We start from the raw sequence: 134,876 nt of genomic DNA, 5'->3' as shown, positions 1-134,876 counted from the left end.
ACGCACATGAGGATCGCCTTCTTGTCTGATAATAAATTTACCCCTAACTCCCTTATAAGTGAACACCGAACCCTATTGTGGGTAGTTGTCCTGGTACGCTAATACGTGGTCCAATATACCGAAAGGCTGTGCAAAAAATGAAGCCTTATGTGTGTTATGTCGACTGAAATGCAAAGACTACGCACGGAGAAAACGTCCACCCCTCGGCGGAAAATTCGTCCACTCTACACGTTGTTTTTTTGCCCGCGGACAAAAAAACTGAAATACTCCAGTTTTTTTCGTCCGCGCGGACGGATTTAACTGGCCGGACGTTTTCGCCTCCGACACCGGCATGGATCAGTGAAACGTAGCATCGTTTATCGAAGAACGCTTATACGGCGATACTTTCCCCTGTTTTATATAATTATTGTTACAAGTAATATATCTGATGGAAACCCTCATTCGTTTTAACAATTAGATGAAGGGGGCTTTTTCCCCGGACCCCCCCCCCCCCCCCCCGCCCCCCCCCCCCCCCCCAAATAAAAAATTAAAAAAAATCTCTCACGACCAAGAATAATTTGAAAGAAAGGAAAAGGAAAAGAGTGAAATCTGATTCCATTTTCTGAATATTCTATCAAAATCTGTCAAAAAAATATATTATTGTATCAAAAACGTCAAAATTTTAAACTTGGTTTATTTCATTGTATACTTGACAATTTTTATTAGTTGTATTTACATTGCTCCTTACTATAGGTGGGCTTCACAGTATTTGTTTAAACAGTTTTTACAATTTTTTTTATTTTGAACAACAAAGTTTATTTTAAGTTTTTAATTATCAACGAATTCAGCAGGGTTTGTTTAAACTGTTAAACAGCTAGACTATAAGGTTCTATTGCGCTTTCACTGTGTAAATCAATGCTATTTGTATAGTCTATTAATTACTTGTCAATAGAAAAGGTCAACAATTCGTTTAAAAGTAGGGATGATATTCAGAGCAACGAAAAAACATAGTCCATTTAGTTCCAAGATTATGCCATACGAAGGAAAACCAATTTTAAGCCAAATTGCCTAGAGGGTAATCACCAGCAAACTAGACATGAATGCTGATTACTTCCAGAAGTAATTTAGTTGGTAATTCTTTGTCAACATTATCGTTTTGGATGTCCAATCCGTTAAATTTGATTTGAAGGTACATGTGTATAATCTGCTTATTTGTATTCTGTTCATTGAGGTATGTTTTTGTTTAATGAATAAGACGATTAGACATGCTAAAGTCGCTTCAAATGAATTAATATATTCATGATGATAAATTGGGGAAAACAATGCATATCAAGCCATAGTAATCAAGATTTGAATCAGTTCTCCAAACAGATCTATTTTCATTTATTAATATTTATTGCTCGTTTGTTCATTCAAGCAGTACTGGGCTATTTCAACATGTTTAAGATCTAAATTCTAAACCTTATCACGTGAAGGCGAATTGGATTGGTAATTTAGATTTAGAAAAAAAAGATACATTGGACATTACCATGATTTTATATCATATTGTTTCTTTCTTCTTTCTCAACTTCCCTCGTTTTTTTCTACTTCGTTTTATTACTTAAAGACCGTATGGAGCATGTACCCCCTCCCGTAAACCACCTCTTCTAAAATCGATGGCCCCCTTTTTTTCTTTCTTGGTGAAAATAAGAGTTCATATCATTTCTGTTTCATGTCAATTGCTGGATTTTCCATTTCGAACCCTTAAGGACGTTCCACAGTTATGTTTGTGCGCATTATGATCTGCGCATATTTTAAACTCTGCGCGCTGACGTCACAATGGATGAACAGGCGATTAATTAGCTGTGGTTATGAGCTGGGGCGGTATTCTGAGGTCATTTTATCTTTAAAATATTTTATTTTATCTCTTAAAATGAAATTGGTATTCTGATATGACATTTTATCTCTCAGATAAAATTTAAAATGTTATCTTGCGTATAAATTTTATCTTGCATATCTATGATGATACGCAACAGAGCAGTGGCTGCGTAGACATACCCATCGCATATCTGGCCATTGCAACGCGGGTGATGTGCTTGCGCACAAGTTACTTTGAAGAAAAAATAAAATAAACTTAAAAGAGGGTAGGAGCTATTTTATCTCCGGGACGTTGATTTCGTCAATATTTCTAGGTGAATTAACTCCAAATGTTGGCATGAAAATCAAGAAAAATTATATATTCACTGAGAACAACACCTGAAAGTTATTCCTGTGCAATCAGGAAGCATTTCATAACTTTTCTTGACTAATATTGTCTTTGAAATGATGCTTGAAAAGATGTGACATAGACTTCGAAAAAAGATGAGAGTATTGTCCAACGAACGTAGAGGGCAGCAACACACAAGCGTGTTGCTATAAGGAAGGTCAACTCGATACGCGCATGCAGCTGAGCTGCGCGCGTATTTTATTGTTCATGCCAACGACATCAAATGTCGATCCAATACAACAACAAATTAGTAGCGATCAAAACACGAATATGAAAGAATATGACTAGAACAATATAAAAGATAACTTAAAAAATATGTTGAGGAATATACTTACATATAAAAACATACTTTGATATTTAAAACTTTACAAATATAAGTTTCAGGAAACTAAAATCATTACCAAATCGGTGATTGTTGTTATCAGCGATTTCACCAGACGGCTGTATTAGGTGATTTGCGTCGAGACGATTTTGTGACCACTCGCAAAGCATTTCGGGATTGAATATAACCACCTTATTTTCTCTGAGCTCTTCGCTGAACCCATCATCACAGTGCAGCTGCAGCGCAGCGCGCAGCCAATGCAATGCATCCGATGCATGGGTCGTTTTTTCGCCGTCCATGCCATGGTCTCGGACTCAGAGTTGAAATTTAGACCCGGATTTCGGGGATACAGCGCCTTTATTTCAGATTTATAGACTTAAAAGTCAAATGACATTTAAAATTTGAAATCTAACCTTGAACAATCATCGTTGATAAACATCAGCCCTGAAGCCATTACACTTCAAATCAGGCCAGGCAAATTAGACGTCATTGTCTAAGTTCCTAGATCTATGACGAGTCGCCTGAAGCCCCAGCGCATCATCAACGTCACTAGCTAGCTGCGCGACCGGCCCAGACTCGGCGCACCCAGGCCAGAAAAATGACCTCGATTATTACGGTGGTTGTCTATGCATTTATTAGTGGTGCAGCGAAATTCAGCAGAAGAAAATTAAAGATATGAGGTATCCTCGTTACAGGCTCAATATTCCAAAATGAGGAAAAATGTCAAAATCATGATTATTTAAGCTAAATATTTTCTTTAAAAATAAAAGTAATATTTTTAATATTTATACCCAGAATAACCGATCTAATAATTGTTCATTAAAAAATATTTGAAATTAACAAATGAAAAAAAATCAACTCGACAAATTTCCCAAAACCCCACCTTATTTTTTAAAGTGGTCACAAAATTCGAGCGGAGTTGACCTTCCTTAGAGCAACACGCTTGTGTGTTGCTGCCCTCTACGTTCGTTGGTATTGTCCTTTTTGTTAAAAAGAAATCTCTGTAAAGACGCGCAAGCGTATAATGCAAGCGTATTTGAAGTCAATAAATTGACGCAATCTCTCTCCTTCGCCACACCTCCTAGCGGAATGGATTTCCATTGGTTGAGTGATATGAGAGAGCTATAAAAGCGCGTTTCTAATTGGATATTGATTAAAAAATAGGTGTGTCTTACAGAGATAAAATGAAGATAAAATTGTTCTCAGAATACCAATTCGGAGAGATTTGAAGGGTATTTTATCTCACTGATTTTAACGGAGATAAAATATTTTATTTTATCTGAGATAAAATGGATCTCAGAATACCACCCCTGATTTTCTCATCAACTACAGATCTGATGCGTTATTTTATGAAGCTAAAAAACTGGAATTATTCCATGGACCATTTAAAAAAATATGTCTACAATTTTAAAATACTTTACTCTGCAATGCTGCTAAGATTCACGAATATGACCCCGAGTTTGAATAGATGGTAGAGTGATTTTGTTTTTTTCTTCACATATAGATACAAAGCATTTGGTGCATTTTGGGTGTTTTAAAAAGCACATTTGCTCTAATAAAAATACTGATAGTTTGAAAACAAGCACATGAACCCCTATTTTTTAATGTTTGCACCTCTTATGTATACCTTCCTCTACAACTTTGCAAATTTTGGTGAAAGTGACATGGATTTTGAATAAAGTGCAGCATTTTTTGTGGTTTGTTATTGAAATTTCACATTTTTGAGAACTGACAGTGCTGTTAGACTTAAAATTGCAAACAAATAGCACTACAAATATATTCCCCGTTCTAACAATACAATGATTTACTCTCTTGCAAAATTTGATGACTTTTTCATGTATCTTGACTGAGTAAATTAGGTTTAAACCCATTGTAGTGATCTTGCGAGGTCTAAAAATGCCAAATTCTTTTGAATGCGCAATTCTTAAGAACATCCATTTAGGTGAACTTTGAAGCTCTATAGCAAAAAATCAAGCACATGGACCTATGTTTATTTTTGCATATTTCGAATATTCAGGTTCTAACGTATCTATGTGCAAAGTTTGGTGAAAATGACATGGATTTCACTTTAACTGCATGTGGAACGTCCTTAAAACCTACCTATATGATGGTTATGCCCCATTAGATTGATTTGTTTGTTAACAAACATTACTGGGGTTTTTTTTTTATCTCTCTCTGTCTCTCTCTCTCTCTGACAATGTCAAGCATGAATAAGAGTAACGATTTTTCAATCGTGCTTTTGACTACATTAACTTCTGAATGGTGTCATTAACTTTTCGTGCTTGTCTTGTAAAATCGGAATGGGCTTTTATATCAACAAGTTCTAACATGTCTAATACAGTTGTAAAACATTTAAAGGGGAATCCAATCCAAATAAAAACTTGTTTTTATAAGGAAAAGAAAAATCAGACTAGTTGATAGGTGGAAGTTTGAACAATATTGGACAAACAACAAGAAAGTTATGATTTTTTTTAAGTTGTAAATATTGGTAATCACTATATTCATGGAGACTTCAAATTGGCCGCATATGGGATGTCATAGTGATGTAAGGCAAGGACTACTCTTCCACGTACTCCAATACATGTTATGGCTAAAATGTCATTTTTCCCAAAAGTTTTATTTCAAATTATATTTTTATTTCATGAGGACATAAAACAATACACTACCTGGGTTATATTTAGATTACTACCTATAGGGAATGGGTACTTAGGAGAAAACAACAAATCCCTGATAATAAAGTACATGGCCTATATGGTAGAGTTGTCCTTTCCCCTTGTCATAATTTACTTACCCAGTTGCCAATTTGAAATCTACATACTATTAGTGATCTCAATTTTAAAGCAGCTATAACTTTATTATTGCTTGTCCGATTTCTTTCAAACTTTCACTATTATGTTGATTTATTTTTCTCCTTCCCAACACAACATTTTGTGGCCAAAGCTGGATTCCCCTTTAAATAAAGCGTGTAAAGAGAGTGATGGTATTCCTTACTCCTCCATTACCCCCCTCCTCTTCCTCATCTTTATTATTGTTTTTGTCTCTTATTTTTTTTTTTACTTCTCCTCCTACTTCTTCTTCTTCTCATTCTTCTTTATTCTTCCTTTTTCCCTTCTTCTTCTTCTTCGTCTTCCCTCTGCTTCTGCTCTTTTCCCTTCTCTTCCTGCTACTGGTTTTCCTCATTGGCTTCTTCTCTTTCTGCCGATGCTCCTGTTCCTATTCTTCTATCTACTCTACTACTCACAAACTGTAGTCATATCGGGGTGTCTCGTTTTGATATAGCGGGAATAAAAAGCAAAAAAGTTTCACTATGTGGTCTATAGAGGGCGATATAGCTGCAGTAATTTTGTTTCTTATCAAGTGGGATTATTCTTAGCGAGCTAGCTGAAAGCAAGAAGTAAAAACATTTCCTGTAACGGCAAATGAATAAAAAAGAAACTACGATTTAGTGCGAGCAAAATCATGATGTAATTGACATTTTGAAAATATTATTTAAAAAAACGGGGATAACAAAAATTTGAAGATAGCACATTCCTTACGCAGTCTCAGACAATTAATAATCATCCTATCGACATGACTAAAAATGTCACTTTCCCTCAAACTGATTATTTGTATTGCGTAATCGATTCAGCTATATATTTTTTCTATTTTCTGACATTTTATCAATATGATTATTTTGCTTGATTCTGAGTACATGATTAGACGTTATTCATCCATGCATTCGTAAACAATGTTCGCTGTTTGTATTAATATGCAATCTAAAATGTATTTATGTAGGCCTGTCCATATATACTTTGTTTGCCCTGGAGAATGCTTCGATCTCAAATTAACTACCAGCATTATTTTTATCCTCCTATTGTCAAACATACACTTCCTTTAGTGGGATTGGTAATTGTAATAGGTCCATGGTATTCCCAACTCTACTCGCGACCCGAAAAACAACATTTATTGAAACTACGCATACACCGTACTTGACCCTTTTCATTGCAGAAGATATTGATGATCCATTATTGCGCGCGTTCTATTTATGACTGAAATCGCTAACCGTGCCGAAGAGATATCTTCTGGGACGAGGCCCGCAGAGGGGCACTTGTCACTGGCAAGGCTGTTATAAAATTGTTTTTAATTGCCTTGTTGACTTTTTAATGGAGGGCAAAACCTGATTGTGAACGATTTCCCCATGGAAAAACGGCTGCCATTCTTGCCTTGCTGACTTCATAATGCACTCTAAAAGCAAACTACTTAGAATATTGATGATATTAGTTGCCACTATCATGTCTTGGCGTGTTATGAAACTAGGGAGAGGTCTTGTTGGGAACTCATTAAAGGTAACAATCACATGATTTTATACAGTTGAGACCAGAAGTTTACATACACCCAGGAAATTCAAAGAAAAGCTGACACTTGCCAAACATCATAATGTTTACTGTATCTTATAAAATATTTGTACAATAATGACGAATTTGATATCAAACAAATGAGTATGTCGTGCCCCTTCATCACATCGCTTTGTCACCAGAGGCTGAACAATTAGGTGTAATTCCCCCCCCCCCAAAAAAAAAAAAAAATCATATTTTAGACAAATCAACAATAAAAACTTGACAAAAACATTCCATATTTGTGCTAGTTACCTCTCAACACAAACATTTTTTTTTTGTTCAGAGGTGACATATCGTGATAGAAAATGTATTGTAACTCATAGATTTGACATTTATATATTTCTATGAAACGATTCTTGAAAATATAACAACCATATAATACATTTGGCACGAATATTATTTTTTTTCTTCAAAGAAAATTCCACCTGAAATATAATTTGACCCCAACGCCATCTGTAAACGAGCTTTATACGCTCTTTCATTTGATACCAAATTCGTCATGGTATATAGTATATATTTATATTTATGAAGTAAATTTCACGCCTGCTTGGCAAGTGAACAAATTCACTGAATTCCATGGATGTATGTTAACTTTTGGCCTCAACTGTACCTATAATCATTGCACGCGGATGAGTTACCAATTTGTGACATATAGATGAAATTATGAGAAAATGGCGTATGGTCGACCTATCCAGCTTTGATGAAAATGTGGTTATTGAAAGCGTGGTTCATAAGTCTGAACACTCGACCATTTTCCTCTCTCAAAGGTTGATTCAATTAGGGGCAGATTTAATATTCAAAGGAAATTTGACAAAGTTCAACCAGAAAAAGCACAAGGGAAAAAAAGGCAACAAAACAGAACAACAAATAAGTTGTGTGCACATCCTGGTCGGTATGCCAATGAGGGGACTATTGACGTTCCGCTCAATATTTCTTTTGTATTTCATCATATTAATACCAGGATGTGCGCATAACTGTTTTGTGAAAGTAAGCAAAGCTTTAAGATTTTATTCAGACTATATTTTCTCTTCATCACGGGATACGTATCCCAAAAAGTATCACCAACCAACAAGATGCGTACCCCAAAATAAAGGGACGCGTGTCCCAAACATTGGATACGTATCGAGAACGTAAGTATACGTATCGTTAACACGACTGATACATAAATCATACTATTTGGGACAGGCGCGTAGCCAGGGGGGGGGCGGTGGGGGCGGTCGCCCCCCCCCCCCCAAAACGTCCCCAAAAAGAACAAAAAGAAGGGAAAAAAGAGAGGAAAAAATGAAAAGGGAAGGGAGGAAAGGGAAGAAAGGTAGCTTTGTCGGGTTTTTTTTCTTTTTATAATTTATTTTTTTTTCTCAAAAGAGAAACTCCTTCACACTTGCTTTAGATTTATATATGAATTTTGCTTCCGCGCTGCGCGCGGTTAAATGACAATATTGAAGTTCTCCATTGTTTCCCCACCCTTTCTCTAACTCTGCTTTTCCACCTCAGCTATATGTGTTTCTTGCCAGTTAAAGTTCAAATGTATAGATTAGGGCATGGAATTAGAGTAAGGTTAGGCCGAAGTATATGAAGTTATCTTTTTTTTATTGATCGCGCAACTTCTGGTCGGGTCGGCTCCGGGCGGGAAAAATCTTTATATCAATTTATGCCGTCACCTCCATAAAGTCAACTTCTCCCGCTTTTCAGGTCATTACTAAACAACCATAATTTGGGGCAAACAGGTTCCTAATTTAAAAAGAGGAATGTATAAAATTCGTGTCGTATTAAATAAAAAAGTACAATATTTTTTTCAAATTCTATTAATCTTCATGTTATTTCCCTGCACATTCATCTCCTGTCCTGTTTTGCGCCCTCAGTTTGAAATTTTGAATGACACTTAGGTTTCTTTATAATTCAAAATGAAGCGCTTCAGGATAAGTCAAAGAAATTAGGCATCCTTTTTTATATTATTTTAATAAATCACAGAAGTTTCAACTTTTTGCGCACTATTTTCCTTGTAATGAAGTTCAATAATCTTAGGAAATCAATTGAATTAGAGCCGATGGGGTATTAGATATATCTGCATTTGATGAAACGTCCGCCCTTTGAAATTTCAGAGTTTTATTGCTCTGCGCGGGGAGGAATATCTTCCTCCCGGCATATACACTTCTTCTCCTAGCTCTGTTTTGCGAGTTAAAGATATGCACTGTCGCTAAATTGTTTGTAATCAAATCTGATATTTCCAAGGGAAGTATTCAATATATCTTTGAGAATACCCTTTTCTCGGGACCCTTTTCATGGCAAAAAAATTGATAAAACGCTTTAGCTTCCGCGCTTCGCGCGGGGTTATAATGATTTTAATTTCCTCCATTGTATTCCTTTTTGTGCGTTCACAATCACTTGAAAACAAGGTTCAAAATCACAATAAAGTCAACTGAATTGGAGCTGATATAGGTACTAGAGACAAGAGAGACGGCTCCTTTTCATTTTAATTTATGAAACACCAAAAGCTTCGCGCTTCGCGCGGGAGGGGGAAACTCCCCCTCCCTGCACCCACCCGCTCTGTAAGTGTAGGCCCCTCCAAAATGAAATCCTACGCGGTTGATTTGGGATACGTATGCTCAACTATAAGGAGACGTATCTATCTTTTTTAGGCTCGTGATTGGTCAACTGGGATACGTATCTTGTTGGGGATACGTATCTATTTTATATGCGAATTATGACCACGAAAGCCAACCATAGTATGATAACGTTGTCCAACGGATGGCAATATTCTTTTCCGTTTTACATCCTGTCTGTATCCGTAAGTGCAGAGGGACCAAGCCATTACTAAACTGGGATGACCTTATTATGATTGTGTATGCTGATTTGAAATTGATACGATGAAAATTTACAAATTACGCGCAGCCCTGCCTGATAGTTAGCAGTGAGGACTAATTATTGTCCCATTGAAAGGGCGTGTTTCCTCTATGCAAATAAATAATTGCTAATGTGTTTGACACTCCTATAGCAAACTTTTAAACTAAAAAAAATAGCAGAGAAAATACCTTTCCAATGATATGAATTGACCTTTTATCTCCTTAACGTAGAGGGCGTTTGCACCCCCATTGGAAAAAAAAGGTACCTGACTGCTTGGTAGACGCCAGAGAGTTTTGATGAATTATTGTGGGGTCTTTCTTCTTTATTTCCTCTGTTTTTCAGTCTTTATTTCTTTCTGTCATCTGGCTTTACAGTTTTTTCTTCCATTCTTTTCTCTGCTCCCTTTCATCCTTTCTTTCTTCTGTTTTTTTTTTCTTTATTCATTATTCCTTTATCCTCTCTTTTGTGTTGCTTCTTTTTTTATTTCGTTGTTATTTCTTTCCCTTTCTTATTTCATTTCTTATTCCCCTATATGTTCTTTCGTTTTTTTATTAATTTCCCTTCCCCCCATCCCCCCTCTCTCTTTCTCTCGTCTTTTTCTATTTATTTTTTTTACGTTCATTCTTTATTTCGTTAATTCCTCCCTCCCTCCTTTCTTTCTTTCTTTATATCTTTTTTCTTTCTTTTTATTTTTTCATTGCTTTATTTCGTTCTTTCTTTCTTCATTGCTTCCTTCCATTCTCCCCCCCCCCCTTCGTTACCTAAACCCCTGTGTTTGAAAACAGAATGATGCTCTTTTCTCTGAAGTTGTCAAGGTTAATTTCCATCTCTTCTAATTTATTAGAAAAAAAAAGACTCCTCAATGTATTAACCCCCCCAAAAAAAAAAAAATGTTGTTAATTCATAAACATCATACTACAAGTTCATCTATATTGACAAACATTACAAATAATAAGGAAACAAATATATGACACCACAATGCGGTGATATAGCGAAGACTTTATTGAAATCATCAAAATATACAGAAAATATGTGTTAAAAAGTACAAATCGCAGCAGTAAATCTCATAAATATATCAAACATGTCAAAAGAACATCAAAATGACAATGATCAAAACCATAAAATATATTACGCAGTGTGTAAGTCGAGTGCTTTTAATGGAATAGTAGGTTCGATATCCTTGAACATTTATGTGGATCATAGAAAATGCAGGCCCTATAATTTCTTTAATTTCTACCCCAATAAAACCCCAACAATATTTCGAAAGAAACCTACAATACATGTACATGTGAAAAGGCAACGCGTTGGTCTATCTAATATAGAGTTGCGAAACGGGAAGCCCTCTACAATTGGCAACGTACTTTGTGTACTTAAAGATACCATAAATAATATAATTTACTATTATGTATAATATAATAATACCGTACTGACTGGTATGATCGCATCTTAAAGGGGCAGGGTAAGCGCAACTAGTTTGGAACTGGGCAGAAGTGTTTCGTTTTTAGAGAGATTTTTGTAATGCCAAATTAGACAAAATAATTAATAATTATAACAACTAACTTCATTGTGAAATTTATTCCTTTTTTCACATTGAAATGATGCAAAAGATAAAAATGAAAATAATTGGTAATAATATTATCATGTGAGGAGAAGTGAGAAATCTTTAGATGAAGTCAATAGCGACAAAAGTCAAATATTACTAATCGCCCTCAAACCAACCGAAGAAGAAGAATATAGTATTATTTTTTTATATATCTTGTTTTGTTATTCGTGAAACTCTGACACCGATGACATTTTATAACAATTATCGCGTTTTGTGTAGATAGCGAAATACAACACTTTCTTTGTTACACGCTCACTATTTGTTTTTCTCTTTTCTCTTAAGCAATGCACAATATACCTTGTCTGATGACCATGGGAATCATAATATTCAATACTTTATATTTCTATAATACAGGCACTCTATTGAAAATGGTCAAAAACCAATATTTGCCATACATTCACACTTGCGCTTGGTGTCAATCTACGAGTTACATTACCATGATTACACAATTGACAATTATCACCAATTAACGAAGAGGGCGCCAACACAATGTGCAGAATAATAACCTATCTGTTTATAATTGACATATCATAAAAATTCAGTGAGAGTAATCATTAAAAAGTAAAAAATAATTACTCTGATAATGTGTTGAAGCAATCTACGTCCATTAGTTATTCTCAAAGAGATATATTCAATTTAGGAAAGTTGCATTATTAAATATGATTATATCACTTATAGTATTTCAGTAAACATAGCATGTCGAAGTTTTTTTAATTGTTATTATCAATATGATCAATAAAACATTTTATATTGTGCAACAGTCTCGGATTGAATTGGTGGCGCGTATCACCATGATCACCCCCCCCCCCTCTCCCTCCCTCTATACCTCCTCAACTCTCTCCCATCTCTCGGTCTCCTTTCTCCGTGTTTGCCTTCACCTCCCAGTGGCGTACAAATGGTAAGGGGGGTGGGAGCGCTACCCCCCAAAAAAAAATAATTAAAATAGATAAGAAATTAATAAATGAATAAATAAATAAATCTATAAATAAATAAATCAAATAAATAAATAAGAAATAAATGAATAAATAAATCAAATAAACAAATAGATTAAATAAACAAAATAAAATCACGACCAAGTAAAGAGGAAAAGCAAAGAAAAGGAAGGAGAGAAGGGCAAAATATGATATTATTTTCTGAATATTATGTCAAAATCTATCACAAAATTTGATTTTTTTAATAAAAAATTGAAAAAAAATTTACTCGCCTGCCTCGTTCGCTCGCAACTTTTGTTTTGTTTTATTTGCCCGATACGCCATATCTAGCCCCCTCAAAATTGTTGGCTCATTGCACCACTGATTCCTCCCCATCATACCCATACCTCCCTTCATCCCCCCTCACTCCCTGTATCATTTATTCATGATAGAAGGGAGCACCTAACATGTGAAGTAAAATCGGCATTTGATTTAGTCATACGTGCAGGGGATTGAAATCAACCATGATGCCTTTGAATAATGTAACATCCAATGCGCTTGACTGTGTGCCTACATTCGATAACAAAATCTTCTTGTGCATCTCGCCATCATGTAATACTGCAGATATTTTCCGTTGATAATACGAACATTATATCTGTATTTTAATGCTTACCAACCCTACACTGCAAAAACTCCGGTATTGATTTAACACCAGCCCGGAATCTATATCTGTCCACACCGGAGAAGTATTGAAATAACACCAGTTTGGAATCAAACCGATGCTGTTTTAATACTAATTGGTGTTGTATAAACACATATCTGGTGTTAGACCAAAACCAAACTGGTGTTGTTTAACACTTCTCTGGTGTGGACAGAAATAGATTCCGGGCTGGTGTAAAATCAACACCGGAGTTTTTGCAGTGTACCTCGTGCCTCAATTAGAGGGAGATCAGATGGACGAGGATGAATAATTTCCTCGCATAATTTTCACTTTCAAGCGCATAAACTCTGTAGTTTACGATTAGACATTATCTTGAAAATATACCATAGTTCTTTCATACTACTTTTAATTCTTTGTTATCGTACATCTAATCTATTCTATGAGGTTATAGGATGTCTCCCCGGAGGACACCGCCCTCCCCTCCCATGGCGGTGTCCTCCGGAAGAGATGTCCTCCAGGAAACTTATCCTGATAGGATAAAGCAAAATTATATATCTTCTTACTCAAAGATGAAGGTCACTCAAAATGTTGACGATTTTAAAGAAACGATATTTTCACAATAGATTGTTTGAAATACGTAAGAGAGCCAAAGCCGTACGTGAGGGGAGGGGCATCTCCAGGATGGTTTCTAATTTACCCTTTATCATGCTTATTTCAAATGTTAGCAATTTCTCCATTGATATGTGCCAGGTCCTTCAACATAGATTTAAAAAAACACTTGCAATCACTTCGTTCAATTTACTTTCTCACCTGATGAATGAGTAAACACTTTCTGTACTTTGAGAGTTAGAAAATTCCTTCTTACGACCATGTACATAAATATAGTGCCTAATAGTGAGAAAATATCAGAGTGTGGATTCGTAACATAAATTCCTAACATACACTTTGGATTACAAGAGGAAATTCGAAACACTGTCATAAGAAGAACAAAGTACTGTATATGCCATATAGGCTATGACAAGAAACAGACTTAGTCAAGGCCAAATAAGTCCTTTTGTTCAACTCTTTGGTCAACAGATCGTTGATCACTTGATAACTGACCTTGATGACCATTTCATTGGCCTTCGATGTGTAAAGCTTTATTTTTTTAATTGTCCCATTTGTGTTTTGATAAAAAGTGAGGCCTTAGGAAAAGTGAACTTGTCCCTGAAAGCAAGCTATAGACATGATAGACCTACAGATTTAAAAAGGATATTGATCACTTTATCAGGCCACAATCTCAATGAAATACAACCGCCTTTTGCTTTTGAAGGCCAGCATGTTTGGAGTGAGACTCACCATGTATGACCAAAATGACTGGCACCGGGCATGAAGCTGGAGAGGTTTGAAGCATACCTGTTCGGTGAGTCTCGTGCCATCCAGGGTATACCTAGTCAAGCCGATGGTATCCGAACCTACCCTGACCCTTGCTACCAAGACACTATCCTGACTATCCACTGCGGCTAGAAGATACTCTGTATCATCACTAGCCGTGACGGAGCTGCCGACATGACCATCTCGGTCGAAGACGGTGACAGTACTTGGTGTCATAATGCAGGTACAGGTGATCATGATGCCGGTGCTGGTGACGCAGATCTGAGAAGGCTTGATGCTTCCGGTGTGGACAACCCTCCTGGGTGTTCCCTTGCTTCCTTGGAATATATTGATCTCGGATGATCTGTTCACTGCATAGATGTTGTCCTCATGGTCGCTGCATATCATAGGGCAAAGCCCTGCCTTATTGCAGATGTACTTAAGCCCTCGGATCTGTCTACCTTTTCGGTCAAACACAAGGCACATGTCCACGTCACGGGAGACGACGGTCCTGCCATCACCTAGCATAGCGATATCGTAGACGTTTCCAGCATCACTCTTGAGATGGGGTATCTGGTTTCCGCAGACTGAGAAGCAATCAGAACCCTTGGCGTTCCATCCATACCCGACAACCACGGCATCCTTGGACAGTGCCGACATACCAGCCAATCCCTTGGGTAACTCAATCTCTCTCACTATTTTCATTGAATCATCAATGAGGGCGCTCGTTTGTAGTCCATCTGTATCGTTACATCTCACTGGGGAAGCAGATCCGACCTCCTGCCTTTCGTCTACTGATGAATCCTCTCCAAGCTCAATGTGACCAAGTGCAAGAAGCGTATCGTCCGCTGGACAAAACCATGCACTTCCTGCTACCGCCTCGTCCTGGGCCTTCCGCATTTCCTTCACCATCTTCAGAAGCACACCTTCCTGCTCCTGAAGCCTCATTAGTTTCTTAACAAAGGCATCCCGAATTTCCTTCTCCAAGCCGCTCAGGTGTTGGTTTGAATCATTTCCTTGCTCCTCAGCACTGCTCAAAGACCTCTCCAGCAGGAATCTCCTTGCCTTCCTGCGAATAAGAGTGTTCCGCCTCTCCTTCAGATTTCGTTCCAACTCTTCTTTCTTCTTGATCACGTGTTCTTTGTGGCTATGGATGTAACAAGAAAGGCAAATAAACTCTGCACAATCCTCACAGAAGATATCCTTGTAGACTGCGTTGTGCAAAGAGCAATAGACCGGCCTGCGACGCCCATCTTCAACATTGATCTTATCCACGAGTCCCTTGACGGAAAAGTTTGGGGTTAGTCCTGCCACCCGGTCTTGACCAAGTTCAGTCCTGTCCCTGCAAACCGGGCAGACTATGTAACTAAGCTCATGACTCTGCTCGTCGTATGCCTCCAGGCACTCTTTGCAGAAGGTATGACCACAGGTGAGGATGGTTGCGTTCTCAAAGACATCAAGGCACAAAGGACACACCAAACCCTGCAGCTTCTCACCTTCCACCTTGCTAGCCATCGTAGTGAACAGTCAGGATCTGTAAGATGAAGATAAAAAAAAGCATGCGTTATCGATGTACAGCCACCCAAGTTAACAGGTCATTCCCTGCTAGAAAAAAAAAAACAGTGGCCCGTATTTTAAAGTTCGGTTTTACGGAGTTTATTTCTAATTCTGCGGCTGTAGGGGAGGCCAAAACTTTTTAAATTGCATTTGCATTGCATGTTTTTTTTTCTTTCCGGGCTCTTTCCTAGTTTTTCGTTAAGAAGAGAACCATTTCAGTAATTTTCCCGGTATAAGTTATTAATTATTGAAGTGTCAAACGAGCTGACGAAATTGTATATTCTTAGACATTGTCACAATTTGCTATCCATAGCACCATATTTACCCTTGCTCGGAATAGAACCAGCTGCCAGTGTCACGTATCGTGTTCACATTCTGTTTAAAACAGCAAAATAAAACTGAAGACCGATCACAACTATTAAAGGACAAGTCCACCCCCAACAAAAAAGTTGATTTGAATAAAAAGAGGAAAATCCAACAAGCATAACACTGAAAATTTCATCAAAATCGGATGTAAAATAAGAAAGTTATGACATTTTAAAGTTTTGCTTAATTTCACAAAACAGTTATTATGCACACCCTGGTCGGTATGCATATGAGGAGACTGATGACATCATCCACTCACTATTTCTTTTGTATTTTATTATATGAAATAGGGAATATTTCTATTTCCTCATTATTGTCAAGTGAAACAACAATTAATTCCTCCCTGAACATGCTGAACATGTGAAATTAGCATTGTTTGATACTATATGATTCAGTCAAGTTATTCCTTTTTGTCAAATCTATAAAAAAAAATGAAATATTGTATAATTCAAACAATAAAAAACAAAAGAAATAGTGAGTGAGGGATATCATCGCCTATCTCATTTGTATTGCTGTGTATATTACTGTTTTGCGAAAAATAAGCATAACTTTAAAATTTCAAAACTTTCTTATTTTACATCCGATTTTGATGAAATTTTCAGCGTTTGGCTAGTTTCATTTTTCTCTATTTATTCAAATCAACATTTTCTGGGGTGGACTTGACCTTTAAGTTATTTTGAATTGCATACCGTCCATCGAAATGAAGTCTGTTTTGTTAGCGTGACTGTAACACAACGAGCATGACGAGTGAGTCACAAGTTTGCATAGCTGACAACTCATTCAATAGTTAAAACGCATAATTAGGACCGGACTATCAACACGTAATCTTTATTAGCCTTTGTATTTCCTCGTGTATTTTTATTTTTTGGTTCTTGTTTTAATGTATACCTCTTTAAGAGCTTAAAAGTTATGTGATTTCCTGAATATTCATATTCCGAAAAATGATCAAAGTACATCTATTTCGGATCTATTTCGGGGAATAATATGTTTGTAACTCTACCACAAAAATAATACTAAATAAATGAAATAAAACGAAAGGTCTACTCAAGCTTGCAGTATAGACCCTGATGGTTTAATAATCAAATATCATATATTATTTAGGTAAGCAAATCAACGAAGTTCGTAATATAAAACAAACACAAAAGATGTATCATTGCATATTTATATAGAAAATGCATATATATACTTTTTGATTATGAAGACGGATTCATAACAAAAAATATAATTATCTTCAATATTCCTTTATGAAGGGTAGGCCTATAGACACATAGATACTAATTTAATATGATTCGGATGATAAATTGAGCAGCAAAAATGAAATTTCCATCAAAATCAGCTGAAAAATACACAATTTGATGACATAATTGGATGCCCGACGCATCACTATAACACCCAATTTCTAGCAAGACCACACACTGGATACGTAAAGATACAGAGGCATTCACTAGAAATACCTAATCAAAAGATGCATCTTAAAAACCTTTCAGATAGAAACGTATAAACAAGGTTATAGACATGAATATTAATGGCATACCTTTATGTAAAATGCATGATATTAGAATAAAATGTGGAATCCAAAAAACTCACACAAATAGATGCACTCAGAAAGGCAGCCTCGCCCAAGGTACTGCTTATACATGAACATTGTAGTTCCGGGTTGTGGCAGTTCATTACCATGTTTACGTCGTTGCTTTGATATTTCTACAACCTAACTGATCAAATCTACTTGTGTGATGACTCAAATGCTATTACTTAGGAACGCATCAAAGGTTACACCCCCCCCCCCCCCGTTTCCTTCTTCCATGCCGTCTGTCTGTGCCTCGTTCTCTCTCTCTCTCTTTAGCTTTCCTGCTCTTTTCTCTATCTCCTCTCTATTTCATCTTTCTCAAAATTTTGTTGGTCACTCTCTCACAATGCTCCCTCTCCAATCCAGGGGCCATAGGCCCCAAGGCACCGGGGGGGGGGGGGGAGGAGGGAGGTAGCTTCAGTCACTCTCTTTTCAGTGAACATATAAACGTAATAATTATCAACTTATTCTAAGTTTTAGCAAAGGTAGCCCCCCCCCTCCCGTAAAAAATGCTCGGCGATCCCTGCAAACTATTTACCCCTTCCCTCTTTCTCTATCACTTCCCCCTCTCTCTCTCTTTCTCTCTCCCTTATCTCTCACACACACATACCTATTTCCCCGATCTCCTTTCTCTTTTTTTTTTCATTCTCACGCACTCCCATCCCCTCTCTCTCTCCCACCCACTTTCCCCATCTCTCTCCAGCACCTAACCCCCTCCCCTCTTCATCCCTCTTATTATTTTCCGCTGTCTGTACATATTTTTTTTTCTCTTTACGATTATTATTATGCTCTTCCCCCTTCCGACCACTTTCATCGCTTTCGTCTCTTTGACCTGACCCCTCCCCCCTCTGTATCATTTTGTTTCCTCACCCTCTTTCAATCTTACCCCCCCCCCCATCTCTCTCCCTCTCCCTTACCCTACCTCTCTATCACTCCTAACAGGCCCCACCCCCCTCTCTCTCTCTCTCTCTCTCTCTCTCTCTTGCACTCTCGACCGCTTCTCATCCATCTTCCTTTCTTCTTATACATATCCCATCAACAATCTCTAGTGTTAATTTGGTCAAGGGCTGCTCCGCTGAAAATTCCCTTCATCACATCGTAAGAATATTATGAGTATGTAGTTATGAATAATGTAACGGGAAAAGATGATACTCGCGTACATGCTAAAGGGTGTCGAGGTCTTTCGGTACATGGCCATAATGGCGTGGCGACTAACATGGGCGGGAGGAGCAGGGGGGGGGGGGGGTGTCTATGGAGTATTAAGTGCCCCTAATGAAATGCTTTAAATCTATAGATAGATAGATAAATAGATAGATAGATAGATAGATAGATAGGTAGATAGATAGGTTGATAGATAGATAGATAGGTAGGTAGATAGATAGGTTGATAGATAGATAGATAGATAGATAGGTAGATAGATAGGTTGATAGATAGATAGATAGATATATAGATAGGTTGATAGATAGATAGATAAATATATAGATAGATAGATAGATAGATAGATAGATAGATAGATAGATAGATAGATAGATAGATAGGTTGATAGATATATAGATAGATAGGTTGATAGATAGATAGATAGATAGATAGATAGAATGAAAGCAAAATTAATATATTATAAACAAGCTAATAGATAATATTAATTGAAAATAGAATAACAAAATGATAAAGAAATAAACCAATAAATAAATATGTATATGAGTAAATAAATAAATATATTAATGAAAAAAGAAATAAGTAGATAAATTGATCAATTAATTAATTAATTATTTAATAAATAAATAAATAAATAAATAAAAATAAATAAATAAATAAATAATTATATTAAAAGCAATAGATGTAAATTTTGTCCCCCAAAATATTGATGAAAAATCAGTTACAAGTACGCCTTTGATATATGCAAAATGCCGCAAAAAATGTTTGACTGTATATTGCATTCATCAAATGATCATTGGAGTAAATATGCCTTGGCGAAGGTACGAACACTCTAAAAAAATATTGGGTAAAAATGCTCCATGAGGGTAATCACATGTATGTGTCCAACCAACATTGGGCATTTCTTGTGGGAATTTTTATTAAAGGACAAGTCCACCCCAACAAAAAATATTTGATTAAAAGAGAAAAATCCAACAAGCATAACACTGGAAATTTCATCAAAGTCGGTTCTAAAATAAGAAAGTTATGACATTTCAAAGTTTTGCTTAATTTCACAAAACAGTTATATGCACACCCTGGTCGGTATGCATATGAGGAGACTGATGACGTCTTCCATTCACTATTTCTTTAGTTTTTTATGATAATATGAAACATGAAATGTTTTAATTTTCTCCTCATTGTCAAGTGAAACAACAATTTATTCCTCCCTGAACACGTGGAATTAGCATTATTTAATACTATATGGTTCAGTTAAGTTGGTCCTTATTGTCAAATAGGTAAAAAATGAAATATTGTATAATTCTAACAATAAAAAACAAAATAAATAATGAGTGAAGGACATCATCGACAGTCTCATTTGGATGTCACTGAATTGTACATATTACTGTTTTGTGATGAATAAGCGAAACTATAAAATGTCATGACTTTCTTATTTTACATCCGATTTTGATGATATCATGATTTTTTTTCTTTTTTTCTCTATATATTCAAATTAATATTTTTCTGGGGTGGACTTGACCTTTAATCCAGTGTGATGAAAGTTTTGCCCATTCTAAAGTAATTGCTGCTTATTTGTTTTAATCTTACCGGACAATATGCTTCCCGCACTGGGTAAAATACTGCCCCAAATTGGTTGGACACATAATTACCCTCGTGCTGGATAACATTTTACCCAATATTTTTTTTTTTACATTGAATGACATATCATCGCAGAGGCCGTGGAACGGTTTTGAAAGTGAGGGGGCATAATGGTAAGTCGCGTGCATTTGAGTGTCCGAAAGTCCACACACACAGCTTCAACACAGGGAACAGTGGTTTTCATGAACGTAATATTGCAGAAATCCGGGTATATCTTTATAACTATTAACAATCTCACACCAAATTGATAATAGTGTGGAAATTTTATCAATTTCCATTAATTCAATGTAAATATTATTACAATTAAGTCACTATTTACGTCTCGCTGTTCATTTGAAAGTATCCATATTCACAACTCTTGCTATGACAACGGTCTAACAGCCACTGGCACCTTTGTTTTCCCATTGGAATATCCCTAAGGGTAAAAAAGGTCGAGATTGATTGTCATCTTAATGCTAAATAGATTATCTACAGTTTGATGTATGCTACTTTATGACTGGTATAATTATTACATCTCATTTTCCCCCCTAACTTTGAGATCGAGCAGGCAGCACAAGGCATATTTCTGTGTACTACGTCACGTGACTAACGTACGATAGTTTCCGTTCCTAGACACTTTTCATTTGAAACAATTAATACAGTCCAAACAAACTTAATTAACACATTTAATGTCGAAAGTAACAATGTTCTTGTACTAAAAAGCTTTGCCTACTGATATTTATAATATAGCTACAGTTTGAGGAAGCAAATATCGAGTCCGTAATTGATTTTGATTTGCAATAGGGTCTGCGCAAGTATACTGTAGACGATGCTACGTAAACCAAATGAGCGAACATGACCGAAACTAACCATTATGGGGGGGGGGGGGGGGGGGGGGCTGAGCCGAAAGTTGGAAACTGAACATGCAAAACGTCACAATCAGATGGTAATATTTACGTTTTTTGTACAAGGTTGAAAAAATATATATGGGACGGGGGGAGGGGGCTCATGCCCCAGCCCCCGGTTCCGCGGCCCTTGCACCGTTCGGTTTGAGTCGGTTACGCGCCCGGCATCCACTTCTAAATAAGATATCCTCGCTATACTTCTTTGGCAAAGGTTATAGTGGATCCTGGACGCGAATGAGTCATCAATCCTTGAAAGCATGAACTTGCTTTATTACCTTGGTAATTTGCATCTTGTAATCTGCGGCTAATGTGAAATCAATATTCTCTTTAATATATTTAAAGGTATGGTCGTGGTCGGGTAAGGTTTATTAATAATTGAAATATTTAATTTCGCATATAAATCGTACAAAGAGAACTAAATGTGTTTTTTGAACCCTCTGCAATACTGCTCAATATGTTTTGATTACGATTATATTGCGAACAAAAGAGCAAGTAAGAGCCAATATTACTAAAAACACGAATTCATGATGGTAAAACAATTGGTTTTCTATTTCTTGTTTTCCATTGCTGGCAAATGCCAAAATATATGGAAAACAAAATGAAACCCATTTATTGACATATTATATAAGTCACGATCTAATGAGCTCTTTACTGTGAGTCTTATGTATTAATACAAAAAAATAAGCGTACGTCTTGATTAGTAACGGGGTCCGCTGTCTGCTTATTACACTGCATTGGCCCGATCCGTAACCATAGCAATTTTCATAATGTTCGACCAGCCAAACACCGCCTTAGTGAATGGAACAACAAGATTTACCCTTCTTGAACATAATGAAATTGATAAAAATAAATTGAAACGCAATTACCAAGGCCAATTTCTATCACCAGTAATTGGTCGTACACGTGAAATGGGGGCACTTTAAAAAACAATATTATATCTAATGAAATGAATGATGTTAATGGGTGGCTAGCCTATTAAGTGACACGCAAGGCAACAGTGTTCTCTCATTATCATCAACGCTATCCATTAGCGAGGATAAAATGTACCTGCTCTAAGTGTTGAATAACATTTTTTATCATGTTTATGCCGCTCTATAAAGACACAGTCATACAGGAAAATCAGCCAGACCGACAAACGAGGCCGCGACCATGACACACCATCGGCCGGTTTGGACTCGGTCTCGTTGGTGTGACTGTGTGCATTAGGGGTGCCGCTGCCTTTCGGATGTTGTTCGGGCAGTAGCGTATGCAGGATTTTTTTAAAGGGGGGGGGGGTCAAGTTTCGAGCTAAAGATGAAATGTTGTTAAAAAAATCGCCTTAACCACCAATTTTAGGTCGTTTCTTACCCCAAAACATGACAAGAAAAAAAAAAAAAAAAGGGGGGGGGGGGTCTTGATCACAAATTAAACGTGGTTTCGTACCTCCAAAAATATTGACAAGCTAAAAAAAAGTCTTCAAAAAAATTCATGGGGGGTTGACTTCTAGAGGGGGGAGGTTTGGGTATTAAAAAAATTAGGGGGGGGGGTAAACCCATTTAACTACCCCATATACTTGTAGTTCTAATTTGCTGTATGGGAATCGGTTTGTGTTTTTTTTTGCGAGAGAGAATTGAATGGACATTAATTTCTTTGCTGTATCTTTTTAGCAATTTCCTTTGGTGTCTATAATAGGCTCTATACCTTGATTATACGTTTCCAGCAATGGATTCAGAATCTGTGTCGCATGCACCAAAAATGTTGTTTGATTTATCAATATTGGTTAAAATGAGATATTTTTTGTTGTTGAAACCTTTTCATTGACCGGGCTATTTACCAAGTAGTACTGGCATTACACCTCTAAATATTTTAATCAACCTACTCTTTATATTTCTTTCTCAATTTACCTTTATTTGATTTATAGTCATTAAATTACTTTTCATGAAAAATCAAGGTAGCTTTTCATCAACATTTTCGTCCGACAAGTTGTCAGATCTGACATCTTGTTTCCTTGATTATGATTAGCTTAGAGGCACTGTTACCATAGTAATTACTGTAGGGGGGGGGGCTACTTGTCGGATAAAACGTCCGACAAGGCCTTTCATAAAACGCTCCCCGTTATCCGACAATTGTCATAGCGAGAATGCTTCTCAGCCGATAAAAATCAAGGAAAGATGTCAAATCACACAACTTGTCGGATGAAACTCGCTCCCCGGATCTCGAATTATAGTTCGATTAATGGTGCAGAAAAAAAAAATCACGTCACTTATTCCAATTTAAAGATGATCATGATAATTAATTCATGAATTTGATTTTGAAAGAGAATATTTTTTTATTTTTTAAAATGTGGCAACTTCTCATAATTCGTGTACAAGCAGTTTATAAATATGGCTCGGAGAAAAACCGTCCACAACATTGAAAAAATAGGAAAAAAACTTTCTCCGATCCTGGATCAGCATTTTTCACTTTATTAACCTTTTGAAAACTCAAGAGGGCGGCAAACAATGCAGCATTTTGATGCGCCTGCGCAATGGCAACCTTGGCAACGGGTAACTCCAAAATGGAAGACGAGCAACAGGTGAACGCAGGTAAATAGTGGTGATTTTTATCGTTTAGTATCACAATTTCTTATATTTTGTGGGTTTCTTTGATTGATATGGGATGATGATGAATCGATCTGTAATATTGTTTACTCTGTAACTTTTTGTAGTGCAGCTATCTTGCTCTAAGAACCTTAGAATTGGCATAGGTTTTCTTGCTCTTTTTTCGAGTGAAGCGTGATGCTGACAGTTCGTGTGCCCGGAGTTGTGGCGTAAGAGCTATGTGGTCGGCCGCACCGCTGGCCGCTGCACTGCATTGCAGCCGCAAATTCAATATCGACTCGAGAATGATGGCCTCTGGAGTCTGGAAAAATATTCGAGCTGACAATAAAGTAACAAATGCTTATTTCTCAAACAAGTACATAGATACAACCAAGGACCTACATTTCTTTATGGCAGATCATGCAGATTGCTCCTGAGTTCTGTTTTTTGTCTGTGACTGTGTCTCACTGTCTCTCTCAGTGTCTGTGACTGTGACTGAGTGTGACCATTTGCAATTTTTATTTTTGTTGTCTGATGTCAGTGTTGATGTCCGTGGGCGTGGTGTGGTGAAGTTGAATTTACCTTAGGGCTAGGCATAAAGTTATACACAAATTATTTGCCCGTCTGCAAATAGAACATGCTCAAGATTTGACATGTAGACCTATTCAAGCTTTTCTGCAATATTTTTTGTTCTAAACTTTCTATTCAATAACGTTAAATGATATTTGCACCAATGTTTGGGCATCTCTCTGTTTTGGCCGATGCATGGAATATTTTACTATTTACTATTTTCAAAAATTGGTTAAAAAAATATCAAAAAGTGATGTTTCTCGTCCGTGCCCGCACACTTTTTTTGATTTCTTGATATTTCCTATTTTTTATGGCAGCTGAAAAGCGAAAAAAATACACACAAGTGATGAGCGATTAGCTCTCATCTGCTCCTCGATCGCTCTCGCAACGACCTAAAGAAATTGCCAATTCCGATATCGGCGTAAACTGCGTTTAAGAAAATAATTTGATTTGGTTTTTTATTGGTAATCTTGAAGATATGATCCTAAGTTAGTGAGAAAATAAAGTTTGCAAACTCAGAAGAATCACAGATTTCTTCATTTTTAGTGCATTTTCGGGGACCCCGCTTCCTGAATCTGAACAAATCTGTCGCGTGTTTGGAAATATGGCGCAGATAAACGCAATTTTAAGGACTTAATTTATATTTTAGCGGGGATTTTTGGTGAGTGATAGCGCCTGTTGATGTGATCGGTGTGTTTTGCGTGTGCTGCGGTGATGGCATTGACTGCTGGTGCGACATGCATGTGATATGAATAATTTTCTGGTGAGTTATAACGTTAGCTATCCAGCGGCAACGCAGTGAATATTAAAAAAAACATAATTTTTTTTTCAAGTGAGTTATTTTATTATCAAGAAAATGAAAATTATGAAAAGGATTCCTGTAAGTACCAATTCTGTTCAAATTTGATAAACTTCGTCCTTCCTTAAAAGCTATTCAATTTGATGGACAATTAAAAGTTATTAAATAGGTCTTGATCTAGATCTAACTTTAGAGTTCTACAAATATTAAAATAATAAACATTACGTGAACAATGATCAATAATTTTAATCATTTAACAATTAATAATAAAGAAAAATAAATAGCAATCAAACAAACAATGTTAAACATTATTTAAACAAATATACAAGCAAAACAAACTGCGATGCAAAACGATGCGCTGAATCCTGAAAAAAAAAGATTACCACACTAATTTGAATTTATTTGCTGGACTTTTTTTATAATTAGCAGTACCAGTTTATAATTCACATCAGGAATACATCGAGTCATCAACAAATTTTATCGCCTAATATATTTTCAATAGATTTCCAATTGAAAGAAAATATATAGGCCTACAGCTGAACATGCATAATTATATTCAATACTCATTTATTATTGATATTGAGCATGCATCGATCACCTAAATCGAGCCAAAATCATCCTTGTGTTTTATCACAGATCCTGCTGCAAACGATGATCAGCAGGAAGAGACTAATGCTGAACAAGAATCAAGTAATGATGCTGCACAAGAAGACACAACAGAACAAGGTACATGTCCAATTGTTATTTACCCTGTTTAAGCCTGTTTACAGTGGGCGAAATGCCGGCCTTGAACGTAGAAACGCAGTACCAATGCCCGGATTATGCCCGGCTTTTGTTACCGGTAATGTACATTTGTAAACCTGTTTTGTTATTTGAACTTGGGTGATTTAGATCTACCTATTGACAAAGACACTACAAAGGGAAGATCGCACAGTACATATAGTGCGCAATGAAATGCTTGGGAAGAGCGCCCAACAGCGTTGAGTAAGTAAAGATCGCACAGTACATATAGTGCGCAATGAAATGCTTGGGAAGAGCGCCCCACAGCGTTGAGTAAGTAAATTTTCGCCAGCCTTAACGTATTGCCATTGGTTGTATATGAAACATGAGGGGTGGAGAAATAAATGATTTATACATTTAAAGATTTTTTTCTTCAAATTCTTTTTCTTCTAAAATTAGAAATGAATATATATTTTTAGAGGTTTCTGGGTAATAAAATATAGAATTATTCCCATGCACCGCCCGTGTGCCCTCTCCCAAATTCCCTCATTTTCTCCATATGTTTTATACACAGCAGCGTGCCGATGTGCGAAGATTTACTTACTCAAGGCTTGTTGGTACCCTTCCCCATGAGCATTAATCAAGCGTTTCAAAAAATCGCCTAAGGGCAATTCCATGAAACATGTACGTCCAACCCCCTATATGTGGGACCTTCATGAAATTTTTTTGTCTCTGATCTTTTGACAGTCTGTAATGTTCTCTGATTGACCATGACTTGGTCAGTTTATGAAGTGAAGTAAGACTTGAGAAAACATACAAAAAGGTTGATCATTTTATGGAATTGCCCCTGAGTCTCCGATCTTCCCCTTGTAATATCTTTGCTATTGATTACATTATATTAATTGTCCAATCTTGATCTTTGTTCCCTTCATCCATAATAGGAAGGAAATGTATTTTGTATTTGTACATTTCATGCTCTTCTTATGCATCATAGTTATAAATAAAATGATGTGTTAATTTTATGTCAGGATTCAAGATTGTTATCCTTTCATTACAGCTGCTGATGATAATGCAGAAACAGCTGAAGTGAGTCAGGAGGAGGGTGGGGCAGATCCCCCTGCATCAGATGATGCCCCTCAGGAGACAGAGGGGACAGGGGAGCAGAAGGCAGAGCAAGAAGGGGACGGGGAGAAATCAGATGGGGTAGATAATGCGCCTGAGGATGGTCAGGCCCCAGAAGGTATGTCTAATTTATTCACTTCCCGCCTTGAAGGGCTTCATAGGCCTCTTTTTGTTTCTATAGTCAAAGCCTATTTTCAATGACAGAATATGTATCCAGGAATCCTTGGGCCTGTTTCATGAAAGTGTCATAACTCTAGTTCGATGTTGTGGAAAGCCAGGCTGGACATTAATGAACAGACATACTTTCAGAACAGAACAGACATATGCAAAGTCAATGCGTCTGAGTTTTTGTCTGACCAGCATATTGTCCAGCGTGGCTTCCCGTAGAGATTATGCTAAAATGGTTTTATGAAAACATGTCCAGCTCAGTTTCTTATCCCAATAAATCCTTTAATTATAACAAATACATTTCTTGAAATAACTTTGATATAGCTGAAAATTACACAAAAATGGCATTCTTATTAAGATTATTTTCCAATCGAAATACTAAGTTTTCTGTATGTATTGTGTTGATGTTGTATGTCTGTTTTATGATATCTTGTAACAACCAGTGGAAAACTAATTTTTTTTGAAGGACAATTAGTATTACTACTATTACACTGGAATCAGTTCTCAAGCAAAAATGAAGGGTATACCTCCCCACAAGAAAAACAAAACAGAAACTAACATAAAGACAGTGCCAATTGATTCCCACTATGTTAGAGATACATGGTCAGTGTATTGACAATGTGAGTGAGGTATTAAAAATATTGATCAGAATAATCATAATGGATGAATCTGTCATTAATTTTGTAGCAGCTGCCAGCCAGGCTGCAGAAGACACCCAGCAAGTGACACAAGAAGAAGGTGAACAGAGCGCAACAGAGAATGGTGATGCCCCTGCTGCAGAAGGAGCAGCAGAGGGTGACACACCCCAGGAGACACAGGGTGATGCAACCCAAGAGACACAGGGTGATACAGCCCAAGAGACACAGGGCGAGGGACAGGTTGAGACACAGGGGGAGGCATCCCAGGAGACAACGGAGGCAGAGCCCCCATTAGCACCTTCCCAGACTCAAGAACCGCAAGCAGACACTGGGGATGGGGCACAAAAGCCCCAGGATGCACCGCCTCAGGAGCAAACAGAGGGTGGGGAGACGCAGGCTGATGGGGGCGGGGCAGAGGGAGAGAATGAAGAAGAGGATGAGAATCGTATTCCAACAGATTTCTATTACAACTATGAAGAACACAGCTCCAAGCCTGTTATTGCTGAGGATTCTGGTCTACCAGATGACATGCTCAAATTATTGTATCCTTTCAAATCTTTAAATATTGTTTTTTTTTTCTGTTTTCAAAACAAAATTATGAATTACTTAATTGCAAGTCATGTTTTACTTCAGTAAATATTTTTTTTTTCTGTTTTCAAAACAAAATTATGAATTACTTTATTGCAAGTTATGTTTTACTTCAGTGATGATTTATTATGCTATTCAAGAACTCTATGCTTTCAACAACCATTCTTTTTTTTTTTTTGGGGGGGGGGGTTCACTGTATTTTGTCTATGGGAACATTATTTTACATGGTGAAAGATTAAACATTTTTTAAAAAGTTACAGTTGGATTGTTACGAGGAGTGGGTACATGAAACCTGGTTTTAATGGAAACGTCTAAAAGAGTTTCATAATACCTTCCTTGACTGTTAGTCTTCTCTCACCAGTCACTCATTTGGATATGACTGCAAGAAGCTGTCCAATTTGTACATGCTGGATGCTAACACAGTCCTGTTTGCGGCTGGTAACATAGTCCAGATCTTGAACCTTGTGACCAAAGAACAGCGATATGTCAGGACAACTAGTGGTGGTGGTGTTGGTGCCATAACGGTAAGTATCATGTAAGATGTGTTTGGTGGGCTGTTAAAACAAAAGTTCAGAAAAGCTGTATTTCAGAATTACATGTATGGCTACCTCATTTCGCTTGAAAACAGTTTCCTCTTCTTGTGTAGCATTTTTCAAGGCAAAAGAAGGCAGCCTCTTGCATAATAATCCTTCTAAAGATATGCCTTTTATTGAGATGCCCTCAAAAGTTTAATTTTGACAGAAGAGTTTAAATACTCATCTATTCCTTTTTCATAAGTATTAAACATTCAGGACCTCAATGTAATACAAAGATTAGCAATTGACTATAAGATTGATTTGTACAAGTGGTTACTTGTGCACAATATACCTAATGATTTTGTCATTAATCGTGCTGATAGGTACACCCAAGCCTCAAGTACTTTGTAGTCGCTGAAAAGGGGGAGATGCCCAACATCATTGTCTACGAGTACCCTTCTCTCAAGCTCTACCGCATCCTGAGGGGTGGGACCGAGAAGGGCTACGCCTTTGTGGACTTCAACCCTGCAGGAAATCTCCTGGCCTCGGTGGGTTGCAGTCCTGACTTCATGCTGACCCTGTGGGACTGGCAGCAGGAGAAAATCCAGTTGAGATCAAAGGCTTTCTCTCAGGATATCTTCAGGGTGACGTTCTCCCCGGAGAACGAGGGACAGCTGACGACCAGCGGCACGGGACACATCAGGTGAGAGTTGAGTGTATTAGTTCTCCCTGGGAATTTGATAGTTTTTATGTACCACTGCAAGTTTTGTCAATCCCGCTCCAAAATGGCGATATAGCTTTCGAAGATATTGGGACGAAAGGCAAAGTTGTAAAAAACATGGCGGCTTGCACTTAATGAGGCGATGTTGTAATATAAGAGACTGATGAATTAAAGAAAGAATACTGAGAAATCCTGCCCCCAAATCGTCAACCCAAAGAGTATTTTTGTTCATTCAAGGTTTGAATTGTCATGTAAACATTTGAAATATGAATAACGGAATTTATTAAATCTTTATCAGGTTAGATCTTTCAAAATTTATGTTTCCATCTGTGCACAGTTCCTTATTGGATCTCTGCAATCTTAATTTGGTTTACAAAACGGTACTGTTATAATCCACGTACTAGTCACGATGTAAAATGCAAACATTGCTGGATAGTACATTATTATTGTCACACATTTTACTCAACATATTCCCACAGATTCTGGAAAATGGCCAGCACCTTCACTGGACTCAAGCTGCAGGGAGAACTGGGCAAGTTTGGTCGTACAGAGATCTCTGACATCAGGGGCTATGTGGAACTGCCCGATGGCAAGGTGCTCTCTGGGACAGACTGGGGCAACATGCTTCTCTGGGATGGCGGTCTGATCAAGGTTCAGATTAGTCGTAAGGGCAAGAAGCCCTGTCATGTGGGGCCGATTGAACAGTTTGTCATGGATGAAGGGGAGCTCATCACGATTGGTGCTGATGGATTCATCAGGGTAAGTCAGGTTATTCATTCTGTGGTTTCATAAAGCTGTTGATATAAATTTTGTTTTAAGATAAATGCGAGTTGTAATGATATCAAAATGAGTTCGAACAGAATCCAATGAAATGACCACCCAAGTGTCTGTTTGCATGTAGTATGTGCCAAAGAATTCTGGAAGAAAGTGTGTAATTGCTGATATATAAGCAAAATATGCATTGGATTCTAGTTAAATGTTGGAGTATTTTTCCAGGCAATGATAAATTTCACTGTCCCACATGTGCTTATCTTTGTTGGTGATCTACAGTGTGATCATTTTCATGCCACGATTTCACAAACTTCAGTTTGTACCAGAAATAGACCCAAGATAATATAGTGACAATTGTTCTTGGTTTACAAATTTTCTCATGAAATCAGTGTCTACTACTTTCAAGTTGAAATATTGTGTTCCACTCCTAAAGTTCTTTAACCCTCACTTATTGTAAATTGCCATTAATTTTTCTCTAGGTATGGGATTTTGAATCCATTGACACAGCCGATTCCATGGATGAGTCTGGTGTCTTTGAGATGGATCCAATGAATGAGCTCAAGGTCGGCAATGATGTCCATCTCATGTCCATGGTCAAGTCTGTTGACCCTGAGGTACAGAGTCTATGGTACGGTCAGGTAAGTCCCCGTCTCTTGCTCACTTTGTTTCCAATCATATTTCAGAATGATAACGGTGCCTTGTTAAAAGTCTTTTGGAGCAGATGCTAGCCAGGGCGCAGAAGACGCCCAGCATTTTTTTTATACTTGGAATTTCTTATCTGAGTAATTTAAGGGAATGCATCCATATTGTATTGGCAGCGTGCACCCGGCGAGCGTACGCCTGCACACTCTAAGACGGGATAATAGCGTCGGCCAGCGGCAGCTAGCTGCGATAATTAAAGCACAATAGAACTCACATCCGCTCTCGCATCTCCCCCTGTGCCTGCTGCCGCTCGCTGCCATACTTTATAATCCATTGGATTAGAGATTTAATCCCCAGCTCGCTGTATCTAGCGGCAGCTCGCTGCCGCTAGCTGCGCTGTAGATATCTCAAGCGCTGCCGCTGCTCCCCATTTCTATCAAAATTCGCAAAGGCAATCTCACGTACCCCGCGCCAGCCACGACTAGCCTTCAATAATTCCGCGGCTCGCTCTGGAAGAGTTAACATATACGTCGTGGTGCCTGTACTAGCTAGTTCCACTTGTCGTGCTGTTTTACTTCGATTTATTATTTTTATAAGCATGATAATGAAAGGCGTTCCTCTTTTATGTTCCTAGCAAAGCATGCATGCAAGCATGCTCTATATTGGAAACGACTACAGCTAGCTAGTATATGCTTGGCCGCATCGTGTCGCATGGCGACCGAGTACAGATCAACAACCACGTGCGCACGATGTGATTATGACAACAATTCTCGATCTCGATATTAAAGTCGCGATGGTTCTTGATAGTTTCCGTTGTCAACGAACTGAACTGAAAATTAACACTATCGATAGAAATACTGCCGATTTCGAAAATGTTGCAGCTTGTGAATTGAGATTGACACAGAAGATTCACACATGAAAAATAAGTTGAATTAATGACTTTTTTAACGTATGATTTTGGGGCCGGATACTGATGGATAATGCATTACACGCCTATTTTATCCCGTTTTATCCGAACGTCAACATTGCTTCTTAGCACTGACAACAAAAATATTAATTCTTGAGCATGAAAATCAAGAAGCGCAAGACCAACCGTTCGTTTTAAAAGAATATTAATGATCGAGCAGTTGCACGAATGGTGCCCATGCATAGTTTTTACCTCTATTGAGGCCATAGTTTGAGACATCTTGGTATGAATAGGCCTATATCATCCAACTTGCCGGATAATGTCCACCAAGAGCGTATAAATAGAGTGGTAGGCCTATTCATCTTTGCCATGGGAAGATATTAATATTTTTTAGAGGCCAGATAAAATGAGACAATATGAATATGATGCCCGAATGTAACTAAATTAGGGCGAACTATGATAGCAACGGCAGACTAAGTTTTGGAGAATGATAATGACGCCAAATCATTCAACACGCTAAATCGCAAATCAACAAAATGTCTACTTCTTTTTATTTTGTTTGACATCATGCTGCCTTACTTTTTATGTTAATTTGATATACTTCCTTTTATGTTATTTTTGTTTTTATGTTTTTGACATTTTGATTTTGTTTCTGACATCATATAATTTGTTTTGGTATATTTGTTTTTTGTTGTTGTAACTTTTGCCGAATTTTTGATATTGTAGGCACTCTTGATTCTTGAAAATTATTGGGAACACAATCTGCTTCTGTGGGACTTTATTGGAAAAATACGCGAATTGTATTTCTTTCAGGAGAATAAGAGTTTACATTGGGAGGTTTTAATTATATTTATATAATTTATTTCCACTTCAAAACAATTTCGAAAATACGTCTCGAACGATCGTGCATTATAATCTAAGATGTCGAGTACTTTTATTTCAACGTATTTCCCTTTCTGACTTTATTGGAAAGATAAGCGAATAATATTTATTTCAGGATAAATAGTTTATGGTATCTGAAATAAATTCTATATAATTTCCACCTCAAATAATTTTAAAATACGTTCCGATCGTTCATGAGCTGATCTGAGACGTTGAGACCATTATCCAATGTATTTAGAATTTAGATTTCTGACTTAATTGAAAAGAGACGTGAATTGTACTATAGGGTTAGGAGGGTTTTTAGGAGAGAGTTTATTCTAGAAGGTAATTAAATTATTTCAATATAATTTCCAAATCAAAACAATTTTGAAATAATTTATGTCCCGAACGATTTTCAATTAATCTGAGACGTTTAATTCTTTTTATTCAAACCCTTACCTTTTACCGGACCTAATAAACCGGCCAAAGTCAACGATTTTGGGGCGGACGAATTTGCACCCCCTTTGAAAAATCTAGGTATACGCCACTTATCAGCACTACTATTTATACCTCGGTCACATTTGCTCTACAGCGGCTGTACGGCGAGTCGAAAACAGCCGTTTTAACATTTTTGAACCAGCTGCAAATACATGGTTTTTATTTAAAAAAATGAATAAACGGCTGTTTTTTATTCGCTTTACGGCTGCCGTATAGATCAAACGTGACCGAGGTTTAAGTCTCGGCATAAAAATCAGTGCTTCTCAGTATCAAGAATATTCAATACTGTATTTCTAGGCACAGGATTAAATCCGATCAGCCTTTCATCCACCAGTTTCCTATAGTGCGCTAACAATTTTCATTTCATTTCATTTATTTCACATTAAAAACCAATACACACAATTACAAAAGACAGAAAAGGAAATTACTCCATGTATAAAAGAGAGAGAAAAAAAAAAAAAAAAAAAAAAAATTAAAATACAATGGTAAATAATGTGACCGGGGCTAGAAAAAGCAGAGCTTATCGAGTCTAGCCCCGGCAGAAATGGAGAATACAAGAGGAAGGAGAGGCCCACCCCGGGAGCACGTACGGTCAGAGGCATTAGGCACTCTGGCCGTGACCAACTAAGCTCCTGGAGTAGCTCTCTCCTCCAGTGAACACTTTAAAATCAACCTAATGGAAATAAGGGGGGGGGGCAGAAAAAAAAGGGAATTAAAACGAGTTACACACTGATTTTGATTAATGATTATTTAGAATTGCACAGATACCTTTTGTATTTCATCTTAAACTGCCGTAATGACGGACTTTGTTTGATGTTATCATCTAAAGCAGACCATACTAGATAGCCCTGATACTTCACACTTCTCTGTCCTGTAGTGGTCAAGAGAATAGCGACCAATCTTTAAATCACCTATTGAGTAAATAAGAAGAGGCTAAACTTGATCCAATCTTTCCATTGGAATCCTGGAAGATCAACTAATCCGAAGACTGAAGTTTACTCATGTGAGACCTCTTTGTTAATGTGAAGCGATGACCTCCATTGGTTATCACACGTATCCGACCGTCTTGCGTCCAGATGCTTTTATATTTGCCTTTTTGTTTAGACTTGACCTCTTTGAAGAGTTCAGATCTTAACCTCGTTAAGCTCTCTTGAATGAAGATTGGGTCACCAGATTGCTCCCTCAATTGTCTCCGTGCTTGATATACTCGGTTTCTGGCGTCGTAATTGGTGAACCGTATGATGATACCACGTGATCTACCACTTTTCGCGCCAAGGCGATGCGTCCTATCAATGTCGCCATCTTGAAGAATGATTCCAAGCTTTTCCTCACACACCTCTTTCACTATTCTAGTAGTATTTTCATTTTCATTCTCCTTAAGACCATGAAAAATAAGGCAGTTTCTCCTGGAATATTGCTCAGATTCATCTTGTTGTTCTTTTAAGCTCACAATTTCACTTTCCAAAGCAGTGATTCTCGTATCTCTTGAGGATAACTCAAAATCAATTGATTCTTTCAAGTCTTCTCCGACTTTCTGAGTTATGACAGCAGTTAAATCATCAATAAGAATTTCTTTTATTTTACTTACAAGAGTGTCGATTATTGAGCTAGCCTCTAGGGCTTTCCGAACTTCATCTTGTATGTTGTCCTTTGAGTGGTCATCTGCACCACGTCTCGATCTCCTCTCCATTGCGAAGTTATCACAGTAAATCAAAATATCAAGCACTAAATGACATATAATGAAGAATAAAATCCAGGTAGCATGTATGTTCACAAAGATAGTTAAGATCGCTGACGATAAATAAAGATGAGCAAACTGATGTTACAGCTGTAATTCTGCACTCAAATCAATCAGCGGACGAGCTAAAATCGCACACGTCCGTCCATGGCGGCGTCAACATAAAATTGGTCAAGTGACGCTAAAGACCACACGCAGAGTGGGGGGAGGGATTGCGGGGGCGTTAAGGGTGGAATGCAAATTATCGCCCATTATCATTAACTTTCAAAGCTAGACAAACGCCGTCTTTTGATCGCTCTGTATCATTTCGAGCAGGAACAATAATAACAAACCGGATATGCGGTTTAGTAGTCCATTTTTTTCTTATTAAGAAACATTGAATGAAGAAAAAGAAAACGCTTGGGATCCACAGATGACATCCCCATACAAAACATCTTACTTATGAAAAAAAGGGAAACTGTATGATACTCATTGTAACTTCCATACTGCAATATTTGATGACCCAGTATCATTTTAGGTCTATTTTTTAAGTTTAGCAACATTTTGTGAATAAATAGGCTAGGGCCTTTATACAAATAATGGGAACTGATAGATGTGACGATCCTTTTTTGTGCGCATGTGGTTATTCAAATGAGGAAACTCTTCACCCTCTATATTTTGTTATGAACATGATGAATGGGTGCTACTGCGTATTTCGCGAACCAATTCCATTAGATTGTTGGATGCATGGAATATCTCTGTCGTTCTTTGATTTTCGCCATCATTTCCGATTGATGTTGTTTTGAGGTGCAAACAATTCAAGATAAATTTCATATATCTTTAGGACTGAATTCATGTTCTTTGAGAACATAAATGACACTTTCCCCGACAATATCGGAAAGACAAATGAAATGGAGTTACAAACATCTCAAATTAATGCACGATCGATCGTGCATGATTTGAAATTTAATTTGAGTGTAAACGATTTAAATAACTGATATTTCCCTAGATGGACGAACCTATGTTTTGTCCGAAAAAAATTAAATTACTAATTTTCCCGACAAAGTCGAAAAGGCATTTTTTAATGGAATAAAAGTCGCAAAATTTCTTATTCTTGATCCAATCCAGCATGAGATGAAAGTATTTCAGTATGGAATATCGAGTTAAAAGATATCCTCTGTCAATAAAAATATATTTGAAGACTTTCGATGTGGAAATAATTGATTTTTGTAGGATTATGAATATCTATATCTTCCAACAATATACGATTGTTGTTCTTGATCCGTCCCGTTATAAAATGATGGTCGACTTCAAGAAAATCGTAGATATACCTATACAGAGTTTCGATCTAGATGATACTTCTAAAAGGTTTCGAATCGGAAAGAGATCCGACTTGACATAAAATGGCGGTATGAAGTTGACAAATATCGAGTTCATAAAGATCTTAAATTATCAAAAATATACTTCTGAAGAGTTTTGGAACGGAAAGAATCTAATTCTCCCTACGCTATAATATCTACATCTTTTAACAAGATGCAACCATTGCTTGTTCTTGTTCCGATATGAAATTAAGTATAAAAAAGTTACTCCTCCCCCTAATCAAAATTACACTGCTGCCGCCCATCCTCCTACCCCGGATGCCGGGCAAGGGGATTTAAAAATATAGTAATGTACATAAAATAAAGATCTGCATATATTCATACAATTTGCGTTCAGAATTTTATATTGCTCTAGATGCACATCACAAGGCGGTAAATGAACGTGGACTGAAAAAGGGACGATATGTTCTATTTCCACTCCATGCAGAATCATTGCCATGTTCGTGCCATTTCTAGTTAATTGATGCATACGCAATTGTTGATGATTATTTTACATCTCTAACAATTTTGTCCAAAAAGCGTCACTTTTCTCCTGTATCTAATTTGTCAACAAAGTTAGAGCTGCAATGCTTTTATCCTTTCAACGATAAAATGCGAAGAAACAATAGATTTAATTCCCTATAGAAATTAGAGCTATTGTGACAAGTTCGAGCAACTGGCACTTCGTCATTTCACAAAGGAGTGATTAGTCCTCATGATCGAATTCATTGAGCCCGAGCTTCATTGAAAACAGTTGGCATCTCGGTTTTTTTTGTCTGGACGATCTTTGTGCATTTCTTGGCAAAAATAACTATTACAAGATTTCTTTGAACAGGAGTGAAAGCAGGAAGCCTGACCAGGTTGACGTTATTCCAATAAACCCCAACATGAAACTATGAACAATGAGCACGCAATAAACAGACGAACATTATATTTCAAAAGTGTTTCGGGTAATTATAATTTTTCAATGTAATTTTAAAAATCGCGAGAGCAAAAGAAAGTGTGAAAACGGAGAAAAGCAAATAGAATGAATTAAAGGATGTTAAAAAAAAACAAATGTGAAAAATAGAACATGAAGATTTAAAGAACGGGATTTTAAAAATAGCGACCAATTAAGCCGACATTATATGTTTTGGGTAGTTGGACATCAAACATGTGGTGGGGGGGGGGGACACGTCCTTCCAAAAGTCAGTTAAGCGTAGAGGACACAAAATTGCCATACATGTACCTCCCTGCTCACCCCCACCCTCTCCCCCAACAAATGGAAGCTTTATTTCATTTGATTATTTACGAACGTTCTCACTTGTCAAAACTATCAAAATTGTCAAGGATCTGCCTTATAGAAAATTCAAGCGCACTTCGTGTCGTGTTCTCGTTCTTGCGCCATTTACAAAGGCCAAATGAAATTTGATCTTAGTTATATAGCAATATAATGAGGCATATCTCTTAAAGTAGCTGAAAAGGCGGCAAGGCATTGTGGCCCCGGGTAAATCTAGGAGTTACACTCATAAGTGCCCACATGAGTATGGACTTGGTTTTATACCCCCCCCCCTATTTTTAAGTTTATCTTTCTTTTAATTATGTTAACAATTTGCATAGATTTTGTATCCCCACGCCGATACAAAAGGTAAGTTAGAATCAAAGTAATCCCGCCTTCTAACAAGGTATTCTGTTTGGATGCCTATTGACATTACCGCCCTAAAAAATATAATTGTACATAATAATACCATAGAGCTATATATACTTTGTTGATTTCAACGTGCCCGGGATTTTATAGGTCTAATAAGTTTCGACCCCCCCCCCCCCCCCTTTACATGAATTCGCCGACCAAGGGCAAAAAAGTAGAGACTCCACAGGATGTTCCTTCTTATCCCCTTTTAAGATTAACTGCATGATTAAGAAATACCTAACAAAAGGTGGTTTCAAACCGCCTCGATCACAAGAATCCCCGTTAAATTACGAGAACTTTTTTAGGCTGAAAAATACCCATTAATTATTCCTGCATTCACACCGCCCTGAAACATACCCTTCGGGATAAGTTCCTGAAGTTACGAGCATGCGCAGTATGGTCTGATAAGCAGCAAGGCGCGAAATTCAAAATCACTAGCCCAGCAGCAACCCATGCACGGCGCCGCACCCAACGACACGCTGGGCTAAAAGTTCCCGTAATTTGCTTTCAGACCGCCAAAATACCCACGACCTTGGAAAAATCCCCGCGAAAGTTCTCGTAATTTCGCCAAGTACCTACTATTTATCGGGTATTTTCTTTCGGGGATATTACGCGTAGTTTGCTTTCAGACCGCCAAAATACCTGGTATTTTCTGATCGGGGTAAATTTCCCGATCAGAGAATACCTGGAACTGGCGAACTTCGAGGCGGTCTGAAACCACCTAAAGGTGCTGTTTAAGTCATTAAAGATCAAAGCGTCATTTTGCTTTCACCATATAATGCGCGGCGAGTTCTTTTCAAAGAAAGTATCCGACTTAGATTATATTGATTAATTATCATTGAAGGGTCATGGGCGTAGCGGACATAAATATTCTGCGAAAGATCCTGCTCTTTTCATTGCGCTTGAGCGTTTTTCATTAAATTGATTAATTGTGTATACATGTACGTGTATGAAAACAGTCATAATGAATTGCGAAGAAGCACTATTATACTCACCTGCTGCGACCAAATTCAATGATTATGTAAAAATGAAATGAAATTACTTGAATACTTTTGCATGAAATATTATGGCATAAAATCACAAATTTTGTAATTTGAACCATCAAATTAATGGCAAGGTGAATTATATCATTCTAAAACAGGAACAAGCGATTATCGTACATTGGTGGAAGAAATAGTTAATTTTTAAGCAGGGTTAATTAGATATATATGAATCCTTCCACCTTGAAACGTACTAGAAGTATTTCTTAGATGTTTATAAGACAGTTTATGGCTCAATATTTCGCACATTTACACCTTCATTTCGTGTCGGAGCAGAAATAAACAAACAAGCTGTTGGAAAATACCGTAGATTATTGCAAAAGGCAGTCAGATGCTTTCCGCCTCATAACTATTTAGAAATCTGCTACCCGTTTTATCTAAAAACATTCCAAATATTTTGCTTCATTTCATGTCGGGTCGGATTCAAGAACAAGCTATCATCGTACATTGTTCGAAGAATAGAATAGTTATTTTATTTCCGCGTTAAATAATCTAGGACCCGTGTTATCTGTCAATATTCCAATATATTTTGTTTTATTAAATGTCTGGTCGAATTCAAGAGCAAGCGATTATCGTACATCGTTCAAAGAAATACGTAATTATTTCGCAAGTTTAATTATATGAATACGAATCTTTCCACCTAAAAACGGACCAGAATTATTTCTAAACTATTTAAGACACTTTTAGCTCAACATTTCATTCTTTTATACCTTCACTTCGTGCCCGAGCGGAAACAAACACACAGGCGATAATCGTACAATGTTGGAAAATACCATAAATTATTACGAAAGGTAATTAGATTCTTCCCGCCTTAAAACTATTTAAAAGTATATTTAGAATAATCTACGACCCGTGTTATCAATTAACATTCCATGTATTTTGTTTTATTAAATGTCTGGTCGAATTCAAGAACAAGCGATTATCGTACATTGTTCGAAGAAATACGTAATTAATTCGCAAGTTTAATTACATATTACATACGAATCTTTCCACATTGAAACGTACCAGAAATATTTTTTAAAGTTTTTAAGACACTTGTTAGCTCAATATTTCATTCTTTAATACTTTCATTTCGTGCAAAAAACGGACCCAAACAAACACGCAAGCGATAATTTTACATTGCTAGAAGATTCTATGCCCTATTTCATGTCGGGTCGGATTAAAAACAAGTGATGATTGTACTTTTTTGGAAGAAATAGATAATTATTACGCAAGGGAAATAATATAAAACTCATATCAATATGAGTCTTTCCACCTCGAAACGTACAAGAAGTATTTTGCTAAAAATCTAAGAGTCTTTTTAGCTCAATATTTCATAGTTTAATACCTCCATTTCGTGTCGGGCGGACAAGAAAAATCGCCGCATCGGTCGCGCACATTTCACCAACGGAAATATAAAAAAGCACATCATTTGAGTACGAGTATTCGCTTGCAAGTTGGCCGCGTGCAAGCTGCGAGAAGCGGCGAGAAGCTGCAAGGATAAAATCTAGGATTAGATTCTTGTTAATCTGCTTTAATCTGAGCAGCGCGCCGCCGCTAGCTGCGTCTAGCGGGGAGATACATCCTGTTCACTAATTACCGCAGCGGGGGTGTGCTCGCCGGGTGCACGCTGCCAATACAATATGGATGCTTTCCCTAAGGGACAAGAAAAAAATATTGCAGATTATTCCCAAATATCTTTTTGACTGAAGTTGACTTTAGAATAGAGGCCATATAATCAACTTGTGAAAGTAATTTTAGCATGAAAACCATAGATATCTTCATGAATCTCTTCTCTTTTCTCTCGTACAGGATGCCAATGGTGGGATCTGGAAGCTTGACCTGTCATTCTCTCACACCACCAAAGATCCTGAGAAGCTCTTCTCTTACCATGCAGGAGAGGTCACTGACATAGCGACATCACCAGTCTCCCAGCTCATCGCGTCCACTGCACATGATGGTATGTCGGTCCAAATTTTTGTCAAAAATGCAGGTTGCCGGCCCTATGGCTGATTTGGTCGTGTATACAATAGGGACAGTGATTTTCCGCGATCGCGGAAAACGGACGGAATTCACGGAATCGGCCTTTTGAAACGGAAAGTGGCTTTTCAAATGGAAAATCACGGAAAACATGTTTTTTCTCAAAATGCACAAAATAGCATCAGAAATTAATCCCACATCCTCAACAAAATACGAATATCAACTGAAAAAAACACGATCTCACTTTGCTACAACATTCATGACAACATCGTAACTACACTCGAGCCCCTCCAATAAAATCACTCGATCGTATCTAAATTAGTTTACACTCACGTCCGCATATATGCCAGAATACGGCCCACGATACGGCCGTGTGTTGCTGCCCTCTGCGTTCGATCATAATATCATGATCACGGTGATTCAACAAATCCAAAATGGCGGATAGGCCGAAGTCGTCGACCGCTCAAGGCGATGTCCGAAAAGTCCCCAAATCAGCGATAAAATCTCATTTAAGCATAAAATAATGCTAATAATATGAAAGGTGAGAATATATTCATGTTGATTATGTTTCTCTAAATAGTTTTTGAGCTCGAATCTCTTCAATTGAAATGGATTTTAAAGCGATGTTGGTGCATTGGTAGATGCAAATTTTAACCAGCGCTAGCATTTTGACATCGCTACTCATTGCGTATTGGTTTTCTATGTAAACGGAATTGTCACTTTTTCATGTACACAAAGTCTATGGGGAAACGGAATTCCCGTTTTCAGACATGCTGAAACGGAATTTGAGATTTTCTGAAACGGAAAAGGCAATTTTTAGAAACGGAAAATCACTGTCCCTAATACAATTCTATATATGCGCATAGAGATCATGAATATCATGTGCTAAGTACCACATTATCATTATTAATGAAATAAGACATTGCTTTCCTGATCACACAACATTATATCACCCCTGCTATAATCACCCAGGACTGCCTTAATTTCGTAGAGGACAAATGTTGAATGAATCTTAGTTTATTATAATACCATGTAAAATTCTGAATGGAGAAGTGAAATCAGCTCGCTGTACATTCATCAAGTAATGCATAGAGCTGTTTAACTGAGGTAATACAAAAGTTTAAAATGTCCTAACTTTGAAAATCACACAAATCATTTTGATTTTCTTGAGTTACTCAAAATGAACTGTCATGGACAAGGTCATTCTTATAGTTATGTAATTATTTTATCCTTATATTTCTGTCATGTAGCAACCGTTCGTGTGTACGACAATGTGTCCAAGATGCCTCTGTGCCACTCCAATTTCAACGCTGGATCAACTGCCCTGCTATGGTTGCCTCAAATTGTAAGTTGAACTGACAGTTGTAGTCTGATAGAAAAAATACTGAAGAAATATTTATTTTGTACTTCCATTCAAAATTCTCATTGACATGGTGGCTTGTCATGGATGTAGATTGTAGTATGTATATGTTTATTATTCAAAGGCATTGGCTAACATTGATTTGACTTTAAAAAATATGAGCAACCAGAACCCACTTTACAAATAAACTGTCTGTGATATGTTACAAATATGAAGCCAAGAAAAAAAAATGGCATCAGAAAATCGTTATTTAGTGTTAAATATGTAAAATATGAGAAACATCTAAATTTCATCACACATGTTTTTTAATGACTCAACGACACAATTATAAAATCATGTATTGCGTTATAGCTTTTCATTTCATAATGGTGGATCTCGGGGTTTTCTGGTTCTTACACATGTGCTCACATCTTAGTTGGAAAAATTTTCAAATCGACTGTTGCACAGCCAGCCAATGCCTTTAACTACCATAGTCGAGCAGAGGGACTTCAATTATACCTGTTTGCTGATCAGTTCCAAGCATGTGCCTATATCCTGTGACTCTCAAACCATAAAATTCTCTCGTTATGTACAGATTGACCCTAAGGGGGCATCCGTCCTGGCCGGATTTAGTGATGGTGTAGTCAGAGTGTTGGTCATCGCTAGACAGGACCATCAAGACCATCACAAGAAGGGCCATCATTCCCCTCAAGCTCAGCTGATCCTCAAGCAGGCATTCAAGCCTCACACCAAGGCAGTTACTGCTATGGCTCTGGACAATAAGGGAGAACTGCTTGCTTCTGGGGTAAGCACTTCATTTTCATACTGTAGATGGTCATAATAATGAAAGCGATAATATGCAACATGTATAGCAGTATTAACTTCTGAAGTTTTCCATAGAGAAGAATGAATCTGTAGGGAGGCTTCACAATACACAATGTATTCATTCTTTGGTGGCCCTTGTTAAGTCCTGAAAGGACCACCCAACTCAAAGTTTGGACAAGTAAGTTCTTGCCATCTTCAGGAGAAATGAATAGCACTTAATACAATGTGTGTAAGTGATTCATATCACTTTCTAATCTTTAGCACTGCTACAATAATCAGGTGCTCTAGCATTCAGGGAATCCTTCCTACCTGGGAGCCGTTTCATTGTTGTTATTAAGTTATGCATGACTTTACACACAATTGGTGATCCTATCTTGTGTGAAATGATAAATAATATGTAGCTGACTAGGCACTTAAGAACTTTTCCAGCCCTGTTTAGAGTTGTGCATAACTTTACAAATGGCTTTATACTGCCCAGGTATCCATTTTACAACTAGGTGGGAGTGCTGTGGTGGGATTTGAAACAAGGCCTTGTGATTCAAGGTGTGGATACTTATCCACTGAGCCAGATCACCTCAAGTTAATGTAAACATGTTTTTATTCATATTCTTATTTTCATTCTTGTATGATAATGCACCTTTCTATTATTTCATATGTTTAAATTTTGTCCTGCTTAGGGAGCTGATGGAACAGTGTTCTTCATGTCTGTTAGTGATACCTTCAACCCTGTAGGATACATTGAGGCCCCTGGACCAGTAGCACACCTTACATGGGCTCCCGGCAACTTTGTAAGTATACACCTTTAACATCTTTAAGATCATTTTCAATCTCGATATCCTTGTAAATTAGTAAGTTCAAGTTCAATTATGATAATAATAATAATGTGATTTGTAAAGCACCAAGTCCACTCTGTAGATTGCTCAAGGTGCATAAAGAGCTAAGAGTTAAATAAAAAAGTTTTCATAGTTTTTAGGTTTTAGTTCTCATATATCAAAACAAACAGTGAATCAAATATCAACAAAACAATAATATACAAATTAACTGAACCAAGGTAGCAATACCTAATTAGTGCCCATAATCCTTGACATGATTATAAGAAGGAGACATAAAGATAGGAAATGAGGAACAAAACAAAGCAAAGCTTCTTTTCCATCAGAGGTTAGGCCAGACTCCTGCCACACCTACAAATCCATCAATATCATATACTGAATACTAAAATGCCCTCTATGTCTATCCATTACAGTAGTCCAGCACTTATAATTCATGACATGTGATCTTTGACCTCGGGAGGTGAACACACTGTTGGTGTTTTTTAAGAACGGCCAATGATGGAGGTCATTAAGCCAGGATTAATATGGAACACCCTCAAATTCTTCAATATCACTTTAAAACATCTGTAGAATCTTTCCTTTAATCCATAACCTTTGATCTTTGACCTTTTGCAGGAGAAGAACACACTATTGGTGTTCTGTAATAATGGTCAAGTGATGGAGGTCACTGCCCCAGAGCCAGGTACCTACGACACCTCTAAGACCTTCAATATTACCGGTCTTGAGGTCAGATCATTCACCTTCAACAGCATCAAGTCAAGACTCAGGGTATGTAACCATCCTCTGATATACATGGTGCGGAGCCTTCTCAGGTTGTGGCTCCTACAATCTGGAACCTATTTTCTGTGTGCCTAAATAATCGGAGCCAGGCTGATTATGTTATGACACAAATTTTCTGTAGATCTCAAGATATCGGCTTACTCTCTATCAGGTTAAAGTCATTCTTCTGTCAATTCTTTCAAAGCAGCTCTTGAGACCTACAATTCTGTTAATATGTAATGAAGTCTGATTGATTAAGCAATGCTGAATTTATTAATTTCAGTTAATTTGTCTGTTGTAAAGGCAGGTGCACATAAGTAATTGAAGTTAAAGTTTTAAATGATTTATTTTCCAAGTTGATAAGTAAAGGAAGATTCAATGCTGATTATGTATCAAAACAGTGAATTTTCCCAAATTATTAAATGAAGGAGTAAGCCATACAATGCATCATTGACTTTCACCCTTTCATATTGATAGAGAGAAGAGGAAGAGGAAAGGAAGAGAATTGAAGAAGAGGAGAAACAGAAGGAGAAGGAGAGACAGCGACGTATCCGCCGGGAACGAGGACTTGAAGATGAGGAAGAGGAGGAGGAAGAAGAAGGTAAAGATAAATCATCCTGTAAACTCTTTTCATTTACTAAAGCCTGTTTTAAGTGTTGGTTAATCTATCGAAAGTGCACATCACTGTGAATGTGTGTGGCCTAAAACAGCTGGGATGTGGAGGATGTAAAATAACATGACTTGTGTTTTTTGGTTTTTTTTGATAAATTTTCCCTGATCAAAATACTGGGATGCCACTTTTCAGACTAATCAATATTTAGAACTGTTCAACTTATTTCAGCCATGGAATTTTGATATAAAACCTCTTCCTATGTATGGAATAGCCTGAAAATTCCAGGATATAAATTGTTGGTAGCTGTCTAATATAACTTAGAGGGGGCACTAAAGATCTCAGAAGGCAATATTCAAGTTTCCATGAAAACTTGACAATTATGTCCAATAAACTTTTGTATGATTGGTATGTTAAAAGACATTATACAACACATGGATAGATCCTTGACAGCTGATTGGATGAAAGCATGTCACATGACATTCAGAGGAATCAGCTATAGCACGCTAAGATATGCTAGCCGTGCTATAGTCGACTATTGCACGCTGAAGTAAATGAGCCAGCACTGCAAGATCCCTGGGCACACTGAACCCATGAACATGCCCCGTACACGTTAAGTGAATTAGCGGTATATGCGCATATATAATCACGTTTTCGTATCTCTGACCGATGTACGTAGCACTGCGCATACACGTTGCTAAGCTGAACACAGTGCGCGTACGTACGTTTCTAAGCTAATTATTCCTAGGGTACGCGCTGCTTACCTTTTGGATTTCCTTCTGGATTTTATGGAATTCGTTCACAAATTGGACTTCATGGATCTATGACTTTATGGATCTATGTTGAAAGTACTTGATTCTCCTGGGATTACTGGAGTAAATCTACTCGACGATCAAAAGACAACATTGTAAGCAAAATAAGACCTAACGCGCGTTAGTCATAGACTAGACCTATAGATCTAGCCTATCTAGATCTAGTCTAAACTGTAAGCTATCAGTGTTGTATAAAACAAATATTCAATGTTGTATTCGTGCGACGTTCCGAATATTACATTCGTTGCAAGTTGAAACAGTCTATTCAACTCCGCTTCACGTCGTTGAATAGACTGTTTCAACTTGCACACTCATGCAATATTCGGAACGATCGCACTCATCAACATTGAATATTTGTATACTATACTTTGTATTATGGACTCTTTACTACCAAAGTGTTCAATAGACCTTGAATTTTATTATTCTTACACATAACTACTGTAGAATAGTTCCTGTCTAAAAACATATACACACAAATCCCCCCTCCCGTATTTGAATTCAGTTATTGGAGACAATATTTTTATGTCTTTTGTTTCCTATGTTTAGAAGAGAAAGAGGATGAGGAACCAAAGCCATTGTACATCCCAGAAGAACCAAGTCCTATTCTCTTTGGAATGTATGCTCCAAATGATCCAGATACTTTCTGGGTTTCCATGGTGAGTATAAACAAAAATAATAATCATAATAATACATGAGATTTGTACAGCGCACTTTCCACCTTGATTAGATGCTCAAGGTGCTTCAGAGCAGAACAACAAAAAACTATTTACATATAATACATGTCTGAATAATAAGTCAATGTCTATCAAAAAGCACTCTTAAACAGGTATGTTTTCAGGTTGCCCTTGAAGGTGGTTACTGAAGTCTGGGTTTTCAAACTGTGGAAGAGAATTCCACTGGGCTGGCCCTGCATGATCAAAGGAAGTTCCATTGACTATATGAAAAATCAAAAGAAAGATTTTAAAGACTATGCGTTCCTTCAGGGGCAACCAGTGAAGAATTTTCAATATAGGAGTGATGTGGCTGCGCTTGCTAGATAGAGTTACAATACGCGCAGCTGCATTTTGCAACCTGTATAAACAAAAGTGCTAAAATACCCAGTTTTCGGTGATGCAGGAAAATTAGAAAAACAATCACAGAATTTCATGTGAATCAATTTTTGGATGCAACCTTACAGGGGATTTTCATGGACTGGTTATTTCAACTCACAGTAACCATTGATTGGTTTGTTGTAAAGAAAAGTGTGGAAACTGTGCAATTGGATGCACACATCACTATTCCGTTTTGTGTACAATAGACTTACTGCTTCCTGTGTGTATTGTGGATGAATGTCACTTGAGTCAAAGTTATCTGTCCTTGGCATGGTACACTAGTCAAATGTTGTAAATTGCTCCCTTGCATTGATATATATATATATTTTTTTTTCTAGGGAGCTTTTGATGCAGGATATCTGTATGAATGCAAGTTCTACAATGAGGAGGAGAAGACTGCTTTGATCAAAGACAGCCGAGAGAATGCTATCAATGAAGCTAAGAGAGCTATACCTGTCCCTGGGAGTGATGATATCCCTATAACATGCATCAACTTCAAGTAAGGACCAGTCTCTTCATCTCGTTTTCTTGATTTATCCCACCCATTTCCTTTCTTTACCACTAGATTGTAAATGAGTATGTTATGGATGATAGAGTTTAACATCCATACTGGTAATATTTTCATTTCAATTCTACTTGTATATTTAAGTCAAAGCATCGCTGGCCTCCTAAAACCGATCACAGCTTGTTTTGTCTTGATGAAATATAAATCATGCATGAGTGTGAAGATATAAGCTATTGTGGCAATGAATTCTAGTTCATACATTTTCATTTCAATTGTTATATTGATTTCATTCATTTATTCAACAGTTAACGGAATAAACAAAGCAAGATAAATGATTACAAAGTAAAAAAAAATGCCTAAAGAGCCCAGAGACCCTGGAGAAGCATTGCTTATAAAAATGAGTCACTACAATACATGACAAAATATTCAAAAGAATAAAATTACTTGGAACAAAATGAAATGAAAATTTATTGTTTTATGATATATACAAAGAGAAACATATAGAAATTGTGTCTTTTGAAAAACAAAAATGACTCTTGCCCCATAATGGGGCAAGAAACTTGCGATCAATTGCAAGTCTATTTTCGTTCCCGAAATCAAGCATATGCCGTGCAATTAATTGCAAATTTGCGAATGATTGCCAATCAGCTCCATGAAACAAGGAGTGTAATCTGATTTGCTGTAGCTAAAAGTGATCAATCATTTGAAAAATAGCAACAGAATATATGCGATTGATTGCAAATATTTGCGATTGATTGCAAATATTTTCTTGCAACCCCCCTTAGTCTTTGACACTACTTTGCATTCTTCTATCTACTTCTAGTTCTGAAGGCACACATGCTCTGATGGGTATGGAGGATGGTGTCATCCGCATCCAGTCAGTCCTCCAGGATGACACCGCCAAGAACTCAGAGAAACAACCTTTCACCTCCTCCCAGGCCGATCTGAGCAAACTTGGCCCTTACTGGATGCTCAACGTCCACGACAATAACTACGGTCGCGTCAGCACCATCAGGACCAGTTTTGATGATCAGTTTGTGGTGTCCAGTGGAGGTGACGGTAATCTCTTCATCTTTGAGATGATGAGTGATGAGAAGATTGAGGAGGCAAAGGCGGTGGCCAGAGCCAAGATTCCTTCTGCCAGGGTAACTACATTCATTATTCATGATGACCTCCCTTGCAAGAGATTCAATGATTTACTCCCTTTCATGAATCAAGGGGTGAAGACTGTTTAATGTTTATGAATGCTAGTTATCTTTGTAAATTACATTACTAGTTATTCCTCTGATTGTGACACACGAAGAACCTGGGTTAGAAACTACAATCTGCTTGCCTTTTTACTGTGTAGGTGTTATTTGCAGGATTGCTGCATCAAAATGATGAAAATTTGTTGACATCATTTAGAAAAATAATTATTTTTATTTATACAATTTAGCTAGCAATAAGCTTGGGAGTTGATCGGGGGAGTGCCATATCAAACTGAATATTACTGCATAGTAAAGTCTCATTTCTGGTCTCTGTCGTACAAAGATTTGTGATAGTTTCAAATTAAACTCATTTTGATCAATCTGGCATTGTGAAGTTAAGAAAATGGAAGTTTGTATTGATTGTATTTTGAGTTTGATTCAAATGTATTCCAAGTCTTTGGACATCAGAACCCTGATCTGACGAGAGTGGAGTAATAAAATTTGCCTGATGTGGTTTAAAGAATTATATTCCACAATTTAATTCCGAACATCTTATTACATCTTTGTTGTCAAATAGAAAGAGGACGAGGAGCGTAGAGTGCTTGACATTGAAACCAAGGAGCATTACAGCATTGAACTGGAGAAGCAGAAAGCCGAACAGGACAAGAGGATGAAGATTGCCGAAGAGAAGAAGCTTGAAGCAAGAAAGACGATTGCCAAGCTTCGAAGACAGTTCAAGAAACTTCTCGAGAGAAATCATGAACTGCCTTCTCATCTCCAGTTAGAGAGAAAGGTAATTGATAGAACATTGGTTTCCACTTGATTGGAAAGAAATAAGTATTAATGACCATAGCAACACATAAATTATGGGGCACTTTGCTGGGGCTTGCAACTGTGCCAAAGTAGACTGACTTATTAAACATTGAATATTTAATGTAGAATTTCATCATCTGAGGATGAGAAAATTTGAAGGTGTTTTAAGTTTTCACTATTATGTTTCATACTACCCACCCATTTGATAAAATAAACAATGTACAGGTTTTAATTTGTGATGTATATTGTTAGTGGGTATGCCGGCATCTCGGGTGTTCACAATGCTATGCAATAACGATCAGCAAAGTAATTCCTGCTTTAAGCACATTTTAGATATTCTTGACTGCACAGTATTGCTACTGTTACACTGAAAACTGCATTATTTGTATTATATTTCCATCATTATATTGCAGGAATTTGAGATGGATCCTGGTATAAGGCGAGAGCTTGAGAGACAGACAGCCGAGAAGATTGATCTGGTGAGGAAAGAACTTGCTTGGGAGGCTGACAAACATCGCGTTGGGCTGGAGAAACTTAGAAAGAGGTAAAGTTGATTGACACTGGTTTGATTTGACACCTGGTTGAAATTTAGGTTCTGTCATAGAAAGAGTTATGATTGATCCAATCAGTCACAACTATGGAAAGCCAGCAACATCAACATCTAACCAGCATGTTTGTTCAAAATATTTTCTAGCTATGTAATATATATTCGTTGATGTCTTGAAAAAGAATCAGTGTGCTCTTCTTTGCTTACAAAGGACATTGTGCAAATTTCCTGGAGAAAAAGATTATGACATTGATGGATTTCCATATAGTTTAAGTTGATCGGATCAGTCCTAACTCTGGGATCTATCTTACAAAGAGTTATGATTGATTTGATCAGTCTCAACTAAGAAAACCTATCAATATCATAATTCTTCATAGAAGAGGTGTAACTAACTTCCTTAATAACAAACAACAAGGAGCACATTGGTTTGTGAAGACAATATAATATATAGTATAAATCATAGAAAACACTTAAACTAAATGTGCATTCTACTTGTTGGAGTTGCAAATTTTCCCCGGGGTTCCCTGTGTACCCACTGCAAATTCACCATTTTTTTTTAATCGTCTACAGTGTATGCTTTGTTATCAATTTTCTCTTGTTAACCTAAAGATTCAATGAAAAGTTCAGGAATTGATGTTAATTTTACTACTTTTTGCAGTCAGCAATATTACACAACTCTCTCTCTATGTATGCATGTATTTCATGATCCATTTTGTCTCCTTACAGATTCACGGATGAACTAGAGTGTGAGCGCATCGTGGTGGTAGCAGTCAGGTCTTCCCATCAGGTCGCTACCTATCGGACAGCAGAGCTCAGCAAGGACTTCCTTCTGCAGAAAGAGGAGTGGAGTCGAAAGGCGACCATGGTCTCAGAGAAAACCCTATCCAGGGACCCGACAAGAGATCAGCTGATGCCTGGTAGGTTAATGGTGATGATGATGGTGATTGATGATGATGATGACAACAATGAAGATGATGATGACAATGGTGGGGGTGATAATGTGTTGAATGTGCAGCTGTTAAGTTTTATTAGGAAAAGTAGTTATTTTGAAAAAATGACTACCGGTAAATATTTCATTAACTCTGTTTGCAATAAGACATTCTGTACAAGGGCTATTCCACGGTTACTCACGTTACATTTGGAGACACCTTGACTCATACTTGGAGCTGTAACTCCATTATTATTGATAGGAACTAAACATCTCTTTATCACAACATAGTACGCAGTCTGACTATCCTTTGTATAAAAACAAAACTTGGGAAATTTCATTATGCTCCTGGCAAATCTTTCAAATGTGTCTGTTACTCATGTTACATGATTTGGACATGCAGAAAATGAAAAGTGGACATAAGTGAAAAGTGTCCTCATGCAAGGCTTTTATGAAAGTTGATTATATCCAATTCAAAGAAGTATATTAGGGAGACAAATTTGTATATAATTAAAAAAATAAAGAACACATGGTTTTTACAAGGGGTGCAGATAAAGTGGTTACTCACGTTACGGTTCAGATGGGCTATATGTACAAAGACACATTGAGCTCATGTCCACCAACCTATGGAATTGCCCACAATCATTATTATTTATATTTGAACTTCACTGGACTATTGAAACCTTGCATCTCAAATTTTAAATTTTCAGGATAGCTCAGAAAAAAACTGTATTTAAGGAAAATAGCAATAGTGGCATTGTTATATTGTCTGAAATTTGTTTTTTGTTTTTATTCTAGCATTTTTATGGATCTGTTTTTTTTTTCTTCAATTTTGAGATACAAACTTTGAACAGATCAGCAACCAAATTTGCCTCCCAATTCTTCTCACTTATTCACCATTTATCATAATCTTACTATCAGGTTCAGCTAAGGTCAGTGAAACTGAAATCGATTCTGGGACTGTTCCTGGTACCCAGACCAAGAAGGCCACAGTGCTGACCGGTAGACTAGGTGAGAAGGTCAACAAAGCCCTTCAGAAGGCTGAAAAGGTCAAGCAGAAGAGAATGGCCAGAGCTAAGCAGGTGAGATTGAAATTGTTCACATCATTCTTGACCAAGGCCTGGTGTTATGAGACTTATTATCAATAAGTTGATATGTGCAATATGATATATATACAGGAAGCAGCATACATGTAAATTACCTGCAATCGTCATTTGTTTGCAAACCCATTTTCTGGTTTATTAGCAATCAACGCATTTATCTTTTGCACAGTTTATTGCAGGTACATGAATTTTGTTGTTGTGACTCCCTTTACAGTAAATTAGTATTTTCTGGTAACTCACATTATATTTGTTATATATCACTTTATTTGCAAATCTGCACATTAAAGGAATACAATATACGCCCAGGATATTTCTCTATGAGAAAATGCAGGGCAATAGAATTTACTATACAGAAAAAAAAACTTAGAATATAATACAACAATCAATATGGAGAAAAATACTGGGAAGTGCAACAAGGTTAGCAAAGGGAAGGAAAATGGAGTCCGTCTATGTACTTGAAACACGGAGAGGGAGTTTGGTTTCCCACATATTCAGATTTTTTTTGTAATAGATGACAAAAGATGACACAATGGCCCAGTATTGGCACTAGAAAAATACATGGTAGAGTTACAAATAACCATCATTGCTTCTTAAGGATAGAAGCGAAAATTTCTGAAACAGCCATGATGATCAAACTCCAGCTAGATTGTAGATATACATGTATCTGCCCATGGATTGATTATGTGTTGAGCTCACAAACACAAATCTACATGACTCCATCAGGGTTGTTGCCCTTGACCTGACAAATTGGGAAATAATTGAGTAGTAATGTTGATAAAAACTGGTTATCTTGAATTTCACTGCCTCACAAGAAACAAAATTCTTAGCTGAATTATATAGCAAAAAATAATAAATCAGAATTGCCTTTTGACATATTTTTGTTTGATTCAGATTCACATCCAACTTTTTCTTTAAGAATGTGAAATAAGCCTAAAATAAAATCATGTATCAATGTTTTATTGGAATCATATTTCAAGCAATGTAATCTTGCTTTCCTTGCAGTGGAATGAGCTGAATAAGAGCAAGCCTCCTGAAGACTATGAAGATCCAGCTGATGTCTTAGCCATCAAGGAGGCTCAGGACCACATGGGCGACTTCAAGCTGAAGACGGCCAAAGACTATGTTGTCCCTGAACACCTTCGCATGAATGCTCTCAAGAAACGCAATCAGCTTCTCACTCTAGAAGAATTGGTATGTAGGCCTATTGATTTTTCTTGAAATTTGAAGACACGAAACATAAATCATTTCGCAACTCTAATAGAACTCTGAGCTAGTGTCAGCTCAGAGTTTTAGTGGTACTGACCTTTGCCTTTCATTCAGAGTCGTAGGTTCAAATCCTAGTTCTCTTTTACACCCACACACTCTCTGTTGTCCAGATCTATACCCATTAGATGCAGATTGAACATTGCTGCATTTCCATTTATTTGAATGTAGGATAAAAGAGCATTGTAGATAAAATGCCTTGCTCATTGGCATAAGTTCCTTGGCCAGGAATCAAACCCTTGACTTTCATGTTTCTAGTCAGACGCCTTTAACCACTCGGCACCTGCACAATTTGTTCTGATAATACAATACCTTTAAATATACAATTCATGAAAAAAACCTTGAGTAAGAAAATTAAGCTCAAGAGAATGGAATCAAAAGACGTTCTCTCTGTCTCCCTCCTCCAGATCCACACCTATAAGATGCAGATCAATCGGCGGGTGATCCGACTCAGGGACAAGAAGGTGTCTATGATCCAGGAGATTAAGAAGATCCTGGAGGAGCTAGACGATATCCAGTCCAGTCTCAAGGATGATCAGAAGAAACCGGTCCCAGAGCTACCAGTTCTCCACCCATTTGAGGTCCCAGAAAAGTAAGTGTTGGACATATTGCTTTCAGCTGAAGTAAGGTTTTGTGATATTTTTTTCCTTTTTTTTAGCATAAATTTAAAGATTGTTTTTTTTATGTTTTGGTTTATTTTGATAAGTGAGTAAAGGATGTGCCCAATGTCAGCACGTGCAGAGACGTTATAAAATATTTTCATGTAGTCAAAAACCTGTTTTTTTTTTTATTTCAATCCTTATGAAATGGGCTTAATCATCATATAATATATTTGAAATTAAATAATTAAATTGAATAATTCATTATTTATAGATAATAATTTTCAAAGGCACATAAACAAAGTATAAACAAAATAAAAGTACTTTTATATGCCCAATTTCCGCTGATAAGATTACTGCCCTATCCCATTCTTGATGTATATCTTTTAATTCTACAATACTTTCTTGTTCAGTTTAAAAAAAAACATTACTGCAATGCTTATACTATAGGCCAAATATAGGTGATGTAATTGAATCTTGTTTCTTTAATCATGTTTAGAGAATAATTTCATTTCTTTCTAGTTTAGGCAATATTGATCCTGTCTCAACAATTTAAACAGTTTAAAGAATGAAAATGCCCAATGTATTTTAAGCTATTCTTAAGTAATTTTCCAATTTCTTCTTTCTTCCTTAAGGAAATTAGACTGCTCTCGCGAAACTCTCCTTGAATTTAATCAAAAGGTTAAATTTAAGGAAATTTTCCTCAAGAGTCCTCCAAAAACAGGGTATATCAACACACACATTAAACATACATCCATGTCCCCATATACAATATCTATCCTAAGCATGTCACATTAATATATCTATGCAGCATACACTACACCCCATATTTTATGAGTTCATGTAGATGTAGGAATAGATACAAGTTATTTTGCATTGTACATGTTATTCATGTACGTAATGACTCTCTTTTTTATTGTCAACACATCAATATGAAATATATATCAGTGTGTTGAGCCCTGCCTTTAGGCTTGTCCAAAGACACGAACGCTGCTCGAAGAAACTCGCGAGATTTTCTAACCATCTCACCTTCCTAACCCGTTGCATCAAGAACACCGTTATCCCGATAGATCTTAGAGTTCGCCCGCCAGTACCCACCAAGTCAGCACGCATCATCGCCGAGAGGACTTCCCGCCTTTTCCTCCGCGAAAGAATCCGCCTCACCCGCATGACTCTTAAGTCTATCCGCGCCGAGATTGAGTCCAGTACTACCGTTGTCCGTTCCGCGCTCGCCGAAGAGCACTACAACAGTGCTCTCGAGCTTTTCGACAATATCTACCGCTACGAATTTGAGAAGTGCAAGTCCCGACAACAGGATAAGTATCGCAAGATTAGTTCAGAGGGTAAGGATGTTTCCATATGTGCCGATACTAACTCTCGGGTCGTCAATTTGTCTAAACGCAAACTGACTTCTGATGAGAGTGCGCTGCTCGCCAAGGGACTTAACTTTTCAGTAGCCCCGAAGCGTGTTCCCGCTACCGAGATTGTTGCAAAGGTTGAATCCTCCATCCGTTCGCTTGATGCCGAGACCATCGGCTCCGTAAGAAGAGAGATAAATGCTATCCTCTCCTCCGCCGAACCGCCTAAACCTAACATTACTCCCGGCATGCGCAAAGCCTTGAAATCGCTCAAGGAAGACGAGTCTATTATGATTTTACCAGCAGACAAAGGCCGCGCCAGTGTTATTCTGGACACCGATGTCTACCGCGCCAAGATGTCCGAGTTAATTGAATCTGGCACCTATCGCGCTATCGGGAAGGACCCGACCGATCGCCTCTCCCGCAAGCTTTCCACTATTCTTCGCGGCTTTCACAAGAATGGTGACATTGATGATTCTACCTACCGTAAGCTAAAACCGTCGCAGAAGCAACCGCCCAGGATCTATGGACTACCTAAAATCCATAAAGCTGACATTCCGCTCCGTCCAATTGTATCATGTGTGAGTTCGTTTGCTTACAACACGTCTAAGTATCTCGCTGATATTCTTGCTCCCTTAGTCGGTTCCAATGGACATGCTGTCCATAACTCCGCATCGTTTGTTGATTTCCTGCGCAGCGAAACCATACAGGAACATGAGGTCTTGGTTTCATTTGATGTGGTGTCATTGTTTACCAATGTACCCATCAACGCCGCATGCAAGGTCGCACTAAGCAGACTCGAACGTGATGAGAGTCTACCCGAGCGCACACAGTTATCTCCGGCCCAGGTAACTGAGCTTTTGAGTTTTGTTTTGCAATCTACGTATTTCATGTTTGCCGGCAATTTCTACGAACAGCAAGAAGGAGCCGCCATGGGCAGCCCTGTTTCCGCAGTGATCGCTAACCTGTTCATGGAAGCTTTTGAGGAACGCGCACTGAGTATTTGCCCGCCCGACTGCGCCCCTATATTTTGGAAGCGATACGTAGATGACACGTTTATTATCACGCATAGATCCACCGCCAATGACCTTTTGAGCCACATGAATTCGCAGCAGCCATCCATCCGTTTCACCATGAAGATGGAGTGCAACGAGCACATTGCCTTTCTAGACACTATGGTGCACCGTGACACCAGCGGCCGATTGTACACAACCGTATACAGGAAGCCCACGCACACCGATCAGTACATTGCTTATGATTCGCATCACCCAAAGTCCGTTAAGCGCGGGGTAGTGAAGTGTCTTTATGACAGAGCTTCACGCATCGTTACTAAGCCCCAGTGCACAGCTACAGAGAAGCAACACATCACCTCGGCTCTTATTTCTAACGGTTACCCGCGCTCCTTCGTTAACCGCGTCGCTAAGAAGAAGAGCGCTCCGTCCGAACAGCCTACGCAATTTAAATCCGCTATAGTAATCCCGTTTGATGATGGTATCGCGCATCTTCTCCGCCGGCGCTTGGAGAAGCATGGCATCCGAGTTATATTCAAGTCCGACAGCATCCGCAGCCAGCTGGTCTGTCCGAAAGACCGCCCGATCCCCGACAGACGCGATGGGGTTGTTTATAAGATCCCATGCTCGACGTGACAAAGTCTACATCGGTGAGACTGGTAGACCTGTGGGGGAACGCATGAAGGAACATCGACGGCGATGTTCGGCTTAGGCGCACTGATAACTCTGCTGTTGCAGAACATGCTTGGGACTCCGATCATCCACCTAACTGGGATGAGGTCAGCTGCATTGCTAATGATAAGCATTGGTATACACGGCGCATTAAGGAAGCGATACAGATCCGTTTGCACCCGAGTAATATCAACAGGGACAGCGGCATTGAGATCCCTGATGAATGGTTACCTACATATACATGTACCATCCGACGGCATACTGCATCCACCGTTCACAGCGCGCGGCGCCCTCACCAGCGGGTGCCTGACACCAGCGCGGATGCTGATTGGCCGGCTGTATCGGCCAGTCACAGCGCGCGGTGCACGCTCCAGCGGGTACCAAGCACCAGCGCGGACCCTGATTGGCCAGCGGCATCGGCCAATCACAGCGCGGCTCACGCCCGAGTGGAGCCAGACAATAGCTCCCGACGCTATATAACCCGTGCGCAGCAGCGTCTTTGCTCATTGCCTGACGAAGTCTAGCAGCTTGCAGACGAAACGTCGCTTTCCCACTACGTTTGCTACATCGTGAGACAACTGGTTATTTCTTCTACTCAAGAAATACATTGTTTTACATGTTAACCTTTATGAGCAGCTGTGCGTAATTGATGTAAAACTCTTTAGTTATGGGAAATAGCTCGTTCATGTATTGTTAAGTGGCAATAAAATTTAGTACCAGCACCGCTGTTGGCATTTTATTAGTCCATCAAAAAGGACTAAAATTCGACATGATTTAGTAGTATTAGTTGCACATTGTCCTAGGATGTATGTCTATGTATGTCTTCTGAAATGTAATCACACGTTGTCAAAATGCATTAATTATTTACATTTCCATATTTCTCAAGCATTATCACCCTTTTATGGTTTCACAGGGACTATTCAGATTCTTAGCTATATGATTTCATTTTTTTTCCTTTTTATTGAATTATTCATTATTTGTTGTGTGATATTAATGTTTAAATTCATATACATGAATATATTCTGCATTTCAAAGATCTTCACTTTTTAATACCCTACACACACACACACCATCACCAATGTGTTTATTAGAGGATACATGTAACAAAACTTTAGATACAATAGACTTGGAATTGATTAGAAACAGTTTGCACGTTGAAATGTGGAGTCAATCACAATCTCTCATGTATGTATGTATGTATAAAGCTGAATATTATAATTTCTCAAATCAAAATATTTGTTTTATGTATTAGTAAATGACCACCAGTGTCATTCGACAAAGTCTGTTTTATTCGACACTTACTGGTAATTACAGTAAAAAACCTGTGCTTCAAGGTCAATTATAAATCAACGAAACATTTCCAATCCGACAACCAATATACTCATATATTCTGTATATTTTGAGTGGGGGCGTCGTGGTCTAGTGGTTGAGCCTCGTCTTTCAATCTGAGGGGCGTGGGTTCGATTTGTGTTTTCCTTATCAAGTAATTTCTTTTGCATGCAATAACAGTTTCACATTACCTTTGTTATTTGCAGGAAGTATGAATACACCCGCGATTCCTTGATGAAATTCCGAGAGGAGATGAAGGCTAAGGAGCTAGCAAAGATCACCGGGGGCGAGGGAGGAGGATTCGGAGGGGGCTTTGGAGGCATGGGAGGGGGTAACGCCCCAACCCAGGTTAGTTCTCAAACTTTAATACTGTTAAAGTATTGGTAGTTATCTTTTATCACTACAGAGTGTTGCAAGAAAATATTAATGATCAATTGGAAATATACATTTGATACATCAATAATATTATAACTATGGCAAATGAAATAATTGTTACCCCCTGTTGAAAAAGGAGATCAGTTGGGTGTTTCATAAAGCTGTTTGTAAGTTAAGAGAGACTTTAAGAACGACTGATGATCATTTATTATGCTCTAAATAATCACCAATGAACGTTAATGTTCAATATTCTTTACCACAAGAAAGGATCGCCAGTCGTTCTTAAAGTCGCTCTTAACTTAATACGACCAGCTTTATGAAACGGACCATAGGGCCCCATGTCATAAAAAGTTGCTATGATAGCAACTCTTGCTGGAATGTCAACTTTCATTGGAAGAGCCAATCAGAAAGCAGAATCTTCACTGTTGTCATGGTAGTTGACATGCTATTATATCAACTTTTTATCAAATGGTGCCATACAATCACATGCAAATCTGTAATTGTTTTCCAGATTTATGATCGATTTTGGAACCCAAAATCTACTTGCAACCTCATTATGTCTCCTGTACACGAACTGACATTGGTTGGGATAGTTTTGTTTTGCCTCATTTCTGCAAATCATACAGCAACAAATTTTACTTTTGTTTATTACCATTTCTGAGCTTGAAAATAACATCAGGATTTTGATAAAAAACTTTACCTTATGCACGGCGGAGAAAAAAAACAATGCCAATGCTTTGCCCAAGAAAGATACATGGTGTACTGTGAAACGTACTATACAAATGCTCTGTTTTCTTGAGATATTTATTCCTGTTTTTGTTTGTTTTGTGTTTCTAGTTTTCCTTTGCTTATAATTACGGGTTCCAGTGTGATATTAATACAATTTCTCTTATATACATGTAGTGATACTATTCCTAAATGCATTCCTATGAACACTTTCAAAGTTAATATTTAAGCTTCCGTCATAGAACCTACAAGCAAATGTGATTTTTTTTTCTTTTGCCATTATAGAAAGCAGACACAAAAGGCCCTAACCCGATGCGCAAGTCTGCCATGTCCTACCGCAGTGGAACCAACCTGGTGACTCCTATCCCCACCGACCCTTCCCTTCTCTCCCCACTGGAATACCAGCTGAAGGAGGTCCATTTGATAGACATGCTTTATAGGCAAGATCAGCTGTTGGGACGCGTCGAGGAGCTCGTTACCAACTTTGACGCCGAGCTTCGTCTCCTCCGTCATGAGAAGTTCAACCAGGATGTGGACCTCAAGAATGCTGATCTGAGGTAAAGTTTTTCTCATCAATTTTTTTCTGATTAATTATTTTCTTATCCTACTGGTGATGATGGTAGCATAATGGATATCGTGATGGTGATGATGCTAATGATGGTGATAGTGATTGTGATGATGATAGTGATGATGATGATGGTGATGATGATGATTTATAAATGGTATATGTAGCATTCATAACCATGCTCATTGAATCTACCTTAGGCTGTAATCCAATAGTTCCAAGGTTTTGAGATAAACTTTCTGCATGTTTTTTCTTTTCTATTCTAGGCGTGTGACTCTATTTGAAGAGTTACAGCTCCTGAAGGAGTTTGAGAAACGAGAGAATGTCCTAGCAGCCAAGGTGGATGTGAAGATCAAGGAACGCTCAGATATGCAGGCAAAGGTATGCTTACTCTCAATGGCATTACTTGCATGAAATAGCTTAGAAAATTTTATTGTGTACATTGCTTTTGCATTGACTGTTCTTTAAAGGCTAAGTTTACCCCATAAAAAAGAGATTTCTAAAATCAGATTAGCCTAATTCTGAAAATTTCATCAAAATCGGATGTAAAAAAACAATGTTATGACATTTCAGATTTTTTTTTTTTTTTCACAATATTCATAATGTACATGTAGGCATATTAGAGAGCCAATGATGTCCCACATTCATGGTTTTTTTTCTAAGTGCAATGTACTTGTGTGAATAATATAATATTTTTGTTTGTGAAGAGACTACAGTATAAGGAAGTGCTTCATTGAATTTAAAAAGGATAAACAATTGCAATCCTACCTGTTCAGGGAGATCATGATACATATTTTTGTCATGGGGGAAAAACTGGAAAAAAAGTTTCAAAGTTTACAGAGCAAATTAAAACTTAAGTACAGCAATATACTTAAATGGAAGGAAACAAATGAAACTACTTGTCTGTGTATTTAGTGATATTTGTATTTAACTTGATACATATTTACTCGTTCCTGTAAAGGTGGTTGAATGCCAGTTGAAGCTAGATTTAAAACGGAAAGACATCGAGAAGCTGAGTGAGAAAGAGAAGGCCCTCTATGCCACCTTCCAGTCATCTCTAGGAGAGAATAACAAATTCCAGGAATTTCTGACCAAAGTCTTTAAGAAGAAAATCAAGAGGGCCAAGAAAAAAACCAAGACGGAAGGAGGTATGTTACAGACATTTCAATACATGTAATTTACCCTTAGCCAATCAGATGGAGTATTACAGAAGGTTTGAAAAGTTGTCACTGAACTGGTAAAAGGCTTCTTGAATTGTGCTTCTGGGGGGTGTTTCACAAAAGTATTACTTAAAGTCGCACTTAAGATGCCTAGTTGCGTGTGGTATAAATGGCATGACTGCATTGGTCAAGTCATGCTATTAGGAGGATGCACACTACTGCGTATTGATCAATAAGATAACGCGCTGCATATCATGTATGCGTCGGCATTTTAGTGCGACTCTAAGTTATACTTAAATCTTTATGAAACATCCCCCTTATAATGTAGATAACTGACATTGATTTATTGCATTACCTTAAAACTTTGCTGAAGTATGCATATATGTATGGCATTGATCTGTTTGTTTTTAGAGGACATGAGATCAAGAGTCATTGAGGTAACTATTTGAAATTTTAGAAATTAGTTGTGTTTATGTTCTTGGTATGGCAATGGTGGAGACATAAATTTTGACTGCATCTAGTTATAGATGTGTTACTAAACCTGAATTGATTTCAAATGTCATATGTACAGAGTCTGATGAGGAGAGTGATGAAAGCTCCGATGATGAGTCTGACTGGTCAAGCGATGATGACGAATCAGGAGAAGAGCAGCTGGATGATTCAGTCTGTCCTCCTGGCTGTGATCAGGTAAGACTAAGAGATTAGTGATGATGAGGATGGTGATGGTCATAATTTCTTGCACTCTCTGTCGCGACAGTATGCGCTTTGCAATCCTAAATCCTAAAGTCACATTACGACAGACTGCATTTAGATTTCTTGTGCCAGCTGTGGTGGAAGAAAAGGTAGAGACCACCTTTTACGGAAGATATCAAAGACACAGATCTATGAACCTGGATAAGAAAATGTAGAAGTACATCATGCCAATCTCATTACCAAAGTGTGATTTCATTGATTATATTAATATTTTAATGTCAATGTTGTGAGGTAAAAGCTAAAGCGGAAAGAATTAACAATGTTTAAGCTCAGATAGACTTATTAGCATGAATGATGCTGATGACATTTGAATAAGGTATAAATTGCTGGAAGCCATTGTGATTGTGACTGAAATTTCTTGATGCAATGGACAAGAAGATGAATTTGTTTATACATGCACAATTTCTTTCTATCTATCCTCAGGCACTGTTTGATAATACCTGTGCTCTCCGTGAGAAGCGACTTGACATTGAGGAGCTGATGGCTGAGGAGAAGAAGACGGCCGAAGCTCTGAAGAAAGAGACTGATGCCTTCACCAAGAAACAAAAGATCATTGAGAATGGTCTTAAGACAGCAGAAGCTGACCTTGAACAGTTCCAGGTGAGTTTGCGAACCCTGAGACTTCATCCGGTGAAACATTTCATTAAACAAGTGGTTATAACGCTCTGAACCATTCAAATCTAAGGATTTCAGTTGCTTATAACAAACAGTCGCTGATTTTCACAGACAAATTTGCTGGGAGCAAATCAGAAGATCTTTGAGAATGGCTTCAAAATAGCAGGAGCTGACTTTGAGCAGCTGATGATTATGGGTTCTTGTAAAGCGCCGGTATCCGCCTCAGCTGGGCGCTCATGGCGCTTGCTCAAAAATAGGAAGTATCTCACAAATTTCAATGTCTTCAAACAGCTAGTGACCCATGAGGCTTTATGACCAGAGCATTTCATGAAAGATCTTGTCAGTAATTCTCACTGACAATTATGCTCCAAGCCAGTCAGACACAAGGTTTTCAGTAACTTATAACAAATCATGATAATCACTTACTATTTGTTTCATGAAATGTGCCCCATGTTAAACATGTAGTCAACAGCTCAGTTCTGCAGAACCTAAGTTACTGCCTAGTCTTTACCGAAATGTAACAAACATTCCCAATCAATTCGCTATATCAACTCTTCTACCCTCTGAAGGTTAACAGTATAATTCATTAGGTAACTTGTGAACAGTTCATGAACATTGATGATAAGATACTATGTTTTTCTTTACTTTATAGCTTGAAAAACAACAGAAGCTGAATGAACTTGATGTGATAGTGACCCTAAGGCTTCACCAGGTTGAGCATGTAGTCAACGGCTCTGTTCCCCAAGACCTTAGCCAGTGTCTAGTATTCACCAACCAAGCCATTAGAAGACTGCAGCAACGGATCAGGGAATTGAAGGAAGAGAAGAGTGCCCAGCGACGACATTACAAGTGAGTTTGTACAGTATAGAATTGGGGAGGGAGAAGAAAGGAGTCAGAGAGATCAAATTTTCTTAAATATGGAATATTTCAAATTTGTACTCCTTACGATGTGAAACAAAGTTAGATTCCTCACTGATTATGTGGAATTGCCATTATCGTAACCCATTGTGATTCAATCGATTAATTCAAACTTTAATTCATACAACAAAATACCCCCTCCCAAAAAGAAAGAAAAAAAAACAGAGAAAAAGACATCATTAGTGTTCCCATTTGCAATCTTCCTATTGTGCGTATAACTTTTTCTTTAAAATAAGGGAAACTTTGAAATGTATTGTTTTTACATATTTCAATTTCAATGTAATTTTCTGCATTAGGCTTGATATTTTCTCTTCGCTCCAAAACCAATATTTATTATTATTTTTTTGAGGGGGGAGGCAGTTCCCTTTGACTTTGATAGTGAGATAGTCTACATGTTACTTATAATGATATCAAACTTGGATCTTGACTATCTTCTTCTCTAGGGAGCATCGCCAAAAGCATGTCCAGCTGATCAAGGATCGCAAGCTGATGGAGGCCCGCATCGATGAGCTGGAGGAGAAGTCTAACGATATGATGAGGCTCAAGTTTGGCCGCATCGTCGACCTGGACAAGATGGAGACGGTGGGCGTGAATCGTAACGTGGAGGAACTCAAAGAGAAGATCAGGATCAATGAGGGACAGAACGCCCAGGAGATGCAGAAGTGGGAGGTTAGTTGGTGTCCAAGTTTAATTTAAAGATGTGGTTTATGCTAATTAATGTTAGGAGTTTGACGGTTTGTAGTGATGAAGGTGGTCGTCATAATGTTGGTGGATGACATTGATACTGATAATGAGGATGGTGTTATTGGCATGGATAATGATGATGCTGGTGGTCAAAGATGATTGCCATTGCCTGGTGATGATGATGATACTGGAAATGGTGGTAGTGATGATGATGATTATGATAATGTAGATGGTGGATGTAATGATGATAGTGATGATAATGGTGTTGGTGATAATGACGGTGATGCTGATGGCAATGCTAGTGGTGGTGATGTTGATAATGATGATAGTGTCGATGAAGATGACAATAAAGCAGTTTGAACCTATTTATCTACTTGTTAATATACATGTATTATTGAAGATATTGACATTTTATTAACAACATGAAACTTTTGCATTGTGTAGACACTGATCTATCAAACACTCAACAGTTGTCTCTCTGAGTATGGAAGGATTATACCAAATTCTCCACCATCCCTTTTTTTCCACAGAAAAAAATCCTTGCCAAGAAGAAGCGCATAACAGAGCTAACCAAGGATAACACAGAGCGTCTCCGGCAGCTCACGTTCTTGGTAGGAGAGAATACAGACCTAGAGAAAGAACTAGATGCCCGCCAAACAAGTCTGGTGAGTATATGTACAACTGTACTTTGCGACTACATGTACATGTACCTCTGTAAAGCAGCCACTAAAAACTCTTTCTCATTGGAGCAAATTATGATTCCAGCATGACAAGTAAAACTCAAATATTCAACATCTCCCCATTAGCTTCTGACAATAATTTAATTGTGATTAGTTTCATGATATGGTATCCAAGATCTAGCATCAACACATATGCAAATTACAAACGAAATGAAAAAAAGAAACTGATTGACAGGTGCTAGGGTACTAACTTGTCAGGGCTGTTAGTTAAAGTGACATTAAATATTTTTTCCACTCTATCAGGTTGTCAGGATATGTACGTTGCAGGGACCAGGGTGGGGGGGGGGGAGTTTCGGGGGTTTCAGCCCCTCATTTTTCCTAAACTGTATACGAAAACGTAGAAATTACCATCTGATTTTGATTTTTTGCATGATCAGCCCCCCACTTTCAAAACTGTTTGCGGCCCCTGCATTACTCGTAAAATTTGAATAATTTGTTTTTCGTAAGATGCTATTCATCTGAATTTTTGCCCATGGTGGATGTATAATATAGTCTAATTACAATTTAGTTTATTTCTGCAGTCCTATTAAATATAGTAGAACTCCCTCAGTGTTAAAATATCTGATATTGAAGAAATAATCTCTATTTCTCTCTGTAATTAGAATAAGTATGACTTAGATGTTCCTAGCGAAAAGGTAAGATATTTTTAGATAGATGGAACTCATGTTGCATCTTTCTACAATATATTTAGCTGTGTTGCTTTAATTGTTGCAAGCTATTTTATTGGAATTATTTTGCTCTTAGTATCATTGCTAAAGTTGAATGATCAGAATGTGTTGCCCAGTTTCAGCATTTCCTTTGTTCTTTGTTTCTTTTATTATTTATTCATGACTCCCATGAGCAGAATTTAGTTCAGTGTTTTATTTTACTTGACTGTTTAAAGTTTTACATGGAGAATAAAAGTACAATGAGCTGATGGTGGGGAGGGGGAGGGGACAAAGAGAAAAGAAGAGGAGAGGGAGAGGTAAAATGGAAAGAAAATGAAACTTACGGGGAATGATTGAAGCATTCGGACTTGATTGTAATAGTAATACATGTAGCAGGCACAGTGTACTACACATTTGTGAACATGTAGCTGTTTTTGTAAGTCTGCATTGTAAACACCTATTGATTTGGGCTTCCACCATTTATTTGTACATTGTAAGTTATTGCTTTGTAAAATTTTTGTCTCCAGAAATTTCGTTAAAAGTTTCACTTCTGTACGAGAAAAAAAATGTAAGCTATCGTACAATGTAGGCAGTTGTGTTTCATACCCAAATTATTGTAACTTCCTCTTTATACATGTTTACATGTATGTACATGTATATAATCATCTGTTTTATGATGGACTGGTGACACATGCTTGAACTGCCGATATTTATTTCAATACTCTTGCAAAATTTTGTTTCATAGTATATTTGCCACCGACATTTTAGACACTTGTGGGTTGACCACTTGTTTCTAAAGACATTCAATAAAGTAGGGTTCATGAGTGAGCATTGACAATGAAAAGAAATATTTATGGTACTGTTCGTTATGCAACTGGTTACCATTTTGACAATTTTCCCATGTGCTTTCATTGAAGTGACATGGCTTTGATATCAAAATATATTTTAATATTCAATTTTAGCATGTTCAGCATTGTGATTTCTTATTTTCTACTTATTTTTATTTTGAATTTGATCTTTTGATATCTATGTTTATATATTTCATTTGTCAATATAATTTTATTTCAATCAATTTTTTTAATGAATGCTAAATCAGACTGGGCAGAAATCGGTAATTCTTAAATTTGACATTTTTAAATCTCTTATTTTGTCTATTAAATGTAATATACTAAATTCCTTGACTTTATGTTTGCTATTAATAATTTTCTTCACTCCCTCAAATACTTCACTTTTGACAATTGATTAAAATTGGCAAATTTTCCTTTGCACAGACATGTTTGTCCTTTAATTGCTCAGGCCCAATGTCCCTCTGTATTAATACTTTCAGTTATAGTAAATATTTGTCATGGTAATTACCACGAAACCCTTGATTTTGATTGGCTGCTGAATCCTGTTACAACGATTATAAGTTCTTTATGAAATAATTTATTATTTCTCCTTTTATTTCAGGCCATATTTATAACTCTTTATAAAAAGATCCCCAGGCACAGCACTTCAGATTTTGCTTCTGATTGGAGAAAGTGCTATACATGATTTTTTTTTCTTAATGACCCAATTATTCAAGTTTAGATTTTATGTTTCCAAAATTTTGGTTAAAAATAATTGGTTTTGTGCTTCACAATTTCATTCTTAATATTGTTCTCATATTTTGTATGCTTATGGGAAGTGAGAAAAATAATAATAAAAGCAACCAAAATGAACATTTTAAATGAAACTTGGTAACCAATTAGCAATAAATAATCAAAAGTAAATTTTGCAAAGTTCATGTGCCCTTTCCTTCTTGAAACAACTTTATACACATGAACTCAATACCGGTACCCCAAACTTTCTAAGAAGGAAGAGAAGATTATATGCTAATGATTCAAAATGACATCCCAGCACATCCCAATATAATTTTTTTTTTATGCCTCTGCCATATATAGTCGCCGAGGATGATATTCATTGACGCGAGGCATAAGTCGGTGGTATAAATTAGTAATCATTGCTTAACGACGAATATATACAGGGGTAAGATTAGTCGTTCAGTTTGGGGTCAAAACCAATAAAGTTTGGGTTGTTTCCTACATGTATGTAGGTGAACATGACCTTGAGGCAGCAATGTTACCGTGGGGAAGATTGGAAATGTTTCTAAAAATAGGAAGTCGTCAATAATCTGGAATTTATTAACGAGACAGGAGTATTAAGAAGAGTGATAGGTGTCATCCATGTACACTCATGATATATGAATGATTGAAGTAGGTTGTATGTAGAATGACAATATTAACTTGTTACGGGATGTTACTAATTGCACAGTGTTCACTAAGTCTGTTCCTGCTATTCACACCATTGCCCTTCCAACTTACCTTTTCTTACCCCTTCCCCTCCCTTTAAATTTTAATTTGACCAAGAAATTCTGTAATTCTCATAGACAGTGGATTGTAAAACTTGCATATATGACAACTCTTGTGATGAGAAAAATGGATTGTTTCTCATTTATGATAATATTGTTTTTACTTTTAATACAAGTTGTGTTATCAGGGTTCGTATTTGACATTGCTTTTAAGTTTGAACTTTACTAATTTATTATCATGAGCTCTTCATGGTGTGACTTCTAATATATTTTCCCATTGACTGGGAGATTATGCTAACATTCCATAGACCCTATCCAACATATATTGGGGGCTCAGTCTTCAACAGAAAAATGAGATAAATTCTTGTGGCCCTTTTACCTAAAGCTTGGCGATTGATCTTAGGGCTGCTTTTTATGATTGATAATATGCACAACAATCAATCTGCCCAAGATTAACCATTACGGTCATGTTACTGGCCCTGGCGGGTGTTTCATAATGTTGATTATAGATTACGAGCATCTTTGCAAACGACTGGTGACCCTTTTTTGTGTTAAATGATATTTAATATATTGGTGCATGTTGATTTAGTTCTTAAGAAAGAGTAACCAGTCTTTGTAAAGTCACTCTTAACTTACAAATAGCTTTATGAAACACAAACCTGGACCATCAATAGAGTATATAGTTTTGTAATGTGGTTTGTAAATCAATAATTATTTAATTATTTAATTATCTAATTATCTTTTTTCATTTTCGACCAGTAAATTTTGGCTATTTCAGTTCAGTTCAACTTTATTCAATTCCAATATTAAAAACATTTTACAAATCAATAGTATGTACATACATATTGGTATAGATAGAGTATTGAAATTAGGTACATGTATAGCTGTAAAAAAATACATGAAGGTCTTGTCAAGACAGCTCCCTTAATAACATAAGATTTGGTCAATTAATATAAATTTTTTTTTAGAAAATGGTCAATTTCTAAAAAGTCACTGGCCGACAGCAATTTTTACCAATCATCTTGGACCGTTGGACTGGCGCAAATGTCACACGCTGTTATCGGTGGGACATAGTGTTTTGTACTGTAACATGTCCTTCCTCTATGAAATAAGGAAGAGGCATGTTGACACAATGCAGGCTTCAGTCATCTGCCTGTACCATTGTGATATATAGCTTAAGTTTGAAGTTTATGAGTGATTCTTTGACATTCTATCACATTATTTTATTCCCATAGGGCAATGAATTCCAGGGCAGCCGGAAAGCTGATGTGGTAGAGAGGAAACGTTTGATACAACTTGTACAGGTATGTTATCTTTCTTCATTCAAACAACAATTCAACAAAAGTGATAGAGAGAAAAAAGAAATCTTCATACTTTCAAGATGTACTTCAATCCAAACTTCCTGTGTGTGAAATCTTTCTTCATTTTTACGAAGCTACATGTACAATACACTCCCCAATCAGACATGACAAGCAAGATTTAATACTTCCCCAATAATAAAACATCTTTCCTGGCACACATACACGAAAGCAATAACCCTGTGCCATGCCCTACTACTTCGGGAAACACTAAATTTAGCACTGGCTTAGTCCCAAAGCTCACATTTCAGTAAACAGATGGGACTAAGCAGGCTGAAATCTCTTCAAATCCACCCATTATCCTGGTTGGATCATCAAGAGATAAAGGAAACGATGCGACGATGAAGATCTGTGGTGTGCCCCTTGGTGCTTGATCGAGTGATGCGATGATTGCACACTCAATTTCCCCATTTGCCCTAAACTGTACTCTGCTAGAAAAAATTTACGATAACTTAGATCAAAATTCTATTGAGATTGGGTATTGAAAAAAAAATGTTTAGTTTTGCCAGAAGCATGACTCCGAGACATTATGCTCTGGTGGAGATTGCTCCAGACAAAATTTGCAGACATAGCCAAAATTAGATGATTTAACAAACTTTAATCCTATGGCAACTGTTATCTGTATTCCTACATTATTCTGAATTGAAAACCTATTCACAGATAAACCCCAACCATAACCCTTTGTCTTTAGAGAAGGTAAAGCAGGAGTTGCTTTCACTGCCAGAGCAAATGTTGAATCATCGGTAATGAAAACCTCACCTTAAATAAGATATGAGCAATATATATTGAAAGAAGGAATATCATTCATGATTCATTCACATATTTATTTGAAAATAAATCCCTGGAAACACCAGCCTTTAAAAGTGGAGCCAAGTTTTCTGGAGGTGCCGTCTTTCAGCGGCTCCAAAAATAGAATCCGATAGGCCAGAAATATGTGCAGTATTCCCAAATCAGTCATATCAAGTCCGACCGCCAAATGTTCTTATCATCACATCATCGCTACATGAATTTGCAGAAAGGATCATGGAATGTGACATTTCAAGAGAGGAAGAGAGATATTTTGTTGTTTTTGTTGATGGTAGTTGATGCTACTTGGAGTTTGGGGTATTTTTAGAAAGAGATGATACGGTAATACCCAAGACCACCAAGCAAGTTCAATCACATGGTTATCAATGTCATGAAAGTTAGTTAAGTTTTAGACCCCCCCTCCTCTTCCCAATATCAGTGTGCCGTTGAATAGGACATGCGGACAAGCCATTTGCCTTTAATCTGAAATGCCAACATTTCTCTGGGGATAATCAAAGTGTTGGGGAAACTTTTTGGAGATTTCCTGGAACAGATCAACAAAAAACATGTTGCAAAATTATTACCATCATCGCCTAAATGGGAGTATTCAACATCGACACACAAACACGGTTTATCTCTTTATAAATACTTCATATAATTTTATAGTATTATTCGTAACGACCGAATTAATGGCGTTTCTATTGCACATTTTTGTTTAACCCTAATTCTCCCGGGGGGGGCCATTATGGCCCCCCCCCTCGACAATTTTCGCGATATATCTGCTGCGCAAAATTTTTTGACCTCGCCGCTCACCGACTTTTTACTTTCAAGTCTCGCGCAAATTTTGAGCCCAAATTTGTGACGCCCGGGTACACGGTGACGACATTACGCAACATTATGTAAGTGCATGTCAGACCCAAAGTTGCTCATAAACGTGATTTCATGTACAAATCCAATGCAAATTGTGTATTTAGCCAAAATTCATAAATGTATCATTATTTCTACTTTTACTGATTAAACTTAATTAATTTTGCCTTGTTTATGATCAGAATTAAGTCTGGAACAATTTACATTGAAAAAACAATAAAAAACAAAAAGTAAAAAAACAAAGAAATACATAAGAAATTCATAAAACAATAAAATACATAAGAAATTGATTTCCAAACTGAAGTTTTTTTTTAATGCGATTGTTAAGAATGCTACAAAGAATATTTTTACCAAAAATTAGCACTCTAGGAGCTTTATTTAGTGAATTAGAGCAAAAAGTATGATTTATGCATAAATTAGCATAATTAATTCATATAAAATAAAATCTCATTATTTTGGAAAATTTTACCATACAGCCTTGTAGATTACATCGCACACTACCAGCGTGCAAATTTTTGCGTCGCTCGCGCGATCGGCGGCCGAGATCTTAAGGGGGGGCCATAATGGCCCCCCCCCGGGAAGGACAAGAATCAAAATACCCCGGGAGAGTTAGGGTTAAATTGCAGTGTTGGTTGGTAAGTGACTGCCCAATATAAAAATAACCTGTTATGTAATCAATTTATATTCTTTAATTGTGATATAGTTATACTTGTCTGTCCTTTGCAGCTCCAAGCCCAAGAGATTGAGGCGTTGAAGGAAGAGATTGGTCTGCTTTCGAGGAAAGGGGGTCACATCCTACCCCCTACCCAGCCTCCAGCTCCACAGACACCCCATGGCGTAAGGTCAACGGTCAACAACTAGGAGATACCGTACCCCCTACCCGGCCCTGCACACACCCCATGGCGTAATGTCAACGGTCAACAACTAGGTGATATCATCTTTGTGCTTTGAATCACTACTACACTGTATTTACTCAAAGTAGTCACTTTCTCATGAAAAGGACCCGTCAGATGTTTTATCTGACAATGTTTGTTTCATCCAACAGTTACCATTATCAGTCAGACAACAGGGGAACGTTTCATTAAAAGACTGTCATGGTCATATCTGACAAGTCCGTTTTTATCCGATAGTTACCATAGTAACAGTACTTGTCAGCCAATCAAAATTCTGGAAAGTTGTCGGATCGGACATCTTGTCACACAAAAACATTGATGAAACGCTCCCCAGAGAAACGTTTGATGAAAGGACTTGTCGGACGTTTTATCAAACAAGTCCCGTTTTATCTGCCAGTTACTATAGTAATGGACAAAAAATATTGATGAAATGCTCTTCCGTTTTTATCAAAACCAGGGAAAGTCGTCCGATCCGACAACCTGAATGGTGATTAATGGCTCCCGAAGCTACAGTCACAAATACCTTTACAAACACTATACATATGATTTCATACCATTTATTGCAACATGTATGTATAAAAAAAGTTTGTACGGTGTTCGTAAAGTTATTAGTGACCGTAGCAGTACCAAGAGTTACATGTACATTCCCAAGTTTCCCATGTTAGAATGTCAGAAAGATTGGGTAGTATTCATGAACTGATAACATTGTCCACCGTTTGTTCTCGAGGATATTACTACATATTACAAGATGATATAAATTATCACCTGTTTCGTAACACAAAGACTAGTAATAATGGTCTTGCGTTTGTTTTTTTCAAGATTTATTGCACATTGTGGTCAATGCAATCAATCGTAAAATAAATGTTCAATGATTGTTGCAATTAAGCTTTTTGCAGCAAAACCCTGGACATTGTGAAAACCAACCTCTAGCTTTTCATCTACTTTCTTACATATTATTGCTTCTTAGTTTGGCTTGTTTCCAATTTTCTATACAATATTAATGTTTTAGAAAATAATGTATTAAAGAGTATCTTTGGTGGCACTCAACCATAACAGCAGAGCGGACTAGAGCCAGAGGGGCATAATGTATTTATTCGCTAGATGATGATGCTATTCCACTTTGATATAGGGCATTGGGACATGGTCTCTTTTTAATAGCACTATAGAGACATATCATTACCTATAAATGAGTTTGGTCACAAGGTAATATGGTGCCTTGGAATAATTCCTACAATTTATCAAAATCAATTTGGAATCACTTGTAAGGTATTTTGAAAGAAATTGATAAACACAAATATTTTTGGTTGATGCCACTCTTCTAATATGGTCAAACCAGGGTCAATAATTTCCATTTTTTCCCTGCACCATGTATTCTTTACACAAATAATATTGCAAGAAATACAACAATTTTATATTGACAATTTATATAATGTAATTTATTATCATAGTGACATAAGTGTATAAAGATATACAAAGAGAATGTACATACAATATTGCAGAAAAATATCACTATTTACTTACACCAATATGCTATTGTACTTCAAGTATTCTTATGCAAGAAAGAAAATTCATAGAATGTATCCATTGTTCTCTCACTCTCTATGCCTATACTGCCTTAAAATCTTCTCCATTTTCAGAAACCTTGAAATTTATAGATTGTTGATATTTATCTACCAAATTGTACAGACTCCGTCCATACAGGAAAATGAGATTCTATGCTAAATAAATCGTTCTTTCATTCCAGAACAAAGTGTGTGTTATGTCCTTATTTTCTTATCCTTCTCCAAAGCAACAGTCACACCAACGACCAACAGACTCCGAACCGACCGATGGTATGCCGTTCAAGATGACATCGTAGCTTTGATCAGTCCTGAGTCGGCTTCATTTGTGTGACTGCAGCTTTAATCTCTTGGGTACTGTTTGATGAAGCAAGCGGCATCAACAATTCGTCATTTTTTATGATTGATCATATACAATACTATTTGCAATCAATCACAAAAACATATCTCCAAGACTGATGGTAAGCTTTATGTCATAAAGCCTCTTTCACGATTGGTGGTGCGACTGCTTACAATCGTTGCAATTGTGTGCAACATATATTGTGACCAAATGATCGCAAGAGCGATTGTGAAAGCCCCTTTACAGGACCCAGGACCCTTTCTTAAAAAAAGATTTGTGGTTGATCCAATCAATGCAAACAGTTATGTACAATGTCATTTCAAAGAGTTCAAGCACACAAAAAATTATGTGTGCTGTGTTATAAGCAATATAAACATATTGCTTATAAACACAGCATACTGAAGTGTTTGTGTGCTTTAACTTGTTTACAAAGGGACTGTGTAGACACCAATCACACAACATTTTGACACTGAATGATTTCCATAGTTGTGAATGATTGGATCAATGGCAACACTTTGAAAGATTGGTTTTAGTTTTGCTTGGCCAAAGAAAAACGGGCATTCAACTGAAACTATTAGAGCTGAAAACTTTCATGTCTTTTATGCTGGGTAAGTTCAAGTTCAGTTAACAGTATGTTGTGTTTTCCCTTTTTTTTTAGGGGGGGGGGCTCAACTATGGTTTTTAAAACCTCAGTCACATTTCCCCTACGACTGCCCTAAAAGTAAAAAACAGCCGTTTTAACATTTTTGTAGCAGCTACATAGTGGTGGTTATAATATAATTAGATAAAACGGCTATTTTCCACTCGTCGTACAGCGAAAATGAGACTGAGGTATTACTGTGATACAGGCCTTCTATTCTCATTGTTTTTCTATGAAACCACACAAAATTCTACCTTTTTTTCACAACTGTAACAGTTACTACTAGGAGTTGACTAGACTCAAAACATATCGTATGGTACTGAATTGGATATTAAATAGCTCCCTCTCTTGGCCAAATATGACCAGACACCAGAAAACCACTAAGACCATACAGTATAACACTGCTCTTTTGAATATACATGTACGTGTACAGTAGCTTACAACCAGTGGTACACATACATACATGAATAATTAATTATTATACATAACAATCTCATATACATATAAAATGATAAAGTACTGAACTTGTGGAAGAATTACGTGATATCAAATGCATGCCATGCATAAATGTATATCAAATCAAGAAAGATACTTTATAGTTTGACATTTCATATTGACTTTTGAACATCATTTAACATTAAAAAGACAAAGCAATGATCGTTTGTTACCTAGTTTTAACATCAAAAGAATGTTTAAAAAATAATAAATTAACATTTACATGTAAATAAGATCTCTGAAGGGTCAAACTTACTACATATTTAAAGATAAATTCCAGTTTTGGTAACGATCTAAAAATGACTTTTTACAGAATCTAATATAAAGACCACCCAAGTGTCTGTTTGTATGAATAAAAAATATGTGCCAAAGGATTCTGGAAGAAATTGTGTAATTGCTGAGAAATAAGCAAAATAAGCGCGGATTCGGTCACTTCCGTCGGGTCTTTATTTTAGCAATAATAATACACTGTCCCACGTGTGCCTATCTGTGTTGGTGATCTTCAGTGTGAACATTTTTCAGCGTAGATTTCAAGATTTCACAAAGTTCAGTTTATGTAACTGTACCAGATCTAGATCCTCGATGATATACTGACAATTAAGCCTTGTTTTAGAGACTTTCTCATGAAATCAGTGTTTACTGCAAATACTGGAATTTCTCTTTAAAGAGAATACTTAACAATTATCATTTTTACACTAAGAAAGTATTCACAATTTAAAAATAGATAATGTATGTGAGCACATGTACTATCCACAATAAAATTTATATGCCATTGGTATAACAATTTTTGTAAGAATAAACAGTGTATCACTCTAGCAGCAAAAAAAATCCATGTATTATCCAAGATTATCAAAGATTACCAAAACATATTTCCAAGTATGAAGCTAGTTCATAAGAGTTGAGTACAGGTTTTTGAATAAAACATGAATCACCATTGATATATATAAAATGAACACATTTTTTTAAATAGCTAAACATGTATGCCAATTTCCTCATTATCAAAGATCATCAAAACATATTTTCATCTCAATCCACTCATATATTTTAACATGATGTAACATTTACTTCCAGATACAATTTTACTTCCAACACAATATACATTGTATCTTAGAAACAAAATTTTTCCACTAAATACTTTAATCATCACATTAAAATTATGAAGACACATTTCAGGGCAAAAGAAAACATTTACTTGCACAGATAAAGTTCTATCTGTAACACCATATCTCTTAGAAACATTTTTTTTCTATTAATACTATGCATATACAGTATACCAATTGTCTCATGATTATCAAAACACATTTTCAGCAAGAGATCATACAAGTCAAAGTTCATATTCTGAACAGCAAACAAAACAAACATTACTTACAATATATCTTTGAAAAAATTGTCTAGTCACAGCTGAAAATGTTATGGCAAGACGTAAATAATAGCGTGCAATGTACATAACAGGCCAGAGAATGGGACTTTGAACATTCAAATTGGCATTAAACTTGAAAATTGCAGGAATTCTTACACTTCATAGCAAATGGAATTGAGGAACATAAAGGTTACATAACAAGTTTGGGGGTACTGGAATGACATCAGTCTTAATTCACAAAGGTGATTTGAAAACCTGATGTTTCTTGTATCAGACCTCATTTAGAGTTTCAATACACACACTAATATGTCTACACCACATGAAAAAAAAGGAGGGGGGGGGGGGGGGCCTCTGGGCTCTTTCAACCCCAAGTTGCCCCCCCCCCCCGACCCCCGGAAAACTAAAAGAGGGCCCCTGAAATTCCAAAATGGTCCAATGTGAGCCAATAGAGTGTAGCACTATTCAGTCTGGTGAGGTAAAACAGTAGCCCTGGAAAGTGTATCATCAATTTTCGCCTGCATCACTTCTCTCCACTTTGGGGTGTAAATCTGGTAGATGGAGGAAGGAGACACCAATATTGTTTCTAAGTGTCTAAAGGCCACCACACACCTTACGATTAGTCTGCGACCCGATTTCAGAATAAATTGTAGTAAAATATGATGCCAATATTGAGAATGGAATATCTTACTGTGTAATGTTCTAAATCATTGTACACATACCTATATCAAAATTTGTGACTATGCTATTATCCCTATAAGAATAAAAGCGAATATCTAGTCGTAATGACGTCATAGCAATCATACGATTGGCTACGGTTGAAAGTAATTAGGTCATTACCAAAAAAAAAGACTTGCAATCATCCAAAATTGTTATATGAGTGTTCTCTCAGTTATCAAACCTGAACATCGAATAAAAAGATGCTTTTTATTCACATTTTCAGAAAATTAGCTAAATGCGATGTGTTTCAAAATCGGAATGAAGACCAGTAACAAGGTGTGCGGTGGCCTTTATAAACCTATCAGGCCATTCATAGTATTCCAATACATGTACTTAAAAGGTTTGCATAACTACTCCCCATCTTTGGTTAATGGTTTTAGTAGCTGGAGTTAGAAAACCCGGATCTTGTTTCTTGGCGTCTGGTCCAGATCATCATCAAGAAGAAGAACACCCTATAAATAAAAGTCAAATATGTAAACAAAATATTTTTGTTTTTAATTTTTTGCCCGTCACACACAGAATCACTCCTGTGCCACAATAATTTCAAGGTTCAACCTTAGGAGGGGATTTGCATGGACTTTGCTATTTCAGCTCACAATAGCCTTTGATTGGTTGATTGTAAAGAAAGCTTTGTGTGTACACAGTACAATGCAATGCACCATCACTATTGTGTATGTGTGTGTATGAACAATAGACTTAATACACTCTGTGTGTATTGTGAATGGGCTGTGACTTGAGTTGAAGTTGGAAGCCCCCTGTATGTGACTCTAATTGAACAAAGCAATCAAAGAGTTGAGGATGAAGTGAATAACAGAACTTGAGTTAGGGAGATTATCTTCATCATCAGAGTAGTTATGTACATGTATTCTTTAACCCTTACTTAACTTGGGGTGGGGGCTATTTGAACATCCACCCCTACCCCTGTAAAAATTGCAACTATGTTGCCATGCAAAACTTTGGTTACTTTGTCGCTTGCCGATTTTATTTTTTGAAGTCTTGGAACCATTTTGGCCAAAATCAGACAGAAAATGTATAATTCATTCACTTAAATTTCTCCATAGGGAATAGTGGATGGAACAGCTACAGAAGATTGCTACGAAATGGCAAAGTTTACTGGGTTTAAAACAACATTTTAAAAGAATAAAGCAAACAGTAGGATGACTGTATACTCATCAAACAAAACAGAGACCTGATGCTGAGATGAACCATAAGTTGGTTCACTTGATTTCTTCATAGGGACTAGTGCATGGAACAGATAGAGGATGGCTACAAAATGGTGCCTTTTACTGGGTCTAAAACATCATATTAACCCGTTGAAGATTGAATGATTTTGCTCTAACACAAGTGTCCATAGGCTCTAGCCCGCAAATATGCGGTATCAGTCTCCATCGGGTTAACAGATTAAAGCAAGGAGCATATACTCACCACGAAGGAAACAAAGAGACCTAACGCTGAGATGAAGTGCCATGTGTCGTGTCCATCAAAGAAACCCATAATGGTACAGTCAGCGTTAAGTTCCCTGGATTGAGCTGCTGAATACTGGGATTTCAAGGATAAAAACCAAACCATGATTTGAGGTAATAAAGGCAACAAGTGTGTGTAATTATTCTAACGCCTTGGAAAAATGATGTGTATTACATGTACATGGTTTATAATGTAGTGATGTGGATCCTTCTTATTGATAAACGATCCTCATCTCAATACCATGACTGGTCACTAGAACTAGTCATCAGTACGAGTTAGTCATTAGTACATGTACCTTTTATTGTTAGCTAAAATAAATGACTTGTTACAAATTCCAGTTGCTAAGAAATCATGCGGGGAACGGGCATTTGCTCATGCAGGGCCTAGCCTGTGGAATTCTCTCCCAGAGTTTGAAAACCCAGACTTCAGTGACCACCTTCACGGTCAACCTGAAACATACCTGTATAAGAGTGCTTTTTCATAGACATTGATTTATTGTTCAGACATGTATTATATGTAAATAGTTTTTGTTGTTTTGCTCTGAAGGGCCTTGAGCATCTAATCAAGATGGAAAGTGCGCTATACAAATCTCATGTATTATTATAAATCACTTGATTAGGAGCCAAATCACTATTTTAAAATCCAATAAAAAGAATAGAATTAACATCAAGTCAATATAGACTTCAGGATGTCAATTATGGAGAAAAGTATATCTCCGGGATGGATCCAGGCGGAAAGGCGCATGGGACACAAGCCTCCTCTATATCTTCAGAATCACCCATTGAACATACAACATACTGTACATATTGCTGTATACCCCCTATGTAAATCATTCTAAGAAAATAAGTCATCTGCCCTCCCTCTGCCCCACCCTATTTGGATGAGCTTAAAGGAAAATTAAACCTTTAGAACAAGAAAGCTTGTGTGAAAACAGAAAAATGAAAGAAACAGATCAATGAAAGTTTGAGAAAATCAGACAAATAATGAGAAAGTTATGAGCATTTGAATATTGCGATCACTAATGCTCTGGAGATCCTCCCTTTGGCAATGCGACAAAGATGTGTGATGTCACTTGTGAACAACTCTCCTATTACTATATACATTACAGATTTTCAAAGAATACATTATGGATAAAGAGTTTGTATCACCATAAGAAAGAGCAAAAAGAGAAATTTTGGGGGTATTTTATAGTCCATCAAAGGGTAAGTTGTTCACATGTGACATCACACATCTTTGTTGCATTGCCACTGGGAGGATCTCCATAGGATTAGTGATCGCAATATTCAAATGCGCATAACTTTCTCATTATTTGTCCGATTTTTCTCAAACTTTCTTTGTTCTCCTTCTTTGATTTTTCTGTTTACACACAAGCCCACTTGTTCCATAGGTTAAAATCTTTAATTTAATCTTTGTCGATATATGAAGGAACACATTACCTGCCAGCCTGTGTTCTTGATCTGGAAGAAATAAAGAGCTGCTCCCCAAAGAAAGAGCGTCAGTGTTATTAGAATACTAACAACCAGGAGGATCTTCTCTCGACAAATAAGCTGTGGGAAAAAAAGTCGAAAAGCAATAGACCTTGGATTAACTAATTAACAATTCACTTTATTCACATCAATTAATAGAGTAATTGTAGTAAAAGCCTATTAACTGATATATGGTCTCGAAGAATAATGGATTTGCATCATCAAATCAAATTTTTATGCTACAATGTATGAGCCATGTGCGTTAATTGTTTTAGTCAGAGCACATATTATATTAGATTAAATTCACTTGAAGGTCCCCCTCCCTCCATTAGAGATTACCCTACAAAGACAACACATACATGCAAATCATATCAGTCTATATTTAAATAAAGCTCATTTGGTGGCTTTGGAAAAATAAAGATTGAAGGATTAAAGATAAAAGTGCAAATCTTCCGCTACTCACTTTCATAATAAAGTAGAATGAAAGATATAACAGCATGTTAACAATCATGATGGCAAGAAGATAGGAGGCAAAGTCCATCGGTTGGGTCACAAGTCCTAAAATACTCCTGAAAGAAATGAAAAAGGAACATATTCAGGTAACATATCCAAGGATACCTACACATTAATGTTATATATAAAGAGCTCATCCTATATTTTCTAATGAAATTCAAATACACATGCAGGAATTGATTCTTAGATATACTTTTACCCATGAATTCAATAACAGCAAAACCATTATCATCATCAACTTCATCATCATCATCATCACCATAATCATCATCATCATCAACATCATCATCATCAACATCATCATCATCATCATCATCATCATCATCATTATCATCATCATCATCACCATAATCATCATCATCATCATCATCATTATCATCAACATCATCATCATCAACATCATCATCATCATCATCATCATCATCATCATCATCATCATCATCAACATCATCAACATCATCATCATCATTATCATCATCATCATCATCATCATCATCATCATCATCATCATCATCATCATCACCATAATCATCATCATCACCATCATCATCATCATCATCATCATCACCATAATCATAATCCTCATCATCATCACCATCATCATCAACATCATCAACATCATCGTCATCATCATCAATCACTAAAAAGTAAACTACAAATCAACTTACAATGCTAGATTGACTACGATTCCCACAGTAAGAAGAGCTATTCTGGTCTGTAAAATAAGAAGAAAATACAATTCAATGTAACTGATTCATACAAGGAAATGATCATTTAATCTCTGGTAAAAACACATTTCTAATTAGTAGTGACCTTTAACAGACATTAAGTTACTGAATGATTACATAGTCAAATGAGATTTTAAAAAAAGAGTGAAATTTGCATCATCCATTATTCTCGACATTATACAAATAGCAAATAGGCATGACTGCCATGGTGCGAGATTTTGCATGAGGTGAAAGAAAGATGCTTTATTCAATGAGGCGTTAGCCAAGTTGAATAGAGCGTCTCTTTCACCGAATGTGAAATCTCGCACCAATGCACGAATGAGAATATTCGCTATGTGTTGTACAACGCCTCGGAGTTTAGCGAATTTATGAAGAAAAAAAAAGATTTTTTCTGTGCAGTAATCTATGAAAGGGGGCAAAAATATTGAAAGCAAAAAGCAAAATCTCACAAGCGCACATGACCTCGGGCAGCACTGCTCATTTAGCCAGCAGGCTATACACATATTTCACCTTCATTTTTTACAGAGCACAATGAATTGAATCGTATTGTGACGTCACCTCCTAAAGCCGTGCAACGGTACATTTTGGATGGTACGTTGTGTGTGCAATAGTACCAATGTTTGATGTTCAGCCTCCCATTTGCTCGCTTACAACAAGCTACATGTAAGTAGGCGTTGTACAATACTCCTTTATCTCTAAATTTCAATTTAGATGAGGTGAACCGCAATTTCAGATTGATTTAAATCAATTAAAAAATCAATTCCAACTATTTGTAATAACGGGCCCTGAAGGTGATTTATTCTGGGACCCCAAGATTAATTTTCCACTTATAGTTCAACATGATATCTTCAGTGAGGACAAATTTGAATGCATACATCAGTTTCATGCCATTGTAAAGCAACAATCTTAAACAACGTTTCTGGCTTAAATGTTCCTGACAATAACCAAATTCCCGGGTGAATTTGAATCAAAGTCACGTGCTCTGACTTTTCCAGTGAATCACTTGACTAAATTTAACAACTATGTTCCGGCCGGCCGTGACTAAGAGAAGGTAGACATTCCCAAAAAGACCACCAGAGTTTTAAAGAGTGCATTGGGATGGAGGACGGAAAGGTGACAGTGAGGGGTTCTATGGAAAGTGGCAGGTAGTAAAAATTGAATGGAATATAAAGAATATTAGGGTTGTTTGAGGTGAGGAGGAAGGAGAAAGAGGGGGGGGGGGGTGGTGGGGACGGATGTGAACGGGAGATGGAAGATATGAGGAAAACATTTGGGAAAGGGGTATAAGATGAGGAAGAAAGGGAGGAGGCGAGGGATGGAGGTCGGAAAGGAGACAGGGAAGGATTAGATGAAAAGTGAAGGTAGAAAAGATTGAATGGAATATAAAGAATATTAGGGTTGTTGGAGGTGAGGAAGGGGTGAGGAAGGAGATAGAGGGGGTGTGAGAACAGGGATGTGAACGGGCGATGGAAGATATGAGGAAAACATAGGGAAGAGGAATAAGATGAGAAAGAAAGGGAGGAGAAGTGATGAGGAGAAGGAGGGGGGGGGCAGAGGAGGAAGATAAGAAAGAGAAGAATGTGTAAGAGGCAGAAAAGATGAATGAGAGGAAGATGATAAAGAATATACAGCAGCAAGAGGAGATGAAGAGGGAGGAGGGGGATGAAAACAAGATAAGGAAGGGGTTGGAAAGAGAGGAGGTGGGATGCTTGGATATAGCATTAACTTTCTGACTCTGAATTGGATAAGGAATGATGGGATGGTTATAGGAGGAAGAGGAAAGAAAAGATGAAAAGAAGAAGTATTAAGTGGAGGAGGTGTGGGGGATGAAGAGATTACATTATATGATCATATCATATGTTTATTGGCCCATTTAATGGTATTTATTTATTCATGATCTGGTGAGAAAAAGTTGTATATTGTAATATTAGTTTTGATACATTTTGTTGTGCAAAGTATTTCTATTTCCTTAACGCTTCATATTTCCTTTCTCTTAACCGCTTTTATAAAGGCAATTTGCGACTTTGCGGTTTATAAGATTGTTATCATTATTTATTATTATTATAGCTATTATGGAGGCTGCACCACAAGATTTAGAAGCAAGTGAATTCCTGGGGTGGAGGGGTGGGGTGGGGAGAAACAATGTATAAACCTAAATCTGAATTTATAATGAAGTACAGAAAGCGAAGACAGATTATTTGGATCTGGGGACCTTACATGACTAAAGAATGTAAGGGAGTGAGAATAAAGGAGTTACCGGGTCTCAATGCAACTCAAAAGGGACTCAACCACAAAGAAGAAAATAGAAATAGAATTTGAACAATATCTACAACAATATACAACAAAAGAAAACACTTTTTACCAAGACAGTTCAAATTAAATTGAATAACAAAAAAAGTATCTTGATTTATGCAGATACTTGATTTATGATATGAATTGAAAGTGTATAGGCCTCATGGGAAGAGAGGGGGGGGGGGGGCAATGGGGAGCTAACATTTCCAGAGGGTTAATGGTTCCTGGTATAAAAAGGAGTAAGTCTTAAGGGGTTTCGGATCAAATGTCGCCCCGGGGCAGCTCAACTAGGTAAATATCATCAAGATTAAAGAAATCCATCCCAACGGCTTTTCTTGCTGGTGACATATCGGACGAGACCGGATACACACTCCATTGGCGCATGTGTCATCAAGAGCCAAGGGTCTGGTTATTCTTGTACAATCCCACTCCTCAAAAATTCTTTTATTTTCACTTTCGTTGCATTGAACTCTCCTAAAGCATTTTAAGTTTGAAATGTATTTTGCATCTCCTTTGTGTCTATTTTTTTTCTCCTTGGGTGGTATTATTATAACAACGGCAAACTTAAACCTAGGTCAACACTGGGTTAACTTACATGTAGACCACATTTTCATTTGGTGCCAGTCATCACTTCATTCAAACATATGTGGGAAAGTATTGAGTGACTATATCTGTGCAATGGACTAGCATACAACTCAAATGCATTTAACTATTAGTGACATAGATGTAGATTACCATAGATTTAAATGTAAGACAATTTTTTCTTCTTTCTTAGATGCATATACATGTAACATTACAAATCAAAGTTAGTCTTCATAATACATACCGGATGAGTTGGTCTTGCACAGGTGAATATATCTGACTTGCAAACTAGGAATGTTCTTTTGAAAACACCACCATCTGCAAACAACAACAAAAAAAGAGAAGAAAGAGAAATATCACTTGTCATATGAAATAATGGTAGCTTCAGTTGTCTACAGGCATCAACAGAATAAGCTCTAATTAAACAATTTGTTTCTCTAGCCTAAAATCTAGGGAGACAATGTTGTCTTTGTTTTTACCAAGTTGATCCTGTTGCACAGAGTAGGTTTCAAGGTTTCAAGCTACACTGACTGCCTCCTTCAATCCTGAAGATTCTTGCAGTATTGTAGTACCGGGGACCGACAGGTGCAATACACCGGGTAAACACCCTACTCTTTGACAAATAGTGTATTGGTTTTAACGTGCATAGGTTGTGACTCTCCTATACACGGGACCAACATTTGCGTCCTTTCCGATGGACGGAGTGTTTTCCAACTGCATTCACACCTGCACTGAACACAGCGGTGAGGCACGCTAACACACAACGCTAGCATCAGTTTTTTGTTAGACGTCTTCCGGCATGCTGCGGGACTCGAACCCACGCACGTTGAGATCTACGATCTTATCCGGAACAGGCCCCCTAACCGACTGAGCTACGCTGCCTCCCGCAAAGCGTAAGCGCTACTTCTGAAGCAACAAGACAGCAAACTGTCACTGGGGAGAAGGAACCGGCTCTACACATCTGTCTTGCTTCAGATGGTGTTTTGTTTATATCAAAGAATGTCCCTGGCAGTTTTTCGTAAGAAAAGACTGCAGCGCATTGTAATCAATAAAAAGAAAGCGATGACTACAGGAAGATGAGAAGGTAATGGCGGTGGATTCATTCAGATATTCCACATTGTTTAGAAGGGAGATCAGCTGAGTGGGGATTCCTGTACATTTATAAAACAAAACCTTACCAACATCAGGGCCATGTAATACAATGCTTTATAACACTTGATCATAAAACAAATTTTCAGTTGATTAAAATGACCACAATGTACAAACAACCATGAAAATTAGTCACTAAGCTTCCTGGTAACGGACCCTGGAAGAGGAAAGAAAGATAATGCTGCAAAAAAGTACAATGACATCAAAGGAGCTCCATTTAATGTCCTCCAATGATCACTTCAGCCGATGCAACAGCTGGGGCGCAATGTGCATCTGCACATCCTCAAGTATCAAAGACAACATTGCTTAGCTATGGCTAAAGAGTCCCACCCATATCCTTCTCTTACATACATGTAGCTACTGGCTACAAATTACAGGAAACTATTCATCTGGAGATAGCATCAGACACCCGAGGCCAAAGTGTCAGAATGAATCGAAGACGGAAATAAAAAACATTTTTGCATAATCATCGTCTGAACCTTATTCAACCTCATCATTTTCTGGCACGGTTGAGCACTTCTTTATTATCTAAAGGGCATCTACTGTATGGTTGACTAAAATAAATGTATTGACATTCGAATGATTGTTTGAGTTCACTCTCCGATAGGTTGTTGACCTTTAGATAGTAAATCGAAGCAAGAAATCACAAAGTTGTGTTGATTATCGTCGCTTGGATGTTAAAACCTTGTATCTCAAATTTTTTTGAATAATTTGACAGCAGTTCAGTAAAAAGCTGTATTTTAGAAATATTGCAATGGTGGAAACTTATGTTGTCTGAAAATAGTCTTCTAATTCATGAAGAGAAATCTTTCCAGACGAAAGAAGGTTCCTACTTTAATATGACAGAACTCTTTTCCTTTAATATCTGTCCTAAAAAAATATTACATTTTTAGATACAAGGTTTGAACAACCGAGATACGCCAAATGCAAGCTATTGTATTGTACATGATTAATGGCACTTTACTAGAAGATAATGAGTCATTGTACACTCTAAGTTGCATGGATTCAAAATAAATTCAGATCTACAACGGTTAGAGACCTAGCAAATTCTGGTCCGATCTTAATCTTAAATTTCAATATTCAAATCCTTTGAGATTTAATTAGAATCTTTATGATTAAAATCAAATCTACTATAAGATCTCACAGGACTAAAAACAACAGTTCCTGCCAGCTGACTCTTTATAAAATCAAGTCATTTCTAACTATTTTGTTTTAGAATGCTAGCGTAGTTACGCTATTGTATACCATAATATTGGATTGGAGTTAGACCTGTGGTTTATCGCATTCTATTTCTAACTTACATTGACAATCCACGAGACAAGACACATCTAAATTAAACATGAATCTGTCAAACTCTTGGATGAAAAGGAGAATAAATTCCAGAAATAAAAGAACATCTTGATCCTGTCAAGGATGAAAACCAGTCATGTATTTACTTTAAATGACAAAACATCTCATCACTTCCCGCAGCCTACACATAATTCACTGACAGTCCACGCTTTGGGAGGAACTGTCACAAAAGTTACTGTTAACTCAACAAAAACGGCGGAAATCTACCCCTTCCTGCGCTAGTAGAAAGCCGTCTCCGACATCATCGCCCACAAACCCAAAGCATCGTGTCATCGCTGACATTAATGTTGCATAATTGCTACCTGTTTTCGGGGAAGGGGGATAGCGGGCGAGCCGGGAATTCTTTCTGGGGGATTCCGTGGAACTGGTCCAATGGATTCTTAGGCGTCTTGAAAGATTCACAAGGTCCCAGGTTCATGAAGGATCTTGTCTGTTGCCCTTTGGTAGACAGAGATCTCATTGAGTCACAGTGCGTGGGTTGTGACAGAACCCAGTTACATGCTTGTTTTAGGAATCGAGGTAGACGTGAGCGTGGGCAGCAATTCACCAGTGGGGTTAACTCGTCAGTTATTAAGGAGAAAAATTGGAATACAATGAAAGAAAGCATGATTCTTTCTCTTGCATATTACAGACTCTGGATATATTGAAAAAATGATCTTGAAGAGGAATGATACAGATTCACATATTATCCACTCACACCTATAAGACAGACCATGTCATAAAATATAGGAATGGCATAATGAAAGGAAAAAGAAATGAAAAGAAAAATAGAGTTTAAAGCTGCTTTTTTCCCTTCACTTTTCTTTTCATCCTTTTTTTTCCTTTTCTTCTTTTTAGAGGCATTTTCTGGGAGGTGGGGGGGGGATGCCCCCCCCCCCCCACGAATGCGAAGCATTCGCTGAATGGATATGATATGTGGTGACAAGGGCCAATTTCAATGTACCTAGAATGAAGCCAAAATAATATAATGGACTTTATTATACATTCTGGCCCGTATTCTGAAGTCGGGTTTAACTTAAACTCAGGTTTAAAGTTGTGGTTTAAGTATGGATAGCCAATTGTTACATAAATCACTAACGGTAGAGATATCATATTTCAGCTCATTTGGCTCTGAAATCATTCATAATTGTCAATAAATTATAAATAGATGATTATCTTCACCATCAATGAATCAGGATAGAGCACAGTAAACATAAGAAACATACAACTTAATGAAAAAATTAATACTTTTGGCTTCCCATGCTTAAACCACAACTTTAAACCTGAGTTTAAGTTAAACCTGACTTCAGAATACGGGCCTCTGAATACTAAGACATTTTATTCAAACAGCATCCCTGCTACCTGTGGGGCCCAGGCATTAGGAATTGGCATTACACTGTCAGAAAAAAAAGTAGAGTCAAACAGTGTGTTAACAGTGTGAAATCACCTTTACACTGTCATATTTGAGCATTTGGATAGTGTAAAACCACCATTTTCACATACAGGTAATCCATTACATGTGTGTGAACTCACTGTGAATATTCCACACTGTTTTCACAGTGTAAAATCATCTTCACACTATTACATTTGAGCATTTTTACAGTGTGAAAACAACTTCCCATAGTCCACTATGTACATGTAAACACACTATGTAAAAGCCTCCACAATGTGAAATCATTTTCACACTGTTCAATATGAGCATTTTAACAGTGTGAATCACATCGTCACCCAGCACACACTGTGGACATACTGGCCCGTATTCTGAAGTCGGGTTTAACTTAAACTCAGGTTTAAAGTTGTGGTTTAAGTATGGACAGCCAGTTGTTACATAAATCACTAACGGTAGAGATATCTTATTTCAGCTCATTTGGCTCTCAAATCATACATAATTGTCTAGGAAGTATATATAGATTATTGTCTTCACCATCAATGAATCAGGAAAGAGCACAGTAAACATAAGAAACGTACAACTTAATTTAAAAAAATGATACTTTTGGCTTCCCATACTTAAACCACAACTTTAAACCTGAGTCTAATTTAAACCTGACTTCAGAATACGGGCCACTGAGAACAGGGTTTGACATTTTTTTTATAGAGCAAGAGGTGGGAGTGTCTTTTTCACACTTTAAAAACTAAAAATGAGGCACAGCTTGCCAAAACACTGACTAAACTTATCCAAAACTCGAATCAAGAAAACAATAATACAACCGGAAGATCGGAACAGGAAATTGAGAAAGGTGACTGCGGAAGTAACTGTTCCGCATAATTGGAACGGGTAATCATCAAGTCTCTTTAAGATTTGTGGCTGGTCGCCTATGGTTGGTTGCCAAAACATTGAATCATCGATGAGCTATTTTACCTTCACAAGCTGTGCAATTGAAAGTGGCTTCACCTCATAATGCTAAGCAACAAATGAAACAAATTGTAAACTGTTCCCTAATACAGGTACTGCACCTGCTGGTTGAATGTTTAGAATATTGAAATAAGAGTTAACATACTTAAAGTTACAAGGGGCCAGGTCTTCATACAAAAGGGGTAAAGCCATATCTGATTTTCAAAAAGAAAATAATACGAAGGGAACCTACTGCACAATCCAAAAAATACCTTTTTAGAACTTTTTGAATTCCTTTGGAATTGTTTAGATTTCTGTCAACGCCTTAGTCATTAATCACTCAACCGTTGATGAATTTTTAACTCTCGTGACTTTAAATTATTATTAGGCAGTATAAATGAGGGCTAACACAATCTTCAATAGTTCTATTGCCATTTAAATTAAGTGGCCAAAAAGATTTAAATTGATAAGTAAAATAATGAAAATTATTTTAAATATAGGAACTAGAATGATTTAAAAAGGTTCTTTCAGAGTCTACAAGATAATGCACGAAAGTCAAAAGCTGATATGAAATTTCAAACAGGTTTTATTTGTTAATTTGTATATTGAAACAGTTTGTGAACCAAGTGACAACTTTATGTATCATTTATTTTGAACCCGTAAGTATCAAACTTATAAAACAGCGAAACCTATAAAGGAGTCCAATCTTCTATTGATTCACAATAACTTTTGCACTGAAAAGAATTATTGATAGAAATCGGATCACAAACTAATTAAAACACCCCAATAAATCTGTCAAGTCCTCAAATCTGTCAGCACATTACCTGAAATTCAACTGAACTAATTGGATTTGGCACGTACATGTACATTGTACACTGAATAAGACACCTAGACTCAGGTTAATTAGCAGAGGCCTGTTAATTACCTTAATCTGACGGAAACTTAACCTCTAGAAACCTTGGAAAGGAAGTCATAGAAACCTTGGAAAGGAAGTAATTCTGGTTGCATTCTTCAAAGCAATCAGATCTGCAGATGGTTTTGCTGATATTTTTGCTTAAAGAGAATAAATAGCTCTGATCTAATTTTTCTCTACTTTAGTCCCCTTTTTTTTATTTTGCATTTTCCTTTTCCTCTTCTTGATATTCTATTTTTACAAATCTTTTTATTTTCATTATATGGCCTATTATTGTTCTCAACATATTATTCTTTTCTTAATTTATCTACTCTAACATTTCTAAATCATTTTCATTCCCTCTCCTCATTGTTGTTTTTCTTGTGCCTTTTCCTTTTTTTCTTCTGCTTCTCCCCCTCCTTCTCCTCATACCCAAATACTAACTAGCTTTCATAAACCAGTTGTTTAATCTTTATCTAACAGAAACTAGATACTGGCAAGGAAATGCCCCTGGTGTCCGGTTGAGGTCTAGGGACAACCAGTCTAGTCTGGAGACACGGGTACACTGGTTGCCTCTCCTGACATAGCACAATACTCAGGTACCCCATCCCCCCGATAAACCTGTCAACAAATTTAATAGAAATTGAGTGAATGCACGATCAAGGGTAATTTGATTATCTGATCAGCACCTTTAATAGAAACATTGCTGGAGTAGTGATAGAAAACTAGATTATTGATTATTTGTATAGTGCATATTACCTCTAATCCAGGGTCTTTTAGAATGTTCCAATATTACCTTGAGCAGTGAAGTTAGATTACATTGCTTACAGCATACAATGATACTGTACTATTCTTGTATCTATTTCATTATCGTCATTGTTAATTATCAAATCTCCACTAGTCATTATTACACAACAAATCACAAACTATTTCCCCTTCCCTGAGCTACATCTGTACAAGCTGTCTACCAATTAAAAGCTTAATTAGGAATAACTTTATTATTGCAAGAAATCTGATTATGACTGTTGAACTAAAAATGCTCAAGAGGAGGTTGAGGAGGGCCCTACAATGCGCAAAGTCACTGGGATGACAGACGGTTGAATTAACAAAGATTAAAGACTTTCCTACAAAAATGCTTTGATATATAAGCTGGTATTAAAATGGCTGTTTACAAGAAGCAGCTGTAACAAATGTTCACAGGGGAAATAAGCTGGCATTTTGGGGTTATGATTGAGATATCAAACACTCTTAAGTTTACATTCTAGGCTCAATGGGTACAAATTACTTTCAAATGAATACTAATGTAAACATTGCTCAATAGCCAATCAAAATGAACGATTCCATGCAAATAAGCATTGGATGGCAAAGTTACATTACATCACAATATACTTTCAGCCAAGAAGGGGAAAAGCAACCATCCCCCTAATTTTCAAATGATGGGGAAGATATAGAAAGAATAAAAAGACAGAGCAAAAGAAAGAAATAAGATTATAAAAACTAGAGATCTGGGTTGTGAAACTCTGCACCCAAGTTCTTCATCTGAAAAAAAGTCACAGGGAGATTGTTTTCTCTCACCCCCATCCTTCTCCCTTTCAAATACCCTGGTGAAGCCCTAGGTTTTGTATTATTGAGGTCCTAAGACCAATTTGAAATGCAAGTTGAGAGTTTGTCTAGAATGATTTTGGTTAAATACATTTCTATTTAACAGTAATTCATAGCAATTTGGTTTAAAATCAACTTAATATACATGACAGAAAATGTTATGAAAAAAAGAACTTCAAATAAAACTTGTTGGGCAATTTTTTTTTCAATCATTCCATCCCCCTCCCCTATTAATATACATAAAAAATATGAAATTAACCACCCTACACATTCCTTGAAGGAAAAAAAAAACAGAGAAAAAAAGTTCTTGTGAAAAGAAAACATTACTCAGTGCATTCAGTTACATGTGAAACAGGATATCATAGCTCTTAATTATATAACTGGTTTTAATTATCCCATTTAGAAAGGTACATTCAAACCCATATTAAAGTAATTAACTAGAGGAACACTAATCAAAGTCTCTGTTTCACAATTAAATGCAAAGTAATGGAATCAAAATGGAATCATGCAGTATAGATCCCTCTCACATCCTCCCAAAAAGTAAAAAAAAAAAAAAGCAAAAGACGAAAGCAGATTTGAACTATATCCTTTTTCTATTAACGGTACTTCCGAAAAACTAAAGACCTTGCTCCTTAAAAAAAAGTTTGATGAACTATAATTGACCTTTTCTTGTCGGTACATGTACGTAATATTTCACTACACACTTAAAAAAAATAATTTTCTTCTGTTTCTTGGGGCAAATGTTTTAAATCTTATCATATACCATGAGTGACAGATCAGACAACGAGTTAGGCGACTTCCATCTAATTCAGATCATGTGACCTTTTTAATCTCTTCCGGCAACTGGATAAAACTGAAAACAAAAGTCGACATATAGAGACTTGGGGTTCAAAAATTCAGCTCTCATCTGCCTCCAATTGTTTAAGGCAAACAAAAGATATCCTGAAGTATTTTGAATATGATTCATGGTAGTTAACATACTCTCGAAAATAGTCAACCTCTACCACTAAAAGTTGTAAACAAATATGATAGTTAACATTTGATTTTGTATTGATGAGTTATTATAATTACCTTGTTCTTTTTTTTAATACTTTTTAATACAAAAATGATAATGATAATGGTAATAATTATAAATGTGATTTTCTAAGGTGTCAAATCTATTTTGATAAAATGCTCAAGGTGCACAGGTGAAAAGAGAGAAACAAAACACTTTCAAATAAGTCTTCAGTTTTACTTTAAATGCTTTAAGTTGATTTGATACAACAGATCTGTCGAGATGGGGAATTCCAGAGTGAGGACCAAGCATGAACAAAAGCTCATAATATATAGGCTTATTATATAAAGCAGTGATGTGTTTAAAAAAAATCTATGGTCAAACCCATCATGCTGAATTTCATCTTTTAAAATACTAGAGTGATGAAATTGTGAAGACTGAAGCATCTTGTTTCAAGACGATCGATCGGAACAAGTTGCAACATCTAAAATCCCACGTGGCAAATTCCCGTTGACACTTGTGCAGAAACTGAGAGTATGGTAAATGATGGCATATGTGTTTCACCATAATCACATTTCGTGCAAAAGCAAAAAACCAAAACCACTTGTTTTGGCTCCATATCAAATCAAATTCAAAGCTTAACATGTGAAACATTCATGAAATGTTAAGTGTTAATCACGCACCATAGGGATCTGTTCACACCCGTTAATTCATAAGGAGTGGGACCAGTGTCACTTGTGTTGTCATACACACAAATTTGGTGCAAATTAAAGCACAATTAGTTGTGTTTGGCTTTGGATCCACATCATGTTCTATCAATGTGAAACGCGCTACACTATGAGGAATGTCCTTTGATGTAGATGTTGGACCCATTTCACACCAAGAATATAATCCAAGCATCAATTCTTAATGGTGCCATATACCGAAACACTTAACACTTTCAATTCGAGGGGGGATATTTTTCCCTATCCATGCCAAATTACATTTTGTATTGATAACAAAAACAATTACATCCACGGGCTTATTACCATGGGGGGGGGGGGGGTAGATAAGTTTGAGGGCAAATGTTGTTACATATTCGGCTGACGGTATTTATGATGTAGTTTGATTACATTCCATGCAGACAAGCAATCAATAGGTTCTTGGCTGGTTTTGAGGTCCAGGGTTCATTTCACGAAGCATCTTTTCAATGAAACATTGCTTTCAGCCAATCAGATGCAAGGAATTTGATAGCTTAAAACAAAATATTACTGATAAGTAGCATGGTGAAACCCTCTCCTGCTTGGATGAACGCAATCCCTCCTTCGTCTGTGAAGAGAAACAGTGACTCCGCCCAATGCGAACCCATTTCACATTGATAAAACCATAAAAGATCATAATAGTATTAGTCAATGAAACCGGCCATCTGCTTACAAAATGTGACCAGATTCCGTGCAAGAGCACAGCCATTTGGTTTTGGCTCTGGTTCAATTTCATGAATCAGTGTGAAAATCATGATAATTAAATGAAGAATCACACACGCACCTAGCAGGAACTATTTCATAAACTACAGAGTGAACTTCTTGCTATTTGCAAAAGAACAAACCCTATTTGCACTGATTTCTCGCCAAGTAGTGGCTGAGACGAGACTAGCGGTCGAAGAAGAGAGTTGGCGAGACCCGGGTGAACGTGCGATCGATCAAGCAATTTCAGGCCTTTTGGATTCTGGTGGAAATGTGGATGTATGAATTATTCATGAGCATACTGATGCGCCAATCAGTATCGTCAATGCTGATGATGTCATTCGACTGGTACACTTCGCTTCTGTTGTACGGGATTCATTGATGATAATAATAATATAGGTATATTTACCCAGGGAAGCCACTTTAGTTCTGAAAACTGTTCTCCCAGCGCGGCAGCAGGCCCTGCTATTATTATTACCCCGGCTTTAGCTGGGCTGCCTAGGCATTCAACAGATTTCTTTCTACCGGGTACCCATTCACCTCACCTGGGTTGAGTGCAGCACAATGTGGATACATTTCTTGCTGAAGGATATTACACCATGGCTGGGATTCAAACCCATGACCCTCTGTTTTAAAGTCAGAAGACTTATCCACTGGGCCACAACGCTCCACACAATGCAAAGGATATGCTCGCTGATAGGCCACTACCTCTAAACTAGCAATCATAAGTCAGAAATAATGGTTAACATAAGGAATCCAAGTCAGGTTCCTAAGGGCTCTGTAGCTGAGCTCGCATCCACCAGCGACTAGTCTTTGGACAGTCAGTTGGCATTTGAAATAAACATGATAACTGACACTGAGCTTTTTCTAAAGGCTATCACTGATTTCAACCATGATGCTGTTATTAAGATCAAATTATGAAAAGAAAAAATCTACACATCTTTCGGCATAGATTTGTTGAGAGTGAGGATGTGCCTTTGGACTGTAGATTTTTATTCAGATTATTCTGACTTTTTTTCTTCAAATTTTTTTCTTCCTCTCATTCTCATTTTCGTTTTTATACCTGTACCTACAAATCTTTGATCAATTCTTTGAGGGATCCACATTCAACAAGCCCTGCTTTTTCATGGATCCCTCCATTTACTCAACTTTTTTTTATTGAAAAAAGAGTTATAAAGGTAGCCTTGCAAATCGTTTTATCGAGAATTGTATACATTTTGTTCTATTTCCCTTCTATATATTGTTATTGGTTAATATGATTATCTCGTTATTTAGTGTTTACCATAAACATTTTTTTACTTTTCTTGTATAGTCATATTGCTTGCAATGTATATTCATTTGTATTGATTTGTATGGTTATCATTTTATATCTGTGTAATTATTTCCTATGTTGTATCATTGAGTTGAGAAATGAAATAAACTTGAACTTGAAAAAATGTATAATGTATAAACAACTGATGATGAAACACCTACCAATCCTGACGGTGCCCATATAGTAGATTTGTGCACTGAGTCCAAGGCAGGTAAGCATATGAACAAAGAAAAAGACGATGTAGAAGTAAATTGATGCAAAGACCTACAGAAAGGAAAAAAGAAAATAAATACAAAAGATTGATAGCAGAATAAAATATTGACAAACTTTCAGGCCAAGATTTTAATTTGGCTTTAAAACTAAGAGTGGTTTTATAATTTTTTTTTTTATAGGCAAAGCATATTCAGCCTATAGTAGGCAAGGATAATTTTATTTTCAACATACGACAATATTGAGGCCATTATACCTTCCCCCCTCTCTCTCTCTCTTACTCTCCCCTCTGTCCCTTCTCTCTCCATCTCCCCTCTCTTCCTCTCATTCTCTCCACCCCCTCTCCCTTTCCTCCTCTCTGCCACACTCTTCTAAAGTCATTCCGTCTCTACATGTACCCCTTCTCTCTCTCCCTCTCTGCTGTCTCTCCATCCCTCTTCCCTTCCTCCTCTAGACCTCTCTCTCTTTGTATCTAGCTCCTTCCATCTCCCCCCTCTCTCCCTCTCTTTTTCTCACCCCCTCTCCCTATCTCTCTCTCCCAATACCTCCCCTTCTGCAGACAAGGGATTATTCAACCTCGTTTTTGGCACACCCTAGCTACATACCCCTGATTATACCCCTGATCCAGGCCCACATTCTCTGAATCACTGGGATAAAATTATCTAACTTTGTCACACCCCCTAATTAAAATTATAAGTAGGCCTTTAATTAAATCCATATGGGGTAGGATCACACCTCAAAAGGGGGGCAGAAAGGAAAGGGAGCGGTACAAATATAGTATGTTTCTATGTGAATTTGGATACAGTTAGATATATTTGGGAGTTTGCAAGGAATGATTGCCAAATGATTACAGAAATCATTTAATAATAAATCAAAATATCAATCTAAGAATGGAAAATAAATAAAGTTATTGTAAGATCATGAGGGTAGCCTAAGCCATGAAATATACATCACCAACATCAACATAAGCATTATCATCATCATCATCATCATCATAGCCGTCATCATCATCATCATTGTATATTATCATTATTATCACATATCATCATTAACATCATTTCCATTATCATCATCAATCCAAACTACATCGCACTATTATCATCATAACCATTGCGATGCAATTGTTATCATCTTCATCATCATCATCATCATCATCATCATCATCATCATCATCACCATCATCATCACCACTGTCAACACAACTATCGCTCTAAAATTTTTTTTCACCATCATCATCTTCAGCATGAACATTACCATTAACATTATTACTGAGAGGAGATGAATGTTTATCCATCATTTTCATCTTCATCCCCACTAGCCTATAATCTAGGCTGCAGTTATTGTCTTTGCTGTTATGCTGAACGCAAGAGATACGTCTGATCTGGCGAAGACTACTAGGCGGAGGCTGCAGTTATTGTCTTTGCTGTTATGCTGAACGCAAGAGATACGTCTGATCTGGCAAAGACTGATTTCTGATTGGTCCGATTTACTTCTTCTCATACATATGCATGAAAATTTTTTGTACGAAAAACTGGCGTCATTTCAAGGTCGATAATAAAAAACAACATCCAAAGCAAGACGGGAGTGTATAGGCGGTGGTTGCTTCGCAGCCACAAATGCATAGTCTTCGCCAGATCAGACATATATCTTGCGTTCAGCATAACAGCAAAGACAATAACTACAGCCTCCGCCTAGATTATAGGCTACATCCCCACATGCAGTTGAAGAAAATTCATAATCTCTTCATCAACATGCCACTATGTCATTGCTGGTTTGCAACAAACAGTTTGCAAGTACGTCATAGAAAACAAACGAACCTCAAAGGAAAAAAAAACATGAAAACTATTCCATCTTACCCAAACCCTGCCAGCTGAAATGCAAACAACACTCCGACAACCCAGTTTCTCACCTCACCTGTCAAATCCGACACCTTCCAGAAAAAGCGAAACTACCCCAAAGTACGAGCCCCACTTTCAAAGACGGTCATGGCATTCAAGATAACACACATTCACATCCTAACTTTGTCCAGAGGAACATCCGATCACCCGCCTAAAACAGAAATTAAGATAAAGGAGAAGAAACAACCAACGGCTGGAAGATAGCTTCTACCAAGTCCCAGGAGTCGTGGCTCTCCATAACGTTCAGTGATGCGGTGTTGATAAAACCCCCTCTGTGGTCGTATTGTCTAATAGTTCTCACTTTTGGTGGGAGTTCAGCCAAGTGTCATCATCACAAACCAGTTCATAACATTGATGCTTCAGAACATATTATCCAAAATACGTTATAAAAACTGATGACATCAGAATACAGGGGTAGGCTAATATTGGTCAGTCCTATGCAACCCTGGAGAGCAGGCAATTTTTCTTCAATATTTTTTTTTTGGCAGGCAACTTTTCACAACCTACTACGTAAATCTGCAACATTGGATAAGCTTTAGCACTTCCAGGGCTCTTTATTTTCAAGGGCTCTGTTTTATCATTTGGGGGGGGGGGGAGGGGAGAGAGAAATCGCCCCAAGCCCCCACATATTTTTTTTCCGGCTATAGAAAAGTATCATGTTTTGGTGGGCAACTCTCTTGAATTCATATAACAGGGTAAGATGTGCAAATCCAGTAATCGCGCTATTCCCTTTTGAAAGACATTGATCTTCATTTGCCACACTCTACCCAGGTGAAGCTAACTATAGGTATCCCTGCAAGATTCATTGCTTGAAATACTTTAATAGTTGAATGGAGGTGATGGTGTAGATGGGGCAACAATGATGTGCCATATCTGAGAAAGTGAAACCTGACCAAGACAGATACACATAATAAGGCCCATATTCTGCAGTCGGGTTTAACTTTAACTCAGGTTTAAAGTGGTGGTTTAACTATGGAAAGCCAGTTGTGACATAAATCACTAATGGTAGAGGTTCAATGTATCAGCTAATTTGACTCCCAATACATTATTAACTGTCTGGAAAGGACAAGTATGACAGTTGTCTTCACCATTTAAGAATTAGTAAAGAGCATAGTAAACATGAGAAGCATTCACTGTAAACAAAATTTTAAAACGTTTGGCTTCCCATAATTTTAGTACAGAGTTAGACCATGGTCTAAGTTAAACCTGACTTCAGAATATGGGCCTAAGAGTTTATTTGACTATTATTCTTTTCACCGTATCAACTACTGATCAAACTTCTACTTGAAGACAGGAAAGAGATACTTGGACAAGACTGACAAGGCTTCAACAAGATCATTTTTGTTCACCTTTTAAATTTATTAAACATCAGAAAGTGAATGATGTGACAAGCCACACCAAACCAACAATTAGATGCCAGGGAAGGTTCTTTGTAAATAGCCGAAAAGTAATTTCATTTTCTTTGAGGTGGCTGATCACAAATTAAAATATATTCTACAAAGACAAATAAATACATTCTACCAGGGGCATAGAAAGTACTTCCCTTTTTGAAAAGCACAAGAAGTACCCATCAGAAACCACCATGCACCTGTGGTCGAGGGACCTATCATCGCAACAATTCCCTGATGAAGTTACCTGTAAGACGATCCCTACGCCAAGGGGAATGCGGAGATAAGGCTTGAACTTGATCCTTCATACCACTCCATTGTAGACGTCAACAAAGTCATCCCTGGTTAAGAATTAATTGCTGATTCATAAAGAGGGACTATGAGGCAAAGCTAGGCTAAATGGGGATAGATTAGCTACTGAGGGTAGATTTTTTTTTATTTTCATTTATTACGTTTGATATCTATTTGACATACATATACATGTACTCCATTTAGATGGAGAATCAAATACTGAATTTATGAATATTTTTTATTACTATATTGACAACTGGGTGCTGTGGCTAAGTGGATATCTTAAGTCTCCAGTCTTTGAACCACAAGGGATGGGGTTCGCATGCAGCTGAAAGTGGCACTTGTGTCTTTTGGCAAGTCATTTATCTGCATTTGCCACTCTCCATTCAGGTGTAGTAAATGGGCACCAGGTAGGAATGATCTGGGCAGCCATGTTAAGGCCAGGGTAATAGTATGCAGCACTTAGCACCAGGTATTAAGCACTATCTTAAAGTTGCAAATTACAATTATTATCATCATTACTTGTATATTCATTGTGATGTTTCATGTCCCCTCTACTCATTATGCTTGGTGGATAAACTTAACAGTTTCAACAAAATGATAGTCCTTGCATGACGTCAAGTTTAATAAAAGGTGAATGACCATACAGGTATCTTATACCTATTTACTCATCACAGGAAACAAATCTACATGTATTATTAAAAAGAAGGAGGTGTATGTGTGTATCTTCATATGACTTTGGATAGGACTTCAAATCATGCTGATTCATTCTAAGGGAAGGTCAAACAGCACACTTTAGTCTCTGATTGTTTCAATATTCTACTGCTGGTTTTTACTGTAAAATGATATACAGATATGGACGGCAAGGAGAAATAAAACAAATAATGTACAGTCACCATCGCTGATGTGAACCCATGAAATACAAATTTCCAGAAAACTGAAATTGATGCTTCTGAGGTTTTGAACTTACTTGAAAATCTTGTCAATAACTGCCTTTGAAAGAGGCTAGTTCAGTTCTGTTCATTTCTTGGACGAGTGCAAATGGTCTTGGGCAAACAAATTACCGTTTTCATAACAGTGTATGGGATGATCTTCAGAAGTCAAAACAGTGACTCACAGCTTTTACTGAATCTGCAAGTATTCTCTTGATAAAGATGTAAGATGGAACACTTGCCTCCACGTCTCAAAACAAAGTCAGAGTAGGTTCTTTCAGACTTAGCTGAAAATAAAGAATACCAGGGGCCCGTTTCATAAAGGACTTGTAACTGTTGTAACTTTGCCATAATGGCAACTGCCATTGTAACAGGGCTCAGCAGCCAATCAAAATCAAGGCTTCCATGGTAGTTGCCATAATGGCAAGGTTACAACAGTTGCAAGTCCTTAATGAAACGGGCCCCAGGACCGTGTCTAACAAAGAGTTGCGATTGATCAAATCAATCGCAACTACGGAAAGCCAGCAATGCTAACAGCTAAAGTTTGTCCAAAATGTTTACATTTATCGTTGTTTTCTGTGCTCTGCTTTGTTTACAAAGGACATTTTGAGAATTTCCTGGAGGAAAAATTATGGCTTTCATTTGATAGATTTCCATAGTTGAAATTGATCGGATCAATCACAAATCGTTGTAAGACAGGACCGAGGAGTCCTCTGGCTGGGAAATTCATTCTAATATGTCAGTGTGAAAGCAAATCAGTTGTAATATCCCACCATTTAAAGTGATGGTCCAGGCTGGAGATATTTATATCTCAATAAATAGAGTAAAATTCACAAAGCAAAATGCTGAAAATTTGATCAAAATCGGATAACAAATAACAAAGTTATTGAATGTTTAAGATTTGCATTATTCCGGTGAAACAGTTCTAGGTATGTCTTTATGAATATTCATTAGGTGGGCTGATGATGTCATATCCCCACTTGTTCTTTTGTATTTTATTATATGAAATTAGGTTTATTCAAAATTTTCTACCAAGAACTAAAACAATTGGATTGACAACTGAAGTGCATTAGTTATTTACTGCCACAACTTATTTCATCATAATGGAGACACATCATTTACACATGCATGAAAAAATTAAACATTTATGATTTCATGTAATAACATATGAAAAAGGAAAGTGGGGATGTGACATCATCAGCCCACCTAATGAATATTCATGATGATGTGCATATAACTATTTTCACAAAATATTGATAAACTTTATAATTCAATAACTTCGTTATTTGTTGTCTGACTTTGATGAAATTTTCAGCATTTTGCTCTGTGAATTTTACTCTATTTATTTAGATATAACTATTTTCAGCCCAAACCATCCCCTTAACACAGACATAATGAAGCTTTATGACATGAACTGAATATAATTGAATGAAGGAACAGAATGCTAGAAATTGAATGATGCATCTGAGGAACAAACATCACGAAAAAGAGTGAAAAGATGACCCAAATTGCATCTAATAAACGTACTACGTCTTCCCAGGGTAATTGATGTGAACATGAAGAATGAGCTGTATGTTAGGGCTTTGTGACTAATAATCCCTCCTCTATATTTTGACGTCAAAATGCTTCTTGTGAAATTGAGTAATTCTTCGTGAAACTGGCGCATGATTTCTGACTGATAACTTTACTGTCACATTATGATTCTAGAAACAATAAAACATTACATTGTGTACAAATATGCCTTTAAAATAAGTGTCCCCCTTCAAAGTTTGTGACAAAATGTTCTTATTAGTTTTTTAGTCATTTTTTGTAGTCTAGAAAATATATTTTGTTCATCAAAACCTAATTGTCAAGTATTCAGCCACCATCACCAAAGATATATCTCTAACATTAGACATTTATTTACTTCCTGATTTGTATTCGATAATTAAATAACTTGTGTATATTGCATTATGCTACACCTTCTTTATGTTAAATTTCAATTTGTCATTTCTCTTCTGTATATTAATGGAAATCTATGTATTGATGTGTTACTGATTTATACGGCATACAGTTATGAATGTTTTTTTTTTATGTTATCATTGTATATATTTTAAAACAAAATATTCATGCCAAATGAATGAAGTTTGTTAATAAATTCAAAATTCAATCAACTTTGTTTTTATGGGAATGGCACTCTCCTAAACCTCACATCAGAGCCTAAATGCCCCTAAATAAGATTGAATGAATTGAGACTTATCACTTTGGCAATGCCTCCTCATTACAAATGGATAAAAACGATTATTCCAACAATCACAATCAATTGCTCAATTCCAAGTTTCAAATGAATTTTTAAAATAATTTGTGATAAGGCTGGATTAAGGCTGTATCAGAAGGATTAGGAGGAATAGCAGTGAAAAAAGGAAAAAATTTGGCAAAGCAATGAAGATAGAATTTGTCACTGCCGCCTGTTGTAAAATTGCACTACTTCTGCTGTCTGAGTCAGCATGAATGTGGCAGTGATGTAAAATTGTAACAACTATAGGATTAATCAATGCCAGACTATGAGTGGTGAGGGACTTAACCTCAATCGAAAATGTAGAACTAAAGATTTAGAAAAAGATTCCAGACTGTTAATTTTGGTCAATAGATAACAGGGGTGTGAGTGGTCACAAATAAAAAGATCTGAAAAAAGCCGAAGAGTGCTGAAAAAGAAAGAGCTCTAACAGTTTATGTAGAGAAAAACTAAAATGAGCAGAAATTAAGCTGAAAAATCAAAACCAAATAAAATCGTAAATCAGCTAAAAAGCTGAACTCTCACACCCCTGAGATAAGAATCATTATTCATTAACATAATTGTAAATTTTTCTTTGATTACTCTATGCCTACCCCCCCCCCCTTCACCAGTATATTATTGGACTGTTAAAATTTTGTTTTTAACAGCAGCTCAGATAAAGTAATACGTTGTATTTCTAAATATTTCTTAGGTTTGCCAGTGTGCAAACGTAAGAATGTCTGAAAACAGTCCCATAAGTCCTGTGAGAATTTTCTTTAGGCAAAATTAAGTGGCTAATTAATTATGCCTTAACCAAAATGTGAGCTTTTCCAGAGATGGTCTCAATATCTTCTTCATGGATTCCATATCCCAGAGACAATATTTGCAACAAATGATGGAATTTAATTAAGTTGTCAACATGAAAGAGTTACATACAATGGGTGGTTTCAAGTCCAGTGTCCGTGGTGCTATCATACAGCCCACAATAAAATCAATGAGCAATCAGCGATCATTTCATTGCAATGCACTGAAATGACGTTAATACTCGTCATGACCAAGCGGTATCAAAGACGCAGGTCATGATTAAGTTAACACCTGTAAGAATAATGGGTCACATAGAGGTCACCCATTTGCACCCATGGACAGGTGGAACAATCACCACCAGCTGATCAAGACAAAGACACTTCCAAACTTCTTCAAATCCTCCGGATGTCAAGTCGAGAGTCACTGATATGTCAAAATAAACCCCAAACTCCGATGCCTGCATGATCAATCTAATCAGACACCTACGCAAATGGAGTGATCATGGAGCTATTTTCATATAAAGGTTCTTGAGAGTTTAATCCGGGGCGATATGCGAGGACTTAAGATGCACAATCACGGGCAGGGTAACCTACGTCAATTGTCCAGGCTAACGCCAGGGTTTGAACTTCCTGCGACTTAGCCCCTATGCGTCTTTGATCTCCGACAACTGATGGGTACTCCAAGCAATTTACGGTTCTAGGAGATAGAAGGTCCAAAGTCCACTAAAACAGATTTTGAGTCATTCGTCATTAATTTTGGATGACATCATGATATCCTTAAGACGACCACACACCATGTTGCCCCTAAACAATTGTATGTTTAATGAAATAAAATATATGAAAAAGAGGTAATAATCTTTTCTCCAAGACATCCATTCATAGCATGTGATTGTTTTAATCAGGAATGGATCAACATCATATCTGCTTGGCTTAGAAGTAAATATTTTGTTTTGATTGGCAGCTAGATCGTTTTACAAACATGTACATATCTATAATGTTTATTTCTTTTAGTTCAACACAAAATATTCTAGCACCATTTATTCCTGTTAAAAATATTGTTGACTTCAGATACTAGAAGCAGAGTATGGCACCCCATAAGTCATAAGAAATTAAAAGGGGAAAAAATCAAAAGCCTTATCCATCCCCCTCCTCCCCCACTTTCCCTCAGCCAGAGCAACTAGCAGTACCCAAAAATAACTCTTTAAAGCACGTAAAATTTCACTCCATAGCTATTTAACTGTTTTGATGTAGTTATGCCCTTCTTCTTCTCATACACTCAATTGATCAGAGTCTAAGATGCTTTAATTCACACTTCCCCTTTCATATCTAATATCGCCTTACAGAAGGACATAATACAATTTTGACTCGTAAAAATTAAACGTCACGGATGCTTGCTACTGTGTGGTGATCGTAGGGGCGATAGGTTAGCCTCAGAGGTGACCTGGTTTTCTCCTGATACTTGGAAAAAAAACCTGGGAACTTTTCTTAGAATATGAAGCAATGTATACAAATAAAGTCTTGAACTAGTTTCGTGAAGCCCAGCAATGTTCTTCTGTTCTTGTTAAAAGATTCTTTTGAAAGAGCAAAATTAGCACTCTTTAACATTGATACTTACTTATTATGAATACTCAATAAATACATTATTTTTTATACTTTCAACATTTCTTGAAATATTCATTCATGTCTAAGAAATGAAGAATATGAAGCAATCCATGTATACAAGTGAATTCTCAACAGGTTTGGTGAAGCCAAGCATTTTTTTTTCACTTTGAAAGAGATCCTTTGAAACAACTTATGCTTACTTGGAAGAAACAGAGATAATAAGGGGGACATTCTACTTGGAGTGACAAAAACAAATATGAAAATCAAGTATTAAAGTTTCAAGGATTTAAAATCATGTAATTCCAGATCAGCTGTGAATATGGAGCAGTTGAATATTAGATACAGATATAAACCTTTTAAGTGGGATGTTCTAGTATAAAGCTAAAAGATTTGAATGTAAATCTTTTGAGATTTAAAACTTAATCCTTAATATTCAAAATAAATATTTGACTGGCCCCAATTCACATCTGATAAGGATTTATTCAAATCCTTGAAAGAGTGTAACATACTGTCGTCAATACGACAGCTACTACAGCTACAATGATGATGCCTAGCAAGTGAAAGCTTACCAAAAAACAGGTAAATTTTCATGATTGTGGAGAAAAAAAACGTGTAAGATACTCTTTTGTAATCAAATGAAGTTGAAAACATTGTGATAATCATAACTTCAGAGCCTTATAATGAGCAAGAGCTTTATTTTAGATGGTCTTGGGATGACATCATGGTCTAATTTTAGCAAGTAAACTCTCAGAGGAAGAGAAAAGGAGAGGGATAGATACAGCAAGGTCACATTGAAGCCTACTGACAAGGATGACAAAGCTGCCAAGTTCAAATGATCAGGTAAAAAAAGTTAGTGGCAAGAAAGTATAAAGCTACTAAAAAATTAGGGCACAAAAACAAAAAGCTACTGTTTGGGGGAGGCAGATATTATAGCCTAAGTTGAAAGCTACAGATTGATGCGATCTAATACAAGTTCAAAGCCAGCTAATGAGCATATCAATGGAGGGGGATGGGAACAGTTCATCTCAAATATGTTGGGAAAATAGAAAGCTCCATTCAAAATTCCTCTCAATTACAGCGACATTCAAAGGCTAAGGCGGCAAAACAGTTCAAATCTATTGCCTGATTTGATGTCAGTTTTTAACTCTGATTGCAATTCATGTCATACAAATTCATGAGAAGTAAGCTGGAGAAATACAATCTTATTTTGACCTTAGGAGGTTGAGGTACCCATACTTAGGTGGATGAGAGTGAACAACTGTGTGCTTGACAAGGGCACAACAAGAGTTTAGCTTAGCCTGGGTTTTGAGGCACAAGCATGAAGTAAGCCACTCTGAATCTGATCATAAATCCTTGATTTCCTAGATCATAATTTTCACAGTTAAGTCCATGACCCACAAAGCTGAGGAAGGCAAAGAATAGGCCGAAGTCCAATGTTATTATTTTACTCCTGACTGCAGCAACAAGTTGGATCTTGGGTAAAGTATAACAAAGATTCTACATCAAAGCAGGATCTAGAAAAGAGTTGTTAGTTATAAAATATCAACAGAAATAATACCAGTCATGTTGCAAATAAGTAATTATTATGGTAAAATTGGTAACCTCCTTCAAATACTTGATTGTGAATGGGTGCTGAGCATTGTAACCATGGCAGTTACCATCAAATTGATGGCAAATTTACTATAATGCTAGTAGTAATTTATATACACGGTGCCCAGTTGGCAATACAGATTTCTTGATAAAACCACATTGGCAATTGCACAAAATATTGAGGTCAGGTATACAAGGTAAGTATTTCAACATCAGCATTAGATAACATTATTTAGCTATGTTCTAATTTCAAAAATTTAACATACACTGAAAAGATGATGGTTTGGTTGAAAAACAATACCAGTCAGTGTTCTAGGAGGACCAAAGCCTTGGATGTTAAAATACACCATGATGGAGTCTTAATATAAAAGCAAATAGTGTTGTAGATACAACATAATCTGAATAAAAATGCTTCAAGTTGGGCGATATTCTCTTCATGAAAGTTATGTCGAATAAGAAGGTACAAGTATGAAAAGTGTAACGAGACCAAAATAAATATCCAGCAAATTGATAGCTCTATATTTAATTTAAGAAGTTAAATTCTGTTCTTCTTAAAAATGTTATATAAAGTAGGTGAACATTATTTGAAGGTAGTCCCCCGCAGGAGGTTTTTGATACAAATATAGCAAGATTGACCTTTATCTAAGACGATGGCGTAAGCTTTGCCCCTTTAATTTTCAGTATCCTCGCCCTTCATAAGCCCATTTCCACTTTCAAAACTTGGGGAAAACCCCTAGATTTAATTCACAAAGTCCCTTGTAGTAAACATTGCAGTGGTCTACACATACAGGACGTACAGACCATGAATAGAGTCACTGGCTAATATGTTCATTCTGGTGACGACTGACGTACCATGTTCCATGTTTTTCTGTATATAATTAGCAACGCCTTGGCCAGTTATTAACGGCAATGACATGCGGCTCCTAAATAGGACATCACTTAACATCCATTCATGAATCCACTATGTCCCAATTGGGTCCAGTTGGGGAAAGATGGAATAACTCCCTCCTTAAAGCAAAGGAATATTGTCTATCTGCTCCCATATATACCTGTCAGCTATAAAGATAATAAAGGATGATATAATAAAACCTATTAACCCTGGAGATGGAAAGTCCCTGTATGTCACTTGAATAAGTAATCAGATGGACAATGAGTTTTGTCCAAGGATATGTGTAAAACATAGGTACAAAGCATGATAAGTAATGTTCATAAATAGACATTCCTCAACTCTATAGTATAGGGCCTACAATAAAATCACACTTTCCTTATTTCTTCAAATAGAGATACAAGATGAAAACCCCCGCCCAACCCCCCCCCAAAAAAAAAAAAAATAATAGTAATAATAATTAAAAGTGATTAAAATATATAAAAAATAAATAAATAAAATAAATGAATTAATTAAAATAAAGTAAAATATGAGAATACAAAAAATACATAAATTACTTAATTAATCAAAATAAATTAATAACTTTAAAAAATATGAATAACAAATGAAACAAAAAAATCAATAATATGCCCGATAGCAAAATATAAAATAGATTTATTACAAACAAATACATGATGTGATATGACAAATAGATGAACAGATCAAAAAATGGAATATAAATTAAAAAGAAATGAAAACAAAACAAAACAAGTAGAAAGGTGGAAAGAAATGCAAGAGGTTTTGGAGCTCTGATTCAAAAGATTTCATAGACAAGTTGATTAGTAACAAGCTGACAATAGGTCCATGTTCCTGGTATAATCATAAACTTCCTAAAGTGACCCTTAGGGAGAATGGTCAAGAATAGCTCAATGTGGTCAGACGACTTGGTGTGATAATTAGATTTTATCAATGAGAGAGTGTGAAGACTCTAGACAAAACAAGAATTGGTTAGAGCAGTGCGAAGGGTGGATTCATTTGTGCAGGGTATGTCAACAGAGTACTTGTAGTAGTTGTAGTAGCAGCAACAGCAGTCGCAGCAGCAGTATTATCATTACTATTATCAGTAGTAGTAGAAGTAGTAGTAGTAGTAGTAGTACATGTAGTAGTAGTAGTAGTAGTAATAGTAGGAGTAGTAGTAGTAGTAATAGGAGTAGTAGTAATAGTAGAAATAGTAGTAGTAGTAGTAGTAGTAGTAGTAATAGTAGTAGTAGAAGTAGTAGTAGTAGTTGTAGTAGTAGTAGTAGTAGTAGTAGTTAGTAGTAGAAGTAGTATAAGATAATGAAGTAGTGGTACTAATATCAGAAGTGTGGTAATAGCAGAAGCAGCAGCAGCAGTCGTCAGTGGCATAAAGAGTCAACAATTTTGAGGAGCACAGTATGATAAGGAAAAATTTCGGAAAAGTTGAGAGCAAGCAAAGTGAGAAAGCAAAATTGGCCTTTTTAGAATTTTTTGTGATAGATTATAATGTTATAATCACACTGCACCCTTGTCCTTCCCTATTCTTAATTTTTCTAATTTTTGTCATTTTTTTTTCTTCGTCATGGAATATTTTTGGGAGGCCCAGCCCTCCCCAACTGCCGTAATATTGGTAATAAACATAGAAGTAGAGAATGTTTATTTTTGTTATTGTTACTTGCCCACAACATGCCGAGTACATGAAATGACATCATTTCTAATTCCAGGCACAATTCTCTAGAGGGCAAGAATCCTGTTCATTTCAATCATCATAAAGCCATTATTATCTCCACTCTTTCATTTCAGCAATCGCAGCATTGTTGGCTTATCAATAAACCACTATCAGATCATATTTCAAGATAATAAATGAAGAACGTAAGGACTAGAATGGGAAGCTTCCTGCACTGAGGGGTGATAGAAGGGCTACTGGCAGAATTAGGAAAGAGAGGTAAACAAAGGAGAGGTGAAATTTGTGAAAATTTCATTTTTTCATCTTTTCAAACATTGTTTTGACATTAGGTTTAACCTTTCAAGCATTATACAGTCAGGTAGACAAATGTAATAAGAATTGTTCATTCGTGCTTTTAAGTTTTAGGCTTCTTGCTAGTAAGCACATTTTGGATACTTTTAGATACAACTGCACATTTTGTAAGTGAAAATCTTAATAATGTACTAGTAGGAATGATGGCTGGACTTTTAGACTAGGTAGACACATTGATCCAATAGGAGTTATGACATGTATTTCACACTGGAAAGCAAGGACTCAATGGCTTAAACCTACAATTGTCAGATTCTCTTAATTGTATATACTTTGTACAGGCCTGCAGGGTTCTTGCAAGCAGTTGTTGAGCTCAGGAAGTCAAAGTCAGCACCCAATATGCTTCTCACAGGAAGACAAAAGGCAATTCCATATCGCATGAAAACACAAAGGACTTCAGGAAAGTCTTATCGCAGAAATGCTGGCAAGAAAAGCGAGCCAGTTCTTCCGCTTTCGATTAATCCAGGTTTGAAATGCTAGATTTGATTTCCTTAGAAAGACTCAAGTTTTGATGATGAAGTTGAGTTGTCTTGCAAATATTGGCCATCTAGTATGTGGACTGATAGCTTGTAGTGTGCTGTGCAAACCCTTCCCTCCAGTTAAGGGTCTGAATGTGCAGCCTACTTATGCCTAGTGTACTGAAGGCCGTCTCGCTCAGAATTGAAACAGCACGTTTTGTATGTGCTAGTCTTTGCATGGAGACACACTTGTTGAAGTTTCAATCAGGGTCCATGCCTGCAGACTAGATAACTTGGGTGACGAGCAAATTCATTGTAAATGTTTTACAAATAATTTATTGTGCACAAATTGACAGCTTAGTACCAAACCTGCAGTAGTAATAGTAATAGCCAATCGAAAAAAAAAAGTATTATTTCTTATCATCAATTCGCGTCAAATCAATGTATGTGAATTCCATGACAAGAAATTTGCCATATTTTTGTTCTCATATGTATTATTTTATGTGTTTTTAAACTAACTGTGCTTGGTCTCTAATCATCCAAAAAAGGTTCTGTATTCAATTTGAAAATGGATTAAGACATTTCCAGCCCATGGTATCTACATATAGAGAATAGAGATAAAAATATCAAAAAAGCAAATGGCGAAATAATATTGAGAAACAGAGATAGCAGGGAAAGAGAGAAGGAGAAATTAAACAGAGAAATTGAAATCAATTTAATTAATGCACTTGGTACATAAATATCTTATCATGTTCCATATTTAATCTCATGAGCTGGTGATTAATTAGCAAAACCAACGCAAGGGTGACTGAAAGTGCAGACGGCCAAAATGAATCCCACTCGTGTCTAAATATGTCTTCAAAATTTGAAGACATATTTAGACATGAGTGGGATTCATTCAAATTATCCTTTAACTTTTATGAAAACTATTTAACAGGATTGGAAGTAAATACTGCATTAAAGGTCAAGTCCACCCCGGAAAAATGTTGTATTGAATAAATAGAGAAAAATCAAACTAGCAAAACGCTGAAAATTTCATCAAAATCGGATGTAAAATAAGAAAGTTATGGCATTTTAAAGTTTTGCTTGTTTTTCACAAAATAGTGATATGCACAACTCAAATGAGACAGTCGATGATGTCCCTCACTCACTATTTCTTTTGTTTTTTATTGTTTGAATTATTCAATATTTCATCTTTTTTATAGATTTGACAATAAAGACCAACTTGACTGAATCATATACAATGCTCATTCCACTATTTCAGAGAAAAAATAATCGTTGTTTCACTTGACATTGAGGAGAAAAAATAGAATATTCCTATTTCATATAATAAAATACAAAGAAATAGTGAGTGGATGACGTCATCGGTCTCCTCATTTGCATACCCACCGGGAAGTGCATAATAATTGTTTTGCGAAATTAAGCAAAACTTTAAAACATCATAATTTTCAAATTTTATGAAATTTTCAGCATTATGCTTGTTGGATTTTTCTCTTTTTATTCAAATCAACTTTTTGTTGGGGTGGACTTGTCCTTTAAGAAAGAAAGCTGGATGAAGTAGATGAGGGGAAAAGAAAAAAAAAATCATTGTAAAATTAAATATCAAGTAGGTGTCTATTAACGAAAATAGCCTTAAATGACCAATCACAGTTCAACCCCTCCAAGGCCACTGGACTATCTTCAGCCCATCACTCAAGAAGACATCGCCTATAGCCTCCCACATGATCCTCACGTAGGTGGACACGATGAAAACATTACCCAACTCCACCCACCTTTAAATAAACATGACATCCCCTCCCCTCCAACACGCCAACCCTCCCCTAAAGACACATCATGGAGCGATCCAATGATGCGCTTCCTTCAAAGGTGACGCATGCGCCGACAGGGCAGACGATCGGTCTGTCCATGTTCCAGGAGGGGGGTTCAGTATCGAAGGCAGGAAGCTGAGGCAGGGGGAGCTCTGGTGCGGGTCAAGTAAGGTTCTTTGCCGAGGCGACAGGGAGATCATTTGATCGGTTGAAGGCATACCGTGAAGGAGCAAGATCTCGAGGAGGGGATATGAGCTGTACGCTTAGAATAGCAAGCTGATAGTCTGTGACTGCGTTGGTTTAAGATCGAAGGACTGGCACCTGTACCCACAACTTATCCCATAGCTCCTTAACTGCGCTGATCACGCTGATCACACTGTATCGAAAGAAATAATTTCATTTGAATTCAATATTAAGATACCACTTGTGAAGGAAGTTTAAACAGGATAAAGCTATTCAGTGATAAACAAAGGAAATAATGCAATTTAAAGGTAAGTGGATTAACTTTGACTTTTGTTTGATATACCATTCTTAATCAAGATATACACCCTAAAAACAGTAACAACAAAAACAGAGTGATCTGACTGACTAAATATTCCTTCCAATGTCCATTATAATACTACCTCAAGGTCATTACAAACCTTCCTTTTCATTTTGGAATTTTTGAAATCTTCTAACACAAAGTTTAATATGTATTTTTACACATTTAATTTTTAAAAAATGATTTCTTTTTTATTTTAATAAATTGCATAAAGGTGAACCTTATAAGAGCAAGAATTTTGGAAATTATTCTTATAAAGAAGCAAATATTTTTAGAGATACTGCCCAAACTTACTCTACTAAACACTTGATTTAAGCTACTTAAACAGGTATTTTCCTGTATACTGAAATAATATTGACAAGGGCAGTGAAAATTGAGAGTGCATACTTGAAATAGAAAATTATTATTGATGTCTTTAAACTTCAGCAGAGTTTCTGGCAAGCCACGCGAGTACAAACTATCACTGCCAAAAAGTCTGTGGTAAATACCCATTGGGAAATAGTTTTCAACCTCAAAAGGATACTAAATTTAATAATGCAGGATTCCATCTCACACAATTTTGGAGGGCAATTATGATTCATTCTATCAAGTGAAATATTGATTGTATTTCCATTACAATACTTTATCCCACATCGGTCAGCTTTTCCAAAACTGACTGCATGGAGAGGAATATTTTTCTTACGGTTTAACATGTTTGTTTGATGAATATAGACTAGAATGATGACTGAATTTATGATAAATTAATTATTAAAACCAAAATTAATAATTTGATAAATGATATATAAAAGAAAACATATTAATGAAATACATAATCAATGCCATGTGCTGTATCTCCATCCACCTTGAAGTGGCCTTTGGTGTTTCTTTGAATGTAAAATGTGAATGTTGTAAAAAAAGATTACCTAATGTTGGCAGTGGGGAAATCCTGAAGTGTATTTAACTCATTACCAACTGAAACAGGTGATACCTGTATAAAGTTCATAGGAATCACACAATTCAGTATTCAACGGGTTTAATAGAATGGTAGATTCAATCATAACTACATGTAGTGTGAATGAAGTATTAATGTTACATTAGGTCAAAAGATAAATGCATGTATATACAACTGGATTCACTGGCAACTGAAGACAATCGATTAACAAAAACAAATGATCTTTGAAAAGGAGGGATGTTGCAAGAAACCTGTTACTGATTCTACATTAAAAAAATCAATTTGAATCCTTTCATTTTATTTAAAATTTGAAACATCGACTGCTCTTTTACTTCGGCTAGCATTGAGAAATTTGAATTGATAACCTATCATTTCAAATCAAATAGCAAATTTGAAATTCATAGTGGCAGTTGACTGTAGTTTAGTTTCTTGTAACACGTGTTATTGCACACATTCAATTCTAAAATTGAGATTCACATCTACATGTATTTCAATTTCACAAAGCATCCAGAGAAATTCATGCACTATTTTTGTCTACCCTCTTTACAGGTTCAACTAAAGATCATTATCACTGCTTCCAAACCTCCCAACAAAGAATTGGATAATCCTCTAATTGGAAACACCATAGCAGGCAGCGTCTACTTTCGACGAGCAAGCAGGGACTAAGATCGATGATTGCGATAGGAGTGCTGCCATCCAAGGGAAGGAAGAGAAAGCAAAAGAGCAACAATCAGGAATCAACGCAGTGGAACTATAACTTCGTCTGAGTCAGAAGTTTGATTTGGTTTATCCCGGGAGGAAGAAAACAGCCCCTGCAAGACGAGAGATTGAAGGCTTTACAGCTAGAAAGATGAGAGAGCTTGAAAACGTCTGGTGAAAGACTCGGATCTGATCGCAATGTTGCCAGTGCAAACTGTACCGTCTTTCTAGCTGAGCTGTTTAAGGTACCTTGGCAGACTTGGTGAAGTACTCAGGAGTGGAAGTTAGATGATCAAGATTCCTTGAGTGTGGGGTAGGAATACATGCTAAATTGGGAGTGCTGCAGAAGTTAGATGAATGAACCTGCATCCATGATTCAGATGTGAGGGACCCCAATGCATTCATCCATGACTTATTGACTTCGCTAAAAGTGAAGGTGATCTTGATAAGAACTCTGCTACGTTGAATGATTCGGAAACAATTTGAGCGGAAGCATCAGATCAACATCCACATCCTCAAGAGTGTGTTCCCCTGTATTAGTAAAAGACTTACATAGCCATGGAGATGAGAGTTTTTGTTACTGTATCCTTGACACACCTTTGTTTACAGGTAGCTGCACAGTTTATAGGGGATATTCCACCTAATGGAGGGTTTGTGTCTGAAGGTGTACAACCGCCCATAGACCCTCTTGACCCTTGGGCGTCAGTAGGAATGACGTACCCTACTGTTCCTGGGATGCCCGGTTTTTATCCACTCCCAGGGTTTCCTCTGCCAGGTGATCCCATGCACCCTGCTAATCGTGGCATCCCAGTGAATCCTCCTCCCCCTCCTCCTCCTCGGGTGCCCCCACGGAACCCCTGGTTACCAAACCGACCAGGAGTGGGGAACCAGCCGGGGGCACGAGTGCAACCTGGTGGGGTACCAGGTGTGGTACCAGGTACCAACCCCAACACAGGGACGGGCAACACCGGAAGAGCACCAATCAACCCTTTTAAACCACCAGTGCAACGACCACCAGTCAACAGACCACCTGTGCAGCAACCACCGGTGCAACGACCACCAGTCAACAGACCACCTGTGCAGCAACCACCGGTGCAGCGACCACCGGTGCAACCACCGGTACAACGCCCACCTCAGACACCACGTCCGCCAGCAACTCCACGATCCCCTCATGTTGGTGTCAACCGCCCCAATAGGCCATCCACACCAGGTGTGAACACCCCTGGACGTGGACAAGGACCTGTCATCATTGACCCAATTCGTCCAAGGGTCACGACCCCAAGACGGCCCGGTACCCCGCCTAACAGACGACCGACAATGCCTCGGCATCCACATTCTGGCCCCACTCCTTCGAGGCCTTACATGACCTGTGCTCAAAATCCGTGCCAAAATAGAGGGGTATGCACCAACGACCCTTTTACAGGATTCAAATGCGAGTGCCGACATCTCTACCTCGGCGAACGTTGTGAGGTCATCATCTCCCCTCCTCAGCACATCAACATTGATACCGTTGCAACGACGAGGGCATCCATTTCTTGGAGGGTGCCTCCTGCAATTGATGAGGAGATATCAGGATTTATTGTGCAGTACAACAAGTTTGGATATGATACCTTTTTCTACAGCCCATTCATTCATCCATCAGTTGCTGATTTCACATTAACAGTAAGTACTCTCCTACTACTCTCCTTTCACGTTTTTCCAATCTCTTCTGGACAGAATCTTTGGACATAACATTAAGTTTAATTAATAGACCAATGGTTGTATTTTACATTCAATTGGGTGGCATGGAGAAGGGTCAACTTTATCTGGGTCCAGTTGCATACAAGTGACTTTGTCATCCAATGGTATCTATTATGGAATCCTTGATTCTGATTGGCTGATGAGTGTTGTTACCATGGTAGTTACCATTGGATGGCAAAGTTACCATAATAGTAACTTTGGCCCTGCATGTTATTTTTAACGGTAACCTGTCCGTAGTGGCATCTTGTACCCTCCACTTGGCAGGAACTGTGTAGTGACCCAAGAGGAAGAAGTGGCATCTCGTGAGTGCTACAAAAGCATTGCAGTATTATTTCCAAGATATGAAAAGGGGAATTCCAAGTAGACTGTCCTATCCACACATGCTACAAAGACCCTTGCATTCAATTAGATTAGTGTGTAATCTAAAACTGACCTATTGTCACTGTAGCATCTGCTGCAGAACTGAAGTACAATTCTAGGCACATGTATCATATTTCTGGCGCACCACTGACAGATGGACTCTGCAAAAGGTAGACGGAAATAACCCTTCTTCCCCCATGGATCCAAATCTGATTATGGTGGCTTTGAAAATTGGATAACAAATTGAAGCGCAAATCTTTGGCTGGGCATGGCCGGGATTGAGGTACTTATGTTCTTTCAAATTTGACAGAGTGACATTGCAATTCTCATTTCCCTATGAATGGAAGTTAAATGTAAGGTGTCAAAACTTCCTTTTCATATTTTAATTTTTGAAATACATGCAGAATGCAATTAGAGGGCTGAAATAAAATGTCAAAACCATACAACAGAAATATTATCAAATGAATGACAATCCAAAATGGAAAAATACTGTTAAAAACATATCTAAAATGGAAGAAGGATACTTTAATAAAGGGGGAGCAAAGTGACCAATACGGTTTGGTATAATTCAAGGCGGCCTATATTACAAGACTACACTGCTGAGTTTGTTGCAATATGGGTCAGGAAGCTGGCCAGATATCAGTTAAGGACTTAAGGCTGCCGGTTTGTATGCCTTTAAATCAATACTTAATTAAATGGGAATCAAACTTTGGTAAAAACATTAATTTGTGCAAAGAAAAAAAATAAGAGAAACAGAAAAATGAAACTTTGACAAGCAAAGTCAGATGTCTTCATGCCAGAAATGAGCATCACAGCTTAAAATAATCCAAGGTCAGCGAAGGTCATGGCCGTGGATGGCCTATTGATTGTCCTCAATGCACCTCTTTTTGGCCAAGGATATTTGCTGTGCCCTTTTTCATATTTTGAAGTGGCATTGCCCTGAAAATATATTTTCAATATATTGAAATATATTGAAATTCAAGTCCTGCAGAATTTCAATAAATTGCAAAGAGATCGATCAGCATAATAATAATAAAGGGAACACAATACAACAGCATATATGCACTATCAGGCATTTACTCTAGCCCTATATAAATATATACCAGTAGGGGGCCACTTAAGCGAAAGGAAGGAAATAATTCCAAACCACAGCTAGAGTTTTATACCTGGTGAATGACACAAGCTCAAACTTACCGCAAAACAAACACTAGACAAGGGGTTCTAGGGGGATGACAATCAAATACCAAGGGTCAAAGATGGATTATACCGGATTAAATCATGATATATATATAAATATATAAATAAACCCATTTCCCTGCACTGCTATTAACACTTTGGTTGCTTAATGTGCCTCTTTGCACAGTCATTGTTTGTCATCCATGCCATTTTGAAGAAAATTGTTAACACTATCTTGGTAAAACTAAATGCATTTACTTTAATGTCTCAATCAGCTATATGGCAATTGAGAATTCGATGTCATCTAGAAACAGATCTTTTACAGATTGTTTTCACAGACTCAAATTTGTTCAATATAATTGTGTATGGTGATAGTAAAGGATGGGCTATACATATCCATGTACTAATAACATAATAAACTTAAGAGAATGCTCTTGTATTTATTACTTATAACTGGTATTAGTGGAAATGGTTTAATGTGTTATTATTGAATCCCACCATGGCACCAGCATCCTTTGGCAAGGAGTAATCTGAGATTTGCCACTCTACACCCAAGTGATAAATGGGTGCCCAGAACGATGCAGAAGCTAGTGTAGTGTCCATAGCAATTGCATATTGTAACTTAAATAATATAATTACTATTTTATTGCGCTACATCTACATCTTCTTTAGATTGAGAGATCTATGTTCTCATGGCTACCTATGGCATGATGTAATCAAATCCAATGCTTAACTTTGGAGAACCTGGATTCATTTTAATTGTATTTTCTACATCATGATTTACTTAATTTTTTGATAAAATAATATAATCACAGTAATATCTATATACTTCATTATTTGCATGCATAATAAGTTACCATAAGTTATAATCATAGAAAGTAAATTAAGAGCCCAAACTCAATTCATTTCATCGTGATTACAGGAAGAAAATCACCACCTTCATGAAAAGATTTAAGTATTAGCCTTCTTTATAACAATTTGAATATCTCACTTTTATTTATCTCCAATGTCAATCAATAATGAATCAGGATATTTACCAAGTAGATGCATTAATTTTGATGTATGACGCAACATCTATATTTGACATCTGCATCTATATTTGCTGCCCTTGTACCAAAATATATATTTTGCAAATAATAGTGTCCTCTGGTATTCTCGAGGGCATATACCCACATCCCTCAATGTCTCCAAAGTTTCCTTACAGACCCTATGCTGCAATACAAAATTTTGATAAACTTAACGTGACACTCTATTTTTATCTACCAATCTAATTTTGCTTGTCAGCGTTTATTCCAGACGGCCATCCGCAGAATAAGGGGATGAATCACTTTGCAAGATGAATTTTGTCGATTCTTAATTGCTTCTTCCAGTTCAAAGGCATAAATCAAGAAAAATTCACCTAGCAAAGTTGATTAGTAGTTTTGGGGAATTACAGGAAATATTTCAAAGTTCTGCAAAAGGTATATTCAAACTGCATTTGTGTGTTTGGAATACAAAAATGCATAGCAATTGGATACAACAAAAGACATTATCAGACAAATTCTAGAACGTCATTGCAGCACTACAGGGAGAGGGGGTAGAGAACAACGTACTCATGATTTTAAACAATATACCAAATAAGGAGAGAAAAGGGAAAGGAAAAAACAAGATGGTCATAGCATATATCCATTGATGACTATGGAGGTAGTTGTGGTGGTATTCATGAAATATGTTCAAATAATTCATTCTGAAAGCTTCAAAACTACCCTGTGCAGGTTAGGAAAACACTCTCCTGTCGAAAAAAAAAATCATTAGGCATAAAAAAATGTTTCAGAAATTCACTTGTTTCCATGGTAACAGGCATACAAATTCAATGGGCAGAAACTTTATGGCAAGTCATTTCATAAATAGCAAGTTAGTGCACATGGGTCGGCTGAGATTGACGCATACAGTTGCCATCAGATGATATCCTTCATCAAAAGTCAACTTTGGGATGACTCTTTGAACTTGAACATTTTGTATATTATGAAGAAAATAAAAATGTACTGCTTGGAAAACTGAGGGTTATTTGACCCATCGTTCTTATCATAACACTATCTAGTATCTATTTTCAATTTACTCTATTTTAGAACATAGATGTTCCTAGGCAGATGATATATAAATGACTAATGTGAAAGGGCAGAGGAAGCAAAAAGAGGTATTCATATTAGAAATGAACTCTTATCACTACAAATCTGCAATTCATGAATAAACTGTTTCCAGAGTCTCGGGGTAAGTTTGCAAAATAGTGCAAGCACGTGAAAATCTGTGAAATGATTTTAAAAAAAGAGAGAAATCTTTATAAGGCATCCACTTTAAAGCATTGGAGATTAAAATGGGTAGGTCTATTTCTTACAGGGTTGAGTGCATGCAAAGGACAAGAAAATAAGATCAGATTTATTTGGTAAATGTCAATCGGTTGGGCACTTCCTTGAGAGGATACATGCCTGCATCATTAAAAGTGTTTCACTTCATACTCGAGATTGGTGATCCGAAAGTGAAACCAACAAAGTACTGAAGCTCAAATATAACCAACTTCCCAAAATGAGTGTGTTCATTATTAAAGGAAGAAAAAAATAACAAGGGGGAACATATATAGACAAAGTTTATGAAACATAAAATCAATCTTTAAGATCTTGATCTTGTATTAAAAGAGGCAGAAAAGATCTCTTGACTAAACCTAAATTCAACATTTTTTTCCCAAGTTCATGACTTTGTGATCAAGTTTTGAATGTTTAAACAAGTTTTTCTTTCATAACGCTTTGAGCAACTGAGCATGTTCCAAATTCCATGCACGTGTACCTCAATCCCTTGAAACATTTTCATGACATGTAGCAAATTCATGTATGTGTAGTTCAGGTAATCAAATTTTCTTCCCTTTTTGGGGGGTATTTTTCCATTTTTCTTTCTTTCAAACAAGAAAAGATATAACCAATATGCAACTAATGACAGTTACCATTTACAAAACCTTGTCAGACTTAACAACACGGGAGGGGAAAACGAATTTGACAATAGAATGGCAAGGAGGCCTTTAAATGCTGCAGACAGGTTACAGGTTCAGTAGCAACTGACTGAGCAACAACTTCCCGTTACCATGACAACGGAACATAGAACCTCTGACAGCGCTAAAAAGGCCGGCTTGGGACCACACGGCTCATCCTCTTCGGAACCCCACAGCGAAATGTTGCCATTTTCAATCTTCCGCGGGACAAGTCATTTTCGGGCGAGATGACGTGTCCACGGACAACTTTTGTTTCTTTGTCCCTAGCGGGGATCATTCCTTAAAATAAACACAGTACAGGCAATCTCTGTGTTGGACAACAAAATCATTAATATGGTTTGGTTATTTTTGGCACAGGATTTTTTTATCAACAGATCTTATAACCAATACCATGTGGGATAGTGCAAATTGTGTTTGGAAATAAAATAATGAGGGTCCAGACAATATTATTTGCTATAGAGGATGTCTGGAGCTATTGTTCTCAAATCATCATTTTTCTGAAGAAAAAAAAAACAATTAAAATATACAATAAAAATAAACACTTCTAACATAAAATTGATGGAGAGATATACAAAAGTAAATAACAAGATAATTTGTGTTTATAAACTAAGAAAATACCAAAATAAGAAACAAATTGATATATGAATGGAAATTTAATAAAAATAATAAATGAATGGAATAAATAGAATAAATAAATGTTAAAGGATGTTTCAATAAATAAATAATGAAATGAAGATTGAGAACCGTATCCACACAGAAATGGAATAAAAACCAACTACATGCTCAATATCAATAACTGTAATGATAATAACACTGTTCCCTGAAAGTCTATTCATATTATTGATTTACATAAACCATATGGGATATCAGGAAAAGGCCATTACTACTGTGCATCCCTCTTCCTTATTATATCTTCAAACTTGTCAAGTTGTCTATCGAAGTCACACATGTATTCAGTTTGTCCTTATCATGAACACATGGATATTTGATCACCACAATGTATCCCATGATAATGTTTTGGGGAAACTTGCCCTTGTATTCCATTCAAGTTCAAACTCAACCACTGCATATATCATTATCATTACATTGGGCCAATTTCCACAAAATTCTAAATACAACAAAGTTACAATAGCTGTTATAAGCTACAGGTAAAATCAAATTCCATTGGCTGAGGGGAAATTTTCCATGGAAACTTATCATGTTAATTGATGACAGGTTTCAATATTGCACTTTTCAGAGCAAGGAGGATGTGAAGCTCTCAGAAACATATTGGGTCGGTTCACATATGAGAAAGTTTCTATCAGCAGTTAGTAGATGTTCATATTGTTCATATTGTTGTGTGCAGTGTTATAGCTATGGACAGCAGTGGTCAGGTGCAACCGGCACAGAAGATTTCTGACCACAACTCATCATGAAAAAATCACTGCTTCCGTCCACTTTTAATTTTAAATAATAAGTTATAATTGAAGTTAATAATTTTGAATAACTCCTTGCAGAGAAGAATGGCACTTGTATTCATTTTCATCTTTAATCTTATTTCGTTTGCATAATTTGCATTAAACATTCTTATATTTGATGAATATTAGTTTATTTTCAAATATTTGTGAGATTGCCACTGCATTGATCTTCCTTCACTTTTGAATTTAAGACCACTAACTCTGGCTGAAAAAAACCCAAAATGCCGTGAAATAGCTACCACCACTAAAATGGGTGTACAGCTAGAACACTGTGTGATGCCCGAATTCTCAATTATGTTATGTAGAATTATGTCATGTGCAATGTTTCTAAGCACTGCATAAGGTAATGCCAGCTTTAGCACGGCTTCCCTGTTCAGACGCTCAAGCATTCAAGGATTTACTTCCTACCCGTTAAAAATGTCAAAACCTGGGTGGAGAGTTGCAAATGTACAGACAGATAAATGCTCTACAAAGGACAGTCTGTGAAGGAAATTCAACCCCGATATTTGTGGTTCAAACTTCAAAGTTTGCAGACTTATCCACTGACCAACAACACCTCCGCACCTATAGGTGAACTCCTAATGGTTTATTAAGTTTGGATTTAAGTCTTTCTGCTTCCAAAGTCAAACACATTTTCTCTGGGTTTCCTAACTGGCTTCCTCTGGCATCACTTATTCTCATTATCCACCAATCACTGCATACTGTCTTATAATGGACACCATCCCCTTCAGTGTCACAATCGGTAATGTGATCCGTGAATCACGGTCATGCACTTCATCATTTCCACTAAAGTTTAAAATAACTGAAACATTTCTTCTTGAAGATGAAAAGAGATTTCCATGGGGGCCCCATCTTTGTGTTTTTATAACTAACAGATCTTTGGTGATTAAATCACTCCAGGGATTTTGTCTTAATCCTAGAGATGGCTTGATCACATATCTGTAAAAAAAATTGCAATACTGCAATAGGATTATGTGCACATGGTCAAACGCATGACCAACAGACTGCTTTTGTTACCTAATCCTTAAGAATGAGCCAACAAGTACTGGACTTCATAAACATTGTTGGATTAAAATAAATAAGATTAAAGAAAATATATATTTTTATAAATCTATATTGATTTAAATACTAAGACAATTATTAAGTCCAGTATAAGTGGCTCATTCACTCGTTCGTAAGGCTTAGGATAACGAAAAAAGTCTGGAAGTCATGTGCAGGCAAACCTTTGCAGTATTGTGTTCTGAGATTACTACTAAATATGTAGCTCTATTGATACATCCTTTTAATAGGGAACATCTATCTTGAGAAATCAATAGGTCATATTTCAGATAGTATGGATTCTAGTTTTAATATGAATATTTGTATCATTACAAATATGTTGAAACCACATGAACCAATCAGAGTATCTTGAACATTAACAATTTGATAATTAGAAATCATTGCTGTTTACTTCTAATGGGTCTTCCAGTCAGCTATGTTTACCTGTAATGTTCCTTGTTTTTAATTTCAAGACAATATAAAAATACAAGATACACTGAGCCTAATGACACTTTTGGTGCATTTTCTTGTGTTTTTGCAGGACCTGGAGCCAGATTCCCAGTACACAGTCTGTGTCAGCACCATTCTAGTCAACCACACCCAGACCAATGCCGTGCTTCGGGACCAGTGTGTGGAGGTCAGAACGAGACCACTGTCACTCAACGAGACCGGCCTCCCTGTGACAATGGTGGCCATCATTCTTGGTGGAGTGGTGGTAGCTCTCATCCTGGTCATGTTACTCGCATTGTGTTGTCAGAGGAAGTGTCTGCAGACAAGACGTGCAGTCATCGGAGCTGCAGCAACGGTCAGACGTGTACGCCAGCAACAGATGTGCGAAATCCATGGGAATCCGAAGACACCACTAACACCTCGCCTATCAGGAGGGAACAACTCTCCCAAGAAGGAACATCAGTACAGTAAGCCAGGGCCACCTGTCAAGGAAAGGGCGCTCCCAAAGATAGCGTCCCCAAACAACAGAGTTCCACCAAGCCCAAGAACACAAGCAGTGATCCAAAAGACAGTCATACCTATGCAGCATGCGAGGAAACCTGACATCACCACGGCACATGTAGCAAAGCGATGTGTCCATGCCAACAACGCAAACAGCACATCCGCTACGGATCCTCTGATCATTGACATCCCGCCAACAGTACCTGAACATGACATTGCCATGAAAGCCATTAAGAAAGCGGCAAGGAGGCCAAATGACTATGCCACCCAGCAGAGCTACTATGCCCGTTCCTACTCCATCTCCAGTTCTGAATACACCGAGCATTCCATGTATGGGGGCCGAAGGCTGGCTGGATTCTCAATGAAAGCCGCGAAGACAACCACCCATCCGCCATCAAGTGTCATCCGTGCCCTCCCAAAGACTGTCAGTAACCATATGATGCGCATTAAGAATGCCCGGGACAAGGATGCAACCAGTGAATTTGATATGGCAAGAACACACTTCTTACAAAAAGCATGATGCTGCAATGATTGGGACAGTCTATGAAGGAACTTCTTGAAATCCATTGGGGTTCGAAGACCATGCTCCTGTCAGTACCTACTTGATCTACTGGATCTTTAGCAGCTGAAGTACCAAGAACTATTAAATCCTACAGCTGATAGCCTGAAGATCTATAACTACTCAAGATTTAGCATGGACTTGGACCAACAAGGTTTCAGTAGGACAAGCTGAAATATGACATCATAGTGATGACAGAGTACAATGTACATGACAGCATTTTCTACCTAAGTGTATAAATTGTAAATATGTACATTTACAATTCAGCAGAGTGGCTCAAGTCTCCAACATATTGTTGAGAATGAAGTACATGTAGCTATTATATGCTTTTGTGCAATAGAAGTGCTAAATGATAATGTGCAAAGAGTAGGCTACTTATAATGAGATTATATTTGTATTAAGAAATGTTAGATATTCCAAAAGAATGTTCAGAAGTCTTCCTAATTTGCCAAAATTACGTATGTGCTACTGATGTATCATTTTATACTACCTACACAATGTATTTCTCCATCTGCAGGGCAGTAGAAAGAATATTTCAGTAAAGGACCGAGTCCAGAGCAATGAAAGTAGTTGCTCCATTGTGTGATTCATAATAATTCTGCAGTGTCCAGCAAAACAAACTTCAGACCAATCAAAACCATGATTGCATATCTCAAAATGGTATAAACGGTTTCATGAAATTTGCTCCGGCGACAATTGCTCCGAAGGAAAATCAGCACGTGACGCAAAGGGTAAAATCGAACCTGATAAACATAAAGTCTAACCTACCAAACTAAATAAAGCCTAATCCTAATCTTTATATTATTCTGAACTAAAAACTTTTTTATTACAATCCCAACTCTAAACCTACATGTATGTCCTCTGAGATATTAAGACCGGAGCAAATGTTGAAGGAGTAAATGTTGTGTCACCATATAAACAGTCAGTTTGGAATTGGTTATGTTCATGATCATATTACCTATATCGAAATGAAGATTTTTTAATGAAGATTTGAAAATGCAAATGACTTTTTTTCTTTGTAGTATGTATTGTTTGCAAATTGATCTTATCAGGCATCAAAACATATTTCTTTGAAACTCAAGTGCAAATTTCATACTTGATCATCAGCTAACCTGTTTAAAAGTTTACTCTTTTATGAAATGGTTTGATAAATCAAAATATAAAACAGGTTTTCATTTTTCTGGATAATATGTGTGATGATATACACCACTTAATATATCAGTTGCTTGTCACATTTTGTAGATTTCCAATCATATAATTTATTGTATATATTGATGTGAAGAATGTGATAAAGAGAGTGAAAACTAATTAAAAAATGAACAAATTAAAAGTATTGTCCAAATGACTCTTTCTTTTCAATATTGCATGTGTTCTCTAAAAGGAAAGAGAAAGTTTGTATGTCAAAAAAAATTAATGTTTTTAAAAGAAAATATTTCATGAGGGGGATTACATACATGTATCTACTGCTTTCCAATCTTCATAACTCTGGTCAATACAAAACTCCTGCCCTTACAAATTTCAATGTTCATACTTGTCTAAATCAATCTTTTAGGTTTTCCATATAATTTAGAGTACAGTGTACAATAATCTCATGTGATATGTTTATAGCCCCCAATTTTTTTTTTTTCAAATAGGCAGGCACAAAAGGACTATGAAATATATGTACAGTTATCAACTCTGACAGAAAATATCCATGACATATTTCAATTTTCGGAAACATTCAGCAATACCTTCCGAAAAGCTTAAGTTTCAAATTAAATACTGGCAAAACTCGGCAGGCACAAAAGGACTACAACAAATATTCATGTTATCAACTCTGACAATAACATATCAATGACATATTTCCAATTTCGGAAATATTCAGCAATACTTTCCAAAAGCTTCAAGTTTCAACTTTAATATGAAAAGGGGATGATACTACATCTCGGAGACACGCTCATCATATCCCCGGACAGATTATCATGTATCTCAGCAACTCTCCCAGGACCAATCGTAGATACCCATCTCCTAAACCTCAAATTGATTTGCCATTATGCTTGGCATACATTGGGAAAACCTCCCATTTTCTGTGGTTAAGACTCCTGGCCCTGGCAAAGTGCCGAATCCGAATCCACCCGCTACAACCATGAAACCACTCTGCTAAGCCTGCTCTCTCCCATCTCTCTCTCTCTCTCTCTCTCTTTCTCCCTCTCTTACTTTCCAGGTACGTCCTGTCATTTCCAATGGAACATGTCTAGATCCTTGCTCTACCATTTCATAACAGAAAAGTAATCTTTAATGCACAGTCAAACCATCGAAATTGATGGAAATGTTATTGGAAATACCATAATATATTTGTAGGTCTGAAGCAGGCTAATTTCGGGGCTACTTTTCACATCCCGCAACAACACAGTTGTTTGTAAAGTCAATCATAAAGTCAAGAGTAGCTCATGAACAGTTTGATGAAATACCATCCTGCTATCATTTAGCTTAATTTACATCGAAAGTGTGATATAGAACATCTTGAAACCTTTCTCTTCAATTATGCATCCCTGATTTCCCTCTGCTTCAAAACAAAACTTCCTTGCTGATAGCTAGCAAAAATCAAGGCTTCTATGTAGTCTGCTGGGCAAACCCTTCACTTGAGTTAGGGGTCTGAATGTGCAGCCTACTCATGCCTTGTGTACTGAAGGAGTAAGTTTGGTATGTGCTAGTCTTTGCGTGGAGGCACACTTGTTGATCAAAGTTCCAATCAGGGTCTGTGCCTGCAGACTAGCTTCTATGCATAAATGAACTGATAAAATTGCCACAAATCAGGTGAGGATCCAGTCGGATTAGACACAAACAGTTTTGAGGGGCCGAATATTGTTAAAAAAAAACATACTACCCCAGACATGGTATTGTGTTCAACCTGAATAGATCAGCCACTGACCAATGATATCATCGTTATTCGACAGAGTAGTGAACATTCCACTCAAATGTAGTTCATGCAATAGCTTCGGCTGCAAAAAAAGTAACTGTTCATAGAAACTTTTATGGAAATATTTGATTGGCTCTTGAGTCATGTCACCATCGAGGTTAAATAACGGGGAAAAAAGAATGGTGAAATATGACATTTTCTGAATAATACGTAAAAACCTATCACAAACTTGGATTTTTGTAATAAAAATGTTAAAATTGCTAGCTCGCTTCACTCGCTCGCAACTTTATATAAATTTTATGCGATAAGCCATATCTAAGCCCTTCAAATTGTGTTGTTCATTACGGCACTGACTGAGTGTAAAGTTAATATTTTTATGCACCAGTACCACGGTTTATATTCCTTTAAAGAATTCCCATGTGAAGTGGTATATATGTCACTCGGTGCTGTCATCGATCAGTTGCCGGCTATTTTCATAAAAAAGCACCACACAGTCACGGAAGTTTCTGAGTCATTTTCATGCTACACGGAGTTCTAAAATAGATTCTGCTATAGCCTCACCAGACATATAGGTGGAGATTATGAAAAGGTAAGAGAATGTGAAAATAACATTTGAAATCCTTAAAAGAGAGACAAAGTTAATTGGATATAGGATGGATATAGAAAGTAGACCAATCTATAAATATCTAACTTCATGCATTTTCCACTGGTTTTTATTTAACTCAAGACCCATCCCTCATAAATTTTGATAGTCAAAAAGGTCACTCATATCATGAATATTGATCATTTTGATTTTCCCAAAAAAATATATCTGAAAGTTAAATGTAACAAAGACTGTTTGTATTACTCTGATTTGACAAAAATATAAAATGTGTTTTCCCCAGTCAGAGTGGGATATGAGGAATGAACTTTAATTCTAATGGAAGACTTCTCTAATGAAATAAAAGAAAACACAAATTTCAAAAACATTGTTTAAATCATAACAGAACAACTTCCCCAGAAGGATAACAATGCCCCCCCCCCCTCTAGAATTTATTTTTGTTGCAAAACATATCTCTCCTGGATGTGGTCCCCAGAATAAGTGTCCTTCTGACTGAGGTGACCTTATTAACATTGAAAATGACAACTCCTTCGTCCAGGGGGGGGGGGGGGGGCTGGTTTCCCAGGGTAGAAGTTTCTCTCAAGGGAAAATTGTCATTGAACCAGGTTTAAATATGAAAAGTAATAATAGCTGGATTTATAAAGCACTTTTTGCAAGAGGATACAAAGCGCTGCTATCATTACCCCGGCTTTAGTGCAAGCTACCATCACCGGCGCTCAGTGCATGCAAGGAATTTCTCCTGCCGGGTAACCATTCACCTCACCTGGGTCGAGTACAGCACAGTGTGGATAAATTTCTTGGTGAAGGAAAACATGTCATGGCTATGATTCGAACCCACGACCCTCTGTTTCAAAGGCGAGAGCCAGAACCACTAGACCACGATGCACCCAAGTAATATAAGTAAAAAAAGTACTAGGTTATTCATAAGGGCACCTTCTGATGTATAAATCACTCAAGGTATTACATAGCTCAAGAAATACTTTTTATTGTACTTGTACCATGGTGGCTGAATGAAAAAAGTTATCAATCAACCATTCCATTAACAGACACTACTACACTACCATCACGCCCATGAATCAATTCCCACAACATTCTCAGGCAGACGTTCATTACCAAACATGTTCCTGTAGAGAGATATGTGGTATAGGATTATTTTAAGATATCGGTCTACCCAATGTTTCCTAGATAATTCAATTGCGGTAGCAGAAATTGTACCAAATGCGAAGAACATTTGGTTAACTCTGGAATTAGCCTCTTCCTCATTGCGTTCATGTTTATAAGCCACCCTTGCGTGGCATAATTATTCAAAGTGTATCTCTGGAAAAACAAATATCTCTACACAAGATAATGGACTGCTAAAAAGTGGCATTTCAGAAAAAATGATGTCCCAAATTTTAAAGGAGAAGATTACCCCCTGAAAATCAGAAATATTAGAAGGAAAAAAATTGTTGAAGGTTTGATGAAAATTCAAGAGAAGAATATAGTGAATTGTTGGAGTTGTGAATTTGTGAAATCACATGGAATATAATTTTGCTTGGATTGTATTGCATTTTGCTCAACAATTTTTTAAAGACTGCTACGTAAAAGGTCTTTCGTGTAGCAGAATCTTACAAAGGACTGCACAGGACATACATACAAGTAGTTGAGACCTTTCCGAAGTTATGACCAAAAAAGTGAATCAAATTTGGTGAGCAAACTTATTAACTGCATCAATAGCAAGTAGTTTCCCCAATGGGTAAATTACATGAATGCCCTAAATTTCAATATTTCAAGATATTACTGACCATACAACATCTGAATTCATACAATAGTTTTCATCTGCTGCATTGGGACAAGTGATCATTCTCTCTGATACGATGCTCACTTTTACTCCATGTACACTTTGATGTGTACAGACTCCTACATGTACATACTCCTAACTATGTGTTCATGTAAAGGTGCATATTTTGAGTTAAACCTCCTTCCCAAGCCTAACCTATAAATACATCTTCCTCAGGTTCCTTTCTGAGTTCCTTTTTGGCAGTACAGCATCTTAACTCTGAAAGCTATCGCCTTCATCTTGCTTGCATGATAACATCATACCGGCGCACCTACATGGAAGTTACTGATATGAGATGCGATAACGGACCTTCTTTGAATATTAATGCCAACAGCTAGAACAAATGAACATCTGGCAGGAGAATATTATTACATTGTATCATAAATTCATTCACAGTAAAACAAGTGTTTCCAAAGATTAAATGTTCAGGGGCCCCGTTTCATAAAGAAATATCAATTACAGTGAATGTGCCATTATGGAAATTGTGATAAAAATGGAGCTCAACATCAAATTAAAACTAAGATTTTCATTCTCATAGTAACCATGAAGGCAAAGATAAAATATAGTACCAGTAATTGCAAAGTCATTTGTTTGGCAAACTCTGCATAAATTAAGTTTTACTACAAATCCAGAATGACTTAAATAGCTGAAAAGTGGGAAGGAAAGTTTTAAAACGCAGCCCCAAAAGGATATCAGTGAAATAATCACAGAAACACACTACTACAGGCAGGACTTGGCTGGAAATGTGACCTGCAGTTCAGTCTATATCTTGGATTTCCCTGTCCTACGAACAGAGAGGATTATATCTTTAAAATATAAATCCTGTAAAGACTCATTTTAATCAGGTCATCTTGAGGGGTCAAGTAAATGCTCCAGGTTAAGAGAAAGGCCAAACAGGAAAATGTGTCAGAAGTTCTAAATTTAAGTATAATGAGTGCTCAGCTTCTGTGTCTCCTCTTCTTCATTTACCCCCCCCCCTCTCTCTCTCTCTCTCTCCTCCTCCTCCTCCTTCTTCTCCTTCTTTTTCTTCCCAAGGCATCTTCTCCTCCTCTATATCCTTCTAAGAGGCTGTTCTCACTACGTTCCTAAAACTAGTTAAGTGGAAACTACTTTAACGCGTAGTGAGAACGGTTGAAGAGGTCTTGGAAGCGATCCTCCAAACCAGTTTGGAAAACCACCTAGCGATGTAGTTTTCAAGATCGTTTTGCCTCGTTAAACTGGTTTTAGCGTAAGTGAGGACACAACCGTTCTTCAGGAAGCGATCTTCGCACATTTTGAGCGCACTACTCCACACAACAGGTGTAGAATGCCTATGCTGTGGTTCCGAATTTCGCGCGAAACGTGTCACCCCACTGAGAGCGTTTCCATAGCAACAAGAGCGCTTTACGTGAAGTGATTTAGAAAACCACTTTCGTGTGATCAAGTGGGAACGCTAGCAAAGCAAATCTTTCAAACTGGTTTCCTGAATCGGTGTCCAGTAAACTAGTTTTAGAAAGCGTAATGAGAACGGCCTCTCAAATACCTCTACTTCTTCTCCCCCACTTTCTCCTCATTTTTTTTATTGCCACCGTCTCCCCCTTTGTCTTCTCCTCTTCCTCCTTATTTTCCTCCTCTTGCTTTTCCCTTTGTTCTCTTGCTCTTCTAAATCCTCATCATTCTTTAAATTGTCTTAGTTATAACATCCAAAGGACTGTGCAATCTACTTCAGTCCAAGGCAATTCAAAGAATATGAAAAACTCTCTCATTTCCAATCTCATATGGACAGTAAATGCTTCAGACTAATTCAAAATTTGTTCTTTTGACTATATCAAGCTTGGTAGAGCACAAATAAATTTATTCATTTTCATCAAGCACAAGAACTTGTGGACTAATTTGGGCTTCTCTGGCTTAATGACATATGTCTAGAAATATTGCCATTAAAAACGCTAAAAAGTTTTCACCAAAGACAACATGTACCTCTTTAAATTTACCCAAACTGAACAGCTTCTAACCATTTGCATGCTGTTAGCAAATGAATACCAGGAAACTGTGTTCGAACATATAACAAAGTGGTTCCTTACAATTAAGCAATATCCTGTTGTAGCTCGTCCATTTTCTAATAGATGTGTCAACGTTCATATTGTCAGTCATAATTGAAAAGCAGCACACAGAGAGATTGTTTTTTTTTTCTTTTTAGCATAATGTGTGTAGTTATGAGGAAGAACAGAGATATTTGGAATTTGGAAAAAATGTGTGTGCTGTGTTGATTTTAATATGGATTTCCTTTGTCTTTTATATAATATGGATAATGATAACTGCAAAATTTCAGATCAAAAATATTTTGTTGATATCATAGAGTTTGATTAATATAAAAGCAGCTATCAAAGGGAAGACACTAATGATTACTAATCATGGCAATATTAATTTAAAATACTTGTAGAAATTTTTGCCTTCAGGGAGAAGGCTGCATTCAATTAAAGGAGAATGAAACCCTTGAAACCAGCTGAATCCATATCAAAGAGAAAAATCACAGAAACATATTGTTGAAAGTTTGAGGAAGATTGAATGAATAATAAGAAAGTTATGAGCATTTGAATATTGAGATCACTAATGCCATGTAGTTCCTCTCATTGGCAATGCGACCAAGATCTGTGATGTCACACACGTACAACCACTGAACTGGAAATACGTATTTCCAGTTCAGTACGTACAGCTCCCTCATTACTTTAGTACTTATTTCACTTATATTCTCACTTTTAAAGAGTCTATCACAAGGTGAGGTGTTCTCTTTATGAAAGGACAAGTACAGAGGTTTCACAACATTATATCATTGATGAATCGTTTGTCATATGATTACAATTATGAGCAAAAAGAGATGTTTTGGGGTATATTTTCAGTGTCCAAAAGGGGAGAGTTGTTCATCTGTGACATCATAGATCCTGGTCGCATTGCCAATGGAAGGATCTCCATAGCATTAGTGATCTCGACATTCAAATGTTCATAACTCTTCTATTGCTAGTCCTATTTTACTCAAACTTTTGTTGATCTTATTCTTTGATTTTTCTGCTTTTACAAAAGCTAACTTGCTCCAAGAGTTTCATTCTCCTTTAAGCATCAGACAAGACTATTGGGGTTTATTTCCAATTCGTCTAACGCCTATTCGTCCAATTGCCAACTCGTCTACTATCATTTGGTCTACCATCAGTTCGTCCATTATCCACATGGTCTAATTGTCAATTCGTCAAAATAATGGTTAGTTTTGGTCATGATCGCTCATTAGGTTTACGTAGCAGACGATGCAGCCTGCTAGTTATACTATATGTGCGCAGACGTCGCAGACCCTATTGCAAATCAAATCGATTCCGAACTGGATACTACTAACTATTTGCCCTCTCAAACTGTAGCTATATTATAAATCTGTAGACAAAGCTGTATAGTACAAGAACATTGTTACTTTCAACATTAAATGTGTTATAGTTAATTTTGTTTGGAATGTATTAATTGTTCCAAATGGAAAGGGTCTAAGAACGGAAACTATCATACGTTAGTCACGTGACTTTGTACACAGAAATATGCCATGTTCTGCCTGCTCGATCTCAAAGTTTGGGAGATAAATGAGATGTAACCATTATACCAGTCATGAAGTAATATACATCAACATGTACATGTAGGTAATCTATTTAGCATTGAGATGACAATCAATCTCGACCTTTTTGACCTTTACGATATTTCAGTGGGAAAACAAAGATGCAAGTGTCTCGAAAATATGGGTGGTTTCGGACCGTTTGCCATATCAAGAGTTGTGAACATGGACAAATGAACAGCGAGAAGTAGATAGTGAATTAATTGTAATAATATTTACATCAAATTAATGGAATTGGATAAAATTTTCACACTATTATCAATATGGTGTGAGATCATTAATAGCTATAAAGATATACCCGGATTTTTGCAATATTACGCTCGTGAAAACGACTGTTCCCTGTGTTGAAGCTGTGTGTGGGGACTTTCGGACACTCATGCACGCGATTAACCATTATGTCACCATTTTGTCTTATTAATAACCAGTTGGTCAAATAGCAATTTGGTCTAATTGGATTCAAGTGTTAATTGTACAAAATGAATGAAAATAAAATGGATATTAGACCAACTGGTTATGAGATGAATTGGTCTTAGACGAACTGGTGATTAGACAAAGTGATGATTGGACCAAATGTTTATTGGACCAGATGGTTGTTAGACGAAATGTTGATGAACAGAATGGCATTAGACTAAATGAAAGTAGACCATGTGGTGAGTGGACGAATTGGCATAAGACAAAGTGGAAATTTACAATTAGTGGGCTTAGACATGATTCCATTTTCCATTCAGCAGCACAACATATCGAATGAGCATGATTTACTTTTCCTTACTCCCCCCCCCCTCATCATTATAACATAATATACAATATACTATAAAACAACACAAATTCTATAAAGAAAAAGGATGCAAATGTTGAATCACAATTTGGGTACTTATTGTGACCAAACCAAGTAAAGAGCGGTAGAATATTCTATGACCAATTTGATATCAGTAATCTTATACATGTAGCATCAATAGCATATTTTAAGAAAAAGAGGCCTGTATTAATTATTAATAGTCCAAACCAGGATATCACATTAGGGCTCTAAAACATGATCAGTTTATGATTTTGCCTGGCCTCACTCAGTTTTGACCAGCGCTGTAGGGCTGACACCATCGCATGATATTCTCGGATTATTCCCATCTTCTGTAAAAGAGCTTGGAGCCTCATTGAGTTTGACGTCTAGTAATCTATATTTCAGGTAAGTACAGTATATCCCCTTCAACTCTTCAAAACAATGATGAAAATCTCCAGTGTGCAATTGAACTAAAGCAAAACTTGAGAACATGTTAAAGTATTAATGACCACAAAACTTCTCAATTCCTGTCAAGATTATTTCATGTAGTAATAATTACATAGAAAATTGTATAGCGCACTTTCCATCCAAATATTATATAAGCACGGTCTCAATTTCTCATTATTCTTTCGGTCATCATACACAAGATGTGTTTCCAGTCAGCAAAGTAAGCCAAGAGATTTCACTGGTCTCTGAAAAATTATTTCCACTTCTGTTTTTATAGTATTCTTGAAATAAAAAGTGGAAGTGATGTTTAAAAATAACATTGTAGGAACAAACTTTGACTACTGTGTGCCTTTATTTTGGGTGCATCTTTCTTTGCAATCCCATAATTCTCTTTCAAAGATATACATCCTGTTTACATTAAAACTATACACAATATTTCCTGATAAAAATGTCTTGAGTTATATTTGGCACAGCACGGCCAAGAAAATCATAATATCTAACTTATAGTTCAAGTGCTATGTGTAGATTGATGGCATTATGCTTCCACCTTTCTTATGTATTCTATTTCTGAAATTAAATAATTAAAAATAATTTGCTCCAAGAA

The 134,876-nt window shown here is 36.9% G+C and overlaps 4 protein-coding genes across 9 annotated transcripts; 2 read left to right on the top strand and 2 right to left on the bottom strand.

The window, feature by feature from the left end:
- Positions 1-13,635: 13,635 nt before the first annotated feature.
- Positions 13,636-15,809, bottom strand: LOC135154975 (uncharacterized). The gene has a single exon (XM_064103232.1). The coding sequence runs from the start codon at positions 15,807-15,809 to the stop codon at positions 14,208-14,210; it is 1,602 nt and encodes a 533-aa protein (XP_063959302.1). The 3' UTR covers positions 13,636-14,207.
- An 8,152-nt stretch (positions 15,810-23,961) lies between these two features.
- On the top strand, positions 23,962-74,028 carry LOC129266418 (cilia- and flagella-associated protein 44-like). 6 transcript variants are annotated; one of them, XM_064103360.1, is made up of 35 exons: positions 23,962-24,025; positions 26,025-26,114; positions 27,166-27,348; positions 28,089-28,578; positions 28,986-29,148; positions 29,523-29,842; positions 30,340-30,619; positions 31,111-31,269; positions 41,115-41,262; positions 42,533-42,627; positions 43,217-43,426; positions 44,124-44,234; positions 44,892-45,044; positions 45,513-45,636; positions 47,004-47,113; positions 47,887-48,047; positions 48,877-49,198; positions 49,818-50,033; positions 50,467-50,597; positions 51,327-51,517; positions 52,450-52,610; positions 53,634-53,822; positions 54,302-54,486; positions 59,069-59,210; positions 60,249-60,520; positions 60,795-60,909; positions 61,490-61,676; positions 62,260-62,375; positions 62,865-63,041; positions 63,709-63,905; positions 64,418-64,643; positions 65,189-65,323; positions 67,142-67,156; positions 69,610-69,678; positions 72,112-74,028. In XM_064103360.1, exons 1-35 carry the CDS (start codon positions 23,968-23,970, stop codon positions 72,244-72,246), a joined length of 6,036 nt encoding a protein of 2,011 aa, XP_063959430.1. In that variant the 5' UTR covers positions 23,962-23,967; the 3' UTR covers positions 72,247-74,028. The 6 variants fall into 6 exon arrangements, with proteins under 6 accessions (XP_063959430.1, XP_063959431.1, XP_063959429.1 ...); XM_064103361.1 differs by having other exon boundaries at positions 28,086-28,578; positions 47,007-47,113; XM_064103359.1 differs by having other exon boundaries at positions 28,086-28,578.
- Positions 74,029-74,837: 809 nt separating this feature from the next.
- LOC129267354 (SID1 transmembrane family member 1-like) lies at positions 74,838-97,832 on the bottom strand. Its single transcript, XM_064103230.1, has 8 exons — positions 97,782-97,832; positions 95,648-95,750; positions 84,679-84,752; positions 81,501-81,547; positions 80,783-80,888; positions 80,290-80,400; positions 78,815-78,928; positions 74,838-77,841 (listed from the first exon to the last, which is right to left on the bottom strand). The coding sequence occupies exons 1-8, from the start codon at positions 97,830-97,832 to the stop codon at positions 77,779-77,781; spliced, it is 669 nt and encodes a 222-aa protein (XP_063959300.1). The 3' UTR covers positions 74,838-77,778.
- Positions 97,833-111,758: 13,926 nt separating this feature from the next.
- Positions 111,759-125,439, top strand: LOC129266417 (uncharacterized). The gene is made up of 3 exons (XM_054904267.2): positions 111,759-112,129; positions 113,660-115,471; positions 123,141-125,439. The coding sequence occupies exons 2-3, from the start codon at positions 114,368-114,370 to the stop codon at positions 124,068-124,070; spliced, it is 2,034 nt and encodes a 677-aa protein (XP_054760242.2). The 5' UTR covers positions 111,759-112,129; positions 113,660-114,367; the 3' UTR covers positions 124,071-125,439.
- The last annotated feature ends 9,437 nt before the right edge of the window (positions 125,440-134,876 follow it).

Source organism: Lytechinus pictus, chromosome 8 (assembly GCF_037042905.1).
Source record: "Lytechinus pictus isolate F3 Inbred chromosome 8, Lp3.0, whole genome shotgun sequence".
Lineage (NCBI taxonomy): Eukaryota > Metazoa > Echinodermata > Echinoidea > Temnopleuroida > Toxopneustidae > Lytechinus > Lytechinus pictus.
Note: the sequence above shows the minus strand (reverse complement) of the source record. Positions and strands in the feature narration are given on the sequence as shown.

What these genes read in the sequence shown, in the direction of transcription:
- LOC135154975 (XM_064103232.1), bottom strand. Translation starts at nt 15,809, where the DNA reads ATGGCTAGCAAGGTGGAAGGTGAGAAGCTGCAGGGTTTGGTGTGTCCT.
- LOC129266418 (XM_064103359.1), top strand. Translation starts at nt 23,968, where the DNA reads ATGGCAACCTTGGCAACGGGTAACTCCAAAATGGAAGACGAGCAACAG. An exon ending in GATGACATGCTCAAATTATT is followed by an intron (nt 28,579 to 28,985) that starts GTATCCTTTCAA and finishes TTCTCTCACCAG; the next exon opens with TCACTCATTTGGATATGACT. An exon ending in GAATGGCCAGAGCTAAGCAG is followed by an intron (nt 52,611 to 53,633) that starts GTGAGATTGAAA and finishes CTTTCCTTGCAG; the next exon opens with TGGAATGAGCTGAATAAGAG.
- LOC129267354 (XM_064103230.1), bottom strand. Translation starts at nt 97,832, where the DNA reads ATGGAGAGCCACGACTCCTGGGACTTGGTAGAAGCTATCTTCCAGCCG. An exon ending in TATGGGCACCGTCAGGATTG is followed by an intron (nt 84,753 to 95,647) that starts GTAGGTGTTTCA and finishes TGTTGTTTGCAG; the next exon opens with ATGGTGGTGTTTTCAAAAGA. An exon ending in GTCTCTTTGTTTCCTTCGTG is followed by an intron (nt 77,842 to 78,814) that starts GTGAGTATATGC and finishes TTTTATTTATAG; the next exon opens with GGTGTTCTTCTTCTTGATGA.
- LOC129266417 (XM_054904267.2), top strand. Translation starts at nt 114,368, where the DNA reads ATGGAGATGAGAGTTTTTGTTACTGTATCCTTGACACACCTTTGTTTA. An exon ending in TTGCTGATTTCACATTAACA is followed by an intron (nt 115,472 to 123,140) that starts GTAAGTACTCTC and finishes GTGTTTTTGCAG; the next exon opens with GACCTGGAGCCAGATTCCCA.